At 46.5% G+C, this 142,980-nt stretch overlaps 6 protein-coding genes and 1 long non-coding RNA gene across 12 annotated transcripts; 2 read left to right on the top strand and 5 right to left on the bottom strand.

Moving 5' to 3' along the window:
• Window positions 1-6,114: 6,114 nt before the first annotated feature.
• Window positions 6,115-17,013, bottom strand: LOC116448910. The gene is made up of 6 exons (XM_032119950.1): window positions 16,905-17,013; window positions 14,371-15,978; window positions 13,421-13,427; window positions 12,971-13,121; window positions 12,117-12,212; window positions 6,115-10,631 (listed from the first exon to the last, which is right to left on the bottom strand). Exons 1-6 carry the CDS (start codon window positions 16,917-16,919, stop codon window positions 8,003-8,005), a joined length of 4,506 nt encoding a protein of 1,501 aa, XP_031975841.1. The 5' UTR covers window positions 16,920-17,013; the 3' UTR covers window positions 6,115-8,002.
• A 1,073-nt stretch (window positions 17,014-18,086) lies between these two features.
• On the bottom strand, window positions 18,087-23,143 carry LOC116448752 (leucine-rich repeat-containing protein 15-like). The gene is made up of 2 exons (XM_032119649.1): window positions 22,959-23,143; window positions 18,087-21,361 (listed from the first exon to the last, which is right to left on the bottom strand). Exons 1-2 carry the CDS (start codon window positions 22,975-22,977, stop codon window positions 19,626-19,628), a joined length of 1,755 nt encoding a protein of 584 aa, XP_031975540.1. The 5' UTR covers window positions 22,978-23,143; the 3' UTR covers window positions 18,087-19,625.
• A 7,541-nt stretch (window positions 23,144-30,684) lies between these two features.
• On the bottom strand, window positions 30,685-36,982 carry LOC116448623 (platelet glycoprotein V-like). The gene is made up of 2 exons (XM_032119284.1): window positions 34,081-36,982; window positions 30,685-33,254 (listed from the first exon to the last, which is right to left on the bottom strand). Exons 1-2 carry the CDS (start codon window positions 34,172-34,174, stop codon window positions 31,300-31,302), a joined length of 2,049 nt encoding a protein of 682 aa, XP_031975175.1. The 5' UTR covers window positions 34,175-36,982; the 3' UTR covers window positions 30,685-31,299.
• A 109-nt stretch (window positions 36,983-37,091) lies between these two features.
• Window positions 37,092-95,392, bottom strand: ATP13A3 (ATPase 13A3). Of its 6 annotated transcripts, none has more exons than XM_032119281.1 (33): window positions 95,322-95,392; window positions 74,148-74,241; window positions 72,232-72,405; window positions 71,521-71,691; window positions 71,153-71,223; window positions 67,465-67,545; window positions 66,674-66,743; window positions 65,703-65,837; window positions 64,859-64,931; window positions 63,981-64,112; window positions 62,774-62,953; window positions 59,770-59,927; window positions 58,921-59,109; window positions 57,944-58,005; window positions 57,191-57,341; window positions 56,982-57,098; window positions 55,941-55,958; window positions 55,696-55,849; window positions 55,490-55,610; window positions 54,191-54,315; window positions 53,128-53,306; window positions 52,550-52,672; window positions 52,389-52,468; window positions 51,660-51,702; window positions 51,453-51,562; window positions 50,514-50,610; window positions 49,559-49,631; window positions 48,579-48,756; window positions 47,723-47,910; window positions 47,204-47,292; window positions 46,927-47,007; window positions 43,124-43,213; window positions 37,092-41,650 (listed from the first exon to the last, which is right to left on the bottom strand). In XM_032119281.1, exons 2-33 carry the CDS (start codon window positions 74,196-74,198, stop codon window positions 41,453-41,455), a joined length of 3,762 nt encoding a protein of 1,253 aa, XP_031975172.1. In that variant the 5' UTR covers window positions 74,199-74,241; window positions 95,322-95,392; the 3' UTR covers window positions 37,092-41,452. The 6 variants fall into 6 exon arrangements, with proteins under 6 accessions (XP_031975172.1, XP_031975171.1, XP_031975170.1 ...); XM_032119280.1 differs by having other exon boundaries at window positions 95,277-95,380; XM_032119279.1 differs by lacking the exon at window positions 95,322-95,392 and adding an exon at window positions 94,037-94,093.
• Window positions 95,393-99,035: 3,643 nt separating this feature from the next.
• Window positions 99,036-102,673, top strand: LOC116449060. The gene is made up of 2 exons (XR_004242220.1): window positions 99,036-99,458; window positions 99,825-102,673. It is a non-coding gene; the product is annotated as an uncharacterized LOC116449060 (long non-coding RNA).
• Window positions 102,674-117,808: 15,135 nt separating this feature from the next.
• Window positions 117,809-130,166, bottom strand: LSG1 (large 60S subunit nuclear export GTPase 1). Its single transcript, XM_032119846.1, has 14 exons — window positions 130,045-130,166; window positions 129,853-129,970; window positions 129,455-129,575; window positions 128,794-128,880; window positions 127,838-127,924; window positions 125,673-125,733; window positions 124,800-124,976; window positions 123,303-123,722; window positions 122,898-122,999; window positions 121,936-122,079; window positions 121,519-121,642; window positions 120,825-120,904; window positions 120,022-120,195; window positions 117,809-118,730 (listed from the first exon to the last, which is right to left on the bottom strand). The coding sequence occupies exons 1-14, from the start codon at window positions 130,123-130,125 to the stop codon at window positions 118,551-118,553; spliced, it is 1,956 nt and encodes a 651-aa protein (XP_031975737.1). The 5' UTR covers window positions 130,126-130,166; the 3' UTR covers window positions 117,809-118,550.
• Window positions 130,167-138,665: 8,499 nt separating this feature from the next.
• On the top strand, window positions 138,666-140,909 carry FAM43A (family with sequence similarity 43 member A). Its single transcript, XM_032119911.1, has one exon. It carries the CDS (start codon window positions 138,920-138,922, stop codon window positions 140,006-140,008), a length of 1,089 nt encoding a protein of 362 aa, XP_031975802.1. The 5' UTR covers window positions 138,666-138,919; the 3' UTR covers window positions 140,009-140,909.
• Window positions 140,910-142,980: the final 2,071 nt, after the last annotated feature.

The following is a 142,980-nucleotide window of genomic DNA, read 5'->3' as shown; positions in this document are numbered from 1 at the left end:
CCACCCATCAGTTTTCCCGCTGTGTCCATAGCACAAGGTGGGATGCACCTGAGGACAACTGTTATGATCCCTCCACAGCAGCTCTGGCTGGGTCTGAGTCTGACTCTGCACGATTTCCAGTTGGGGACTACTCCTTAGTTCTCTTTCCCCCAGCAAAGCTTCCGGACACGGCAAAGAGAATTGCCTGTGCCTCCTCACCTGAAACCTGCCTTACCAACCACTCCCCACCAAGTGTTTTTAGCTTCAACCCCCAGTGGTTCCCCTTGCACTCTGGAGAGCCTGGGGGCTCCTTAGGCAAGGGCTCCCTTCTCCAGAGACCAACCCAGGAAGCTGCTGGTGGTGCTGTGAGGTGCTGTGTGACACAGCCAGCCGGGACACAACCATATTCTCCGTTTCTTTCTTTTTTTTTCAAACAGATTTCTGAGAAAACATCTGCTGTGCCCCAAGCCCGCACCGGATCTGAAGATCAAAATAAAGGACTTTTGTCTTTTTATTAAGCATTTTAGCAAACGTGACTATTACATTCATATTATATTTCCCTGTTTTGTACAAACATGTTTAAGTCAGCACTAAGAGGATTACGTTTATGGCACACCAATCTCTGCTCAAATGGGTTGACTAAAGAAACTCTTGTTAAACAGTATTTTCTCTAATGCCTGTTGCTTTTCTTCCTTGCTTTAGTGCTCAGACGTCTATCCAGGCTCCCTAAATCCACCCTCCCCATAAGCTTTCAGATCAAGACTCTTCCCCCCTCTGCCCCCCTCCACACTCTTTAATACAGCTGAAGATGAACATTAGTGCTTGGTTCAACTGCACTGGAAAGGGAAAGGGCAGATTCATCAAAATCTTTATACCTCCATAGAAAAATGTAGCCTTTTGCCTTTCCTCGAGTGAATGTCTTCTCTAGAGGGTATTCATTAGGAGTTTGGTCTGTTTTTGCAGACAGCTCCACAGATGTTGACATTTTTTTCTTCACTGGGTTAAGACGCCTTCTATAGGCTTTCAGTCTTCATTTGTTACTTCTTTATTATCCAAGAGGGGTTTTTCCTTTTTTTTTCCCCCTTCTTTTTTTCTTTCCTTTCTTCCCAAGGAGTTGACTCAGTTCTCTGAAGAGAGCAGTGGTAGTCAGGCTCATTATTATCTCGGGCCCTTTTTCATCGCCCCGGCAGGCCGGCCGGGGCCGCAGGGCCATTGTGGCAGACCAGCAGGTAGCTGTGGCACGGCGGGGTCAGCGCTCCGGCCGGCGCAGCGCCTTTGTGTGCCCGCCTCGTGCTGCTGGCTCCGTTTGTCCGGCGGTGGGAAAGGTCAGGAGCATGCTGCTGCTCCGTACCTGAGGTTTTGTCTCCAGCCGCTGCTGAGAACTTATGTAAATAATTCATTGGAAAGCAATCGCCGGACCCGGGGGGGGAACAGAGCGAAGGGGTGGAGATGTGATGTGCTGGCAGGGTGGTACCAGAGGTACCTGGCCCATCAAACACACTTACCAGAGTCTTGGCCAGAGCTGCTGTGTGCTCAGGAAGCCACGGGCTTGCCACGTTCCATGAGGCTTCAAATCATCACTTCTGTACACCAAGATAGCTGGTTTCCCACTACAAACTTTGCCAAGAGACCCATTTGACTTGGTGTGGAGGCTTAAAGCATGATGCAGGCAGCAACCTGCACTGAAATCCCCATCTCTGAGACCCAGTGCACCACAGTTTGCCCAGGACTCATTACCCTTGCCTGCAGACATACACCATCCAAATACTCATCTCACTGCCAGTACCTCTAGCTCAGCTCCCACAGAAAATTTACTGTGTATCTCGAGATTTTTCCACAAAAAAGATTGGCGGTACAGACATGGGGACTGGCAAAGGCATCATAATTCAAGTGGTGCTTCAGGACCTGCTGTAACAGAACCCCGAGGTAAGGACTCCAGCTAATTCACAGCAGGGCTCAGTGCCACCTCGTCAATGTGGGCCATGCATTATCTCAGGGAAAGCTAAAGCCTTCCTGCTCCTCCTGGGAGCCCTCCCAACCCATTCCCACACTGCCTGGAGTCGCCAGCCCCATGGAGAGCATGGAGCTCCCCAGCTGAGCTCCCAGCATGAGCCGGTGTTGGGGACAGGGCAGACGTGACAGGTATCTTTATCCCACCATGCAGGAGAGCTTGAACGTCCTGCTGGCAGGAATTTGTTTGCAAATTTTCCCCCATTGAAAGGAGTGAAGGGACTGATATGACTGCTTGATTATGGCAGGGGCAGGCAAGGCAGAGGGATGGGACAGCTCCTGGGGAGCCGTGCTCCCAGTCCTTAACCTCTCTTCCACAGCTGGATGATTTAGTACCTTAGTGGGGCATGTTGGCTTCAGCCATGGGGCAGGGGGTGGGCATTAAGGGTGATGTGGTCCCAATTAGCAGTCACTGTCTGACAGACACCACCTGTGGTTGGGAAGGAAGGTGCCTGGCCAGCAGGCATGGCTCCCTCCTGCCCTGGAGAGCTGCAGGACTGTACCAATGCTGGGTGCCCACACTGGGTGCCCAAGCACTCCCCAGCTGCCCTTGCCCAGCCAAAAGTGGAGCAGGAGGGGAGCAGCTCCCCCCTGCCTGCTGCGGCCCCGTGCCCAGCCTAGGACACTGAGCTTGACTGGAGTCCACATGAGAATATTGATGGGGAGGCCAAAATCCATCACATTCAGCCCCCACCAGTATGCTAAAAGCTCTTGCCATTTTCTCTTTTTATCATAGCTTTAGCAGGAGAGCTCCCATTAGCTTTACACATCAGCCCTGGGGAAAGAGTGCTGATAGATGTGTGAGATCAGGCAGGTGGATTTTCTTTTCATCATGTGCGCTGGAAAAGCCTTCCACTGCTAAAAGCAAGAGGAGACTGAGCCAGCTCTTGCAGACTGCTCATGATTCACCTGGAGGGTCATGGCTGGATTTCAGGCCCCTTGCTCTGCGCTGGTGCCTGGGTGCTGCCTGGCCCAGCAGGCAGGGCAGGATCTGGCCTAGAACAGCACTGACTAAGGAGGACTTTCCTTTCAGCTGGACCCCCCATTTTACCCTGAATGGAGACTGGTCCTCTCTCAGCACAGCATTTCACCCCAGAAAATTCCCAGCACAACCACAGGCTAAAAGCAGCTTTTCTGACAGTGGAGTGATGGCATCTCTGGCAGTGCGTGCCCTTTCTCACTCTGCTCTGTTTGTGCTGACCATTGCTCCTCCTGAATGCGCCAAACTCGGTGGTGCTCACTCTGCATCAGGGATACGAAGGAGCCCTGGGCACAGGATCCTCAGCAGCTTCTGCATGAACATTACAAGTGCTGAGGTTTATAACCCAGAAAATCTGGGCTCTGAAGGGCTCTATCCAGTGGGGTGGGAGGCGTGCCACCCTCCCAGAGCCACTTTTATGCCATTGTGCCTTTTTAGCATTGCATTAATGCAGCCAAAGAAGGGGGATTTTTAATGGTTCCAGGGGAACAAAGTGGAAACATTTGACCCAACTTCATTACAGAATCATCTGAAATGCTTGAGGAACGTTTCCCACTAATTATCATAAATAGCCGAAAAAAATCTTTCCCTCCCAAAGCAGGTTCCAGCTGCCCCTCTGTGTTTTCTCACCTCCACTTCCAATAGCCTGACCCTGCCCCTGCACAAAGGGGAGACCCCATCTCTTCTCGCCCCACACTCAGGGGCTCTAAAGAAATACAAACAGGCAGCAGATTAACAGCACTTGTTTGCACCTTAAACAAACAGGAATTTCCGCCCCTCCAGGCTCTCTCACTGCCCAAGGGAGGATGCACCAGCTTGTTTTTCTGCCCTTGCTCTCGTGCCCTGCCCAAACCCTGGAGAAAAGCCTGGACAGCCCAAGGCATGAGGCAGGCAGGATGAGAATGCCAGGGGTGTCAGCCCCTCATCTGCTTGAGCTTCGTCCCCCATGCTGTGTGTTCTCTTGCTGCCCCATCTGTCCCTGGGGCAGTCAGGCCCCTGCTGCAGTAGGGTTGTGAGATGCCAGGGGCAAAGCAGATGTAGGAATGTCCCAGTTCAGCTCTTGCCCCATGTGTGTCACAGGGTTCCTTGCAAGAGGCAGCCTGACGTGGCTGGACAGGTACTGTGAGTGGGTGTGGAGAGGGATGCTGAAGGTGAAGGATGGAGAGGGAGAGAAAAACCATCCAGAGGACACACAGAGGAGTGATGCTGGTGTTCAAAACCACCACCAGCATCGAGGGGGCACAGCAGCACACTGAGCAATGACCGCCAGCCCACAAGCCGTCTCTGCTGACTGCAATAGGGGATGGATGAGTGCTGCACATGTGCAGGGGATCAGGGGCTGATCCTAGCAGCTGCCTCCTCTGCCAGGGAGCTGCCCCAGCTTGGGTCCTCAACCTGCAGGTCCTGTGTCACCCACCCCACCTCTCCAGTGGCATTGCCAGCATCTCCCTGCTCCTACAGGACCGGGTGCCAAACCGGCCCCTTCTTGCTCTGCCCACAGCGCACAGAGCTGTCAGCTCCCAGCTCGCCATGCCTCTCAAACCACACCAGCAGCTGGTGAGACACTGCTCCCAGCACAGCTCTGCACATGTCTGGGACTGGCACACGAGGCAGGCACGCAGGGAGGAAGCTGTGGCAGCGCGGCCACGAGCTGGGACAGGTTCCCATCACAAGCCAGCAGTGAGACTTGCCCAGCAGAGGCCCAGGCTTGCTCCTTGCTTGGGTTATTGTGCAAATCCCCTCACGCAGGTGTTCATTGCCCCCCTTCCCATGAGCCACAAAAAACAGCTTTGCTTGCAAGCCCCCTTCCTGCCCGTGGGGTGCCCCAGAGACAGGAAAGGGAACTGAGGCAGGTGGCAGGGACAGGCCACCACACCCACAGCATGGGTGGCTCCCAGCAGGGCTGACAAGCAGAGGGTTACAGGTCAGTGCTGCAGCATGAGTGACAGTGCTGTGGGAACTGCTTCTCACCTGCACAGGGCAGGAAGAGAGCCAGCAGCAGCTGCAGGACTCCCAGGCCATGCTGGAGACCCCTGGTTCCAGCACCACTCAAGGACACGTGTATGGTGTCCTGTCTCTGCTTCTAACAGTTGGCCACCTGAGGCTGTGAGGACCTCAGGCAGCCACAGCAACTGGGAAGAGGTGCAGAGTGTCACAAGCAGCCTGGAGACGCCACATAGGGATGCTCAACTTTTTTTTTCCAAAGCAAGAACCAGGGGCATCCTGTTCAAGGAGCAGTAAGCAGAGGAAGACCAAAGTGAGGTGATGTCTCGTTCAGTGCATGGGCAATCCTGGGCACTCCTCACCACATGGTGCTGTGAATGCTAAAATCTTACCTGAGTTCAGAGAAACCAGAGAAATTCACAGACTAAAAACCACCAACCACTACCCAGTGCAGCAGCGTGCGGCTAAGGGATGCCTGGGCTGCCCACAGCAGAGTGGAGAGGGTATGCTGGGGACTGTGCACTCTACAGCACCTGCCCCAGCCACACACCTTCATTGCAGTGAGCTGGAGCCCTGCAGCAGTAAACACGGATCTCCCTGGTGCAGATCCCCCATGCTCTGCCCCATCTCCATGAGCTCTCCAGCTGCTCTTGCTCAGCAAGCAGGAAACCCCAGGGTGCTGCCCCACAGGCTGCTCAGGCACATCGCCCCCAGGACGATGTATCCCTCTCAGCTCCTTCCCTCCTGGTGTACGCTGGAGCCAACAGGGGCAAATGGGAACAGCTGCTAATTCCTCCCAGCCCAGCCCAGCCCAGCCGTAAACCTCCAAGGATCGGCCCTAAAGTGGTGCAGGGAGCCGACTCTTGCCTGTGAGCCAGCTGCACCAGCCTGGCCCTGGGAACACGCACGCTGTATTTTCATTGCAAATTACAAATCGATCATAGCAGGAAATTCCCGTGCTGAGAACACCCTTGGCTGTTATTATTTTACAGCACTCTGAGGCACTTAGAGGTGTTCTGGGCACTTAGAAAGACGTGGCCCTTTCAGGGTATTATGGGGCAAATTAGTTTTAAAAGCAGCTGTAGGAATGTTGGCCATTTGGCTTCCAGAGCCGGATGGGCACAGGTGGAGTCTGCGGGGCTTTGTGCTGCTTTCGGATACAGCACCGCCCTGCAAAGAGGGAACCAGCACGCTCCAGAGCGAACACCTCGCGCCTGACCCCAGCTTTATTAATAACCAGTAATTAATAGGAGAGCGGACGTGCCTTGTGTCTCTGAAGACCTTTTAAGATGTGATTATGTTGTGCTAATCTCACCCCGAAGTACTTCCCTGTTTAGACTGTGCTGGGCCATTAAATATCTGAAAAGCCAGCAGAGACCCCCCCTCATCACCTCGGGAAGTGCTTGGGGTCTGCTCCCCAGCAGCCAGGCCCCGCTTTCAAACTCTCTAAATCAAGTATTAAGCCGAGTCCATCTGGATTGCCAGAAAAAACACTCCCTCTCCCTCATCTGTATCTCATTACCTGCTGTGCCAGCCCTGGCCCCAGAGCAGCTTGCTCCATCCCGCCCAGATATGCTGCCCCACGCTCGCCTCCCATATTTCACAGCCGTCAGCAGCACTTCAAGGAGTAGCTGAAGGGCCTGTAACACTGCGCAGGTTCTTAGCAAGGATGTATATCCTGCTCCCTAATGCATAGCTGCAGGCACGCACTCTAGCACAAAGCCCCTTTCCCCCTCCCCTGCTCTTGCACCAGGCAGGGGAGCTGGGGAGCTCAAGGCTCACTGGCTAGGAGGTTTCTGAGTTGCTTTCCCACTTTTCCTTGTGAAACACGTGTCCAAACTATTGCTTTTCAGGGACTCTTTCCTTGGGAGACCTCCAAGCCAGGCAGCCCCTATGCCACATAACTGGGGAAGGCCACCCAAAAGCAGGACAAGACGGAGCAGGCGCCAGCCTGCAATGGCAAGGAGTTGAAGACAGACACCTGCGACCCTGTAGAAAATGGGATCCAATTTGGGAGCAGCTTACCTTGCACAGGGCAAAAAATCAAGACTGAACCTAGAGCAAAAAAAAGGTACCCAGAGACCCGAATCAAGGAACATCCCTTGTGTTCATCAGCTCCAATTCTCCAGGAATAAAGCTTCCCAGGGAAGGTTTCAACACTTTGTGATGGCAGAAGCTGCAGAGGAATGGCTGCCTTTGTTTAAGTTTGGCACTTCCCTGGGCTTGGCAGGAGCCCAAGACTGCAGAGGTGAAGGCTCACATCAACCCTTCCTCCCAAGCTTCCCAAGAGACCTGCAGCCAGGTCTCAGCAACAGATGAGATTTAAGAGTGGGAAGAAAAGCTTATCTATTGTCTTACAGTACCACTGTCTGCGGAGGGTCAGCCCTTGTCCTACACCAGTCCCAAATGGCCAGCACTGACTGGGGACCCCACACTCCAGCAAGCAACAGGAATCCTCAAAAGCAGGTCACGGCAATAAAAGCCCCAGGATGAAAACAGTCTTCTCACCAGCCCATCAGACATGCAGGGAGGGGGGGCTTTAATATCAGGGAGGAGGAAAGGGAGAGGGAGAGGGAAGAGGTCTGTGTATGATGGTGGTACAGACACTGACACATCCCATAACGTGGCACAGGGAAGAAGACTGGGTTCGGGGCAGGAAGCCTTGCGATATCTTTCCCCAAGGACTACAGGCACCTTCCAGGGATGGGAGGAGATTCGGGTAGCGGCTCCTGACCCTACGAGCAAAGAGCGGCCGTGTCCGCGGTGCGGCGGGGTCCCGGCCGGCGGGTGCGGGGGCTCCGGCGTTTCGGTGGCCGCGGTCAGGCGGCGGCAGCCACTGCCTGTGTCGGGATGCCATCTAGTGTCCCTTGGCAGAAGGGCCGTCAGGCAGCGAGGCTTGCAGGCTCCCAGCACCGCCAGGAGTCAGCCGGAAAGCATCCCAAAACAGCCTGAGTGCTGGGACCGCTACATTGGGATCGGCCTGGGTGCCGGGACCCCCATCCCAGGGACAGCGCACCCTGCGGCCAGCACGGCTGCAGACCCCAAAGGAGGACAACTGGCACAGCCCAGGTCATACAGGGGCAGCAAAGCTCAAGGCAGTGCCAGGGCTGGCTTGGGGGTCCCCGGAGCAGCCAGGGCCTGAAGACTCAGCAGCCTCACAGGTGGCCTGGGGTGGTGGCGGGTGTCCTGGTGAAGGAGAAGGACAACCACCCCCCCCAGCAGTGTGCAGGCTGCCTGCAGTGCCAGCGCGGCCAGCCCCAGGGCCAGGGACACCTGGCACTGCCATGGGCTGGTCCACAGGGACAAGCCCCAGCCACGATGACCGCTGGGGGCCAGGGGTGGGGAGGCTGGACAGGGGCTCGTGCAGTCTGATGGTGTGGGGACAGGAGGTGTGGGGAGCAGGACGGTGCCTGCCGGGGCAGGAGCGTGTTGGGGGGCAGTGGGGGTGGGCTGGGCACCAACTGTGGACAAGTCACACATGGTGGAATGGCCCCATTCCCTGTCTGATGCAGGAGCATGGTGCGATGGTGAATGTGAGGCCAGCGGGACTGTGCCCAGAGCAGCAGTCCTGGGGAATGGCCAGAGTGCCACGGAGGAAGCTGAGACAAGGGAGGCTACGGGTGTTCCCTGTGGGGTGGTGGCTGGCCTCTCCCTGGGCACTGAAAGAGCAGGAGGCTCTTGTCTGGTGGTGACTGCCAGTGAGCTTGCTGGCACCGGTGTGGTGGCAGAAGCTAGAGTGGGTGGCACAGGTTCTGGGTGGCTGGCCCCAGGAGACTGTAGTCTTACGATGGCTGAAGTTGAAACAGCTGGTGAGGGGGTGGTGATGGAAGCCTTAGGCATCTCAGCTGATGATGATGGTGTGGCAGTGGAGGCCTTTGGCAGCACTGGTGATGAGATGGTGATGGAGGTCTCTGGCAGCACAGCTGGTGACGAGGCGGTGATGAAGGCTTTTGGCAGCATAGTTGTTGATGGTGTGGTGATGAAGGACCTGGGCACACTGGTTGTTGATGGTGTGGTGATGGAGGCCTTTGGCAGCACAGTTGTTGATGGTGTGGTGATGGAGGTCTTGGGCTTATTGTTTGTTGATGGGCTGGTGATGAGGACCTTCTGCAGAACAGCTGGTGGTGGGGTGGTGACAAAGGCCTTAGATTGCTTGGTTGGTGACAGAGTGGTGAAGGCAGCCTCCACTGGCATGGCTGGCAACACGGCAGAGGTGACCACAGGTAAAACAGTGGTTGGCAGTGTCCTGATGGGAAAGGCTGCCAATGACAGCATGGTTGGTGCTGCTGGGGACACAGCTCCACGTGACAGCAGTGTTGACATCCTTTGTGATGGCGTGGTGTTAAACGGCAGAGTACCTGGGCAAGTCAGGTGTTCGTCCCTCAGCAATATTACTGCTTGCCCTGCCAGGTGGGGTGGGCTCTTGCAGGAGACTTGGGTGGACAATTTGACCTTCTCCCTGTTGGCCAGGATCCAGCAGTGCAGGTACCAGAGGTTGCAGTCACATCTCCATGGGTTACCACTCAGATACACTGAGCTGAGCTTCTTCAGGGGGTCTAGGAGCCCACGGGGAACACTCTCCAGCAGGTTCTTTCGAAGGTTCAGGGTTTTCAGATTTGGGAGAGAGGCAAAGACCCCTTCATCCAGAGCAGAGAGCTGATTTGTGTCCATCTGGAGATCCAAGAGCTTGCTGAGCCCAGTGAAGACTCCTCTTGGCAGGGCTGATAGCTGGTTGTGGGACAAGATGAGTTTGCCAAGGGATGTGAGGTTGACAAAGATGCCATCTGGAAGTGTGGCCAAACTGTTCCTACTCAGATCCAGCTCCCGCAAGTGTGGCATGGTGTCAAAAAGGCAGCAGGGGAGCTCCATAATATGGTTTGAACCCAGAGTCAGCAACTTCAGTTTGTTTAAACCAAAAAAGCCCTGAAGAGGGAGAACCCTGATGAGGTTGTTGTCCAAGAAGAGTTTCTCCAGGTGAGGCAGGCTCCTCAGAAGCATAGGTGGCAGTGCCCTGAGCCTGTTCCTCTGGAGGCTGAGCTCCAGCAGCTCCAGCTGACTGTCTAGCAGTCCCTCTGGGAGGTCCTGCAATTCATTCTCATACAGCCGGAGGACCTGCAGCTGGGTGAGTTTGCTAAAGGCATTCACAGGAAGAGTTGTGATCCTGTTTCTAGACAGGTCCAAAAAAGTTAGATTGACAAGAGAATCAAAAATGCCTTCTGGAAGAGAAGGGATTGCATTGATGTGCAGGGAGAGCTCTCTCAAACTTTCCAGCCCATCAAACAGGCCTTTGGGGATGGATCTGAGCTGGCTGTCTCTCAGCTCCAGCCTCTGTAAACTTGGGAGGTTTTGGAAAGTGTCCACAGACAGTTCTTCTAAAGAGGCACCAGAGATGTCCAAGTCCCTTAGCTTGTCCAAATTATCAAAGGCTCCAGGTTCAACAGTCTTGATTTTATTGCCAATAAACAAAATCTTGATCAGGTTGGGCATGTAGCTGAAGGCACCTTTCCTTATAGCAGTGATGCTGGTTTGCACAAAGATCATCTCAGAAACAAAGGGTTTTGCAATCTTTGGGATCTCTTTGACATCATTTTTTGTGCCTCTGTAGACCTCCTGGTGGTCTTTGGGCATTTCATATGGATCTTCACCCAGGATTTGATCTTGGCATTTATAGGGATTGAAGGACAGGAGGAGAAGGAAGAGGAAATGCCAGTACATCATCCTGAAAAAAAAGGTTTCAAAAACCAGTTATGAAGAACAAGAAATCTCTGTCCACAGCTCATGAACTGTGGTACCACACTGTTGTTCAGCTCTCAGGACTCTTCTATTCATGTATCATGACTCACTTCATCAGAAAAGAGAGACTGGACAAGCAAAGATACACTGCATTTACACAAGTTCACTGCTGTTGGTACCAAGGGATGGAGAGGCAAAGCAAGCCAGCTCATGGCTTGCCCTGGGAGATGCTCCAGGAGGGACAAGGGCCGGACAGCCTGTTCTCTGGCCCTCCTCACATGTTTGAACTGCAGGCTCAGTCTGCCTGGGTGAAGAAGGCAAAGTGCTGCTGCCCATTAGTGCTGCCCCAGTGGGTCCAGTTAGTCAGAAGGGCAACAGCCCATTCATGCAACAACAGAAGCAGTCAGCTCTGCACTTGCTAATGAGGGATCAGCAAGGCTCCCAGGAGCCAGCCAAGACCAGAGGACGTTGTGTCCTCAGAATTTCCACACTGTGCTGGGTAGACTTGCTATTTCATTGCTGCTTCTTTGAGTTCAGGGGGCTGATTTAAAACATGGTTTCTAAGCATCTCTTTTTCAGGGTTCTTGCTGATTGCACCGTATTTTGGCCTGGTTATACAGCTCTGTCAGACAGAAATAGTTAACCTGTGAACAGCAACCAAGCTTAAGAGCAAGGCTCATCGAAACCTTGGAATGTCCACAGATTAACTCTTTAATACCTAACATTTGGGGCTCTGATCTTGCAGGTAGGAAGTGAAGTCACTGATGCACACCTTCTAGCAGAGCCCACTACTTCCATGGAAACATTTGGAAACACTCAGCTAACACATTAACTGGGGTTTAACTGCCATGATCGTATTTCCAACTTTTGATTCACAGCCCTGGGAGCAGAGAAAAGACATATGGGTTTCTTCTTGGGTGTCCATGAAAGCTGACCATGCAAAAAAACTTATTCTGGGAGGGTAAATTTGCTATGAAAAGTTATTTTTTTTAAATGTTGAGATGTCAGCAAATACAGGAGAATAAAAGCCACTGGGTTTGAAGAAAAATGGATGGGAGGTGACATCGGTTGTGCAGGCTGCCCCCATGGCTCCCAGGGCAGAAGCCACTGCTGATCCCTGCCTCTCCTCTCCCCAGGGAGACTCAGATGGGGGAGCTGGGGCTGTGGTTGTAGAAGTGCCTGCTTCACATCTGCTGCAGGGGCAGTGCAGTGGGTGAAATGTGCAGGTGGAAACGTCTGGGTATGTGGAGATGAAAATAGACAGTTTTGAATTGCAAAGCCCTTTTAAAACCCTCACTGTGGTCCCTTGCTTGTCCCCCACTCCAGCCAGGCAGAGTCATGGAGGGATGGTCCGAGCTCATGGCACTGCATCCTCCCCTGCTCCTTGCTGCAAGGAAACAACCAACAGCCCTCCACACCACCCCTCACAGAACATTTTATAGAGCAAACAAAAGCATTTTGCATCACTTACCTGGTTGAGCACTTGCAAACAAGTTCAGCCACCGGAGCGAGCCATGCCATGCGAGGAGTGAGGACACTGGATGGGGGTCTCATCACCTGGCCAGCCCTTTATCCACGTCCCAGGCACAGGGCTTGGTTTCATGTGAGGTCAGGACACAGGCCTGTGTGGGGAGATAAGGGACGGCCAGGGAGCCAACAGAGGAGCTGTGTCCCCAGTGCAGGGGGCCACGGCAGAAACCCCTTAGAGGGGACGCAGTCACGTACTCCCCAGGCGTTATCTGCTGGCACCACTTGACTCGTAACATCCAGGGAAACCTGAAGATCTCCAGGCCAGCCTGTTTTGCAGGCAATGGTCTCTGTGGTCTCATATCTCCACCAGGGTAACTCACCAGTTTCACAAACACCACCCCCATCGACACAACAGACAGCTGTTTCGTTCCTCAGTATTTGCCTTATGCAGCTAAAAGAGCAGTTCTGAAACCATTTTTTAATGCTTATAAACAGTGAAACATCTGTGGCTGGACAGATAAGACAACACCTGGGCTCTGTGCTCAGCCCCACAGCTCCACACCTTGCTGGCCCTGGTGTTGTGTGCTGCACCCCAGCGCAAGCCAAAGACCCTCCCACGGTGACACCCAGAGCTCCTGGCTGGTGCAGGGCATCTTGTGGGATGCTCTTTTTGATGCAAAGACTTAAACTGACAGGATATCCATTGCTTCCCCATGGGTAATTGCACTGATTGCATTTAAACATCTTCTTCTGTTTTCCTGCGCCTGCAAAAGCTCAGCTTCTGCTTGCTGGGTTTCATTGCACTTTTCCTGGCAAATCTGAAAACGAACTACTGCACATTTGCAGCAGCCTTACCCCTTTCCAACATCAATGTCGGACGCACCCAGGTGCCCACTGGGTACTCCCCCGGCTCTGCCGGGCCCGTGGAGCTCTGTCCCGACGGCCACGAGATGGTGCCGCAACACCGCCACACCAACACGCACGGACACGGACAGACACATGGACGCTCACAGACACGCACGGACACGGACAGACACAGGGACACTCACAGACACACGTGGGCACGGACAGACACACACGGACACGGACAGACACAGGGACACTCACAGACACACATGGACACAGACACAGGGACACTCACAGACATGCATGGACAGACACAGGGACACTCACAGACACGCATGGACATGGACAGACACACACGGACCGGCACACACTGACACACAGGGACACAGGGACACGGACAGGCACACACGGACACGGACAGACACACGTGTGCTCTTACACCCCTGGGTGTGCACCCACGCTTGCCCTGCCAGGGGAGCACACGCCTTACCTGTCACCCCCTGGGTGGGCAGCGCTGCCAGGACTTTGTGCCTCACCTCCACAGGTCACAGAATCAGAATCCCAGGAGGGGTGAGGTCGGAAGGGACCAGTGGAAGTCATCTAGTCCAACCTCCCCACTGAAGTAGGGTTCTCTGGGTACCCAGGCTCTGTACAGATGGCTTTTGAGTATATTTAGAGAAGGAGACTCTACAACCTCGCTGGCCAACCTGTTCCACTCACCCTCACAGGAAAATTCTTCCTCTTGTTTATGTGAAACTTCCCACATTCCATTTTCAGGCTGCAGGGCTGCAGACTAAGCCCTGACAGGGTAGGGGGGCCCTGCCGGTGCACACCTGGGCTGGAGCTCACCCTGCAGCCAGGCAGCTCATGCCCCTTGCTGGGCAATCAGCAGCACTCACCCACACCTCCCCTGGACAACACAAACCTGTGTCCTGGGGGTTTTGCCAGGCTGCAGCTGGGCCTCTCTTCCCTCTGCAGTGCCAAGGGACGGTGGCTGCAGCAGGCAGACATGAGCACACCATGACCATGCCAGAGTGGCACCTACTCACCACCAGGCACTCGCACCTATGCCACACTATGCAGAGCCCCTGACAAGATCCCAGTGTACCACATCGACCTTCACTGCCTCTCCCAGACACACAGACAGTGGTGGAGGAACAGAACGAGTCCTCTCTCTGCCATGGGAACTGGTAGCACAGAAGTCATAGATACATTTTAATTATATTTGAAATACACAGGAAATACATAGCTGAGAGGATAAATACCAGCAGGCCAGCTGTTGTGGAGAGCTCGGTGACAGCTGGTGACCATGGCAGCGGTAGCAGAGCGAGATGGAGAGCCGTTTGTTTCCCAGGCTGGTTCAGAGGTCGCCAGTGCAGAAGCAAACGCCTGCCCAAGCTCTAGGGCACTGCGGGGAGACCTGGGGACGTGGCCTCGTTGCCGCTCTGTGCTGTGACAAGGACACTGACTTGCAGCGTGCCACAGCGGGAGCGCAGCACCCAGGCACCCTGGTACGCTGGCGCCAAGCCCTGCTCCTGAGGGAGGCGAAGGCTGAGCTGCTGGCAGGCTGTGGCATTGCAGGCCATGCTTACAGTGCCCTCGGGGTTGGTGTAGGTGCACTGCCCCGGGGCGTCTCTGTCCCAGCCTTCCTCTGGTGGGACACCGTGTGCTCCTGGGCACTCCAGCTGCCTGCGGGGGACCTCCAGCAGGGACTGGCCCTGGAAAGCAGCTGGACTGGTGCAGAAGGCTTGGCCATGGATGAGGGGCTCAGCAAAGCTCTGGAGCCAGCGGAGGAGGTAGGAGAGGTGGCAGTCACAGACCCAGGGGTTGTCAGACAGCTCCACACGCACCAGTTCATTGTTGGCATCGAAGAGCCCCGGGGGCAGGCGGGCCAGGCGGTTGTGGTCCAGCACCAGGGCGGTGAGGAGGGGCAGCTCAGCCAGCAGCCCCGCTGGCAGGCTGGAGAGGTGGTTGTGGCTTAGCCGTAGCTCTATCAGCCGTGCCAGCCCCTGGAACACCCCAGTGGGCAGGTGATCAATGGCGTTGTGTGAGAGTGCCAGTGTTTCCAGCACTGACAGGTTAGCAAAGAGCTCCTGGGGCACTGTCTCCAGCCGGTTGAGAGCCAGTGAGAGGTGGAGGAGGACAGGGGTGCCAGTGAAGAGGGTGGCAGGCAGGGTGGCCAGGTGGTTGCCCTCCAGGCTGAGGACAGTGAGGTTGAGGAGACCTGCGAAGATGTCAGGGGCCAGGCTGCCCAGGGTGTTGTGCTGCAGCTGTAGCCGCCGCAGCCCCCCTAGCCCAGCGAAGATGCCGGCTGGCAGCTCCTTCAGCTGGTTGCCATCCAGGTGGAGCTCAGTCAGCTGGCCAAGGGTCCTGAAAGCACCAGGAGGTAACCGTGCCAGCAAATTGTCACTGAGCTTGAGGACACGAAGGGCAACAAGTGGGGCCAGCAGCCCATCCGGCAGCTCAGCCAGGGCATTCTGTGAGAGGTCCAGGGCCTGCAGCTGCCGGAGCGGGCGGAAGATGCCTGGGGGCAGTGCCTCGATCCTGTTCCCCGACAAGCGCAGGTCCTGCAGGTGGCATGAGGCGGTGAAGAGCCCCGGCTGCAGAGTGCGGATGGCGTTGGCACTGAGGGAGAGCTTGCTGAGGCTGGTCAATCCTGCCAGCGCCCCAAGGCTGACGGCTGGCAAGGGGTTGCCTGACACCTCCAGCTCAGTGAGGCTGGGCAGCCCCTGAAAGGCACCAGCCTCCAGCTCTTGGATGTTGTTGTTGATGAAGACCAGCTTGGTGAGGGTGGTGCTGGAGCCCAAAGCCCTGCTGTGGATGCTGCTTAGGGCTGTCTCCACGAAGAAGAGCTGGGTGGCACTTCCCGGCAGGCCCTCCGGGATCTCCTGCATCCTTTCGTTTGAGCAGAAGACTTTGGAGGTGTCATAGCACTGGCAGGTAGGGGGGCAGGATGGGGGCAGCCCCCCCACCAGCAGGGACCCCAGCCCCAGCAGCATGTAGATCACCAGCCTGCACTGGAGAAGGAACCAAGCCTCACCCTATGCCCTGACACAGCAGAAATCTGCACCCACAGGCGGGCACTGCTGGGGAAAGGGCTTCTGCAGCCAGAAATACAGCAGGATCAACCTCTGGGACACCACCAGCACAGGCTGCTGCCCTGGCCATGTGGCATCCCTCCAGCCCCAGCTGCCAGCACCTCCCCAGCACTCCCCTTGCAGGAATGGGGAGCACTTCCCTCCCAGATGTCGCCCCAGGGTTTTTACTCTGTACCCCACCCCACCCTATGAAAACCAGAGTGGTGCCACCCTCACCAAAGGTGGCGAGCAGCCACATCCTGCAGAGCAGCAGCTGAGGTGGGACCTGTGTTGGGTCCGTGGAAGTCTTGGGGGGAATCTGTACCCTTGTCAGACGTCTCCACAGGCACAAAGCCAGGCTCTGGGGCAGGAGAATATGTGAAACACAGGGCTGTGCTGCACACACTGGGTAAGGGGCACAACCCTGCAGGGCAGCTCTGAGCTCAGTGGCAATAGGAGTGGGCTCCACCACTTGTATTTCTAATTGCCTGTCAGGTGCTTCTTTTTCCACAAGCAATCAGAGCAGCATTAAACCTGCTGGAGGGATATTCAGCCTGACCAAACACCTATTCCCAGCCCACAGAGGTACTTTTTGAGGCAGTGGCCTCCAGACCTCTGCCAGTCCCTCCCTAGCTGGGATACATGCCGGTGCTGCCTTGTGATGGGGGATATTGCCCGCCCCACAGCAATGCCCACCTGCAGACACCCTGTGTCAGTGGAGCTCTCCTGGACTTACACCAGCACTTGAGAGCAGCACTGGGCTTGGCATTTCCTTTCCTCTATCCCACTTGTGTTCACCAGAGCTGACAGTGGCTCCCATCCATCCCAGGCCCCCAAACTACCCGAGCAGTGTGGGGACCACTTACCAAGTGTGACATCATGGGGACGGTCGCCGAACCTGCAGCAGACTTGCAGGGATGCTGCTTGCTGGGACAGTGTTTTCTGGGGCGGATGGGAAGCCAGCCGAAGCCAGGGACAAGCTGTTCCTGCTGGGGCGGAGCTGCCCCTCACTGCTTATCGGCAACAACAACCCGTGTCCTTGGAGCACTTTGAAAAATAACCCGGCCCCAGGAGGACTAGAGGTGAGGCCAGAGGCAGCCGCCTGTGAGCATCCTGGCAAGGAAGTGGGGTCCTGGCCCCGGACATCCACTGGTGCAGGGATGGTAGCAGGGTGCTGCTGTCACGGGTGGCTCCAGTCCCACACCAAGGTCAGCATGCTTGCTTCCAGAAGCCCCCTAAGAGAGCCCCAGGTCTTTATTAAATCTCACTGGGAAATAGTGCTCAAAATATCTCTGCCATGAGAGAAGAGACCAGGTGCAGCTTAGCAAGGCAGATGAAGGTTGAACTTGATGTTAGAGGTGTTTTCCAACCTTATGATTCTATGGGGAGGGGACTACTGTGGGACCATCATGGTGGTCACCAGGGCTTTTACATCCCAGCCAGCAGTGGGATGGTGAGGATGACTCATGGATCAGCTGAACTCCCGAGGAGTTTCAACCTGCCTGGAGGAGCAGCACACACTGTCATAAGAGCTGCATTGCAAGGGCCTGCGTTGAAACAAGCTGGGCTGGCAGCAGCTATGGAGGCACCCCCAGGGGCAGGAGGAGGGATACTTTACTGCACTCAGTCAGCCTCATGGAGCAGATGGTGACACATGGAAAAACTCAGCTGACACAATCCAGTGGCAGCCAGCTCTGAAGGGAGCCAAGCAAGTTCCCTACCACCCCAGCAGGAGACTGTGCAGGAGGCAGTCAGTGTCTCCATCGAGAAGCTCGCTGAGGTCTCAGCTCATTCTCCAAAAGCCCACCCACTGCTGTTGTATGGCTTAGCCCTCCTTGGTCCATCATCCCAGGCTGGAGTCCAGGGACCAGCAAGGGCTCTGCAAAGACAGCCCACTAACCCTCTCCCAGCCTCACCAACCCTGAGTCAACAGGCTTTTCCTCAACATGGTAAAAATCTCTGAGGAGTGGAAATCAAGTGCAGCCCCTGTCCCTACTGGGCCATTCCCTGCTGCACACCAGGAAGGAGTGAAAAACAGCTCTTGGCACTTGGAGTGGACAATGGCACTTTAATGGGAAGGTCACACATCAGCACCCAACAGCCCCGAGACACGGTCCTGTGTCTTCTGTTATCATGCAGGCCTCAGCCCAGAGGAGTGACCCATCATGTGCACCAGCATAGAGCTGCTTGTGCCAGCACTGGCTACTGAGGTGCTGTGAGCAGCCAGCACTGCAGGGTGGACACCAAACATGCACCTTGTCCCACAGCAGCAGTCCTCAGGCCGCCTGGTGCCACCACGCCACACATGGGGATGAGCTGAATCCCCCCATGGCCGTGCTACAGCTGGAGAAGGCAGCTGGATATAGGTGCTGAGGGGGGATGGCGTGGCACCCATTTGCAAACTGCAGAGCAGCCAGCACTTGCTGACCCCCCACTCTGTGCTGCCAGCATCCACCTGCCCAAGGGCTGCCACCAGGCAGGGGCACTGGGCACACACAGGAGGGCACTCAAGGGAGTACGAAGAGGATGAAAAAGCTTTGCCAAGCAGAGCAGGACCAGGTTGCTCACTAGCTGGCGGAGGGTATTAAGGAAATGGGAACCAGGGAAGGGGAGGAGTAGAAGCAGCCCCAACATGCTCCAGCAGCCCAGGGGCACAAGCACAGGAGCTTCTCCCAGCCCCTGCAGACACTGCACACCCATTGTCCCACTCCTCTAACTACCCTCGCAGTGGGGCCAGTGCAAGCCCCTGGCACCCTGTGGGGTTGAGGCAGGGCGCTGCAGGCAGGGGCACGGCCACAGCACGGTCAGCACCAGCATGCAGTGAGGGCTGGGGGGCTGCTCCTGCCCGTCCCCGATGCCAGCACCCTGTCCCGTGGCTCTCCTGGCTGCAGGTGCACGAGGGGAGCAGGCAGATGCTGGGACCAGGGGACGGTGCTGGCTGTGCTCTGGCCTGCCCTGCCTGCAGGCAGGGAGGGCAGCTGGGACGCAGCTGAGACACTCAGGGTGTGCCAGCCTGGGCAGCAACCCAGCCCGGCGGGGAGCCCTGCCCAGGCACCCGTGAGTGACGGAGCAGCACGACGACATGCAGCTCTCCTGGGGCCAAGGTGCTCGCTCGGCTCCCGGCCCAGCATGATGGCTTGCACTGCCTGCCCAGGCAGGGGCAAGGGGGGAGGCATCGCGGGGGCAGAAGGTGGGGAAGAGGCAGGCAGCACGAGGGCAGCAGCACTGCAGGGAATGATGCAAGGTGAAGGATGGGGAAGTCCTGTTATTTGGGGTAAGCACCATCGTGGCCAGGCTGTGGCTCCTGGCTCTGCATCCCACAGCTTAGCTGCTGGACCCGGGCAGAGAATGAGCACAGAGGCTGCACTGGAGGCAGTAAAGGCTGGGGATAGTGGGCAGCCATGGGAGGTCACTCGGTGGGGAGGCCCTGCTGCAGACCAGGGGCAGAGCAAAGCAGAGCAGGACAGGGGTACACGCAGCACACACGGTGATGTTGTCCCATCCCAGTCAGCAAGGGCAGCTGATGCAGAGCCACTGTCATGTCCTTGACCCCACAAGCACCTCTGCTCTCAGGGTCTGCCAGACACTCAGGCTTCATTCGGAGCCTTCATCCTCATGAGCACAACGTGGCTCTTCTTCCTACAGCCGTAGACCACCAGTGCCACCAGAGCTGCCAGCAGGGCCACGCACACCAGCACAACGACTGCTATCACCACCCCACTCTGCAGGCGTGTCAGCCCCCACTGCCCCCTCTCTTCCTCCTCCTTCTTCTCCTCCTCCTCCTCCTGTGGGGAGGCTGGCAGCCCCATGGGGGGCTCCATCGAGGCATCCTCTGGGGATGCTGCCTCGGAGGTGTGAGCAGGGAGCAGGGTGCTGGGATAGGGAGCAGCAGTGGGGGGCTGGGTGTCGATGAACTGGTCCCGTGGCAGCCCGGCAATGGGGATGCCCTGCAGGGCAGGAGGCTGGGCACACAGCGGGGGTATCTCACCCACCTTGTGAGGGTTCTCCTCCAGCCAGCCCTGCAAGGGCAGGATGCCCTTGTCACAGCGCCAGGAGTTGTTGTGCAGCCTCACCTCTCGCAGGGCAGTCAGCGGGGAGAAGATGCCGCCAGGCAGGTACTCCAGGGCATTGGAGTGCAGCTGCATGTGCCGCAGCCCAGGGGTGGCCCCGAAGAGGCCCCGTGGCAGCGCCTGCAGCTGGTTATGGTGCAGAGAGATGTTCTGCAGCTTGGGCAGCCCCTCCAGTGCCCGGGCATCCAGGCGGCGCAGGGCATTGGAGTGCAGCGACAGCTCCAGCAGCTCCCCCAAGCCCTGGAAAGCCCCTGGTGCCACCAACCGCAGACGGTTCTTGCTGAGAACCAGGAGCTGCAGCTGGGTGAGGTTGCTGAAGACGGCAGTGGGGAGGGTGGAAAGCTCATTCTCGTAGAGCCAGAGCTCCTGCAGGTTGGGCATGGGCCCAAAGGCACTGGGAGAGATGTCCTGCAGGCGGTTGACGTGCAGGGTGATCTTGGCAAGGGCGTGCAGGGGCAAGAAGACGCCGCTCGGCAGAGTAGTGAGGAGGTTGTTGGACAGGTAGAGCTTCTGCAGATTGGTGTTGTGTACAAAGAGCTCTGGGGACAGTGTCTCCAGCTGGTTCTGGTGCAGCCCCAGCTCCTGCAGCTCTGGCAGCCCATCAAAGGTGCCCACCGGGATGTGCCGGAGCCGGTTCTCGTAGAGCCGCAGCACCTGCAGCCGCGCCAGCCGCTCGAAGGCCCGGGGCGGCAGGCGGTCGATGTTGTTCCTGGCCAGGTTGAGCTTGGTGAGGCTGGTCAGCTGGTCAAACACCCCCTCCTGCAGCTCCTTCAGGTTGTTCCCGTGCAGCTGCAGCTCCTTGAGGTTGCTCAGATGGGCAAAGTGGGAAGGCTCGACCTGGAGGATCTGGTTGCTGGAGAGGAGCAGAGACTCCAGCTTGTCCAGAGGCTCAAAGACCTGCACAGGAAGCTCCTGCAGCTTGTTGCTGGCCAGGCTGAGGTAGCGTAGGTCGGGCAGGTTCTGGAAGGCCCTGGGGCTGATGCGCGACAGGGCGTTCTTCTCAACGCGCAGCCCAATCAGCAGGGAGGCGTTGCCGAAGGCGGCGTCGCCCAGCTCGGCGATTCGCGTGTTGATGATCTGCAGGGTCATGGCATTGGCAGGGATGGGGCTGGGGACCGTGGTGATGTCAGCACCAAAGCACTCCACCTGGGCGCTACGGACACACTGGCACTGCTCTGGGCACTGGCTACTGGCCAGCTGGATGCCCACTAGCAGCAGCAGCCACCGCTGCCAGCCTCCCTGCTCCATTGGACCTGCAGAAAAAACAAAGGAGAGGGGTTCAACCCCTGAGATTTCCCAGCTGCCAGGGCCACTGCCAGGGATGGATGCTGCTTTTCCTCTGGAAAAAGCCGCTGAGGCTGTGGCCATCCTGCTCCCAGCACGGCAACGAGGCAGAGGAGGACATGCGAGGAAGGCTGGGGGCAGGCAAGGCTTGGCACAGCCCAGGCAGGAGCTCAGAGCAAGACAGAGCTGGGGACCATGGTGCCTGGCTGCCATACCACAGCTATTAGTGGCATCCCTGGCGTCCCAGCTCTCTTGGCTCCTCTGGCAGCCGGGAGTGTGGTTTCCTGTTTTACAGAGTGTGGCGAGCTGCTACCAGCAGCACTGGCCTCCTGGCACCACCAAAGAGCCAAGACCTTTACCAGAGCTGGCTTGTGGCACCCACAGCGGGTCCCAGCATTGCCCCAGCACCCCAAGCACCCTCCTAACTCTGAGCTCCTGTTGCAAAGTCAAGAGCAGTGCCTGGGGATGCTTTAGCTCCAGTGCTGCAGGAGCCTGGGTCAACAGGACCCTTGCCAGCTCCCAGCAAAGGCTGGGTACTGGGTGGCCCTGTGTTCCTCCCATCCCCAGCAGGAGGTCTCAGCCTGGCCTATTTTTGCCATCAGTGTCTGATGTGGGCACGTGTACACAGGCTGGTGCCAGGGCTGGTGCCCAGGGAAGGGAGGGCCTTACAGCACAGTTCTCCATTACCCCACAAGCACAGATACCGTGGACACCCTCTCCTCCCTCCTCTGGCCTGGGAGCTTACTCCCTCCCTAGATTAAAGCAGCAGCCTTGTGCCAAGCGGGCATGGAGCAGCCCCCCTTAACAGCTTCATGTGGCACAAGGGTGGGAGAAAACCTGCAACTCCTTCTGCTCTGAGCACAGCTCAGCCAGACAGGCGAGTCAGGCAGCAGAGGAGTGTGGCCACAGTGCCTCAGCTGGCACCCAGGGTGTTGGGGCACAGCCCCTGCCCTCCTCCCCGCCCTCCCCCCAGGGAACCCTCTTGCTCTCAGACAGGGAGGGAGGAGTCCTCCACAAGCCAGCATGGTTTATGTTTCCCATATGGAAACAATCTGCATCCAAGAACAGCTTTGTTTATAGCAAGACATTTATAAACTTCCCCAAAAGCTTGGCACATCAAAAGCCCTGCTCATGTCACTCCCTGCTAAGGCAGCACTGAGAGCACCCACACTAGAGCAACCTTCAGGAAAGGCAGCTGGAAACAATTGATCTCTCTTTTTCTTCTAGGGACAAGAAACTTACAGACCAAGAGGCTGAACATTCTCTACTGCTCAGCCCCTCAGCATCCCACTGCTCCTAACACTGGACCCCAAAATGTTCCTGTGCCCCACTTAATTTTCTCTATTGATCATTGTCTGGGATACATTGCCTATGTAACTCTTTCAGCTCCCACAGCATCCAAGTGGTCTCACTTTTTCAGAGAGCCCTTGCAAGATAAACATCTCCATCAAATAAAAAAATGCTGAACATGCAGATCCCACCACTCCACCACCAACCCTCGGGGCTGCCCTGGGAGTCCCCGGGATCCATATCCACTCACAGGGGCAGTAGGAGAAGGAGACTTACCCGAGTGTCCTGCAGTCATGAGCGCCGAGTGAGCACAGCCCCGTGCTGGCAAGAGAGCAGAGTGTGGTTCTTTCTTCCCCTCCCAGTATATAACCCGTCCAAATCAATGAATCAGCACAGGGGCAGTGGCGGGGTTAGGGAAAGCGCTGAAGCAGAGCTGCTTCCAACTCCTATTTCCTCAGCAAAGCAAGCATCTCAAGGATGGAGTTTTGGGTTTCCCCCTCCTGAACCCCAGTGCTCTTGTAAGAAGACAAGCAGAGGGTCCCTGTGAACATGCTGCTCATGTCAGCCAGTGCCCAGGCAGCAGCTTGGCCCTGGGAGCTCCCCTGGTCCCCAGTGGTACACAGCCAGGTGCCCTGACCCATGGGGGCAGACAAGGCAAAGCCAGAGCCCTGGGCACAACCCTGTCCTTCCCTGGCACGAGTTCGCACCAGGGCTGTTCCACGGCACTTCCTTGGCACAGGCACAGCTCTTGTGTCCCTGTCTATGGCTCCTGTAAGTATTAGGACTTCTGGCTGTGCCCCAGCCCAGGGCCACCAGAGCAGGCAGACCCCTGGTGCGCTGACCCTGCCCGGATCACACCTCTCATTCCCCCCAAAGCCACAGATGCCAACGGGCCACAAACCCACTAGCAGCCACTGTGGGCTTTGTCCTTTGGGCACCACAACCACCGCTGCCAGGAAGAGGGTACCACGCCAGGGTCAGCAGTTGCGTGAGTGCCAGCCACAGGCCAGGCTGCTTCAGAGAGCCCTCAGTAAGCCAGAGCATTGCCCATGAGCCATGAGGATCACCTGGGTGCTGAGGAACCCCCATTGCAGGCATCCCTGCAACCCCAGAGCAGCACAATGGCTGTCTCCCAGTGGGTGCCACTGCTCTGCCCCCTCAGCACTCCTGACACACAGGTGATGGAGCCTGGTACCCAGGGGTGTTTGGAAAGCACCATCGACTTGTTCAGGGGCACCTGCTGCCATTCCTCCCCTGCTCCTTCCAGCCCACATCGGTACATTGGGGTGTCCTTGGGTCCCATCACCCAGCCCAGGTCTTCCCAGCTCATCCACCTCCTCAGGGCAGTCCCAGTCCAGCAGCAACCGGGAACAGATATTCGGGAGGAAGCAGCTACGGACAGTCAGCGTGTGTGGCCCCTTTGGGCTTCCTGGAGAGCCACTGCAGTTGCCTGCTAAGCACAGAGCAGCTGGAACTTCCCTGAAGGCATCTAATCCTGTCTCAGCCCACCCATGTTTCCGCTGGTTGCAGCAACCTCTGCTCATGTTCCGGATGGTACTGATGAGCTGCTCAGGATGGGAACAGCGTGGGGCTGCTCCTGGAAAAGGGAGAGGAAACGTGTCATGCTGTGAGAGGTGGGAGCGTGCAGGGCAGTGGAAGGGACAGCTACCTTGTTCAGAGAGGGGGCCAGACTAGAATAAACTGCAGGGATGGAGAGCAGAGTTCCCAGACAGTCTCAAAGGAAGGAGACAGGGATCGTGGGAACATGGTAGGGAGTGGGACCTCAGCTGGAGGCCACGGCCACCACTGTGTGAGATTGCATGGGAGGCTCATCTGCCATAGGACATGCTGGATGGCCACGGACCCCTCTCTGGCTGGAGAGTGAGTGCAGAGGCTGAAACTACCCCTGGCCGTGCTTCCTGCCTGCTCTGGGGCAACACCCAGGCATTTGGGCACAGAGAATGGGCATTTTGAAAACACCACTCACCAACTGCTCTAGTTCACACTCTATTGACACAGCAGTTCCCCAGAACCATTCTTCCCAAAACAATCTTCCCACTTCTGTGACAGCAGTGCAGCTGGAGGTCAGGCACTGGGCTTGGGAGCTGCGTGCTCCCTGCAGCCCTGGGACAAGAGCAGGGCTCTCACAGCCTCATCACCGGCTCTGTCTGCCCACTGCCAGTGCTGCTGGGCTCCTGCCCGCTCTGACTCACCCAGAAGCTCACAGCTTTTCAGCGAGGCAACACAGAAACTAAACCTCAGCACTTCCGATAAACCACTGCCCCAAGCCCAGTTCGTCAGAGGAATGTCAGACTCGCCTCTTTCCAAGCAGTGCTGCCCCAGGGCAGACAGGGAGGCAGTGGTGGGTACCTCAAACACCCTGCCCCAAGAGGGGCGGTCATCAGATTATGGCCCCTACCACAATGCAAAGTTTCAGAGCAGTAGAGGTAACAGTCCTAACAAAAACCCACCTGCCTCTACCCAGGCCTCAGGAAACTGGCTTTGTCTCCTGGCCCGAAAAGATTATTATTTTCAAGACATCGCTAAAAATAAAGAAGGGCTGGGTAACAAATGGCACAAGCCTGTGCACCATTTCTGCAGCCACTCCCGGAGGTGAGCGCATGGGAGCTCGCCCCAGGCTACTTACAAGGGAGAGAAACACAGTGCAAGAGCTTGGGACAGCAGCACGTATACACCCCGCACATCTGGAGGGGAGAGGCAGCTCCTGAGACAGCAAACGGATGTGATTGAGGGTGATAAGCATTTTGCAGGGAGAGGCTGCTCTGCAGAGCCAGGAGCTCACACGGTGCTGGATGGAGTGGGCTGGGTCTCATGCTGCAGGAAAGCCCCAGGTTCAGCATTGCTTGGTGGACCTTTCCCACCTCCGGCTGTACCAGCCAGAGGCTGAAGCCCCCCTGACCAAGCCCTGGATGGTGTGGAACCACTGTTGTACCCCTGCACCTTCAAGGAGACGATGGAGCCCCAGAACAGCAGCATCACTTATTGATGGAGATGTCTGCCTTGCTACAGGACAGCAGGGCAGTCCCGTGTCTGTCTGTCCCTTCTGGCATACCTCCAGCACATCCCCACGGCCAGGGTGGTGGATGCAGCAAAGCTGAGTGGCTCTGAATCACCGAGAGACTCGAGACTGCTTGGAAAAATTCATGTAATCGCTAAAATTAGCAGCTTGTGGGCTTGGCTGGGAGAGCACATTGTTCATCTGCCAAGCAGCTGAGTATGCTCACCCACGCCATGCAGACTCAGCTCCCCCCTTAGCCCCTGCTCCCTGCACACCTCCAGCTCCTGCCTGAATTGGCACCCTGGGCAGGATGGGACCTCCCCATGGCCTGCTGCTCCCTGCAGTGCGGTGCTGGGATGCCCCCAGTTACTTTGCACTGCTGCAAAGTGCCCACCCTGCTATGAGAAACCCCCCCAGTGCTCACAGAGACCAGCTGGTCCCAGGCATCAGGCCAAACACCTCCAAAGCAGAGAAGGAGGGTGGAGGGCTGGGCTAGGGGCCACAGAGGGGGTCCTCCCCATCTTCCAGCACAGGGGGACACCTCTGGGCCTGAGCCCTGCAGCAGGACCCACAGACTCAAGCCACGGCTGAGGGGTGAAGGAAGGGGCATTAGTCACTCAGGGACTGGTGCTGGGGCCACCTCCACCCTTAGAGAAGCACCAGCAGCCCCTGCCTCACCACGGGCCCACCCTAACACTTTGCGGAACCCAAATGAGAGAGCTCATCCATAGGGCCAGTGATCCAGCCACAGGGACATTTTCCTGTGGAAAATGCAGGGCCAGGGCTGCCTCACTGCTCATGGCTAGATGATGCCATCATCTGCCCCAAGGGATGGGGACATGTCCTGCCTTCCCTGGGAAAGTGCTTATGCAAAGTGGGAACTTTGGGAGGGAGCAGCAGCAGCTTTGGTCCATCGAGGACGGTCAGCAGGGAAGGCCATCAGGCTAACCTCCATCCAAACACCAGCACCAGGCCCACCACAACCCTCCTGGAGCTCAAGGAAAATGGCATTTAGGATCTCGGGCTCCAGTGGGGCTCACCCCAGCAGCAGAACAGCCTCCAGGCTCGGCCCTGGCCCGAGCGATAGCAGCAGCACGCAGGGCTTGGCCCAGGCTCAGGGCAGCGCTAGGCTGGAAGGAATGTGGGGCCCACAGCCAAGTCCGCCTGCTGAGATAATCCGAAGCGGAAAGAGCTTGTCCTGTGTGTGCTGTGAAAGGGGGGAAGGACCAGCTGGGGCGGGAGGCGATGGCATGGGGCTCACACACTGTGAGGTATTTCCTGGATCAGCTTCATCTCTGTAAAGCTACCTCTGGCACCGTGAAGTGCCCCAAGCACCTCTTCCCAACACACAAAGGGGGAAGTGGCCTCATTTCTTCCCAGGAGAAGCCAGCAGAGGAGTGAACAGCAGGCTGCAGAGCTACTGCCAGCCATTGCTGGCTCTCTGCCCTGCGCTTTTTCCATCCAGAGAGACACAAAGGCACAGCTGGAAGTCTGGCATGCCAGTCCTACAGCAGCAGCAATGGCACAGGGGCTGAGCCCAGTAGTGGATGGCTCTGGGTGCTGCTGGAACAGAAGCCCCCACCCTGTAGTGAAGTAGGACTCACCCCCCTTGGCCCAAGTAAGAGACATGAACACCCACAAGGGAGTGTAAACCCAGAATTTGGCTACAAAAATGGAGGCATTACACCTCCCTAGTTTGCCGCTCCCTAGCAGGGACAAAGCAGGAGCTTCAGGCCTTCCCCTCACTGTGAGCCTGTAAAGAAGCCTTGGCCAGCGGGTATGTGCCTTTGGCTGCGTCTCCTCCCAGCTCTTCTGTCATCCCTAGGAAATGCTCTGATATCAGGGCTGCCAGATCAGCAGCCCCAGGCAAGCAGTACTGGTTGGAGGCCTGGAGGAGACACAGCCAATGCTCCTAACGTCAGGCAGAGGCTCCCAGAGCTCCTGCCTCGCAGCCAGCAGCTGCATGCACTCCTGAACCACGGAGCACTGCTCGGGCCTTCTCCAAGCACATCCACCATCGCTCGACTTCTCTTTGCCATCAGGAGAGGGAAGATCCAAGGTGCAGGCTCTGATCGTGCTGCTGTGTGCTGGAGGACTGAACTGCATTTCACAGGCAGCAGCCTGAGCTCACTGCCCTCTACAAGCAGTGACCAGGGCGGGCCCTCCAGCAGTTCCTGGTCCCACAGGGCAGAGGTGGTGGGATGGCAAGGACCAGGACAGCAGGGACACAAGGAAGGGATGTGTGTGCTGGTGACTCGGAAGTGCTTGCTGCAGCGGTTGTGAAATGGGCAGAGCTGCCAGTGTTTATGGCAGCAGTGCATTCATTCCCTCACCACCCTGTGCTTTGGGGACTCTCTGGATTCAAATCCCGATGAGCAAAGGAGAATGGCATTTGTAGTGACATCAAGGTGGAAACACAATGAATACTCCCATGGCTTGGCACAGGGTAGGTCAGAGCTCCCACTGCTCCAGGATTTCCTTAACAGAGAGAACAGGAGCAACTGCTACAGCAACAAGCATTGGAAAGGACTTCAGCGAGCTATGGCTGGGCTGGCACAGCTGGCCTAGTGGTGATGTACCCAAGCACTCCCAGCTAGGATGCAGTCCCGGAAGCAGGTCCTGGACTTGGAGGTCTGGATAACATGCAGGGCTGTTAACCATGACTCTGCACCCCAATCAGGTGCCAAGAGAGCAGAACCAACCCCTTCAGCCACTGTGTGCAGACGTGCTTTGCATTCACCCCTTCCCCAGTATCCAGGACCCGCTGGACCAGGAATTAAGTACCTCCAGTTTCTTCCAGGCCACTGTATCTTCAGCCCAGCCTGGTGACAATGGCTGAGCAGTAGATGATGCAAGCGTGGGCTGCAGGGACTGAGAAAATCCTTGCACACAAGAGAACAGTGATTTGAGGCAGCAGCGAGGCAGAGCTGCCCAGAGAGGGTCTGGGGACCAGCCTGCTGCCTTCCTGCTGGCCACAGCTGCATCATGCTGCATCAAGACTATCCCTTCTCCAGGAAAAACAGAAATGGGGTATAAATAAGGATATCCTTGGATTTCTCAGGCCATGGAGTTTTTCAGGAAGGGCTGAGCTCTGTTGGGCAAGAAGCAATGAATCAGAGGCAGCTCCAAACAGTACACCTCAGAGGAAGAGTTAGTAAACCATCCCAGGCACTCATTGCTCCAGCCTTTTGTTGTCTGATGACTTCACTTCCCCCGTCTGGCTCAAGTGTGGGGAAAGCCCGATGACAGCATGTGAAGAGGAATCATCCTGGGAAGAGGAATCATCCTCGTCTTAGCACTTGACTGTACACAGCTCTGTGCCAGAGCCCCCACGTGCCAGAGCTGGAGCTCAGCGACTGCACTGGAAGCCAAGGAGCAGCATGGGGGCTCAGCTGGCTCCACTGCAGGGCTGGGGCAGCCAGAGCAGGGTTCAGAAAGGCAGCAGCTGGTGCTGCCCCCAGGTTGGACATCAAGGTGCCGTACCCATGCCATGAGCAAACAGGTGCTTTTCCTTAGAAACCACACACTGTGCATCCAAGTGCCCAGAGCACACTTCCTTCACTGAGGGGAAGGATCACCAGCACAGTTTGTAGAACCATTTCCTCACTAGTCCTGATTATACTGATCTGCCTGCTGAGAGCAGATGCCTGCGTGGCACCGTGTGACAGCGGCTGCAGCTGGCACAGCACAAAGTGGTCATTACAGCTGTCCAACCAAGAACCTAAATTTGTAACAAATGTCTCTTCTTAAACACTACATGCAGCCACCCAGAACCACCACCGAGAAAGCTCCCTGTTGGTTTTGTGCTTCTCTCAAATATATTGCAATAAATATTCTGGAGCATCTGTTTATGAATTCAGTCACAGATTGCTTCGCACCACTTGCAGCGCCTCGCATTTCTGCTTCTTTAGAGATGGCTCTAACTCCCATTTAGCCAGGTTTGCTAAATTTTGTTAAACCTCACCAGCAAGACAATGATCATTTAACACTACAGAAGCACATAACTTTCTTTTCACAGTCTGGAAGAGGATTTAGGCCCCACAGTAGAGCACCCTGGAACAAAGCAGTCACAATTTATTCTCAATGCCTAGAGTAACACACAGCAGGGAACCAACCATAAACCTGAAGGAAATGCAAGCTTTCTGCACCTCAAGTCTGTCATGTGTGTTTAAAGGACATCCAGGAAAATCCCTAATAGTTAGAAAGTCACTAAGGTTACAAAATGACTCCTGGAGTAGAGGCTCTCGGGCCCAAGGAGCCAAGGAACCACACCCAGAGGTTTTAAAGCATGTCAGAGCCTTTAAGAGCAAATGAAGTCCTATAATGTAGATAAAAGCTGATAGTTAAATCCAGGAGCTATTAAAGCACAGGCAGTCTGACAGCTACCAGTCTACTTATGAACTAAAATATCCATACAATTCAAAATATTAATATAATGTCAGCATAAAGACCAAAACCCACACTATTGCCTTGTAGTTGCCTTTGCACATCAACACTTGAAAGGGCTGGAAGTCAGGAATAGCTCTATGTAATAAGGTAAAAAACAGTGAGACTGAAAATGCGACTGAACACTCCAAGCTGATGGAGTTGTGTATGTTCCCCAGCCAACTTCAAAATGGAGGTGACACTTTGTGACCCTCAGTTGAGGCACTCCCTGCCCCTCGGCTGCATGCTGCCGTTTTGCTAGCCAAGCCCAGGAGAGACCATTCCTTTCTCTCCCAGCTCAGTCAAGACCAGCTCTCAAACCAATTCACCCTTGTGGAGCCCTGGGCCTCCACCTGGTACTGTGGTTTCAAGATTCCCTGCATCATGCAACCAGGAACACCTTATTTATTCAGACCACTGGCCAAAGCTTAAGGATCAAACTGTTTACTTAAAATTCAGAGTTGTAGTAACTTTACAAAGTTTCCAGAAAACCTCCAAGCAACCAATAAAATACATGAAGGTTATACTTCCTAGCTCAGCATCTTCCTCTGCTGTTAGCTTTAACTGGTACCCCTTCCTCACGCCACATCCTGGAAAGGGGCTGGGGACAGAAAGCAAAAGTTAAGACACTTGCACCACACCATTCTGCCCACATCTCCATTGTTTAAAGGTCCTTCCAAGCATCTCCTCCCAAAAATACCATTTGTTTTCTCAGCAAGGAGACAAAACATTGCCGGCAGTATAGGGCATAATAGTATTGGAGTACTTTGGGCAATCTCTAAAGCACAGTTGAAGCCATGTTCCTATGTGAGAGTATCTACATTGATGGCTGCATCTGAGCAGTGAACACTCAGCAGGCAGCAGCCTCTGGCAGGGACAGGGCTGCCCTTCAAAGCAGGAAACACACAGTGCACGTGTAGAGGTGACCACAGATACTTTCATTCGCCCTCTGGGTTCGTGCACCAAGAGCTGTAGCAACTCACAGTGATTACAGCCACTCTTGGCAAATGCTGCGAGGTGCATAAAACTCATTTCCATTATGTTGTAAAGACAAGGTCTTTATGGTCTTTGCTATGAAGATTTGTAATCCAGATCTGAATCGAGTATTAGCTGCTGAAATGTTCAAAAAGCATCCAAAGCAACACTTCTAGTTCTTTTTTGGGCTAGATTTCTCTATCTTCTTAATATTCTTATCAGAACTACAGGCTGAGCAGGAATATTTCTAGAGTGCAAGAGTTGCCTGGTTTTACCCATCACATACAGACTGAGCACAATGACTACAGTCTGGAGTGTTAAAATCAAACTGTGAAGGCACAAGAATATCTGGCAATAAGTCACTCTGGTATTAAAATAGGGTTGAGCACTGCTGCGGGCTGGAAACTCATCCCACCTGACAAGAGTAGTTAAATCTGTCCCTCTGACACTGTTGGTTCGTGCTATGATGCTAGGAGAAGTTTGGACTGGAACATCTGAGAAATGTAACCCAGGTTGTCCAACATCTTCAACAGGGGAGGAGGTAAAACCTGGAGCTGCAGGAGGAACCGATGTGGGTATGCTGATGACTTCTGTGTCGGATACTACTGTTACAGCAGTCTGCCGAGATGATGTGAAGTGCTCTGTCACAGGAGATGTCAAAGTCTGGGAATATGTTGAGCTGAATGTCTGATATGTCATGGCTGTGGTTGGCAGGCACTCTGGGTCATCGATGCTTAGAGACACAAGAGAAATATTCTGCAGTGCCATTGGGCTGTGGCACATTAGAGACAGCACATTTCTAACTATTGTCGTGCTCTTTTGGAGCCATTCTCGGAAGCCAAGAATTTGGCAATCGCATTTCCAAGGGTTGTCATCAAGGACAACTTCTTCCAGCTCAGGTAAAGCAGTAAAGAAGTCTGCAGGAAGAGACTGCAGGTTAGTACTATTCAGGTACACTTTCTGGAGGTGCTTGAGATTATGAAAGAGGTTTCTAGGAAGAACCCCAAGTCTTGTATCAAAGAGGGAAATGTTCTGCAGTTTCTGAAGGCTCAGAAAGATTCCCTCTGGCAAACTGGAAATATTACTTGTATGGAGAGAAAGGCCCCGCAGTTCATTCAGGCCACTGAACACATTCCTAGGAAGAACCGTAAGCTCTGGGTTAAAACTCAGCACAAGAAGCTCTAAGCTTGTCAAGTTACTGAACACAAAATCTGGTATTGTTGAGAGCTTTGTGTGATACAGCCATAGGCTACTAAGATGCCTCATTTCTCCAAACAATACCTCTGGAAGAGACTTCAGTGGGTTCCTGTACAAGGTCAGTTTAGACAGGCCATGCAAGTGCAAAAAAAGCCCAGAAGGCAAAACCTGAAGCCTGTTTCTGGAGAGTGTCAGGGTTCTCAGTTTACGAAGACAATGAAATGCATCAGGGGCAATGGAATGGATGTTATTGGAATGCAGGAAAAGCTCCTGCAGCTCCTTCAGGCTATCAAACATACCAGACTCTATTGAAGACAGCCTGTTAATATACAACATCAACCTCTCAAGCCTGGCTAATGCACTAAATATATTTCTAGGTAGTGCTGCTAAGTAATTTCTTGACAAGTTCAGTACTCTGAGTTTGGCGAGTTTCTTCATCACGCCACTGGGAAGTGCTGTTAGTTGGTTTTTGTTCAAGTAAAGCTCCTGCAAACTAGCCAGTTTGTCAAACAGATTTTCCTTGATCGATTTCAACCTGTTACTTTCAATGATCAGTTGCTGAAGCTGCACCATGTCATCAAATGCTTCTGGGGGAAGTTCAACCAGCTTATTATCCAGCAGTTTGAGGACTTTTAGCCTTCCCAAGCCTTTAAAAGCCATTGGTGAAACCAGAGCGATGTTGTTTGAAGACAGGATGAGATGCTGCAGTTCCACCATCCTAGCAAAAACATCCTGCAAGTATGATATATTAGCGTTTGTTATGTGAATTTCTGTCATGTTGCAAGGCAGATTTAACAACTCCAGGTCTTTTATGTGGGGGCCAGAGCAATGAATTGCATTTTTTGAAGAGCAGTCGCACTTCTCAGGACAAACAGATGCATCCAACTGGAAGAAAAGCTTGATCATCACTGACAAACGAAACACCAACATCCTTGTTGAAGTGCCAGAAACATTAGCTGTTACAAGAGATAAGAGAATCAGGATTTGATCATAGGTAACTTAGCAGCTCACAAAGATGTGTGATTATATCATAAAACCTGCAAATGTGTGCAAAATTGCCCTTGCCTTGAAAGCAAACTTCAAAATCTCTTTTATTGTTGACTGCCAATATTTCTAAAGAGCTCAGCTTACACTGAGAAGTACAGATAAATTTACTTTTGTAAATCAAGTATTTCGTGTTTGTATTTGTACTAGTTAACTATAATAAAAGTATACAAAAATCATGATGAAACAAGTAGTCAAAAGACATGTATTTATTTGAACAGAAAAGCATTACAGAAGGGTTTGGGTTGGAAGGGACCTTAAGGATCATCTATTTCCAACTGACAGGGACATCATCCACTAGACAAGATTTAGTATATTATACTAAATTACATGCCAAAAATATTTTCAAAAATTATCAAAAGGTCCTGCACTCACAGTGTTTTTCCATTGTACGTTATCTGAGGTTTAAAAATAAAGTTTAGCCTGCAAAAATAGACAATGGAGGTAAAAAGGTTGTCCTGTACTTTAAGTGGTGAAAAGCAAAACAGCACTGTCCAGTTAAATCATGCCTCAGCATTTTCAAGTGATGGCTTCTTGGAACATCCCAGGAACACACAAGAAGGAACAGGCTATTTTTGACACAGCCTGAAATAACACAGAAGACCCCATGTGGCACAGGACAGTAGTGAGCCTCTGATAACCAACAAGTCTCATTTCAACAGCTTAACACAATACTGTGCTATCAGCAGTGGCATTAAAAGTACAGTGAAATGAGAGGAAAGAAGTGCACAGAATTACCTGGGAAGTTGTAGCAATAAAGATACATCTGCATGAAACACACCACAAAGCTGGAAAGTTGCATACATTTCGAAAGAAACAGGAAAGCAATCATTGTAGGTATAAATGGTAATATTTAAAAGAGAAAATCAAACAGAAACCCATAGTCTAGAAATACTTTCTCGATGAAATCAACAAGTCTAAGTGTATCAGAAACCTGGAGGCCAAGGACCTGGCTGAGCAGCAGAATAAGCAGCAGCTGGACAGCTGGAATAGCTACACAACTTCCACAGACATAACTGGAATAGCTGACACCATCAGTCTTCTGCACCAGGAACATGGAGGGAGAGGAAGGCTCCATCCCCACCTACCCTTTTTCAGGGGCAAGGATGAAGCTCTCCCATACCAACCCCACAGACAGACATGGGTGCAACCCCCATCACTTAAAGAGAAGTCAGGAGGGATAGCAGAGCTTCTCATGAACCTGAACTGCTGACAAGAAGACACCACAATTGACCCAAAACTGCTGTATGTTCAAACCAGCTACTGCATTAAAATAATAATAAAAAAGGCAAAAGTGAGTGCTTTAAAAAATATCAAAAATTTTATTTAGGTTCAGAGTACTGAAGTCTGGTAAAATCTCCATCTCTCCCTCGGCAAGGGAAGGACATGGCATTTAGTGCTATCAATGACCAGCAACACAGTGCCACAAAGCAACATCTCAGTGGGCTTTCCACAACTCACTGAATGACATATGCATCGCCAAAAAACAGCATGAGGTATCACTCTTCCAAAGGTCTTTTACATGTCAAACAAGAACCTTTCAGAGAACCTCACCCACCTAGTAATCCTCCCCACCCCTAAACTCTCTCTCATAAGCCAGTGATGCTTTTACCTCCACAAATTTCTAGCTCACCCTGTCCCTGATCCTACCTATCCCGATGAGCAGTCCTCCATCCAGAAACACATTTAAGAAATTTCTGTTTCAAGCCCTGACTGGCATCTCAACCTGCACCAGATTACCTCAAGACCACAGCAGAACTACAGGATTCAGTGAGACAAGAGAAGTAACGATCTAGAGAACCAAATGGGGGAAAAAACCCCAATTTATTATGCTAGAAACAGCAAAAGCAGGTCCCTTGGAAGGTATGACTACAGGCCAGTCTGTAAAATCAGAAACACACTAACACTAGTTTGTAGGTTAGTGATGTCTGTTTTCCTGGTCTTATAGCAAAAGATAAGAGAGTATACAAGAAGACAAGGTTAGATGCTCAGAAGTGCTAGAAAGCACTAGTTTTGACAAACAAGCAACAAAATGGTAGAAATTCTTTGCAAGATATGAAGGCTACAAGTGCTGGCACAAGAACTGGATAAGCTTACAGGTCTCAAACATCTAGAGCTGCTAACAGCATTTTTTGAAGAAATATTTAAAGATTTTAACAGTACAGAATACAGCAATACTCACAATAAAGATTGTAATTATATATTGTCATGCATTAAAATTTTCTTGAATGCTCACGTGAGACACCTGGCATTCCAGAAAAGGCACCAGTCTGTCTGGTCATTTACCATGGTCTGGTCTACAGCCCCTTTCCCTTTCAGCCACCCCTTAATATTTCTCAACTACAAAAGGATGCCAGAAGCAACGCATTAATACTGTTACTATATTAAAAGTCACAAATCAGTTTTGAACTTAGTTTTATAGAACACTGAGTACATGTACTGCTTACAGTGGTGCTTACCTCTTTTACTGTCTTGCAAGTTCCTAAACTCATACAAGCATGAAAAAGGAATTTTGAGCTGTACCTTAGAAACTTATCTGCTTTTTAAAGGAACTTACTAGGAGCAGAGCAGGCAATCAGGCTTCACCATGACACTGCACTTTAAATGGGAAGTAAAACAGCAAAACGCATCCTCTAGATAACACTTTCACCCGTTTTTCCCCAGTTGCTGAGACAGGCCAAAGGCCAAACAATATTTTAAGCTTCAGAGCAGATTTTTGCCTACAATTGTGCAAGCAACCAACTCCCACAGGTTGTATGTAACTCCAAAAGCACAGCTTGAAGCAGCTTGAAGCTGCTCACATAACAGGAGAAAGTTTTAAGTCACACACAGAAGCACAAAACCCATTTGTAGCTTCTTTGGCAGTGATATTGGAGTACGTGCTTCAGCCAACCTGAAGCAAATCTGGGTGAAGTCAGAAATCCACATTTCAATGTGAGATGTGATCAGAAATTTCAAATTTGTTAATATAGTTCCACCAGTCTGCTACATAGGTTTTGAAGGAGTGGACACCTCCACTCTAAACAACCAAGTGCTTGTACCTTCACAAGCTGCTATGACTTCTACTTTCTTGCAGAATTGAAGTCAAAGCAATTTCAGTAGGGAATGAAGGGGATTTTTATTTAGTGCTTTGGCTAAGCATTCCAAGGTTGACACATTTAGTTTCTGTTTCTCCTCAAAGTCTTCTGGACTGGCAGGCCAACAAAACCTAAAACCTGTAAGATTCTGAAAGAGAAAAGCTAAGTTTTTAAAACAGAAGCTGAAATTGAAAGATTAAGTTCTTGTTATTAAGTAAAAAGATACTTTAAGTATCTTGTCTTCAAGTTTAAAATAATGTGCTCTGCCAATGACTGTTTTGATGGAAGGTGAGCCACAGGATGGAAAAGATGTCTTCATTTCCACGTGATTTTTCTGAAGATGACTGTGATAATGGTGACAGCTCAGATCATGCCTCCCACATGCCCAAACAGAAGGAACATCTGAATAACTGAAGGCAGAAACAAGCTGCTGTCACATGTACAAGGTCTGGCTATAGCATGGCTCCCAAAAGCCACCAGGTAAAGCTGCAGTCAGTGTGATTCCCCTGCAGAACACCAGCACAGCATCCACCCCCCTTCTCCACCCCCATCTGCAAAACATATCCATGCCATCAGAGGGAGTAAGTCTGTGTTCTTCAACAAACTTTGGATCTAATTCTATAAAGAATATTTAAAAACAATTTCATGAAACTAATGAGAAGAGTTAAAATATCCGTTCATTTTAATTTTATTTTCAAAGAGCTTCAGTCACAAAAATGATTTACAAGTCTATTTACAATTCTATTGTACAGTTATTTATGTATGCCTCTTGACAACAGGGTACCATTCTAGAGCAGCAATACATATTTTAAATACAAAGATGTAGTATCATTTCAGATTTAAAAATAAAAGGAAGCTGAGCTTCTAGAGAGCGCTGTAATGATGAACATTTTAATCTGTTAGGCTTGAGGAATTAATGACAAACTAAGTAGTTTCTGGTTCACATAATTATTAAACAAGCTGCAGTTTGTTGAAAATAGTTTTAAAAACCTGAAGCTTTACTGTATATAAAATCAACATATTCAAGACTCTAAAAATTGTCAAAAACCCACAGCTTTCCCTTAGACATACAAAACCCTAAGTTTACAATTCAGAATTTCACGGGAGAAATCCTACAGGACTTGAGCTCTCTCATTTTGTGATGACCAACATAAGCATTAAAAATTTGCAGCATAAAAAGGACTCCACATCTGCTTAGTATTATACTGCATACACATATACAGTACAGGATTATTTACCCAATTTGGGATGACTGTTCAGCACAACCTTCATGAAGAAAGGAAAAATAAATAGAATTAAAAATCCAACAACTTTTTTAAAAGTGCAACAGTAATAGTTTCCACTTTAAAGTTAAGATGAATATGGACAGTTCTGTGGGTTTTTTTAGCTGCTTCTATTCAAGCATTATTTGCAGCATTTTCTTTTTACAGTAGATTTAGCTCTATAGTACATGAAACTAGAGTTACTGCTAATTGAATCTGAAGGGAAAGGGAAAAAAACTTTAAAAACAACCCTGAGGGATATACAATTTCATGATCTTGTAATTTATTTCTAAAAAGTAATATTTATTATTTAGCAATTGCTTTTCTGGATAGACCAGTCCTTTAAGTATGTGCATAAATAATATTTAAAAATCAGTAATATGTACAAATCCTAATACATCAAAATAAAATACGTACAGATTAAAGTCTGCATACACAAATAATTTAATAATAAATCAAACTCCTCAACATAAGGCCAAAATATACAGCAGGAAGAAAATGTCTACCCAGTATCTAGTGGAGCTCACTAACTTGGTCTGTTCATCTGAATCTAGATTTCCAAGACGAACTCTAAAAGAGATTTTTTTCACTACGAAATGAATTTTACCTTACTTCAAAACAGAAACTGAATACACTAGTGCAGAACTAGTTTGCTGCATTTCTGAAAACCAGAAAAACTAAACTGCTCAAAATGAGAAAAATTATAGGTGGTCAAATTCAGCTCTTGGGCAGGAAGGCATAAATCCCAGTAATTGCAGAAAATGCAAAAGCTGATTTTGTGGCTGAACTTGCAACAACAAGACGGATTCTCAGAAAAGCTGATTTATTATTCTTGACTAAGCGTCAGAGCTCAAGCACGCAACCTCAGGAACATTTACCAACCCTGAACGCAGACCTGGAGGAAACAAGCTCCCATTTGCAAAACATTCAAGTTTACTGTGCTCATGAGCCATCAGTCACTCGGTTAAGTGGAGACACTTGGCAATTTCTGTTTTAGTAAGAGTTCCCTAAAATGTTCTCCAAAGACAAGCCCACTTTAATAAGCTGTTTCCTCCTCGCTTTCTAGGTAAGTCTAATAAACTAGAATAAGACTGAAAAACTAGCTTCAGAAACCAAACAAGCCGAGAGAAGTTATCAGGGAAATTATTAAGCAAAAGCATTTAAAAGGGGAAGACAAGTATTTTCTTTCAGTTCTCATGGAACAGCAAATCTAAAATGGTCAGTGAAATGGAAAGCAGAAGCTTATGCGTTTAAGGATAAGTCACAGCTCCCAGGTCCAAGATGCATAGCTTCACAACATTTTTCAACTAAAGTATTATTTTTGTTTAGATTTGAATACTACTTACGCAGCTAAGAATTATTCTTCATCAGTTATTCCATGCTACAAAGGTTTTGTAAAATCAACATCGGCAGAAATTAGCCAACTGACTCAGGTTCATGACTAATTAATATATCCAAGTCCACAGTTGCAGACCCCTTAAAAGCTACCAATGTTGTTCAATGTTTATGACCGTACAAAGCCAGGATAATAAGAACATTGCTCTGTTGAATGAATGCTAAGAAAACCACTTCCCCCTTTCCCCCTGCTCCACTCCTCAAAAACAAACAACAACAACAACAACAGAAATCAGGAAAAGAGTTGACAGCTGGACTGGAAGATAGTATACCATATGCATACTATTTAGGAGGAGCAATAACTTCAACAACCAAGTTCTAGGAAAAGGTCTTCCAAACCATTTAGCACCACTTTTAAATTCCCTGTTGGCACAGTATATTCAACACTGCAGAAACCACAACATGATTGACATTAACATGGTTAATGGTTGGACTTCATGATCTTAAAGGTCTTTTCCAACCTTAATGATTCTATGAGCAGCAGGGCACTGTCCATACTGCCTTACAGAACAGCACAAGGGAATAAGGCTTGATCTGAAAAGTTCTGCTTATTAAAACAAGGCTGGAATGGAATTGTCTCCACAGGAATTTAAAAGAACAAAACAAAACAAGACAACTCAGGAAAAAAAAAAAAAAAGAAAAAAAGGAAACAAAAAACCCCCATTAACATCAAAACCTCAAATTCCATCATCAGAATATACACACTTCAAAACAATCCCAGCCAGCCATTGAGTTTGGGGCCCTCATTCCACAACTACTCTAAAGGACCCGACTTCCTTCTCTAAAGGTTCTCTATCAAATCATGACTTCTTCAGACCCCAGATCCTCTCCCAAAGCTTGGAGGTGTCTGGACCAGTCATTTGCCTCTGGTCAAAACCAGACTGATCAAGACTTAATATTTATAATCTTCCCAAAGACACAAAAGAACACTTTTCCAAACATTTACAAAGTTGACAATGGTTTGGAGATCAGTAATTTGTGGGTTAAAAAAACCCAAAAAACCAAAACAACAAAAAAGTTTTAAGCCTTGCAAGTCAAAGCATTGTCTGCCTCTACTTCTTTGCAGACCTATTTTTCTAGTGGTCTTGTGTTCTGATACTGCCTCATGGCAAAATGATATATGGCTACCCCTAATGCTTAAGCAGCATTAGTGGTGATACAAGCTTTTATTTTTTCTATTTTTCTTTTTTTTTTTTTTTTTTTTAATAAATAAAATCTGCATAAGCCTTACAGTTCTGCAGCAAGACAGACTTTAGCTCAATTTTCTCTTAATTTTGTTTCATACAGCTACATGTAGCACTTAAGACTGGCAGACTCTTTGAAATGCCCATGTCCTTAACGTGCACAAATCCCAAGCGTGGGCATGTGACAATAGACCTCCCTCCCACTCCCGTATCACTTGCAGCAGTAACTCTGGTCTTACCACTTCAAGGTATATAGGAAAATTATCTTTAGATTTACAAATAAAACATGGTCCACAAAGGGATAATCCAACCCTTCTGCTGGAAAAAGCAAGGTCTATGGAGAAATGCATAGCTAAATGTAATAAAACATGACATAGAAGAAAGTGTTTAGATTCTCCATCCTTCTTTCTCCAAAAACTTTAGAGTGTAGCCAAATGGCTCCTCCTCTGGAGGCCACCTAAGCCCTTCCTTGTGGTTAGCTAGAAAAGAAGTCAAGAACCCACATGAAAGCAATGTGCTTATTTCTTAAGGACAGAGCATATTGCTTCTACAGCATTCCCAATTCCTGCTGTGGCAGACTAAACAACTGAAATTAGAACCCAAACATTACACCTGGAAACACTCCTTACTAATAGAGACAAACTTAGAGGTACACACACACACAAACTTTAGAACCGTTTGAAGACACAAAACTTTTCATCAGTCATATAAAAACCAACCAACCAAACAAAATAACCCCAACCAACCAAAAAAAACCACAAAAAACCCCAAAACCATGACAAGGCTATTATGCACCTCTAGTACAGCCATGAAACCATTACATCATAAGGTTTACATGAACACGTGCCCAGATAAGCAGGTTAGAACAACTATTAAGATACTCCAGGCAAATAATGTGAACCTGTTTTAACTGCCCTGCAGTTTAAACCTTCAAATGCATCTCATTTAGGAACAATGAAATCTGAAAGAAGGTGGAAGGAAACACAATCATTTTTGTTCTGCCTAAGGTGACCTACATTTTTAAAATGTATAGCCATAAGACACCTGGCTCTGAATTTTGTATTCAGAGAGACGAAACAGTTGGAAATATCTGCATTAGAATTTGACATTTAGCACACTGCAGTTTCAAATAAAGCCTTAAAATTACATTCTTCTGAATACTACTGAAGATACATGCCACCAAGATCCACTGCTACGTTACAGTGATGATTTGATATGAACCATTTTCTTGGGATGGTACTTTTGCTTCTGTTGTTGTCCTGGGTTTTGGTGGCCATTCTGGATCAACCAGCAGTTCCTGAGCTAGGTGCATATACTTGGCTTTTGGTGTCTTCTCTCTACAACCAAATAGGGAAGAAAGGAAAGAGACTCCACAGCGGTCCCCAGCCTCCTGCAGAAGTGAACAGATTTGAAAATTGGATTACCGTAAGAAGAAAATAATGTCAGTAACAATACAGTAAATCACTAGAAGAAAAACTATTATTTCAGTCTTTGATTTACTGTTTCATTACCACATTGGATTGGACCTGTAGTAGAGAAACTCTTCTGCTGTGTCATCTCTTCTATACTATTGTAGCAATGACATCCAAAAAACATTAAGAAAAAGCAAGTGTTCAATATTATCATAACATCTAAGACCATCAACAGTTTTTATGCATATTTTATAATCATTTCAATAATCACAGATAGAACAGGCAACATTAAATGATTTTACTACTGGAGAATAAAATCCTGGTCTAGAAAAAGCAAATTCCCCAAATCTCAAAACACTTCTTAAGCCATGAATTGTTAAACTGAAGGCAGCCAGTCAGACAAAAGTAGCAAAATTTAATTTGCTGATACTGTGAAATCTAAATAGTGCAGGTATTAATAGCTACTTAAAAATACACAAGTTATTGAACTTAAGTCTTCGTTCCTATGTTTCCTCTCCCAGTCTAATGCATGTAATTTAATTAGCTGGGGAGGAGAAACACTACTCCTCATTCTCGAGACTGAATCCCTATAATGTCTCAGAGAACACCTATAGTCTGCAGGGCTGACATCTTAATGGTAATATATTCTGTAGTTTTCATCATGCTCTAAATTTCAATTGGTGAACTGAACCAAATGTGAGCCTTGAGAACAATTTCCATTCTTCAGTGAACACAAAACAATTTGTTCTACGACAGCCTCAAAATGACGTTAAATCTGAAGTGAATACATTTAATAAAATTTAGTGCTGAGAAATAAACCATTGTAATTCTAGCAAGCACAAATGTACGATCACCCAAAAGTAATAAGCCAACAGGCTTAAAGCTAGTTTTTATGGGATTCACAGAGATTTCCTTCATGTATTAACAGCAGAGGGGCAGACCAGGCCAAAATTCATGGTCACCTGAAAAATCTTTCAGTGTCCTAAACCATCTGAAGCAGTAATAGTGTGTTTTTGTTTGCCATCTTGTTTTGTTTCATTTGTACATGCTAAAAATTACTGCTCTCAGACAATGACCTAAAACTCTAAACTAAATTAATTTAATTTAATTGCTTCTAAGCAGATCAAGATGTTCCCAGTCCTAACATGCTAACTTGTGACACCACAAATAAAATTTGCTAAAGTGGAAACTAAAGATAAAGTGAGAAAAGTCTTAAAGCAATACTCCAGGTTTGTGTCACAGTTCTTGCACACACACTAAACTCCGTAAGTGTCAATAAGGAAAAGAATATAAACCCAAAATCCTTTCCTTTCAATATTTTAGTTACAGAAATCTAATTTAAGCAGACTTAAGCTAAAGATAAGGCAACAGACACTTATAGATAATTAAGAGACAAAACTAAATGAATCCACATGCACTCAAATGATGACAGCAAAATACTCGTCTCCAACCTGAGGCGGCTGGGGTATGGTGAGGCGAGATTCTCCTTGTTTGTCTCGATTGAACACAACCTTCCAAAGGATCATATCAAGGAGGACATTCTGTGAGACATTACAGTGAGCGGGAAGAGTTAAAGAAACTAATGATCATTTGTTGTTAGTGTGCACATTACAAATAAAACCTGAAATAGTGCTTTAGGCATAACTAATTCAGTGGCAAGCAAAACTGAGTTTACGCTGCTTGCTGGTACTTTTGTGATAAACATTTTCATTCGTAAGTGCTCACACAAAATTTAAGAATATGAACGTGTACTTCAAATCAACAGCAAACTAAAACTGCATCCACTGATATGGGTAAAAATCATAAAGACACATTCTTAACGTGTTTCAATACTCTAAAAACCTGTGAAGCACCACATGAAGATACAAGTGCTTAGAGCAGTTTCCCCATAAACCATCTTTAACATTACAATGTATTTAATTTTGGAGCTATGCTTTGTTCACAGTCTGTTTTAAACCAGTGACATTCTCAGAAAAGCAGCAGTGGGGTAGCAAAGCTGAGCCACCAGCACGAATGAAGGAATTTGGTAGGCATAGTTCCAGGTTTTTAAAAGAGGGCAGAACTTGAATAGTATGTTGAGCACATCTGGTTATCCTCATACAGCTGCACAGGCGGACTCAAGAGCTTTGAGCAAATCTGACAACACAGGTGTGAACCTGTACCTTCCATGGCCTCAAGCCTACAACTCTGATCCTTGGACAGATTCCACTTCTAACATCTGACTAACCTCTGCCATTGAAAATGGGGAGCTGATTAGTCAGACTTTTGTAACAGATTTTTATAATGCTTATGATTTTGTAATATGCCAGAATTTGATAGTGCTTTTATAAAGCACTGGCCAACAAATCTTCAGCTTGTTAGATGTTCATTTTTGAAGCCGGTCTGGTTTAAGCATGTCTACACCAGGCATCAGGGGTAAGGAGGAACAGCTGCTAGGATCTGCCTTTGTTGTGCAGTATTTTCTAGCATCTGGTAGAAAGAATCTGCATGCTTTGTGAATCTAGTCTGGCACCCACACAGAAAGAGCAAAAGCATTTCAGAGCATTTCAGACAACATGTTTGGGACAACCACAGTCAGAAACTATTCCTGTTGTAGAAGCAATGACAAAACTACGTATGACCATAGCGTGACACAAAAGTGTCATACTGGCAGGTGTGACTAAAGATCCAATTCCTCATGTATCTCAAAATTATGAGACTTAAAGAGGCAATTCCTGAGGGATAGCTCTCAGCAGAACAAACTCTAGGTGAAATAGAGTACCTTGTTAAAAGATGGAAGGAGCTGCCACCAGCAGCCTCTCCCAGATTCTCAGAATGTGACGTGTGCACCAAGTCTGTAGTGAAAAGTGTAGGAAGCAGAAAATCCAGCCAGGCACACAAGGAGAGAAAAACAATGAGATACTGGAAGTGAAGGAAAGAAATAGCCTGGGATTTTCACACAACACACCGGACCCAAGGAGTTGGCATCACATGGCAAAGCTTTAGGGAGTATGGAGTAACACTGCTGGAATTGGACAAATGCAGTTCAAGAGTTGGGCTGAAGTTATGGAAGGTGTATTGTAAAACAAGGTTTGGGGTTTGAGGATCACTAAACAACAGTCCTGCTGGGACCCTGCTGTACAGTAGAACAACTCATCTGCTGTAACAAAGCATTCACCTTACACTTACAAAGTGGAAGAAACTTGGTTTAAGACAAAGCACAACAGCCCAAACAATTAGGACCAAGAACTAGGTACTTCTATTTTATTACTAAAGTACAGGCAACAAGATAAATAGGGAAGTCTGTTTAAAAGAAATGTGCCAAATCACCCCTGCAGTTTTGGTAATGAAAGTTAAATGACTGAAGTGTAAAAAGATGCTAACTCAAACCTGCATAGGAAAAAGAGTGGGGTGAGGTTTGAAATACTGGGTGAAAGAAAACAGTCTCCGGGTAATTATATTGCTTAGGTGATGCTTAGTGGAAATTCACAAGTTTTCAGGCTGATGTGACGACCAGCAAGGCCCACAAGTGGAACTTTATGAACACGTATTTAAACCAGAGGAGAACCATTTGTCCTCAAGAGTGACATGCTGAAACATGGATTGGCACACTGTACAGACTTTCTACTGGAGCCCTTACACATCCAGAACAGAAAGAACACCAGATTCTATAAAAGTTGCAAGATCATCTGCACAACGAAGAAATTTTTCAGCAGATGGTAAGCTTATTTCTCTCAGTAATGTTTATCACTGGACTGAAAATTGAAGTTGCACAGGAAAAAGTATTTCTGTCTAGGAGGTTTGTTTTAAATTTATCAGAAGACAAAGAAAGCCATGATTCTGAAGCTTCAGAATAACTATTTTGTTTCAGTGGTAAAGACAGCAATATACATAAAATTTGACTTTTCATAAATAAAAGGAAGCAAAAAAACCCCACTATTAAGTATTCACTAATACAAAAAAATGAAAGAATTCAAGGGCATAAAGGAAAAACATCACAAGAAGGGTTAGAGTGCATACAGGATAATGTAAGAAAGGCACAGGAGCTTTAATAGTGGATAAACTTGTTAACAACAAGACAGAGGCCAAGAAAATTAGTATCTACTGCCATGTTTTGGAAAAGACACGTTGTCGTCTGTCATGTGAAAACACTGAAAAACATGTTCCAATAGGCAGCAACATAAGAACACATTTTGCAAATTCTATTTGGAACAACATTTTAAACACAAAGCCTTGATAATTTTGATTCAAGCATCTGAAAAAAACCTTTGAGTTAATTTTTACTGGGTCACAAATAAAAGGGAAAAACATGTTAATTGGACAGAATATTAATGCTGTAGTACTCTTTGAAGGCCAAAATTATATGATACAAGCAAATATTATGCTGGTTACATTGACAGCAATCCCTCACATTTTAATGGAAATACTGATTAGAAGCTGTAGAAAATGTTACACAGTAAAAACAGATAATTGTAGTGTGCAAGCACTACATAATGTTGGAAGGCTTTTTCATCTTGTAGGAACGAAATGTGACTCATGACTGCAACCAAAACCCAAATATATTCAGGTTGGAAATGCCACCTCAGTTAACAGGGAGAAGAACTAACCACAGGAATAAAAACTGACTGTGAATCCAGACTTCTTCGGGAAGATTTATCTGTCAAACTTTGATTCTTGGAAACAAAACAAGGCACTCGGATGAAAGGTAGGGCATGTTTCTGCACACATTAACTCTGGAATTACAGCAGAAGAGGTCAACATCCAGAGTGACTGACTTTGGACAAGCTCAGTGATGGAAAAAGCAGATTTGCATGAACATCTCTACTTCTGAACTTTGATCATATCAGACAACTGAGTTACACAGACCTACATTATTCTGAACAATAAGCTATATGTACAATCCAAATGGAGTACAGGGGGCTCCCCTAGGGATTTTATATAGTTCTCTAGTACATTGTTATTCTGAAGTAACACAGAAAATAAAAATGGAGTATTTTAATATGAAATAGTTGAATTAGTAAGTCTTTCAGCTCCCTCCCTGCTCCCATTTTTTAATAAAAAAAGATTTTAAAATTACACTTTTAACACAGAAAATCTTGACACCTTAAATCCAGCCAACAAGGACATTTGCATGTCCTTAAGAAATACACACTTAACAAGAAAACAGCAGCCACTCAGAGTGGCATGCTGTGAAGAGAGACCTTCTAAATAAAAGATGAACACGCACCCTAAAAAAGAAACACTTAGAAGCATTTTTTCCATTTGGATTTCTTACCTCCGTCAGCACAGATACAACAGCATTTAGAATAACGATGATGACAATTCTTAGGCGCCACTCAGGTGGCACACACACAAGCTGTGGAAACAAGTTGCCAGAGGTTAGAAACACACATGTGAAATAAACACACATCCAAAACAGACTCAGCATTATAAATTCTCCCTCCCCACCCAGTGACATGATGCTAAAGTTCTGCAGGGGTCACACCTGCCCCAAAGGCAACCCATCAGCTCCCCCAGGAAGCTGACACACCCACAGATCTGCTGGCTCTCACCTCAAGAAATCCGTCAATAGGTTCAACAGGATGCAACATGATGAAAAATATGAAGACATAAAGAACTATAACAGATAAAACAAACAGAACTGTAAAAGAAGAAAAAAATATTTTAATTGGACCATCTCACAATCAAGAGTTTTAGACAGTTTTAACAAGTATCATGAGTTCATCACTCCCTGGACACAACCTCTCTTCACCCTCTAAACCCCTTCCAGGAAAATTTTGGCAATACTACTTGTGCTGATAGCCATAAAGAGACAGAAGGCCTGAGTTTTTCTCACTGGCTCACTTTGAAATGTATATACACATATACTTCTACAAACAAAGCAACTATTAACACAAATTCCTCCATACAGTTTAGTATTTCATTATTTCTAGCTGTGATGATCAGAGGATAATTGCACTATGATCTCCTAGCAACACTACTGCTGCTGAATTGGCATAACAGAATTGTCAACAAATGCACAGTCACTTGGGAGTTTTATTTGGAACTCTATATACCAAGAAAGGACTTACAATTTTTGTAGCATGGTTGTCTAAAGGGCTTTCCTTTAGAAAATACAATTGCCACTATGAGGTACTGAAAGCTGGATATAAAAAACAAAGTTGTGTTTTCATAATTTTTAATGTAATGTTCATCATGAATAGTCTCATTCCCGTGGTGTGCAGAGCTGGTGTTCTTGGTGTCCAACACATTACATGCACTACAACATAAAAGCATTGAACACTGAGCTATGGAGAAGAGGCAAATAAGGTCCACTTATTTACAAAAGTAATGACAGAACAAATTGCTACAGTAGCAAAAAAGCTTAAACTTGAGAACATATTACAGGTACTAAGAAATAACTCAAAACTGTGGCAAGGAGGTAGCAATTTTTTTGAATTCAGAGCTTCGAGTTCTGTTATGCTTCCAGTTTGTAAATTTTCCACGTGAACCGTTTAAAAACTGTCATTGTAGACAAACTTCAGAAACAAGCAAGAAAATATTGCAATCTAAAAAAAAAATTAAAACACGTCTTCATTTTCAAAAAAATGAATTTGATTTACTGTAACTAACAGTAAAACAAAGCTTTATAATATGAAAGAGATAAAATAGATCTGAACCATTAATTTCAAACTTCTACCTCATCTGTCCTAAAGTTGAAGAGTCATTAGACCAAGCCATCTGACTCTGACCCAATTTTGCTTTTCAGCCACTGGGTAGCTCCCATATATTAGTATGCTTTTCAGAAGAAATCGGCAGAGTAAAAAGCTGCCATACAGAAGCTTTATTTTCAAAGTCCCCAAAGGGGGGCAAGAAAGAAGAGAGCAATTATTGCCTATAGCTTTCCAATTACTACTGTACCCTGCACAGAGCCACTGAAACACTTACTCAGAGTCTGCTGTCCAAGGCTCATACCAGGACTGCTGTTTGACCCAAAAGAACCCAAAGGTTTGGAAAGCAAGGCAGATGATGATCTGAGACAACACGGAACACAGAAGTGGACCTGAGATAAGACCTGATGGAGGCCTTTGTGCAACAAGCTCTGTCCAAGCAGGGTTCAGACTCACTGCAAAGAGAACAAAAAACAAATGACACATTACATCATTATGGTTTTCAAGAGTTATCCTGTTCACATTCTGTGGAATCAGAATGTCTTGCTCATGACATCACTTTAATATTTAGTCCAGAACTGCAAATGTGAAACTACCTTGAAAAGATCGTAAAGCCCTAGAACAATGCCACAGTGCCGTCTACAGGCTGCTTCCCCAGCAGCACAGCATAGCAGGGGACAGTAGCACCATGAGACTTAAGGAATTAGTAGTGTCTGGCCAAATTCCCTTTGTCTGGCACAAGGACTTACAGCTTGCCTCCTTGGTTTTGGACTGCCATTGCTTCAATGAAGAGGTTTTTATTAAAACTTGAAAATAGAATTCTACTGCTAGCCAGTGAATTGAAGGCTAGGCTCATATGTGGAATCAAATGTTTCAATAGGCAATACTTTGAATGTAACATTTTGTGGACAGAAGTTCAAAGTAAGAATGAAAGGAATCAAAACATTTGAGCAAGATATTGCAATAACTCCTGGTTTGATTCCAAAACCAGCTTCCTGTACTGTGAAGACTTAGTTGCCCAAGATCGTGCCCATGTCCTGCTTCTTGTATGAGGACACTTCACAAATTCCATATGAGTTTAATTCAATACACGGTGGTGGTTTGGGTTTCTTAATGCACAGATGTAATAGTCATAACATCTTCACTGTATGTCACAGTGTTTTCTCAAAACCACATGTAATTAGGTATTGAAGAAAATCTGACCAAGCAAAAAGTGGTTCACAGAAGCCAGCAATAGTAATTCAGTACAATACTTACTAGTGAAGACAACCACCAAAATGATTGCCAAATCAATGAAGAGAAACTGGAAATCTCCCAAATTGCTCAGGATCTAGAGAGAAATCACAACTGAAACATTGGTAATTTCTTCACACCCCAAAAAATTTACAGTGATACTCTTACGGCATTAATTCTTTGAATTTCACTCTATAAACAAGACAGTGTCCTGTCAAACTGGCTTCCTTTACCTGCAGAAACCCTCAATACTCTACAATTCACAGAACAATTCCTGAAGTATCACGGTATGAAACAATTTCAAGATGGATAAGCTATTTGCAATTGAAATTTGTTTGTAATCAAAATTACATTATTGAATCTTATACACCAATGCAATAGCATCTGAGGCCCACAGTTCTTTAAACACCATAGCCTCACTAGGTACTCATACAGCTGTCAAAATTTCCACCTCAAAGGTCCTTTAATACTCTGCAGCTTTAACTGACTCAGAATGCAAACTAAAATACAAGATTTCTACCACATGCCATTATTATGAATCCAATCATATTAACAGGAAATACTCCACTTTGCTTTACCCGCTGCCCCTCCCAAAATCAGTACTTCCAACTTCTTTCAATTCTAACATAAAAGGAATGCATTGCCCTTTAGAAAATGTTAGGCTATTTCAAACTGCTGAAAGTTTTTACATAATTGAAATTTGTATTTTTGCTTTGTTTATATGCTTATCTGGACTTCCCACTGTAGAGACTTTCTTTTCACAGCCATTGGTTATTGTCTTTTCTAAATAGATACTACCATGTATTTTGTACAGTTAATATAAAAAAACCCAAAATACTAACAATACTTTTAGTCTAAATGTATTTTTGAATGCATGTGTTGTACTCAAAGGGACTTGCAACAATTTGCATTAAATATCTATCAACTTTCAAATTTCTGAATTGTGCTGACACTGCATAAGTATTTAGAGAATACTTACAGAATACAGCAAAGTAACAGTGATGTACTGGATGATGCTGTATAATGCCATGAATTTAAACACACAGAAGGAAGTTATTAAAGCAGCACGGCCTTCCCTGTCAAAATAGATGCAATCATGTAACTACAAAGCCTTCTCTGCAAGCAGTTCAGTTCTGCCTACCAAAACGTTAGCTGCAATTAAACACACCAGAAAACCCTTTGAGGGACATTAGGCTGCAGACAGAGAGAGAAACAGGAGTCAGAATGACACACTTCCACCAACATCAAAATTGTGGGCATGCCTTCTGAACTCAGCCACCACCTAACTTCAGTCCTCTTTGGACTTCGTGTGGCTTTCTAACAGAGGTTTTAAAATGAAGGTTTTTCTACAAAAACATCTATGAAGCATTAGTTTACTGCATGATTGAATGAACACAGAGTCAGCCACAGAGCTGCTGACTTCAGAAATGTTTCTGATAATGCATTACTTCATTAGTACCCCACAGATCCCCAGATTCTTCTTTGGCTGACCTTTATCCAAAAATCATTACCTAACTTCCAATTCAAGAGTAAAAAATTGGTCAAAACCTGTTTAGAAATTGTCTTCTACTTTGTATGGTGCTGAGCAATCACCTGAAGATTTTTACTGCTTGCAATTATAACAGCCTTTATGGAAACTAGCAAAGTCACTATGACAAAATTAAAGACTAATGTGTAGAAGTTTGGTCATGCTTTGAAAAATTAACTTTACATGGACAAAGGATTTTATAACAAAATAGTAAATCATGCTATGGCAGGGTTATGCTCAGAGTACCTTCAGTACAGAAACAGAACCACTATAAATGTATGGATTGTTCTGTAATTCACACTGGTTTCTTACAACATCAAATATATACTAAAATAGAGCATGCAAAATGAGTTACACAGACACACTGAAGTTCACGGTCAGTGGCATTACCTGATCAGCTTTGGCACACAGGAAATACTGGGTGTCCTGGAAGTGAATGGTGATGCCACAGAAGCCTCAAGTTCAGACAGAGATATACCACCATGTGCCCTCTTTAGTGCCTGCCAGGTAACATTGAAATAGAGACCATTTTAGGACTTGCTTTCAGCTGTACAATTTAACTGAACAGTTCTGTATGGAAAATAAAAATATACTTACCCCACAGTCATTTGCTCCATCTCCACACATGCCCACATAGTAACTATAAAAACCAAACAGACATCAGCATTCTGGACCATTCTCCAACCACAGGCCATTTAGCTTATTTCATTAATTACTTCTATATTGCTTTGAGTTATTCAGGGTTTGCATAACATTATGTGTGATCATTAATGCTGAACTCAATTACTGTTGCTGTTACACATATAAGGAAGTAGACAGAAAAGTAACACGACTGACATGTCAATCAAAGCAATAATGGTGAATTAGCTCTCTATCAGACAAGGTGGTCTAAAGAACAGAACCTTTGCTCTAGGCAATGACACTTCTGTAGTATCTTGTAGAGCTGCAAGGCCTGACACCAACAGTCACATATTGATCAATGTGAACAGAAATCATCCTGATAATACTTCTGGTAATACACAGAAGATATTTGATGAGTTTGTTTCATAAACCAAGCAACTGCATTAAAAAAATATGTTAGTCACTTTATGCACATACTCCTCATTTAAAACTTCATGAAAAGTCTGCAACTTTCACAACTAGCCAGCAGATGGTACTACTCTCATTCTGTTGGATCAGCTAATAGGCTGATCTACCAACACAAGAAGTTCCATCAGCCCAACCTTTTTCTTCAGGCACAAAAGCTAGCAGCATGCATAATTTTTGTCTCCTATCACACCAAACACAGTCAACCCTCTCGCTTTCTATGCTTAAGCAAATACTTACTCTACATTTTGTAAAGCTTCCACCAACTGCGTTTTCTGATCAGGCGCCATGCGAGCAAACACGGTGCCGTGCAGCACGAGCTGGAAGAGAGAAGAGTTCTTAATGCTCACAGGGCAGTCTGTTCACCATTGAAAGTACCCATACTCAAGTAAAATGCTCACCTTGGGTACCAGGTCCTGAAAATGCTCCAAAATCACCGCGAATGACTTCCCATTCATTGCAAAATGGTATTTTGTCATCTGGAGATCCTCAAGGCTTTCATGGACCAATTTAACTGGAATATCCTATCAAAAGTAGTTTAATACTCCAGCTGTAATGCATTACACAGATACCTTGCCATTTCAAGCTAATACTCAGAGGGGTATTCCTACAGATCCCACACAAGCGAAGGTTTGTAAGAATGTCACTTGAAAAATCCTCATATAATGAAAACACTTACTTATTAGTAAGAAAATGTGGTTTAATGTTTCAACTACAAGCAGCTAGAGCAGTCTTAACAGATTGAAATGTTGGGAAAAAGCCCTGTCTCCTGCACAAGTGAAATGTCAAATGTCATATCACAGTTGAAAAACTACCTCCCTCAGCTGCTTTACTAGTCTTTGGTATTTGAAGATCTGAAAGTTAACTAGTATATCAATTCTGAATTGACACTTAACAGAAGATTTATTTAATGGAATAACATAAGAAGAACAGTAAAACTAACTGCTTACACTCTAAGGGCATAATATAGTCATGTTACCTCTGAGTTTATGGCTGGTGATGAACTAGTGCATTTTGCGAGGGTATCTGCATAATGCCAGTTGATCCTGGCAGCCTGCCCATCCTTTGGAGGTAGTGCTTCAGCAATAATGACCTTATCCTGAGGTAGAATCATTCCACAGTCTCTGGCCACAGAGATAGCAGTTAACATGTTATCCCCTGTTAAATAATTGCATTTAAAAGGGCTTCAGTCAGAAAAGAATCAATCATACACTGATATTCCCCATAAGAGAAAAGCTAACAAAGCCAGTTTAGAACTAGAAGGAAGACTGCCCCACGTACCAGTGACAACCTCAGAGCAAACCAAGCCTACAGACAACAATCAAAGCCTACCAGGTAAACCCCCTACCCTAGAAATTTTGTGTGCTACTTGGAGTCATAAAGATCTCTTATTGACCAAATCTTAGTGTATATGGAAAATCAGGCAGAAAACATGCAGCCATTTAAAATACTGCTTTTTACACAGTCACAGAACATGCAAACAGAGAGTGTATTGCTAGCCTAGCAAAACACTCCAAAATCACACCACCTGTGATTTAAAAAGCCAACACATATTGTATGGAAAACACTGAGCACAGACACCTAGCACACTTACAAGGACCTAAGTCATTCTCCCCAAAAAAATCCAATGCAAAGTGACTTTTCATAGTATAAATCAAAATGGTAGGGACCCTCAGGACATCCAGTCCAACCTCCTGCTCAAAGCAAGTTCAGTCATAAAATTAGACCAGGACTTTCACTTAGCCTAATTTGGAAGACTTCTAAGGGTTTTCATCCTCCAATTCAGTATCAAGTAGCTTGTACACAGAGCTAGGGAGCAGAAACTATGAAGTGGAATTAGAACCTCTTCTGCTTTCTCTGACTTACCAAGCAACTTGCACCCAAAAAGAAATAAATTAGTGTCTGTATACTTTCGTAAGTTTCTAAACTTCCCTGTTGCTATAAACACAGTGTAAGCCTACTGACCCTAAAATTTGACTTCATACACCATACCAGAACAAGACCAAGAAGAGATTGACCTTTGAGTATGTTTACATGCTAACCTGTAACCATGACAGTGCGAATGTTGGCTTTATGCAAATCTTCAAGTACAGCAGGGGTTTCTTGCTTTAACTTGTTTTGCATTATAATTAACCCCATAAAATCCATGTTGCTTTCAATAGCATCTCTGATGAAAAAGAGACAAGGAAGAGATTATAAGATTTACAATTATTAGATGAAGCCTTAAAAGCCTGATTTTCTGCTTATTAAAGAAGAATGTGTGGCTTTTTAACCATGAAGTAATTTGCTTTATAAAAAGTGATGTGAGAGATACCATCACAATAATTTACACTTATTTCCCTTGTTTTAATTGAAAACCAGTGTGAGAAAATGTTGTTTCCTCTCAAGCACAATTTTCAGTTTCTTCCATGAGAATGCTTTCTAAAGGAAATTACAGTCTCAAAAAGGTTATAGCTAGAAAACATGCTCTGAAACTAACTGCATTCACAGGCCAAATATTAAGATATGTTTAGAGTGCACATCTTTGTTTTCCAAATTAGCTGAACCTTAACATAAAAGCCACCACATTATGTTACAAAGGCATGCAAGATTAACAGGCACTACCTAATTAAACAGAGAAACTAATTAACTTTGGTTTACATAAAAACATCAGCATATTTACAGGTCTTGGCTACTGCTACTGTAAATTTTCACACCTGAAACTGGAAAACTCATTTCTCTGCTTTGCCAAATGTTCACCTTGTACACAGGGCTGATACAAAAGAACACAGTTAAAGCTGGCATTTTCATAGCTATGCTACACATTCAAACACTGTGGGAAAGACTACATTATTCACAAAACTAGGCTCAGCTGAAAAATAACTAACAGGAGGTTAGTTGAAGGAAGAAACCTTTCTACCTCCCAAACCTCTGACAAGCTCTGCAATGTGAAAATGGACATGCTGCCTTTAGAAGACAAAGAAACTGCATCAAACATGCACAGGAGGATTTCACCTACTTGCTATTATCCTTAATAAACAGAGATGACATAAGTATGTGCAAGTAAATAAATCAGATGAGGTTTACTGCCACAATAGTGTAAATTGGACACCATGAAAATAATATTCCAGTTCATTTCCAGCTTAAAGCTCATCCTCTGAATTCACTTCATTGCAGAAAAAACTTCCTTATCTTAAATGTCCAGGCCACAACTAAAGGATGCACAGAACTATGTATGTCAGGACAGAAGAAAGCTAAACAAGAGTAGTAATTGATTTAAACAAAAATACACATTACATATTAATTCAAAGCATGCAGCTTTTAAAGCCTGTTACTTATTAAAAAAGTGAAGTCACTCTTACCTGCTAATAGTCTGGACTTTGTGCCACGTAAGCTTAGACTCCAGTTTTCTGTGAGCAAGAGCAATAACTCGGAAGCCCTGCTTAGTATATTCTTCCAGGACATGCTCGAAGTCAACAGGAACTTTAGAAAGATCAAGTTTAGAGTTATTAAAATATTCATCTTTCAGCTGAGCTATAGAAGAAATAAAAATAGTTTGCCCCTTTACCTGTTTCCTGCTTACACAAGCTGGCAATCACTTCTGGGGCACCTTTCATGTAAGCATCCATTCTCTTTTCCCCTAGAACCCTGGCTATTACACACATGCGCTGCAACACCGAGGAAAACGGAAACTGGCGCACAATTCCAATTTCATACCCAGTCTGTGTCACACAGGAAGGAAGGAAGAAAAGGGTTACATCCACATACATCTTAAGAAAAATAGGTATGTTCCTAATGGAAAAGTGTACTTACCGACAGCTCAAACAATTCCTGAAAAAAAAAAAAAAATACAGTCACCCTAAATATCAATTTTAAGTATTTCTTCAGCTACAAATTATTTCAACATAAATCAGTAAATGAACCTGCACAGCATTCTTGGTATCAAGTCATATTGTATTTTCAATGGATTTCATAAAAGCTAAATATAAATATACTGCATCTGTTTAATATCCTTTACTTTAAGTGAGACACAGTAGAACTGCAGAGCTTGATTTCTTTATTAGAATTTGCAAGACCCTTCATAGTCCAAACCATTTGTTTAGCCTTTGTAAAAGACTGAAGTACAATGATGTTTCAGAATGAGGCCACGATTATTAAGTATATCCCCCAAAAAATCATGTAGTAAGTTTCAAGAATGTTCAGATGTCAACTGCTGCAAAGTAATTGCTGCTGTGCACGTGACACTGAGCTCTGAACAAAAGAAAGACACTTTTATGTACTACAAAATATGACTCATACAGATGAACTGACCTGTTATACTCTCCCACTACCCTGTGATAATCTGGATATACATTCACATGCTTAAAATTTCCCTTCGTGAAATATTTAAAAATACTTCAAAATACAGCTAGAACGAACTTTTAAATCTGCTAAGTACATTTTGTTTTTTTACTCAGCACTTAATATATCTCTAAGGTACAACAGTGGCAGAATTCCACACCACACAGTGACGTTAACAAATGATTGTTGTAACTGAAACTGCAAGGTGAGCACACCTAAGCACCTCATTAACACAGTAGGAATTTGGTAACAACACCAATATTAAAAGGTGTAAGCTCAAAAAGCGTTTCTGTACTTTATAACCAGTCTGTAAAGGTAATAATGCTGACACTGTTTGCTCACCTTGAAAGTGGCATATACTGAACCACTACCTTCAACAACGGTTTAAACATGCTTGTTGTGTCTTTGCCATCAAAACCCTCACAGTTCTGATCATGTTTCAGTTTTATCAGCCAGAACCACAGCATACAGTAAAATGTGTTTCTTTAAATCAATTGTTTTGAGTTTTTATACCATTTCTTGATCTGTTGCTTGCTTGGATTCTGGGGAAAGTTGTTTTGAAGGTCGAACCACTGTCGGCATGATTTGATTATGAAGGGCTGTTTCCTCTTCAGTTGCTTCTTCTAAAATCTGTATTTAAAAAGAAAAAATCAACTAATTTATACATTCATTAACTTTGACTTGTTCATAATGCAATTTTCAGGAAAAAAACCAGCACTTACCCATCCTATTGCTTCAAACATCTTCAAATCAAGCGGATCCCCAGAAAGTACCCCTTCAATTTTTGTAAGGGAATGACAAGTTGCCATGCAAGCAACAAACTCTGACTTCAGCAAGCTCTCACTGCAAGCCCTCTCTTCCGGCAAAAGGAAACTGAAACAATGAAGTAATAACATACTTAGGGCTGTAATTATTTATTATGAGCCATTTCAAAAGGTTTGTTTAGATTAACAGAAGAAAATTGACTGCACAAGTCCCTTCACTTGTATTTTCACACATCACAGAAAACAAATTAGGACTCTGGGCTGGAATCTTCAGAAACCATGACAACTTCTTCCTCCTTCAAACACTGAGTGTTCATTCCCTGTCTAGGTTGATGTCTCATACAAAGCCCTCTTATCACTTTGTACTTAACTTAATTAGCTAATTCAGCTAATAAGATAATTCATTTTAGCAGCCTGAAAAGTCATCGCTTAGGAGGACAGGATTAAAGAAACATGCAACAGTATCTGCAACAGTTTTGCAGTATGACCCTAATGAGGTCTCAGACTCTAACAAATAAAATTCTACCTCAGCTTTGCTGGGGAGTTGTAACTTGCACTACACCTAAACCACAGTTTAAGTGGCACTCCTACAGCTCATTACAGAAATGTAAACATATATGAGCTCACACTGAATTTTCTATTCTATTCTGCTGAAGCTGTTACACTACAACTGAGGATCATATTTACTATCAGCTCTGAGCTCATCCTTACCGAGCATTTTCCACCCGCTGAATTCCCCAAAGATCCAAGCCATCCTCAGTAAGTGTGCCAGTCTGCAAAAGAGACCAAGGGGCATGGCATGAAGAAAAAGCCTTCAGAAATAAATTATCTTCAGGCAAAGCAAAAATTAGCAGCTATTTAAGCTAATTGCACTTGAACAATATATTTTCTTTCATTTTCACATACAAATCAAGACTACGGGACAGAAAATACAGTGTAATACTTGCTTTTTGCTAGTAACTAAGTTCCAAGCCTGTTAAATAACTTTAAAAAACATTCAAAGCAGTCATGCCCCTCACTAGAGACAGGACAAATTAAAATCCAAAGATTTTAAGGGTCTGTTTAATCATCAGTATACATCATCTCAATATCCAGGGACTGGGGACAATGGAAAACAGGGACTAAACCATTAGTACTATCTTACATAGTTAGAACAGTAACTGAAATGTATTTACAAATGAAATAATACATTTAGTATCAGATTTTATCTCAATAAGTATAAGGAGGAGAATGGATTTTATCTAGGAAGCAGCCAACAGCAAAGAATTCTGTCTAGCAGCATTACTCTTTCACTCATGTTTCGTTGAGGAATCTTAACAAAATATGCTCACTCAGCTTTTCATTGAAATGAGTAAAAATGAGAAAAAGTCTGACTCCACACTGAGTTCTTCAGAAGCTTGTGTTCTAAACAAACCTGTTAATAAGCCTCTACTCTCACATTTCTGATGTGCCAGTAGTTAAGATGGGACTTGGAAGTCTTAAGGTAAGAAAGCAGCTCTATTACAACATTTTAGAGAAGATTAAATTAAGAGACTTAACAGATGGTAAACACTGAATATCTGGAAGCTAACAGATCACAAATGTTCTAACTTATATGAAAAGTAATGCGTTTTCCTTTTTTGCCTACACAAACTCCCTTTTCTAAGACAATGCCCCTCCAGGTGGCAAGTTTTCAAAATTCACCTAACCTTATCAAAACACACAAGGTTCAGCTGGCCACAAATATTTATCCTTTGTGGGCTGATGCAGAAGATGCCAATTTTTTTCAACCTTCTTTGTGCATAAACAATGCCAGCAGTCATAGCAGCAGGGAGTGCTGGAGGCACCGTGATAGTGATAATGTCAAGAGACTCGATGATGATGGTATGAGCTGGAACCTGCAACAGAGGTCAGAGTTAATGAACAAGAACTCACTGCTTACAGATTCACTATCCCACTGAAGTGCTACCAAGAGTAAAACCCACACATTGTTTTCCCCAGTACAGCGTGTTCTGGATTGCCCAGAAATTTAGCACAATCTTCACCCATATTCAGCAACCATAATAATCCAGTCCTAAATTATCCACAATGCGTAACTTCAAATTTGCACTTTATCCCCTGGAAATATATTACTTTAAAACATTAGCTGAATAATGCAGAATTTTTTGAGAGGAAAAAAAAACAAACCAAAAAAGTTAACAGTTATCAGGTTATTTTTTGATAAGGATTTTTTTTCCTGCAGCATGTTTTAGATGTGCTGTATCCTATTTTTTCCAACTGTATACAAGTCAGATAGTAATCTTACATATAACAAAGATAAAAATCTAGTAATTGGATCAAGAGAAATCAAGGTAAACTCAAATTTCTCTGTAAGATATTCAAATTCTGCTTCTGTGCTGAATTTTATTCTCAGTAACCTTGTCTCATTTCATTGATATAAAACAGAGCAAAAAAAAATCACTTTAAATCAAATTGCTTCTCATCATCTTAAGTGTGATGGAAGTCATGATCACTCTTTTCTAAAATATGGCAATTCTGGACCAGAAATGAAAACATACCTCATTTAAGATGCTATTGACAATTGTGTAAAGAAACCCAATGCCTGCCACCACCACCAGAGACAGGAGAAACAAATAGGCATCTCTGTAGAGCTTAAAATCAGTTGGCTTTGGATACAGTATGGAACGAACAAGCTGTCCTTTAGCAGTACTAAAGCCTAGAAATAAAAAAGGAGTTAAGTTATTAAAAGTATAAACAAAAGCAAAGCTATTCAAATATATTAAAAACCTCAATAAAACCCTCAAGCTACTAATTTCATTACAACTGTGTCTCAATATGCATAGTAGATGTTTTGCAATACTGTAATTAAGGTGCTTTAAAAATGTACATGCACATCCTACTAAGAGCTTCTCTCCTATGGCAAGGATATGCAGCTGATGCAAACAAACCCCTCCTCAGCAGCAGCAGCAAATCCTCACATGGTTTGGCCTGGCAGAGTTTGTTGTAGTGCATTTTGTCCCTCACAGTGCAGAGCTAGTGGGTATATTTATTATCTAATTAAGCCAGTCCTTGCAAAAAAGAAAATTAAGATATTCAGAATCCAACATTACATGCTTAAATGGCAAGTCTCCATAAGGTCCCTTGACAGCCAGAATGAAAGATTCAAAAAATCTGCAATGCAGGGAGTCATCTTCTGGAGAAATCTACCTCTTGATGGCATTTTGACAACTAAACTCGGAGACTACCCTTCTAAAGGGCTTACAGTTGAACAACCAACAGATATCCCAACGTCCTCCTTGAACCTTTGCCTCAATGGCTAAAAGAGGCCAACATTAATGCCCAATTTTGTGTGCTCAAAACATTTTCCATCTGCTTAGACTTCGAAGTCTATTACTACAACCTAACATCAATGCCAGGTCTTCTGGCATTAGTAACAGCTCCCTGACAGCTTCTCAGTCTGCAAGCCACCACTGCAAAGGCTGAGTCCTCCACTCTGACATTTGGCATACAGGATTTTACCAAAACAGAGCAACTATGGCATCACTCTTAAAGTGGATGAGCTCATCACAAGAGGAAAATGCATGAAGCGTCCAGGCTTTGAATCTGCTACTGTAGAATACAAGCCATGGGCCTGTTCAGAGAAGTTCACCGTGTCTGTATGTACTTGAGAATTTAGCAATGAGTGTTTTGTAATTCAACATAGTGGTCAACAAAAAATCAGAACTATTTCTACTTTTTTTCACATGGTTTTGCAGAAGGTTCTGCAGCTACACAGGATAGAGCAAAACAATAAATGCAAACCTCATGGGATGTCTTTGGAACACACTGGATGTACAGATAACTTTAGTGGACAATTCTGTTCTCTAAAGCAAAATAACCAGTTTTGAATTCTTTTCAATTACAAACAGGAGCTACAATGACATCCATCAACTGAGTTTTAGGAGGAAAGAAATGAATACATTTTATGTGTATTTCAGCTGTAACATCAAACATGTCAAGTTAAAGGCTTAACTTGAAGAGTACTATGAGTATAGTCCCAGCAGCTCAATCTTATATCCTGGTTTATAAACAGATTAGGACTACATGCCTCTGCACACAACCATATAGAGTTCTGTTCTCCTAGATCTTTTAAGGACTAAATTTTAAAGTACCTTCAATTTTGTGGCATTTCCCTCCCTCATACAAAAGGATTTTTTCTGGTCTCAGTGTGAGAGAATGACTTTAGTTCTTACTATCAGACATCTTAGGAGCAAGAAGCTACAAGTGCTGTGACATCTATCCAGTTCTGTGGAGAGGGAAATTCCCTACTTGCCTAAAAACTGTTCCTGTAAACGAGACAGGAGAACAGAGGATTTTTTATCACTTTGCTCCTCTCTCTATACATAGCCACAGCAGGAAAAGCACGTTTGTGCATACATAAAACCTGAATAAAGCCCGTAGAGCGGAATTCATCCTGTTTACAACAGGAGCTAACTCGGACCTGCCATGGGCAAAGAACATTTTACCAACTTCCAACGTCAGGGCAGTAAGACTCAGTGTGCTGGGAGCAATTGCAATGCTCCTTGTAAGAGTTACAGACCACGGTATCAGACTTTAAAAAAAAAGGTACTATCCTTCCTGCAGAGCAGAAGTAACAGGCCTTCAGCAGCTCATTTCTGTTGCTGTTTGGGCTCACTTTGTTGTACATGCACACCAGGCTGGGCACAGGAAATTTATTTAAGAAACAAAACAAGTTGAGATGGATATTATTAAAAGGCAGATGTGTTCAAGGGAAGGAAAATATCTCTTTGAAAGATAAGACTAATAAAAGCCTCAAGAAAGAGAATAAAACAAAAAATCATAACTTTTACTTCTAAAGCAGACTAACTGAAGGTGAAAAGAATACACCAGAGTTAGGAAGCAGCTAATTAGGATGAAGTTATTTGTTGGAAAATTTGCTTTAAGTAGGAGTCTAATCAATGCAGTCCAATTTCTTCTATCTAATTCTATTGTACCTAGATTATAGCTTGCATTCATTTATTTTGTGGTAATTTTCTTAAGATGATCTTTGTAAAGCAGAATCCTACAATTGTACTGGCCTGTACAATTGGTTTTCATAGAATATCTGTATTAATTAACCCCAAATCTCTAACATATGAATTAGCATTTCTGTAGACAGATCAAATTCATTTTTTAAGCAAATGTTATGTACTTTGAAATAAGTATGGCAAAGATAAACATTTGGCATGAATGTCTGTTAAAATAGCTGTTCCCCACTACCCACCCAATCTGATGGTATTTTCCAAGAGGCACATGCAGTTCAACTAATGCACTATAAAACAATATCAAAAGGACATGAAAACCTATTCAAATAAGTTTTAAATTGATGCTGAAGACTGATTCACTTTCTTGCTTACCAACTGTTAATCTTCAGACCATCATCTGGTTTTATTATGGTTTTAAGACTTTTATCAAACTATTTGGGGTATATTCCTTTACCCAAGCTTAGCAGTATCAGCCAGTTGACACACACCAACAAACGGGAGTAGTACATTAACAAGGGATAAACCCAACAATCAATACCTGTTCTCACTACCAGAGCTTTGACCAACTCTCCAGTGTAGAACCGGGTCTGAATGACATTGGTTCCACAGAACAGCGTGTGCCGCTTGTGCACTTCGGGACTGTAGATCTCATCTCCCACTGCTTTTGGATATTCCGAAGGATTTGGCAGATTAATCTTTGTGACAGGAACACTTTCACCTTAAAGGAAAGAAAGTCTCTAAGCAAGATCAAAGAACAGACATTTTTTCATTCACAACTGTGAGTAGAATAATATAATCTCACTCCACCAGCATGCAGGTAGAATTACGGAAGTAATCTTCCTTTCAGCATATTATTAGGTAGTCCCTCACCTATTAGCCTCAGCTCAGCAGAGTCCTTACCCAAATGCTATTTAACTCTATTCCTTAGTCACCAATACAGCTTTTATGCCCCTTACTTCAAATCACACAGATGTAAAACAGAGTTCATTAAACAAAACCAAGACAAGCTTCCTTCTCTTGCTGAAAAGCATCACCCCATCTTTACTCAGAAAAACTAGAAGCTGAAGAAAATTATTCTCACCTCCTTTGGTGACCAAGTGCACTCAAGCTAGGGCTGCAATCAGTTTTTATCAGTTGCTAGCAGCAGCAAGAGGATCAAGTATATTCAAAAAAACTGAATATGACAGAACACAATCTCTGAACTACAATCTTCTAAAGGCTGTCAATTTGGACAGATTATCCTAAGAGTAACAAGAAGTCCATTCTAGTCACTGAAGCTGTCCTTTAAATACATCAGATCCCTGATTTCAGAGTATGCAGGCACAACTTGAGATAATAATTTGTGGTTTTAAATACAGTAGAACATTCTACTCACTACCTTCATTTTTGGAAGAAGCTAAAAAGTTTGGGCAAAAATTTTCTGAAGAAGCAGGCTTCAGAACTCCGTCTGCACTGAGAACACCAAGTCAAGAGGCAGGAAGACAAACTATCAAGGAGAAATCTTTTTAACAAGAAACCATCATTCATTTTTGAAGTTTCCAAGCAGTATCAGGGTAGCTGTTGCAGATAAGCAGGACACAAGTATATAAGTTCTTAGGAACATGTCTAATTGTAAGAACATACACATTTCAAACAAAATAAACATATCCACTTCTGCTAAAACATACTTCAAGTAAGAAGCCACACTTATTTTGTATAAACTAATACATTTAGCCATGCAGCACTGTGTATCAAGTTTATTTTACCTGTTAGCATACTTTCATTTACAATGCAAGTCCCACTGAGCAGTACTGCATCACAGGGCATAATTGTCCCATTGGATGGAATCAACATGGTATCTCCAGGCACGAGGTCGGTGGAAAGGATTTCTTCTATTTCTGAATATTAAAACACAAACAAGTTTACTTGAAAACAGCCACCATCTACAACACCTGATAAAGATCCTCACATCCAAGATCCAGGTGGTGACAAATAAGACTATACTTCATTTCATTAATGGCATGAAGTGATTTTAAAAATATACAGAAAAAGCCATTGATTTGCTCCAATTCCACCACAGATTAAACTAAACTCCAGAGCACACGGATAGAGTTCATCAGGACAAATGAAAGGAATCAAGCTTATACAAAAGGTATTAACAATTAGCTACAGTGTAACTTCAGTATAAAGACATAAGTCCAACAGAAATGTATGTCTTAAAAAACAATACCATGCATCACAACCTTTTGGATACCACACCTTTAACTGCTGTGGTATCCAAATCAGCAGAAGTTCAGAAATCATCTTGCAGTCTTTGTTGGCTAATAAATTGTAATGGAGACCCAACACATGCACATCTTTAAGTCAAGAAAAAAACTAGAATGACAATTACATAAGTGGAATGGTAGAGAATGAGAAACAGCAAAAGGACAAGCACCTAATCTAGAACAAACCTGACACTCACTGAAAATACCATCTAGAAGACTAACCCCGAAAACATTACACTAAATCCCACTTTGAACTCCTTTTCCCATGCAATTTTGCTAAGGAATGCAAGCATTTCAAGAACAGATGCAGAACCACTTTACACTCACATTTCACGAACAATTTAAATTCAACCTTCCAAGCCACCAGTAAAATTTACCTTGGTTTCCTCTGCAGACAGAGACCCTTACAATGCTGTGAGCTGCTACCATGTCATGTAACATAACATATTGCTGCAAAGGGGAGAAAAGTTCATCATTCAAAAGCACAGCTTATCTTCTTCTAAATGCACATTCTAGCTCCACAGTTAAAAGTGATGAGATTCTCTACTAATGTTCTTTAACAACAAAATGCTACTCAAAACATTCACTTGAACACAGTTTAGAAAACTTATGGGCAAATAAAGTTTGAGTGCATCAACCTGTACAGGCTCCTATTTTTAACAGCATTCTGGAAGCAAATATGCACTGTCATGCAAAATCTTATAAAATCATTTGGTCATTAACATAAAAAAGTAAAAGCTGCAGTGATTGTATGAACTTGAATTAAGGTAAAAGTTGTTTGGGTTTTTTTGGCTCTCGTCTGAATTCAGAGATTGCAATTTAAGGATAATTACTACTTCGATTTCCATCAGCTAAGTCTACAGAGAAAATCGAATCACCAATTTAACAATCCACACATTTCACTGGTGCTCAATTCTGTAGGGCCTTTTCAAACAAGGAAACAATGCAAGATGGAATCACTACTGTCAATAAAACTTGGTTCATAAACTTGTGTCCGGGTTTTATTTAAGCAAGGTAGTGTTTCTGTTATCTGAGGCCAACCTATTGTCTGCAAAGGTCTCAAAGAAAACTATAAATCTTTCAGCTCCAAGAGGCAAAATGCATAACAATATTCTACCTGTATAGCTCTGGAAAATTCTTAAAGATTTGTAGGCAATTTCACAACAAAATAAGGCAATCAGTAAGAAACCAAAAAGATGCCTCTATTTTCTTTGAGCTTACCTTTCTAATGGTGTAGAGTGAGCTAACAATGGATATTACAGACATAATCACAATTGCTAATGCATAGTAGTGATACTCATCAGTGATCCACAGTATCACACTGAACAACTGGAAAATGTAAAAAGGGTTCAGAACCTAGAAGAGTGACAGAACATTCAAGTTAAACCAAAAGGTCACATGCGTTCTCCATCAGAACAAAGCTGAAATTACCCTCCTCCAGGGAGGAGACAGTTTTAGTTCCTTATACCTAATTTTTGTTTGGTTTGCCAAAATGATCCTTTTTTTCACTACTTCCTCAGCCCCTCAAAAGCACAGTTCTCACTAAAATAATACACAAATACAGACTTTGAAGACTGCATGCATTTTCCCCTACACCTCAAAACAAGGAAATGGGAATATCGCATGCACCTTAAGTGACAATTCTTAAACCAACTGGGATGTTATTTTCTATTTCTTCTTAATAAATGCCCTGCCACCTTCAGTTCTTACTCCGCTTGATCAGATTAGAGAGTTTCTTTGTCCAAAAGTTCTACTGTGCATTATTATAACAAACCAGGTATTGAAATCCACCTAATACAAGGAAAATGGAACAAATCCAACAGAAGTATATACAACACCACATTTGATTTGCTGCGTATGTTGTAATATACAATCCCTGAGCTCCTCATGGAGAACACAGTAATTTCATGTTTTAAATTAACTACAAAAAATAAATAAGATGTTGAGCCTTTCAAAGAATTCTGACATGTTTTCTAATGTCCTTACTAAGGCACCAGGCGGTGAACTCTGGAGAGCTTGTAGCTGGGGCTTCTTTGATCCTTAGCTCTAAGGAGAGCTGGACAGCTCAAAAAAATTGTCCATATGATTTTGTCTTACAATGCTGGGCTCTAGGGGAAGGTTTCCAATTGCACTTGAAGCAACTTTCAATGATATACCTTTTGTCTTTAATTTTGTTAAGGAAAAGATTTTACCTCCTTAACGAGAAGCTTAAAAATGGAAGGCACTTTCACAGCAATTTCATTTACTCCATAGAATGCTTTCCTGCATTAAAAAAGAAAAATACCAAAAAAAAGTTAAGATTTTTATTAGGAGTCTTACTGATGTCAAAGTAATTCCACTAATATGATAAAGTATAACATGTCCTTAAATCTGTGACTCCCTTCTTATTTATCATAGTTTCAAAAAGTGCTTTTCAGAAAACATTTACCTAGTGAGATGTTCCAATACAAAGATAATCATTTTATACTTCAATTTAAACTGTACCTTATTTTCAGGTTCTTTCATAACAAGATTTCCCTGTAAACTCTGTATGGGTCCAATGTTATTAAATATGTCATTCTGAAAGCCAGTATGTAATTCTCATTAACTTAAGCCTAAACAAGTGTTAACTCTTACCCTGCAGTAAGACGCTGTTTTCAAGGTCCTGTATCTTAGTTTTATTCTTACAATGAAAAAAGGCAAATCCTGAAAGGGGGAGCAAGAAACCAAGCTCTGATGGGATCTGAGCTGATTAAATGACAGTGACATGAAAAAGCCCTTAAAATTATCTGAGGGGAAGGTTTTTATCGTAGAAAAACACACAAATTGCCAGAAGATGAATTGATGAGCAAGCAGATGCTTCCACATTTGAACCTGTATGAAGGTCTTATTTTCAAAAAAATCAGACACTGATCACTCCGTTGTCTTCTGGGCTTTTTAACACTCTGAGCACAGGTAATGAAACATAAACAATTCTTCCCTTTAAATACTACTGCAGTATTACCTGTAATCATGCATTCCCTTTGTCAGTCCTGTGCTGTGTTCGTTATGAATTGCAGAGCAGAAGGTAGATTCATCTAGACCTCTAAGTAAAGGAAAAATCAGTAAGTTATTTAAGAAACCTGATATTTAAAATTAAGTTTTCAGTGACTCAAAAGAGCTAGGTCTTTGTGAAGAGGTATACACTGTTTTACACAACAACTGCACATACCAGTGAGACATTAAAAGCAGTCTTCTTGTTGATATATCTTACTCTGTAGGATAGTCATACCAATTTCATATAAAATGGAGACACTTAAAAAATTAACTAGAATACTAGCATAACCAGTATTCAAAGGTCTCTAAAAAGTGAGCAAGTTTTATAAAACATTATACGAAATCAATAGGGATTCACATTTCTTCAAATTATCTTTATCTGACTCTAAGTAGCAATGGAAGTATTTTAGAAATAATTATTAATCAATTTATTAAATAAATCTATACCACAGCTATTTTGCAGCATCTTACTATCACAGTGTTATTCATGACTAGGAAAAATACATTCTGTATTTTCAGTTCTTTCTTATCACCAGAAGACTGATTTTCACAGGACTTCTCCACATGCTGTGAAAGCCAATGCTGTGCTTCAGGAAATCTGCAGACATGCAGAAGCACCTGAAACATCATTATGTTTACAGCTATGGGATTGTGTTAACTACGAAACTCTGTAAATCAGATGTATGCTGCCCAATATCCAGGCATTTTCTTATGGACATACTCTGGAAGCACAGGAAAATATCATCACCTTCCAAAAGGCTTTCACAGATGCCCTGACAAAACCAGCACTATTCCACACAAATCTTTTTTATATTGGATATCTATTAAGTTATCTATCAAAAATGATTCAGAGTCGTCCCAGTAGAAAGAAAAAAACCACCCAACTCTTTACTGTGCATATTTAGTAACAATTACTTCCATTCTCTGTAACACAAGGAAAGCTTTAAATATCCTCACTACTGCAAAGCCAAGGATCACATTTCCACCAACTGCATGTACAAGAACAGAAGACAAAAATTATGTGCCAACCTGGCCCTAGGTTTACAAAGTTTCCCTAAAACTTTTTAGGTTCAAGGATTGTAAAAATACTATCTTAGATTTAAAAATACACAAAACTCTGTTAATAGCTGTGTCTTTCCTCCCACTATCACAAAAAAAAATCTTTCTTTTCCTGCAGGAAAAGAAATGTAACTGGATTTAAGGAGGGTCCCTAAATTTAAGTGCTTTATACACAAATATGCATACCTATGTGTGCAATGTCTATGTAAAGACAGAGCTTCTAGCAGGACGTTCTCTGCTTTTTTTTTTTAATTCAGTCTGCTACAGACTGAATTCCCAGGGCATTAATAATAATAATAAAAAAAATCCCTGTGTGCAGCATTCAGTATATAAAGCACTCATCAACCCACTCAGAAATTCAGTTGACAGTAGCTAAAGCAAAACAGACATCCAAGGTCAGAGTTGCATCCTCTTTGGCTATGTGACCAAGTCTGACTTAGTCCAAGAACAATTACACGTGCATTTCCTGTGTTTAAAACAGTGATCTTAATATTATGGTAATATAAAAAGAACAATGATATGAAACTCAAGCTCTCATAACTGAATTAGTTGCCCAAGAAATCTTAATTTGCCTCCCTTCTGTGTCATGCTAAGCCTTTCATTATGTGATCAAACTGTTCTGTCTCTGGGTACTTGCGTAACCAGCTGCCCAAAGTGAATGTTCCTCATGCTGCAGTGTTGTGCTTAGACCACAACTACAGGCGTGCTGCCTGCCTTAAGGGTTTTACTATAAAGCCTTCTGTCTCACAGACTCTCTCTTTACAAGTATTAACTTGATTCTCCACCATGTTATTAGGTGATATCAATTTTTGGTTTATATATACAAACTGAAGAGCAGAATAAGAAAACATATCTTGGAAAAGGACAAATTTTTTAAGACTCCAGAGCATTTATCATTCACAAGCTCAGATACTACTTTGCACATGGTATCTAGTACTTCACTACACAACCACTCCTTTAGAGAAGTTGTAACAAACTGGCATTTTTATCTGACCTTGTGGAAAAGTGACTTAGTGCTCTAACAGTATCCAGTATGTCTCGGATCCAGTTCTTTCTCCTCTTTATTATTCAATAGCTAAATAATCATGTCCAGCTCAGCTACTGTACCTGACTAAACAAGTGGCCAGGCTCAGTCATGGCTAATACACCAAACAAATGAAAGTTTGGCTTATCAGCAAGAATGTGATTGAATAAATGCTCACATAACTTCACAGGCATATCTGAGATTTTTCCAGGGCTTACAAATTGGCTGAGTTATCAGAAGAACATCAAAAGGCACAGTCAAACAGCCACAAATGCCAAGTTTCAAGTCACTGCTTTAATGCTGAGGAACAACACTTTCTTCTAAACACATGGAGTAGTATGATTTTTTCCCAATACCTGTTCTTAACATACAGTTTCTTAATCTCAGCTGTGGGAACTATTCCCTTTGAACAGTTTAAACTAGGAGCACTATAGGCATGAAAACAGGAGCCCGCAATGCAAAATGACAAGTGTCGCTACCCACACAACTGTATTTCATGGGAAGCTTAGCAAAAAAAATGCATACAAAGCTTTTAATGATTTACTCAAGAACTGAGACATTTCCACCCTCCCAGATGAAGACTGTTCAGTTTTGTAATTGCTTGTGTTATAATAATTTCTTAAAATTGTTTTCATTGCTGATAACTTTCCATATTATTTGCACACACTTTTTTTGGAAAAAACAACATTGGCAAAGTATGTTTCTTCTAAGAGAAATTTTGGCTGTTTTGCTTTCCTTCAGCCACAGTCATGAATTTTTTCTATATGTAATGCTTGAACTTCTCCACATGATGGTTCAATGCAGTGAACACTGATTTAAGTTTAAAAGAGGTTATATTTCTGATCTGAATTTATCATTTTAATGTGCAGTTGCCAAAAGTGGACAAGCCTGTGCTCATTTAACTTGTGGCACTATGAGAAGGCCTTATCACAGAAAGAAAAACTTTCTTCTTCAACACTAACATCATGCAACAGTGCTGCTGGATAAGAGAAAATACAGTGCATCACAAGCTAGTACTGCCCACTAAAAGACCTTTTTTATCAGCGCAATAGACCTGGTTTTGTTACTAAAGAGTAACAAAAGATGGATCAGATCCAGCTCAACTGCACTAAAATATAGCAGCAGACCCGCACAAAGATGAGCAAAAACGGTATTTGCTGAATTCCCCTTCTTCCTAGATACTCCTTACGGGTCTAGCTCAGCAACACAAAAAACATAAGTTATTCCATCATAAGCAAAGTTTTTGAGTGTTTATAGAAGCAGTACTACTGTCTATGAACGGGTGCTCTGATTCTCAAATAACACTCCAAGAAAAGGCAAAAAGCCTGCAGAGGCATGCAGCCTGTCGCCCTACACAACTCACGCTTGATAAAGGCAGATTAAACAAACACCTTCTTTCCAAATTCACACCGAGTTAAAATCACCCTGCACTCACTGTGGTTCAAAGACTCAAAGAGCTAAAATAGCTGGTCAGGAAATAACACCAATTTTCAGCATATTTTTAGGCATGCTATTGTATTTTTTTTTTAAATGCAGTTTGAAGCACAACGTATAGGAAAAAAGGATTTCTTACCGTACAACATCAAAACTTTGAACTGAATCATTCCAAAAGTACTTCACACTGTGATGTGTGAAGTAACGAATCTGTAAGGGCAACAAAACATAGATGTTAAACTGGTATCACTTAACACCTCTCTTCTGACTTTATTCTCAGAGGTGACAGAAAGTGAATTTAGAAAAGCTTCACTGAAAAATGAATACTTTTCTTTCAACATAATCTTTCAAGCTTTCCACAATTTCCAGAAACAGGTTATTGAGGAGATTTCTGTTCCATGAGTTAGCCTTTCAAACAAAAGTAGCAGCTCACATGTACTGCACTGTGTGTATTTATTCTCAATAGTACTTGAGAATTAGCCAGCATAGTATTGCAGGTTTACTTACAGGCAAATATTTTTTCGAATCGTTTTTATTCTCTTCTGCAGCAGATTCAGAGAAATGAACAGCATGGCCATTTGAAACCTTGTGCACTAGAGGGTTAGGATTCCGTAAAGGATTGGCTCCCAAAGAAGGCATAACACGAACCTTTGCACAAAACCATATCTTGAATTCATCCTTAAAAAGAGGGGGGGAAAATGATCTAGTCAAAAGAGCATTTAAACAGCATTTTACTACACCAGCTGTAGCAAAATCACAGATAATAGATTAGCAGAGCCCATACAGAACTACAGAACATTATCTCCAAGTTAATATCAGCTACCTTAAGAATAACTTACTTTCTACAATTCTAAAAGCGTATTTTTTGCACTTGGGTCAGCAGTTACACCTTACTTCAACAAATGTATCTTTGCTGAACAAGGGAGGGGAAACCATGTTTCAGCTTATATGAACAAGGTATTTGTTCTGTAACTTTTCATGACAACAGCATTCAAGTATTTAATTCTTAAAACTGCACGATAAACTATTTGCTATGCCCACTGCAAACAGCTGTCAGTCTTCCCACAGAAGCAGCAAAGCTACGCACAAGTCCCAGGGAGCAGAGTTCTGCAGTACTGTAAAACACAGTCATGTCTACACTGCAAGGCAAGGACTGGAGTAATCTAGCAAGCAGAAGGACCTGCAAACAGGGAGAAGCACATCCCTCTGCACACTTACAGTTGTTCTCAGCAGAACCACCTCACAGTCTTTAAGCGCGCTCCTTTTGCACGTTGCTTTCACGCGCCACTGGGGCATCCAGTAGAGGAGGAGGAGGAGAAAGCCACCAGAACAGATCACTCCTACAGTAACTAGCACCAACTTCCAGCGACACAGATCATAGCCATAGATCTCCTGCATGGAAGTAGAAACAAGTAATGATGACTCTCTTTAATTATTCTGGCTCAGGATGCCAACATTAGTTTTTCATAATGTGCAGTATTTAAAGCAAATCAAATTTCAAAACCATTTCCTCTTTTTTCTTTTCTGGGGGAAGGAAAGATTTGAAACACTTAATACACGATGGAGTGGAAGCAAAAAGGAACAGTTTTGCTTAGTCAGAAATATAAACATCAATAAAAGCCTGACAGAGGCAGATCATCCATACGGTGTAAAACATTTCATGGCAGGACCTGTCTCCTCTCTGCACTGCTCCCTAAGGACTGACGTTGCTACACAACCTGCTCTACCTCCCAGAGAACATTTCTGACCATGACACAGCACAAGTTAGCTGAACGTTTAAGAGCAAAAGCATGTGGTTTTGCCAAATGCTAATTTTATGACATAGCATTTCATCAGCTAGCATTCACAGTGAATTATTACTGCAGGCTGAATTTTATACATTCTAAAAAAAACCATAAATACATCAAACACCACTTTTTAGTAGAGAATCTTGCTTATATTGCCTGCCATTTAACAAGAAATGCTACTTTACAAACTCCAAGCCACACTCAAAGGTTCTGTAACTTGCACCAGTTAGAAAAATCCTTCTCCCATTAAAAAAACCCCAAGTATTCAGCGTGCAAGCACCAACTTAACTTGATGACAACCAGGAACAGAAAATAATTTAGTGATTTACTGGATACTGTGTTACATTCCTGAGTTTCACATTACATCATCAGATTATATTTCCTGCTGTAAAAGGGCGATGAAGTTTCCCATTGAGTCCCACCCATTGTTCATATTGACATTAACTTCTCGGATTTTTTCACTTTTCATTAAACAGTGCTGGAAATTGTTTAAACTCCTTTCCTAAGAAAAGGCTTTTCAAAAGTTTGTTTAGCCACCTTCTCAGATGACAAAAAGCAGAGATAAAGTCCATTCTCTCTTGCCCCCAAAACATTCCTAAGCAATAAAAATAGGAGAGTGAAAGATGGTGAGAGAAGTTAATACTTCTTTTTAGGACAAAATAATTTTATTTCCTCAAAAAAATATTTATTTTAGTGATCAGGCCATAAGCATCTCCTGTTCTAAGATGCATTTGCTTACTCTCTGTATTAGAGCTGTCTAATGAAGAACTGCTTTTCCTAGCAGTGTGCACAAGGACAGAACAAGGACTTCAATTCACAGAAACCTACCATTTTAAAAACAAAAATCCCTACATATACCAAATGGGCTAGAAAAATCCCTATGAACCCCAAGCGGGCTAGAAATCAAAATATTAGCTGCTAGTACTTCCCTGTCAAAGCTCACTGCTTTGAGTCACATTATGAAGCATTAACCTGTTTTAACATTCAACAAAAAATCTCCAGGATTTGGAAGGAAGAATCCCCAATTTACCAAACAACAACAAAATAATAGTAATAATAAAAAAACCAAAACACAACCCGTTTTGTTTCCACTTTCATGTTTAAAAAAAGAAATGTTAAGCATCAAAATGTGTTATCTATTGGACTACTGACCTCAACAGAAACCTTTCCTATCCCATGACTAATTTCCTAATACCAAAAAATATTGCCAAGGATAACCTTATAAAATTGCTAAATTGATTTAAACTGAGACAATCCACTTCCTGATGTAATATGCCCCCTTTAAACAGAAAACCCTGAAAATGTGTTTCTTTCATTGTATAAAAACAGATTACCAGAATTCATTACCATCTCATCTTCCTCTGCTTTATTGACATATTTCTTTTCTTCTTTCTCCATGTTTAGTATGATATGGAACTTCTCAACTTGAGATATGGAAGACCTTCAACAACAAAAGAATTAAAAATTGAAGCAACAGTACTGATTTTATACCTAAGTTTTAGGTTGTTTCAAGTTACTTTTGGTAAGTGCATCTACATAAAACACAACACTGACTCGGTATCAATATTTATCTTCAATTTGCACTGTTACTAGTTTCTAGAAGTAACTATCCAAGGAGTTCTATAAAGCTTTATGATTGAACATCAGATGAATACAAGTGAAATACTGCATAAACAGCAGGCTTTAAAAGAGGGGGCAGAAGCTTGTACTAATTTAACTTGGCTACATTCTACATGCAGCAAGCAGTTTTTGGTACATGCTACAAGCTTCATGATGGAAATGTAAATTAATCCTGTAAAACAAAAGCTTAAAAGTAGGTATCACTCTATATGTAATAGCTCCAATCAGATGCTTTCAGAAGTCAGGCTATCCTTCAAGAGGAAAGGCACAGTACCCCTGAGATCTACACTTCTCATCTGAGCAGAAGAATAAATACATGCTTGAAAAAGTTTAGTCCCCAGTTTATTTCTAAATCAAGAAATGCTTTTTGTTCAGTCTTTTCCCTTCTTTCCAATTCCTCTACTATTCAATTTGCATCAAAATCTCTCAGAGTTGCTAATCTTGAGAAGTGCTTTGAGGACAGATTATGATCACAATTTTCATGAATAAGGAAAGGAATGGAAAAAATATGGCACTGTCTACGAGATGAATGTAGTGCACACAGACACTTATTCCAAAAGGGGAGAACTACGAACAAAGGCTACAACATACTATGAGGCTTATCAGAATTTTCCTCATCACATAAGCAAGTAAAATCAAAAGTACCATGTCAAAAAGCCAAATTTTTGAAATTAAAACTGCATCTAACCTTCATTTGGGCACCCCTGTACCTGTTAATTGTATACAATTCATAATTAATGCACAGGAACAAACAACTACCACAGTTAAAATCACTAAATAGCCAGTGCTCACCTGCCAAGACATGGATTAACTACAATTCTCTGCACTGACATGGTACAGTCTTCAATTTTATTTACTACACATACATAGATCTCTTGGAAGACAGCACTTACTACCACAGCTTATAACCAGTCCTCAAGTATTAAGTCACAGCACAAGCAGCTACTCTGATTGTCATTTTTCAGGCTGCTATTAGTATTAAGTCGACAGTAAGTACAATCACTACCAACTTCTCTGTCATTAACTCCCCAACATTTTCACAAACCAAATCACTGGACTCCAAGTCAGATCCTCTCAAAGTCAGCCCCCGGATCCATGCACTTACAATCACCAGCAATGCCAGCTTCAAAGGGTCCCTCCTCCCAACTCCTGCAGCTTATCAACAGCATCACATCCGCACGTGTCTTCTGCAATCTACCATCTCCTTTCCAGTTAACCCAATAAATGAAGCAGGAACCCAACAGGAAAGGTTTATTTTGCTACCCAGATCTGGATCTCCTCAGAAATCTATTCCCACTGCTGAAAAAGGTCCTAGTAGAAGAAACACACACTCGGAGAGAACTGCATCACAGCACAGAACTGAGTCTCAGGTGAGAAGAAGCTCAGTACTTCATAAATTAAGTGCTTGATACAGTTTGCATTTTGTTCTGAATGGAAAGAAGCTAACGTGGCAACAACTGCCTCCTTTGATTGGAGCACCAGGTCACACTTCCCTTCCCTTGTTAAGCTGAAAATTTTCTATTGCTGTACTATAATTTTACTGCAGATTTATTTGGAAATTAAGCCACACAAATCATTGAAGTTCTAAACCACACTTTTGTTTAAATTGCCACTTTTCTTAACTGAGCAGCTTTCTATTCTGGGAAAGATAGAGATAATATATAAAACCAGTTAAAATCTGTCCTAAATCTACACAGGATTGCTAAGAAAGCTCCTGAGGACAATCTTTCAATTAATCACATCAAACAACTTTATATACACCATACAGATCACATTTTCAATCAAGAAGCCATGCAGCCAGACAAAGTTCTGTGTATTTACAGAATTATACTTCTAATAGAGTTCACAGCTCCAGGAAAGAATTATTAGCTTAATCATACTTGAACTAGTCTGCGCTTAAACAAACACACACTTCCCCACTGTAACGTACAGTAACATCAAAAAGGGTGCCTGCAGGCAACTCTCCAACCTTGATGGACATATCAAGCAGGAACTTGATACAGGAAAGCACCAGGCAGAAAAATAAATGCAAATAGCTTCCAGATCAATGGATCTCAACTGAGATTTCAATATGGCCAATACGTCAGCACAGGGACCTTATGGAACATCATGACAGTATGAGAGAGAAGTGCAATTGCCTTCATTTAGGGTTGTTCCACTGCCAGGAAGGAACATCAAGTTGTGGGTCTGAAGATGTACGAAAGGAAATCTCAGCACTAGCAATAATGCCTGTGATTCAGTAAGCTCTTTGAACAGCTGGGTAGAATCAGACAGGGAATACATGAGGAGAGTTAGGAGGCTATTTCTGACTCACATCATTAGCTCCATCTGCATTATTTCATACAGACTCATTTACTGAACAACCTTCAACTAACGCACATTCTCAACATGGCACATACTGCTGGTAATTTTCCATATTAAACTCAAATTCAAATCTCTAAACTTAAAAAGCATTATAAAGATAGTTTCTTTGTTGATGGGTCACGAAAATTATTCTTATTCCACAGCAAAGAACTGCACTCTTTTGCCAGTCTTATCCCTTCTGGCACACCATCAGCCCAAGCTTATCATCAAAAGCTCAAATGCTTAACTGCTTTGGGTTTGTCTCCCATTGCCCTGCTGAAAGTTGGGGTTGAACACCACCACATGAACTCCCCAGGGCTGCCTCCTTGAGTGACTTCAGGCTGCTGGGTCAGACTGAAAAAACCTTACCAATACAGAAGAGACTTTAACAATCTGCATTTGAGTTTTACTTCCTTCCTTCTATAATATGATGGGGAATTAAACATTTATCTACTTTAACTTTTTAATTAAAGATTTAAATATAAACCTTGGACTTTTCAGACTATGAGAGAGTATGACATTTTACTAGTACTCAAATTGAAGTGAGGTTGAAATCCACTTGCAATAAGCAATATGAACATGGGAATATCCAAATATAATGTGCCTCTGATGCACATTACAAACCGCCACTCAGCCTCTCCCCAGGCCAAGTTCCCTGGAGTGAATAGCTAGAGAAATCCTCTCCCCCTTTAACAAACTGAGAATAGGAACCTTTTAAGGAAAGAACTTTTAACCAATGGAAGTGGTGAAAGTTACTATCATTACACTCATAATTTTTACTTACTGAGTTGCTATTGTATAGCTAAGCATATTCTAAAGTCAGAGAAGTCAGAAATACCAAAAGGTCTGTAAAAGAAAATGCTGTTTGCCACTGAGATTAACAGAATGAAATCACTTGCAACATTTTATAACAATGTAGGTATAAATTTAACAAATGGTCTAGAGATCAGCTGAACAGTGTCTGAACTGTAAGTACTTCTAAGAGCATACATTTGAGTCACAAGCTTAAACAGTAAATCTGCAACTTTGCAAAATACAGTATATCAAAATAAAATAGCATTTGAACAGCATTTCCAATTTGTTACTGTCCTGAAGAGTATGCAGCTGTGAGCAGGACAGCACCTGCAGCTTCAGACTTAAGTTGATACTATTTTGGAGCTAAAATAAATCACAAATGGGATCACTGAAGAAATTACAGCAGAGTACAGAGCTTAAAACTATATGCATCCCTCACAGTGAAGACAATGCTGTACCTTTTCTCAATTACTGCACCACTCTGCAATTGTTCATCTATCCTGACTAAACAACCAGGATACCAAGCAACTGTACCAAAATATTTGTAAGTAACAAACATTTGTATCAACAGCATAAAAGGTGCAAGTGAACTCATGGCATGTTCATTAAGGAAATTGTTCTCAAAGCACCAGAGCAAGTCTCCATCAGTACACCTGAAGAGTTCTGCAAGCCACACTTTCGAAGGACTACTTACTGACTTACCTCAAGTCAGTTTTCAAACAGCTGACATCATCAGCAAACTATTTCAGTGCACATTTTACCCTTAGAGTTTGATTTGGGGGGTGGGAAGCAAAGACAATCTTCCCTCGTTGTCCTCAACATTTGTCCCAATTCCACAATCCTTAAAAACTGATTCATACACACATTGTTGCCCTCTATTTATTCTTCCAGCTTTTCAACATAAGTGGAAGTTTCATAGCTTCAAGAGAAAATCTTTAAAGTATGGACAAATTACAACTACAAAAGAAGAAACTTTTGATATCTCCTGCAATCACTGGATAATTTAAACCCCAGATGTCTCAAATTAAAATGTAATTTTTAAAGATCAAGTCTTTAATAAAATCCATGTATGGATACACATAAAAATTATCTATTACTTTTTCTTATGCTCTTGTCATCTGTCTGCTTAAAATGCATGAGTAAACTTACACATTTGTATCTTAAACACTCCCTATTTTCTTCTTTTCAGATATTTGTAAAAAGTCCTGTGATAACTAATAGTTTCTCTTACCAACAAGCAGTCCAGCAGCTGTCCTCTGCACTTGCTTTTGTTACCATGAGTTAGCGAGGCAGTTCTTAATAACAGAGACCCTATCTACAAGGGAAGTCCTGACAAATGAACTATTTTGTCTAAAATCTAAAAAAAGTCTCCAAGGGCTTTTCAAACTGTTATCAAAAGATTAACATATCAAAGAAAATTTGGCACTGCTTGGAATGTTGCTTTTTTTTTCCCTCTTCCCTCCAGTGTGGCTAAACAATTGCAGGACTGTGGCCGGGCTGGCGCGGAGGCTGCGCTTCCAGGCATCAGCCGCCCGGTCCAGCTCCTTCTATTCAAACGACAAATGCCTCCCCAGGAGCCTGCAGACACTTGCAGGGCTATGCACAAGCCCTGATACTATCTGCTCAGCTAAAAGCATCTATGCTTCTGACCAAACCCTTCCTTGTATTTACAGCGGTTGCGAGAGAAGACAACAACATCCATGCTGAGGAGCTCCAGGCAGCAGGTCAGAAACGCGCACATTTCTCACTCAGCATTTTGCAGTTTATCGCAGTACATAATGAAGCGACCACACACACCAAATCAGACGACCTTTACAGACTGAGTGCTACAAAGCTAAAAGTGAACTTTGTCACTACCTGAACATCACAGAAACAAGGTACTTTTCTGTACAAGACAAGCCTCAACCAGCTCTGCTTTGACAAGAACACTAAAGGCAAATGAAGAGATGTAACAAGGCAGACAGAAAAAGCAAGAGACACACGAGAGAGGCCAAACTTCAAATTCACCTCTGTGCAAAGAGTCAATCTTCCTCAGCACCCTATGCAATCACTCTCAATAAATAAATCAAAGTAAACTAATACAGAAAGAAAATGAAGAAAAAAAAAACCTGATTGACCTGTCTAGAAAACAATCAAACACGATTCCTATTCCTTACATCTGAGATATTGTCCTAGCAAGTGACTCTCCTGGGTCCAAACAGGCTACTAAAGCACTAAAACTCCTCTTCCAGAACTTATTTACAACAACTGCATCCTCCAATAAGAGACATCTTACACCTCTGTGGTTAAAAATTAAGTTTCTAAATAGTTCAATGTCATTAAAAGCTTTTCAAATTTCTGAATAAAAAACACCTTGAAAGTCATCATCTTCAACTGTATCCCAACTAGTTGCCAAAACACAGGAAAAAAAGGGGGTTTTCTTCCAACTGGGAAGCCAAACATTATTTAGGTCACTCAGAAATTCAAAATTTCTGCACTTTAGAGCTATACTTTCAACAATTTACCCCAAGAAGAAATCAACCCTACAAGGGAAAAGACCTTACAAAGGCAATGTTTACCACTAGGGTAAACCACTAGGATAACCACTTATTCTTGTTATAGTACCATGAGATTCCCACACACTGAGATCAGTTACCAAACAGTCCATTTTTTCCAAACATTATAGTAATAAAGTTTTCTTTGATTCATGCAATGGGCATAAAATGGAGGTAAAAGAATTGCTTCACATACACAAAACACCAGCTAATGCTCAATCTCTGCCATACTGGCAGTAATGAAATTAAAACTGAAGAAATACTCAAACTGGAAGAGCCATAACAGGCCAGGAAGAGGAATGAATGTATCTTCTAAGAAAATATTCCATCTGAAATACATCCGAATTCTTAGGAAAGATGAAAACTCAGCCTGGGTGATAGCTGACCATTAGCAGAAGAGGATGGCAGTTCATTTTCCTAAGTGACTGACAGAATGATCAAAAGTGTATTCTTTTGCCCTGCCACAGAAGCCGCCTTTCTACATCACCTTACAAGGGCTGTGCATCAGGTGTTGCACAAGACCATTTGGCACATCCAAGGAGACAGTTCTGCACTCATACATACCTCAGGCCAAATGCCAAGATGCTCTGGATATTAAATGTATTTCGAAATTCAAATGCTATAATATGCCTATCTGCATAAAAAACAAAGTACCTCTTACCTAAATACCAGCAGTAAAAAACAATGAAAATGCTTCTTCAAAATTATTCCAGAAGATTTAGAACTTCTTTTCCATGGGCCATGAAAACATTTCTAGGCACACTGAAAAAACCTGTTCTTGACCCAAGACCTCCTCTGCCATTGTGCTAAAGAGACCTCTTGGTCTGTACAACATTTGGCAGCACTGACCATGCAAAGTTGCATTCGATACATCTGCTTTCAATGCATCTGCAGTATTTATCCTCATGTCAGAACTGCCAGCAGGCAAGGAAAGAAGTTCTAGGTATAGCTTAGGAGACCATGATTCAGAAAAAGCACACTTTTAAATGGAGCTATAAAAATAGAAGGAAAAGTCTTATCAGCTATTACTACTTGAGTCTGCAGCTCCTGCCCATGCCAACTGCCAATGAGTTCCACATACAATACCTGAAAAGCTGAACCTAAAACACAAATTTCAATTAAAACATGCTGTAAAAATAAATAAATGGACAAGGACACAAGGTTAAGGAAATGTAAGGATCAGAAAAAAAATATTTACAAGCACATTCTTCTCAAAATGTATTTCATAACATTGCACACGCTAAAAATCAATCACCAAAAAAGCAAATTTGAACACAACATTGCAAGGGATGGAACCAAAATTTCTGCCCACAGTGTCTTGGACATAAGTCCTATATTTACGTTCCAGTCCTTCTCCTTTACTTTTTTTAGCATCTATAAAAATAATGTATTATTTCCTAAAATTTCTCCACTGGCAGCTTTTGAAACAGACGGGCAGAATTTGCAGCCACTCAGAATGAAAAAAGGACCATTTAATACACTTGCAATTAAAAATCTTGAAATCTATTTAAACAGCTATAATAAAGTCCTGCTAAAATGCACCTTATGACATCTTGTCACCAAACAGTCTGTAATCAGGATTCATCATTAGTCTCTCTACCTCCTCAAAGGAAAGAGTTTCCACGTTGTTCTTTTTGGTTTCTCAGTCTCCTAGGAGATTCTGTATACAAGTATGCCTCCACTCCACATTTTTTGCTTCTCTGGGATGTACCACTGTTGCAGGTACCCAGGACACCATGGTGTGTGCCAGGTGGATTTTGCTACTTGGAAGGATCCATATGTCTGAGCTGCAGCACAACGCTAGAGATGTCTCACACCACCAGGCAAACCTGATACCACATGTGAGAGCCTCTTTGCCTGTCCCCAAAACATAAAACCCATGTCAAAGACCGCCCTGAAACTCAAACAGATCCCTTTACAGGTGATACACCACTTAGTCAAAGGCCTGGGGCTATCACACTTTTGTGACCATAAAGGTTATGACTTTTACTTCAACATGCACTACCGTGAGCTTACATACGTAGTTTAAATGCACCTGTAAAGCTTTCAGTATTATTAGAACATATCTGTATTTTTATAAGCATGTGGTTTACAAACACAAGAAATACTGTACTTGAGAGGCACCCTCATCCTGAGAAATGCACCTTACAAATATGGGAACTGATGCAGTTTATGGCTCTCCAGTAACTTGCAGCTGAACCCTTAAATACAAAGTTATCCACATAATGTGCAACAGATGCTTGGGTAAGACATACAAACTAAAATAACTATGGAAGATCAAAAATCCTTCAACTATATTTTGAAAGGAGTTAAGGTTATAATTTGTACTACAAACAAAGCTTAACACTTCAGTCAACTAACCAAGCTCTAACAATAAGAATGACATAATAGTTTAATGAATACATGGAAATTTTACAAGTACACGAGCTAAATTTTAACAAAGCCCTCCACTCAATACCTGTTTTATCACTTCCCATCTTAGGCTTTCTGTTATAATACAAGCTTTTGTTTCTGTGTTTAGGCTTAAGGAAGACCATTGTATCCAACAATCACCAAACCAAAATTGTATTTACATTTGTAGAGTGTATTCTTTGTAAAGTATACTTTTTGCAGGCTGTAACAGCAATTGCAATGTTTACAGTAGAGTACAGGCTACATTAAGGAAAGATAATTCTACATCTAACAATAAACTCAGTATGTCAATTCATCATGATAACAAAGTACTATAGCCAATACTACACTCAAAACTTACTTTCTAACTGGTCTTCAGATCATTATTTTCAGACCACTTAGAAATTTGTTATCAATGTAGCAGCAATGCAGAGGTTGAAGATAGGTTGGAAGAGAATTTAGGAAAGCTGTTGGTCATCTCAAGGACATTTAGTTAACCATTTTACCACCTAACCTCAGCATCTCATTTATCTTACTTCAAGCAGCAGCTATTCACATTAATGAAAATTTTAAACTGAAAAACCAAGCACCAAAAATCACAATCAACCAAAGCTTGTTCTTACTCTCAGGTTCACAGAAGCAGTCTTTACCTGTTTCCTTTCAGATCTGGATCTCTTACCTAGCTGCCACGAGGGAAAGAAGACACGTCCCACAGTCAGGGAATCCAACAAAGCATACATTTATTTTGGACGCTTGTTCGCTCTTTTCTCTCTTGGAAGAGTATACCAGACATTTGGGTTAGAATTCACAGACTGTGTTTTGTTTGTTCTTGGAAGAGAAAGTTAAACTGTTCCAAATACCTTGGGTAAGGCATGGCGCCATTACACCCAGCGTGAGTTCTCAATAGCTGAGCACTGAAGCTGTTTCCAAAGAAACGTTCCTTTCTCACACGAGGCGTGAACTTTACTCAGCCCTTCTATGTGATTAAATAACCAAGACTATTATGGTCAGATAATGGGGATGGCAAAGATGCCCCATCCCAGCACCAAGAGACCCGCAGCCATTCTAGAGGAGAATTGGGAGTCTGAAGACCTGGACCCAGCAACAATGGGTCCTTTCAAGGAAGCATTTCCCCTTAGGGGCCGTGCCAAGAGCCCAACCTTTCCTGTGTGGCTGCTGCCTTATTGTGCGATGTAGAGTATCTGTTTCCTGGGATATATTTGCTTTTGTAGTATGGATGCTCAATAAAAGGAGGCAATGACTTTTTTTCCTCTTCCTCTTATATTCTTGGAAAATACTTTTAAGGTTAACATAAGAACATTTGAATTAAATTTCTCTTCATCTGCAAGGAGATCATCAAGCACAACCAGACTAATCACAAGAGATGAACTTTCCTCTAAAGTTTAGACATTTAACTTTTGTTTCCTCAGAAGCACATATAGTGGCATACAGCTATGACTACAGCAGTCATACTCATTGTAAGCAAGCAACTGGCTTTCACGTCTTCCTTTCCCAGCCTAATTATGACTTAGTACCTTTCACTGCTTTCAGCCAAGCATGCTCAGACAAAGCAGCAGTATTTCTTCAGTTTCCTGAAGTCAAAATGTAAAACTAAGGGAGTCTTAAGTTCAACTATATAACTACTAAACGTACACAACACAAGAGTATATTCCAGAATAATAGAAATAGCATCAAATTGTACTCATTTCTAAAAATGTATTCTGTAAGAGAATCTATATATTAAACCTGGGGTTTCTAATGCTTACTGAAAGTACAATTTTTTGAAGTAGTCAATAAATTGACAAAGTCTGAAGTATGTGGCACACTCACTTTACTTAGACCAGAAACACTTCAAGGAAAGAGCTCTTGTGTGCAAACAACTCGTCAATCAATAGAAATACTGTGCAAGACAGGAATCGCTAAAACTCTAATATCTAAATATCATATAACAACACTAAATATTCAAGTTAAAAGACTCTGTGAAAGACTTAAATTCAATTTAAGATGGCACATATGACAATTTATTTGTCTTGATCTCAAAGTAACTGAAGTAATTCCCAGAAAAATCTGCAAAGAAGTTCCATTCCGAGACTGGACTGCTGTAGAGGACAATTTTCTTATGCACAGGAATTTATGGGACCTCACGGCTTAGCTCCTGAAGATGATTAATTTACTCTCAGAACTACCATATGAGGCAAGATGAGAAAACCAAGGGGGAAAACTTGCGCTCCCTGTTTCCAGGAAAAGAAGTTTGACAAAGTCAAGAACAGAACAGACATACAGGACTGTAACATTTAACTCTATGCTTCCATGCCTGTAATGTAAACATTGTCCCACATCCATCTAGCTACTACGTCCCAGTCATTCAGACCAGTCCTACAAATCCAGAAGAGCTTTAGCGATTTAGTAAACAGTTATATTTCAGAGAAGGACTTCTACAATCCATGAAATTCAAATAACTCCCCGCATTCTACTACATTTCATCACTACCTTAAATAGCTCAATTTAAATGACACTGTGCAGTGCTTCTGTGCCCCTCGGGAATGACTTCTACAGCATCAGCAGTGGGAGACATCTCCTGTATAATGGAAACAGACTGCAGAAATCTGACAAGGAATATCCCTTCAACTGCTGCAATGTTCTCAGTCCTAATGACCATCAGTAAAGGTCTTGAGACTTGCTTCTCCCATAAGTAATAGCTTTTGCTTATCAGTCCATTTATAGTTAACTTTCATCCTGCACGCTTACCTTAAAGGAAAAATTCTGCCTTAACATATCTTGTCTAGAGCAACATTTTTATCTGTTTGAAATACCTTTTTCAGAACTTTTCTCTCTCTCCTAGCCTATAAAATTTTTTATAACAGTACTAAGAGGTGTAACTGTATCCATCTTCTCTTTGTGGAGGAGGAAAGTTAGTTTCCTTAAAAGCAAGACTGAAATGTTTCAGGTACATGAAGTGTATCAAGGAGTGCTTTTTCCTCAAGCATTGACCTCACTAACTGAAATATCATCACTGTCTAGCCAAATATTCTGAAGTAGCCTCTTCCCAGATAGCTCTAATCCAGATGCTCGACTCAGCTTTCCCCCTTCAGCCTTGCTTTTTCATAAATGTTAGGTGAAAACAGAGGTCAGCTTCCTAAAGCACCACTGAGGACTTGCCACTTACGTTAAATGCCCAAGTAGCTTTAACTCCATACCCTTTGTATCAAAGCCACAGAAGAACAGAAAGCTGGGCTGAAGGCTAAGAGAGCAACAAAACAATAGGCCAGAAAGGTCAGATAAAACGTGCATTTCCCCTGCCATCAAGGAGACAGCACAGAGAGGGTCACGTAATGATGCTCCCCAGTGCACAATCTCCAGTCCCAGGGACTTTTAGTTCAAGAGCTTCATGAGCCAAATACCCTACCAACTTATTTAGTACTAACTGGACTTTTCCTGGGGTTTTTTAAATTATTTTGTGACACATTTTAAGCCTGCCAACATTATACACAGAACTCCTGAGTTCATAGAGAAGGATTCATTTTTCCCTTATTTTGACCCTCAATCTATTAACTTTATGAGCGTGCACTTCGGTTTCTCCTTGGCTACAGCATTCGGAAAAGGAAACTGCCAAACAACTACTTAATCTGAATATAAGCAAAATAATAAAAAATGCTTTGAAAAAGACTGAAGCTCTGAACATTACCTTACTTCTATGGGAAATTAAGAAAAGAATCAAGCACAAGTCACTGTATTTTTACTATCTTTCAGGTTGATATTATAGGTACCAAGCCCTTTTTCATAGCTGTATATACTCCCACACTTTCAAAATTAAAAAACACTAACTCAGCTAAAATCAAAATTAGTATCCAAAGATCCAGGCTGTTCACTGATAGAGGGATGCAGAGATATAAAACACACTCTTCAGGAAACTAACACGGGTAAGATGGGAGGATAGAGCAAAACACCATGCAGATGATTCACCACAAAATACTGCCTCACAAGCTTAGCAAACTCAAGTGCCTGGGTATAGCTCAATGTCTGCACTACCAAAAATTACAAGTCTCCAAGAACAGTGAGCTTTACAAAAGGTGAACTACTTCCATTAAGCTAGGCCAACAAAAAGTTATTTTCTTAGGGTGCACACTAAAATATTCTCAACCCAATGCATTCTTCTTTTGCCAGTACCTCATCAACCAGCACTACTGTTTGACTATAGGCTGTGTGAGTTCTTCCACCACACCCATCCGTGTTACATACAAGTGTTATCACGCTTCAGCTACAACAGACAATTATGGCATTTAAGATACTGTTTCTTCACAGACATTATGCCAGCAGAGGATGACAGCAAGCAGGAAACTGAGAATATACATTTGTTTTAAATGCAAGGTGCAGACTACACTAATTCAAAACACCTTGCACTGAAACCAGAGCCAGACTCCCATGACCTGTTCCAGAAATGGACTTATGTGGAACAGCATCTCCAGCAAAGAGACAGCTGCTAGTTAACACAGCAGATAGTCACTACTGAAATGAGCACGGGCTAAGAACTGGGATTACAAATGCTAGCAGCATACCAGTACCATCTTAAGGCATAAAAATCCTCCACAATATACATGCTCAGAATGCAATTATGCCAACAGTCTTCCTACTGAAAAAACCTGTCTCTCTCTGGGGAAGGGATTTTGCTGGATAATGGAAAGGGTGGCAGAAGGAAGAGTTCTATAAGGACACCTCCATCTGCACACTACTGAGTAAGGACTCTGTCAGGCTGACAAGACTGTAAGCTATTTTTCATTGTGCTCTTGCCCTACAAAAGGCATGCAACTTGCATGGTGAAATTTGTGTGTTCCTACATTTTTGCCTGTTCATTACTAAAGTTATTTCTGCTGGAGAAGACAAAGTTATAAAAAACCGCAACCTATACTGCTAACAAAAATTAAAATTTGCAGATGAACTAAGGAAAATTAAGAAGTTAGGAGCACAAGCAGACTTTCAACCAACATTGAAACGCAACAACAGTTTTCCAAGTGCTTCAGTTCACTCAGACACATTACATGTGCCTCTGCTCCAGACACATGTCCTTCACCACAGGTTGATCTCACCCAAGCAGTAGAAAGCCATCACAGCAGTACAACCGTAACGAACAGGCAGAAGCTGTGTTTCATCCATACACTGTTGGCATTTAGAGTCTGGCTGTCCGAACTGGACTCAACACCATTACTCCTTACCACAACACACATCTTCTATACTCCCAGTATTACAGCCCAGTAGGCTGCCTCTAGCAATAAAGCATGGCTATGACGCAGGGAAGTAATGTCGAGACCCTCTCTCAAAGCACTACTTAAGGTTTTGAGGTCCTCACCAAATGGACCAACTGAAGATAGGGTCAATCTAAAGAATGCACTCTGCAAGACTGCACATTTGACAGCCCTTTTATGTTTCCATTTGAATTACCAGTTGGTCTGAAAAGGACTTTCTGCTGGCTTGTCAGCAGATCAGGAGTACTGCTCTAGTGACAGAAGCACCGCTTTCAGACAGCAGCACCCTCAGCCAAAGACCACTCAAGCCAGTGGAACAACCCTTTGAATTCACTGGGCTTTGGATCAAGCCTTCACAACTTAGTGACAACTGCAGATATGTTAAGAAACCTCCATGCCTCTAAGATAGAAATAGTTCCCCTGATTGAGAAACAGACGTAAGAAAAATTATCCCTCTGCTCAGAGAAAAAAAAATTTCTAGCAAACAGTAATAGGACTTTTCAGGAAATGAACCTGTACACAAAAGTTCTACAGATCAATAAATATTATTATGGGGTAAAGGTAAGGTCAAGCAGGTAGTGTAACTTAACTGTACAGTCTCCCTATTGGAGGCCAACCAGTACCCCTGTCATTGTCCTTTCAGCTCCTGCTATCTACTGCTGCATTAAATGTAGCCAGCAGAAAATAAACTCTTGCTATTGCTGATGTGAAACACCATGGCAGATCTTAAGGGCAGAGTTCATAAGGGTAACTGTACTTTTCTTCAATGATTTGGAGACGTGCGTGGTATGACAGCGAAATGCACAGGATTAATTGAAGTGTTTTCACACATTCCAGTTATGTTACAAATCAATTGCTGAAATAGAAGGAATAGCTGGATCCTTTGTTTTGTCATGCAGTCTACTGCAGACAATCAAAAGCAATTATAACAGTGCATAAAAATAATTATATATAAAATAGCATGGCTATACTTGCAGTTGGACTTTCCAGTTTGCAATGGGTCCATCCTCACTTAGGCTCCCTGTAGTGGTGAATATACCACGGTAGGGGAACTGCAAAGAGATCTTCAAAGCCAAAGGCAGATCTTTGTAACTATGGATGAGAAATATTACAAGATTATCACCTGAGTCTAAAGCAGTAATCTGAAAGCTACTAAGACTACTAAAATGAATGGAAACTCATCAGTGCTCTGCTAGGCTTAACTCGCACAGACATTGCAACCATGTAGTACCTTCACCATGGAGGTTTAGAACATCCTGACAGCACAAGAAAACTTGCTCCATTTGCAGGAGGCAGCATCCAAGAGAAGGAAGTAACATCCAGTACATCATATGTTTCCAAACCAATACAAGCACCACAGTTCTAACCATTTGAATCTGTACAAGATCTTCTAAACACACATGATACTACCAAGAGATTGACAAAAAGAATCCTGTGTGTTTCTCCCTCATTGGCTCAAACTTGACATCAACTAAAACTAGAATCCTATAAAATGAGATTAAAGGGACATTAATAGTGAGTTTGTCTATTCTCCAACCTAAACCATATACCAGTCCTTCTAAACACACAAACTTGTTATTCATGGCCACAAGTAAAGACATCTTAAAGTACTATTTCTACTGTGAGAAATGTTAAAAGTATAATTGGTGTTTTCCATGATGAAACTTAATCCCATTTCAACCTGTCCATCATGGTCACTGAAAATAGCATTTCCTTCTTACAAATCTTTTAAATACTTGAAATCTCTTACATTCCCCCTAAACTCCTCATCTCTTGCCAAAATAACTTGGATTTTTTCCACATTTATGAAGTTGTTTCCTCGAACTCTGATCACTCACTTTCTCTACTCTGAACTCCTTCCAAGTGGTCCAAATTCTTCTTGAATCTTGGCACCCAAAACAGATGCTGTCTGCACAGACTGTACATCAACAGCAAATAAAGCCAACGGATTTAAACTTTACATCTCTCAGACAATACTCCTGTTTAAACTTTCCAGTAAGATATTTGTCTTCTCTGCAAACAGCATGACACTGACTCATGTTCAACTTGTGATCCAGTACACCCCCAGGTCCTTTTTCTAGTAGCTAACCAGTTATTCCTCACCCTGCATCTCCACAGCTGGTAATTTCTGCCTAAGTGCAGTACTCTGTATTTGCCCCTATTGAATGTCACACTATGTTTCAGGTTATTTTGAACTCTCATCACGTCCTCCAACACACAGTCCCTGAGAATTTAGTAAGCACATTTAATCAGCCAGTTGACTAATGTTTTCATTAAAGGCAACCATACCCAGGACAGAATCCTTCAAGATAACCTCTCACTTTAACACTGGATTGTTAATTACAGTTCTCCAGATAGGATCATCTACCCCCAGATCATGCCTTCATTTACTTATGAGGCCATTAAAATGAGGAAAACTTTATTAAATCAATCAATTAATTCAGGAGGCAAAACCTCCACTGCCTCTGCTACAGCCACAGAGCCTTCTGCTCTGCAGTAAAAAGGTATTAAGACTTCAGACACAATTACTTTTCCCACAAATCAGTTCATGCTGCTGTATCTTCCAAGCACTTGAAAACAGAATGTTTGCTTATTAATCTCAACTGATAGAAAAAACTGAGACAAACTGAACTGTCAGACTGCAACTCATCTTCCTCAGCTCTTTTCCCTTGTAACTGTCTGAAGACTCATCCTTTCCCAGTCTTCTAGTACTTCTGCACAGTTCTAGATAATATTTTTGAGCTGTTTTGAGAATTGTACAGTGAAACTTATCAGGGCTAGTAGACACAAACATCTAGTGGAAGTACGCTGCAGTGCAAAATACTACCTTGTCACAAATATTCATAAGATTAAGCACCTGCATGACACTGTGAAAGAAGACAAGCAAAATAGGCCCTAAGCATTTCAGATGTCCTGCACCTTCTGTAGATACATGTGCTCCCCATGAATCAAGTGAGACACTTCCCAGTCTTACTACTACTACTAACATGCTTTTACAGGTAGCTGGCTTTTATGTCTCTTGCTACTTGCCATTTCATTTGCACTTCAGCCTTTGTGATATCTGCCTCTACCACTCTTTTACACATGTTCTTCACAATGTGACTCACTTTCACACTATACATGTATTTTCTTCTTGCATCCCAAGTCAGTAAAAGCTTGCAATATAAGCTGCTCTTACTACTCTCTCTCTCAAAAGCCTTCCCATTACACTGTTCTGTCGCCTATCCTTTAAAAGAATCAGCTCTGATTTCACAGCCATTGCCATTTATCACCTTCCATTTTGACATCTTCTAGCTAGAATAAAATCTAAAGGAGCTGCCATTTTTGTTGCTGCATGTACCCTCTAAACTGAAAATATCACTGCCATATAACTTGGCTAAAGGTCAAAAAAGAAAGAGTTGGGTATTTTGATTTTGAAGGATGACCTTTTAATCTTAAATACCACATAAAAAAAATCTCAATCCAACTAAAAAGTAATGAACTTGCTACCAGTTCTACTACCACATCCTCTTCCAAAGAGCTGCTTTAAGATGAACCATGCAATGTCACAATTCTAATAAAGCAGAATCACACCAAAAAAAGGGCTAAATTCTTTCAAATTAAAAACACACAATGAAAAAATGAAAATACAGAATGAACGCAAATGCAGCTAATTCTGGTAAGTTTGACAGGATTACAAATGTGATTGATACTGCACCACTTCAGAGCAAGCAGCAAGATTCCATGGCCAGGGAGAATCCTTCCCAACCCCAATCCATGCCACAGCGCTCCATGAAGATGGTGCTGAAATGATACATTTTAGAAAAGGAGCAGCAAGACACAGCACTTCAGCTTTTTGTGCAGATCACATCCATAACTCCTGAACAGAGACTGTGAATCACTCATCCTTTTGTATTTAAGCCTGCTTTTCAGCCACCAGAAATTAAAGTTTACAGTCTTATTTCAATCAGGAATAAAGGTGTCAGACTTGGAGCTATAATACAACTACAGTTTACTACAAAATGAACTTTTGTTCTCTCCTATGCAGATTATTTAACAAAGGAAGCAGCTTTTTTATGAATGAAAACTATTTTTAGCTCATTGTGTAACAGTGAAAGGGAAACATTTTAGCATTACAGTTATTTAAAACATTTTTTTCCAAGTTTTATTGTGAAATTAGGATTTTTGAGCTAGGATTTGTCTTGTATGAACCCTCTCATGCTAAACATAACCAGATCCAAGCACTAGTCAAAATGTTGTGGTTTTTTTCACCACTGAAAGTCCACAAAACCTACTCATCTGTACAACAGCATGACTCCAGACCCAAAGCAGGTTTGTCCATAGTAGATGCCATGCTGTGGAGACCAGTAATCCCTGCCCAAAAAACATGCACTTAAATACAAGATCTGTTCTCCAAGGCAATTCTTGAAGACATTCAAAAGATGAGCCTGAACACACATGGCAGAACCACGTATTTTCATGTTATGTTAATAAAGCTTGGGCACTGAATAAATCTAAGGAAACCTTGTATTTCTAATTTCCAGAACTCAAGAGTTTTAGAAGATTTAACTAAAGGACTTTGTTTCACAAGGCAATAAAGGAATGAAACATCTCTCAATGCTAGCTACCATCAGGTTCATACCACACAGACACTAAATAAGAAAAGTGTTACAACCATGCTCCCTGGTCTGCAGTTAAAGATGCCTGAGCACAACACTCAACAGAGACATTTATCACAACAGAAGTAATAATTTCTACAACAGACCTTGGACAAGCTAAGTTAAAGTAATCCCCTGTTGCAGATTTCTGTTGTGTACAGAAATAAAGCAAACGCTATCTGAAGGTTTCCAGAAAAAGGAACAAGGGTGCAATGGTCAAAATGCTTAATGAAAACCTGACCTTTCCATGCCAGTTCCCAGTTCTAGTGCAGATTTCCTCTACAACCTGGACAATCCACTTGGATCTGGCTTTAACAATAAAAAGTTATTTTACTTTCACAGAATAAAAGGAATTTGTCTTCCTCCCACAGAAAATTAATGTCTTGTTGGCTGTTTTATACTCCACACAGAAAACAGTAGGATACTACCTCCTCAAGGCAAATGAGAAGAAATAATCTGAGGGTTCCATGTCAATACAGAATTTTTTTTAATTTCCTTTTCCAGAATAATTTATTAGGAACCCAGCAAAATAGCTTGTCTGACGACCCATGCCTGTCACATGGCACAGGAGCAGAACAGGCCTGAATCATGAAGTTTCTCAATCACTCAGACATCATGATGCAACTTCCCTTCCTGCTAGGCAGCCCCCCACGCTCCATTGCAGACACTGCAAGCTTCCTGACCAGGCAGCTGGGACCTTTCACCCCTCTCTCTCCAGGTTATGGATGAATCAGTGCCTAACAATGCCATGAGGTCCTCCCCAGACTAGAAAGAAATGAAAAAGAAATACAGGAACAGACGCATGTTCTAGAAGACAACTAACAAAAAAATGTAAGGGGGGAGAGCAAAACGAGCTCAAAGTCTAGAGAGCACTACTGGAAGACACCAAACAGAGCTTGGAACAGCACCACTGCTCTTGGGAGGTATTTGGGAAGGCAGCAGCTGCTGTCCAGCAGCTCTGCTGGAGTCTGCAGAACTGCTCAGACCCTTTCACTGCTTATACCTCCTTGTGTCATGAACAGTCAGCCTTGGTCAAAACCAAAGTTAACAAGAAGATCTCCCTTACTCATTTTCTGAAGCACTTTAAAAACTGATAACCTTGCAGCACATCACTTTTTCATAGCTGACCTAGGTGCTCACACTAGAACACTCCATGTAGCCAAAAGCCAGTGTTCTTTCCCACAGGTGAGTACACCAACAATAGATGACATTTTTGTTTCACTAAGTCATGTTAATGATATGCTTCTTAGAAGTCAGGAGAGTTAGATCAGTACCAATAGATTTCCAAGTCAATTGTACAGTTCCAAGTTGGCAGAGCATATTTTCTTTAAAATTTGTGGAACTGTAATTAACCAACAAGAAAAAGCAGCTAACAAAAGCAGTAGTACACAGCCATCAGTGTCATGCCAAATACCAAGACAAACATTTCCTCAGTATATGTGTAATAAAGATGCACTGCTTCACCCATGACACTGATACAGGGACATTAAGTTTATGAGGACCACACTTATACCACAGAGTAAATTTAAATAATGCCAAAAAAAGCCGTTTCTCCACAACATCAAGAAAATCAATATTCTACAGGATGTAACGGTATTGTATATAATTTTAAAAAAAGGTAAAAGTGGCAATTCTTTCAAACATGATGGAACTGAGGGCTGAAAAATATTGCTAACCTGTCTGAAGAGCCAGTGTGGGGACAAATCTCGTACATACAACAGCCGAGTCACCTACTACAACAAAAAAAAAAAACGACAAAAAAAACAGAGTAATGAATAGGCTAAATGGAACATAATCTTGATTGCCCTTGCTAAGAAAACACCATACAATTCCAGTGACTGCATACAGCAAAGAAAACACACTAATGAATTCTAAAGCTGGTGCAAAACTCAGCAACCTCAGAAGAGAAAGCTGTCAGACAGCGTGGCCAGACAACTACCATCACTCATGTTAGAACAGTTTAGAGTTAACCATCTCCCACTGCTGGAGGCAATGCTGTCTCAGCTTCTTGAAGGGCTCCAAAAGTATCTTCCAACTACAGCACCTGCAGGGATACACTGATCCCAGCAAGCAAGCCAGAGCACTGATGGTAGTAGCAAGCTTTCAGAGCCAATACTGTAGATACTCAAGTTTTTCTTCACCTTAAGTATCAATTCTGTTTAAATTCTCAATGTTTAATTCACCTAGTAGCTGTTTATCCCTGAACAAGCATAAACAGGCCTCCTCTTAGGGATGACGCAGTGGTTGTCAGAGGTGCTCACATTGTGAGATCCCCATCTCCGTAGCTCAGCTGATAGAAGATGCTCTATAACCTTCGTCAGCATCAGGAAAACGCACTGACTCATGTGCTGAATAAAGGATGAGACGCATTGAGTCCTCGTCTTGGGATTCGAAAGTTTCTCTTTGGTACACGATCACCAGCATTCCCCACCGACCCCGCCACTGCAGAACACGCTGACGTGTGCCCAGGCACCGGAACGCGCGGTGTTCGGCAGCCGGGACCGCCGGCAGAGCTGGGGGCTGGGCTGAGAGGACAGAGGAAGCGGCACGGGAGAGCTGCCCGAGCTGCCGAGGGTGCCCCGACAGCCCGCGGCGGCCCCTGGGCAGCGCGGGGGGGCGGCCGAGCCGCTGGGCCAGCGCCGCACGTGTCCGGGCACCGGCGGCAGGGACACGGCGCCGGCCCGCGCCCCCGGCCACGCGCGCCCCTTCCCCGGACGGCGGCGCTGCCCCGGCCGCGGGACCCGCTCCACGGCACCGGCCCCGCCACGACCCCCGCGCCCGCGCCGGGCCGCCCCGCGGGGGCTGTCGCGGGTGGAGAAGCGGCCGGCGCGGCCGAAGGGCGCTGCGGGCGGCCGCGCCGCGCCCAGGGCGGCGGAGACTGCGAGCGCCGCTGGAGGCCCGCGGACCCTCCCTCACCTGCCGGGCCGGACCGTGCCGTGCAGTGCCCGCGGCCCCACTCACCGGCGGCCTCAGCGCAGCCCCATCGCCGGCGGGGCGGGCGCGGGACCGGCGCGGGACCGGCGCTCCCCCCCCACCCCGCCCGCCGCGCGCGCGGCTGCGGCTGCGGCTGCCTCGCGAGGCGCGAGCGGATCCGCCGCCAACCGGCTGCACGCGCCGGCCGCGCTGGGCGGGGCGGGCGCGGAAGTGACGGCGGCGCGGCACGCGCCAGCCCCGCCCCACGCCGGAAGCGCGGGGTGTCGCGCGGGGCCGGGGGGCGGGGCCAGCTGGGGCGGGGCTTCGGCGGGGGCGGGGCTCTGGCGGGGGCGGGGCGGGGAGCACGTGAGGACACGGCTGTGGGGACATGGATGTGGAGACATGGATGTGCGGACATGGATATGTGGGGACATGGATATGGGGGACATGGATGTGGGGGACATGGATGTGGGGACATGGATATGTGGGGACATGGATGTGGGGGACATGGATATGGGGACATGGATGTGGGGGACATGGATGTGGGGACATGGATGTGGGGACATGGATGTGGGGACACGGATATGGGGACACGGATATGGGGGACATGGATGTGGGGGACATGGATGTGGGGACATGGATATGGGGGACATGGATGTGGGGACACGGCTGTGAGGACATGGATATGGGGACATGGATGTGGGGACATGGATATGGGGGACATGGATGTGGGGACATGGATGTGGGGACATGGATATGGGGGACATGGATGTGGGGACACGGCTGTGGGGACACGGCTGTGGGGACATGGATGTGGGGACATGGATGTGGGGACATGGATGTGGGGGACATGGATGTGGGGGACATGGATGTGGGGACATGGATATGGGGGACATGGATGTGGGGACACGGCTGTGGGGACATGGATATGGGGACATGGATGTGGGGACATGGATGTGGGGGACATGGATATGGGGACATGGATGTGGGGGACATGGATGTGGGGACACGGCTGTGGGGACATGGATGTGGGGACATGGATGTGGGGACATGGATGTGGGGGACATGGATGTGGGGGACATGGATGTGGGGACATGGATGTGGGGGACATGGATATGGGGACATGGATATGGGGGACATGGATGTGGGGGACATGGATGTGGGGACATGGATGTGGGGGACATGGATATGGGGACATGGATGTGGGGGACATGGATGTGGGGACACGGCTGTGGGGACATGGATGTGGGGACATGGATGTGGGGACATGGATGTGGGGACATGGATGTGGGGGACATGGATGTGGGGGACATGGATGTGGGGACATGGATGTGGGGGACATGGATATGGGGACATGGATATGGGGACATGGATGTGGGGACATGGATATGGGGGACATGGATGTGGGGGACAGGGATGTGGGGACATGGATATGGGGGACATGGATGTGGGGACACGGCTGTGGGGACATGGATGTGGGGACATGGATGTGGGGGACATGGATGTGGGGGACATGGATGTGGGGACACGGATATGGGGACATGGATATGGGGGACATGGATGTGGGGGACATGGATGTGGGGGACATGGATGTGGGGACATGGATATGGGGGACATGGATGTGAGGGACATGGATGTGGGGACATGGATATGGGGGACATGGATGTGGGGACACGGCTGTGGGGACACGGATATGGGGGACATGGATGTGGGGACATGGATATGGGGGACATGGATGTGGGGACACGGCTGTGGGGACACGGCTGTGGGGACATGGATGTGGGGACATGGATGTGGGGACATGGATATGGGGGACATGGATGTGGGGACACGGCTGTGGGGACATGGATATGGGGACATGGATGTGGGGGACATGGATGTGGGGGACATGGATGTGGGGACATGGATATGGGGACATGGATGTGGGGGACATGGATGTGGGGGACATGGATGTGGGGACATGGATGTGGGGGACATGGATGTGGGGGACATGGATGTGGGGACATGGATATGTGGGGACATGGATGTGGGGGACATGGATATGGGGACATGGATATGTGGGGACATGGATGTGGGGGACATGGATATGGGGACATGGATATGGGGACATGGATGTGGGGGACATGGATGTGGGGGACATGGATGTGGGGACATGGATGTGGGGGACATGGATGTGGGGGACACGGATGTGGGGGACCTGGATGTGGGGGACATGGATGTGGGGACACGGCTGTGGGGACATGGATATGGGGACATGGATGTGGGGGACATGGATGTGGGGACATGGATAGGGGGACATGGATGTGGGGGACATGGATGTGGGGACATGGATGTGGGGACATGGATGTGGGGGACATGGATATGGGGACATGGATGTGGGGGACATGGATGTGGGGACACGGCTGTGGGGACATGGATAGGGGGACATGGATATGGGGACATGGATGTGGGGGACATGGATGTGGGGGACATGGATGTGGGGACATGGATGTGGGGGACATGGATATGGGGACATGGATGTGGGGGACATGGATGTGGGGACACGGCTGTGGGGACATGGATGTGGGGACATGGATGTGGGGAAATGGATATGGGGGACATGGATGTGGGGGACATGGATGTGGGGGACACGGATGTGGGGACACGGATGTGGGGACATGGATGTGGGGGACATGGATGTGGGGGACATGGATGTGGGGGACATGGATGTGGGGATATGGGTGTGGGGGACATGGATATGGGGGACATGGATGTGGGGACATGGATGTGGGGACATGGATATGGGGGACATGGATGTGGGGACATGGATGTGGGGACATGGATGTGGGGGACATGGATGTGGGGACATGGATGTGGGGGACATGGATATGGGGGACATGGATGTGGGGATATGGGTGTGGGGGACATGGATGTGGGGACATGGATGTGGGGACATGGATGTGGGGACATGGATATGGGGGACATGGATGTGGGGACATGGATGTGGGGACAGGGATGTGGGGGACATGGATAGGGGGACATGGATGTGGGGACATGGATGTGGAGGACACGGATATGGGGGACATGGATGTGGGGACATGGATGTGGGGGACATGGATGTGGGGACATGGATATGGGGGACATGGATGTGGGGACATGGATGTGGGGGACATGGATGTGGGGACATGGATATGGGGGACATGGATGTGGGGACATGGATGTGGGGACACGGCTGTGGGGACATGGATGTGGGGGACATGGATGTGGGGGACATGGATGTGGGGGACATGGATATGGGGACATGGATGTGGGGACATGGATGTGGGGACATGGATGTGGGGGACATGGATAGGGGGACATGGATGTGGGGACATGGATGTGGGGGACATGGATATGGGGGACATGGATGTGGGGACATGGATGTGGGGGACATGGATATGGGGGACATGGATGTGGGGGACATGGATGTGGGGACACGGCTGTGGGGACATGGATGTGGGGACAGGGATGTGGGGGACATGGATGTGGGGGACATGGATGTGGGGACCTGGATGTGGGGGACATGGATATGGGGACATGGATGTGGGGGACACGGCTGTGGGGACATGGATGTGGGGACATGGATGTGGGGACATGGATATGGGGGACATGGATGTGGGGGACATGGATAGGGGGACATGGATGTGGGGGACATGGATGTGGGGACATGGATATGGGGGACATGGATGTGGGGACATGGATGTGGGGACATGGATGTGGGGGACATGGATATGGGGACATGGATATGGGGGACACGGCTGTGCGGGGCTCTGCAGGGCAGGACTAGGGGTCCCCTTGGGATGGAGATGGCAGTGGGTGTTGAGCTGCAGGACCCCACCTCAGGGTGGGAGTGGGGGTTCCCGGGGGTCCTCCAGGCCATGTGTGCTGCCCATGGGCTGTCCTGCAGGCACTGAGGGCCAGGCATTGCCCCTAAAAGCTGCAGGACAGACATCTCCGTGGAGTCAGGTCCAGCTCTTCCAGTTACCTTCCAGCGGTGCCTCCGCTCCTCCATCGCCATGGGATGGGGAGCAACACCAGGCCAAGACCTTTACAGCTGCTGTTGGAGGCTTTGGCTCCATCCAGCACGAGTGAACACCATGGCAGGACTGACAAGCAGCAGAGGCGCCAGACGAGCAGCTCTGCACATCTACTCAATGTGACCACTAGGTATGTTATGTAGTGGTGAGAGAGGGTGGGGATCACCCTGTAAGGCATGAATGCCCTGGGGCACCGCCACAGAGGCAGCACCGACTGAGGGGCTCCATCGCAGACCCCAGCTCAGGTGTTGGACACCACCCCATCCCCGCAGTGGGTCACTCAGCTCCTCTTCCCCTCAGCCTCACAGAAGTGCCAAGGGGTCTTTCCTATTGTCCTATCTACACCTGCTTTTAATAACCCATCCCTGCTTCTGTCAACTGTCTGCTCAATTTTGAAGAGCACTGCAAATCGTTTAGGGGATTTTTAAGCTACAGTAGGATCTATATTTATTTTCACACAGTACTATTTTTTTCCAGTAGTTCTTCTCGATTGCAGATGAATGTTACATCTCATTGCGTGCAACCCCAGCAGTGACTGAACGGGGGTTACATCCATCTGGCAGAACATCACATCACCCCAGCAGCTCTCTGGGCTTCCTCAGACAGCTCCAGTGACCCCACAGCTCTGGGGTGAGTCAGCCCAGCACAGGAATCCAGCTGGAAATTCTGACAGTAATGGAAAGAAAAGACATAGTTTTCTGTTGGTCCGGTGAGTTGAGCTCATTCACTCATGTGACCACTGTTTAAGGGAATGAGAGGGAAAAAAAAAGAGAAACAAAACTACCCCTTTTGGCAGCCACCCACACATCAGGCATAATACTGAGCTGCTCTGACTCAAATCAGATGGATGCCTTCCTCTACTCAAAAAAAACCCTAGAAACACCTATTTTCTGTTAATGTAATAACTCCAGTACTGTCACAGTTCGATTCTCTGTTGACTGCACACTTCATTGACCACCTCCCCACTCTTGCCAAAAGCTGGTGTCAGCCTGGCCAAGCTTCTGTCCCTGCTTACCTGAGACACACCAGTTACTAGGTTTTATGTAATGACTCAACAGTTACTTCCCCTAATTCTCTGGAAATCCAGTGATACAGTAATTACTGAGAAATCAGTCCTAAGGGTTTGGTGATCTTCTCAGGCAATTCTTAAAATACTTTTGCATGAAAGTTTTAAAGATGGGTATTAACCAGTGGTTTTCATTCACTCTGGTTACATGTGAAAGACAAACATACCTCCAATTAAATATGGTGACACCATTCTGTCCATTTTCCAAACAAAGAACAGAAAAAAATACTGAATAATTTCAGGGTTTTTTTTTTTCATTGAATTGCAATTGTTGTCCAACATCCAGCCTAAATCACTGCTAGGATTTTCTCTGTGCCTCAAGGAAATGCCACTGGATGGTGATCAATGGTACTGGCCAATATATTTTCATTGGATTTCCCTAGCTAGTTACCCATTTTGCAAACTGCTAAACTACCCATCACTATCAGCTTGCCAAATTCCCATCTATATATGTCTTTATTGTTGCCTATTTTTCCCTTTTGACCAAAATGTTTTGTTTTAAAACCAGAACAGCCTCCTTTTTATGCCACTGAAATTGTGAGCATTTGAGTCACCTAACAACACAATGATGAAGGACTCCCCCAGTTTCCATTTGGATCACACTGAAGTATTTCCTCAGGCTCACTTTTGCTCATAACTCCTCTTAGCCTTGCAAACTGCTAGCAGTGTCCCCAGTAGTGTCGTAGGAATGCGGGGAGATTGAAATGGGTACCCTTCTGCCTGGGTGTTGGAAAACAAGAGGTAAAACACATTAGTAGAAATAGCTTTCTAGGTCATACAGACCTAGAAATTACTATGATGAGGAGAAGCCAAGGAGATTTCTTTTTGGATCAAGCATTGACTGGTAAAAAGAGCCTACCATATGACTCAGAGGTAAAATATTATGAAGTTATTAGTGCTATTAAAACAGAAGCTCTTATTCTGTCATTCCCTGTTAGTAAAATGAGGTAAAAGGTTTGCTTTGATACATACATTTCTATGTTCTTCCACAAAATTCCTTTAGTAATTTTCAATTAAAGATTAATTTCTCATCACATTTTTTAACCCATTGCATATTCTAATGTATTATCTTTATCCCCATTAGAAGGTTTCCCATAACACCTAATTGCTTTTCTTTTTCAGTCGCTGGCAAATTTGAACTCGTTTATTGCTTCACAAACCTCAAACCATGCAGGCTTTTATTAACTCAGAGATTAATTTTGTGGTTGGCACACTCCCTGCTTTCCAGCTCTCTTGGCATCACTCTGGTTTGTACTGCTGGAAGTGCCTGGCAACCTCAGCTCTCCTGCAGCATTCCTGGCTGCAACTTCCCTAGGGAAGGGATGGATCACAGGGCATCATGAGTTATTTCTAGGTATACACCTAGAAATCACAGCTTCAGTGCTTTTAAAACATCAGGTGTTTAACCTGGTAGAAAAAAACCAAAAGAAAATAAATTACAAGAGAAACTACAAGAAAAACAACAATTTTTCTCTGGTCAATTCACCTTAGAGAGATTGGTTAGCAGGAGGAAATGAGCCAGAGAACACAATTCAGCATTGTCAGCGCTTCTGGAAATGTTACGGCCGTTCACAGCCTGTGTAATTCCTCCAGACTTTGCTCAGTGGGAGGAGGTAAGCAGCTTGGGGCTTGAGGACAGACAGAATGGTAAGTCCTGCAGCCTTTCTTAACGGGCTTCCCATGACTATGTTGATTGCATAGTTATGTATGTTCCACCTGAACCTGAACTGGGTACAAGTCCCACAAGAAAACTTACAAGTCCTTTACAACTTTCTGTGACCAGAGCATATCTTACACATGACATTTCTCAATTGCTCCCTCCAACAACCTTTTCCCCAGTGTCAAGGGCATTTGCTGTTTTCCAGCTTTGCCCCACCAAACCCTATTCTGTCTCCCAGGTGAGGCACAAATGATCTGAACAATGCTCATTAAGTGAGTCTCAGACTGACTAATCACATTTTATGTGCTTTCCCAGTCTGACTGTACCCACTGTTATCTCTCATCTATAACTGTAAATCCTTCAGGGCAGCGACCAGCATTGTTACTTGATGTATATTACCTAGCTGAAGGAGGCCAAGGATTTTATATGCTTTGGCAATAAACAGCATAAATATCATTATGCTTTAAGAACAGTTGTGAAGTATTTCTCCTTTGTGCATGGTTTCTAAATCAGCCAGGACATGAACCTATCTGGAGACCACATTTGTGTATGAAATCTATCTTGTGCCAAAACTAAGATATCCAAGTAGCAGAGAAAATAAATCAAAACTTACTGTTTATTTATTCAGTCTCTTTAATGTGTACATATTAGCGTGTTCCACCCTGCCTTTTCTGGTAGGGCTGTATAAATATGTGCCTTAGCTCAGAGGAGGTTATGGGACCCACCTCCACAGTGTACCAGCAGCCAGCTGGCCACATGTGGTCCCAGATGCTGCAAGCACACCTCTGCTAGCCCTGTACCAACAAGTCCTCCCTGAGGACAGCTGTAGGACCTCCTGTGGGACACCTCTGGCCCTGTTTGTTTGACTTTCCTGGCAAGGGTTTTATATAGGGGGTTAAATCCCCATAGCCCAATCTCTCTAATCCCCATACATCCTTAGGCAAACAAAAAGAGCCTCATAAGAAAAGGGGCTGAGAGAGGACAAGGCTCCATGCCTTGGCTGTGTGTGTGGACATGACATTCCTCCTCCTACCTTTATGTGTTTTCCCTGACCTCAGTTGCCTGCAGGCTCTGCCAGCTTTGATTTTCAAGTTCAGTAGGTTGGCAACAGCAGTGGTATCACTCTGGGCTCTCGGACACAGCCATGGGATCTGCATGGCAACATCTGACTCTAGTTCTAGAGTGCCAGAGCTCATGAAAGCATAGACAGGTATATGGTAACCCATTAAACGGTGGTTAGCAATTACAGTTTCACTCTTCAAGATGATTCACATGCAGTTGAAAGCCGCAAGTCTTTAAAAGTTTCCTTTGAAAGCTCGTTAAACTACTTCGGCAAGCCTGAGTTGTTGAACAATTTATCACTTCTGTGCCAGATGAGCTTGTGAAACTGCTTTAAGAGGAAATTGTATAAAGTGCCCAAGATTGTCACAGATTAAGTTTCTTTTCTCTTGTGCCACTCAATCCTTTTTCCCCCATTTCCCAGACATCCAGTTCTTCTTGGTTTAAAATAGGCTGGCTAGTTATTTCCATTACAACAGCAGCATATCCAATAAGTCGCATGTCTTCAGCAGCAGTCAGAGCAAAGGAGAATTCATTGCTCCATTTACTTGAACAAGATCTTAAAAAGTCACTTTTTATAGTAGATGAAATAAATAATACTGTGCTTTCCTATTCCTCTTGCTAGCCCCACAACTGCCATGGGAACCAGTAAAGGAGGTCACACCTGTCTCCACATTACTTCTCGGGTCCTTTGAAGACTACTCCCTCCACAGAAGTTACCTTCCAAGCTCCTCTCCTAGCTCCCTGCTGCCACAAAGCTGTAATGGAATCACTGTAGAGCTACTTGGCACATCCTTTTTGTTGGTACTTGTCCTTTCCCTCTCCCTTCTTTTTTTAAAGTAAGGCAGAAGTGTTTCAGTCAGTAGGACTGCCAGCCTTCGCCTAGCTCATGTCATACCTAAGGAGAAGTGGGATCTGAGTGCCTTTATCTGTTTTCGCACCTCCACTATATCATTTCTTAAAGCTGCCATGCAGCACACACACAAAAGCTCACAGAGGGATTGTGTCCACCGAGGACACCAGCTTCCTGATGGCTTGCACAGGGTTTGTCACATCCAGCCTACAGACTGGGCTGAAATCCCCGGGTACCACATCACCACTGGTGATGGTAACAGCAGAGCAAAAGCTGCCACACTATGACAGAGGGTTAAGTGTGGTAGCAGTTGTCCCAGCCACAGGGAGAAGTTGCCAAGGGAACTCAGTAGGTACCTGCAAAGCTGCTGACTCCACTGTGTTCCAGTTAACAGCAGGAGTTTCACCCTCACCAATGGACAGCATAAACCCCATACTACGTAACCTATTTACAGCTAAACTTCCCCAGGACTGCTAAGAAAAATAAAGCAGCTATCTAAACAAAGCTAAAAACTCCCCACATACAAACCTTGAATAAGAGACTCTTGAGAAACCATCACTTCTACCCAGAAGAATACAACAGGCAAAGGGCAAGTGTCTGTGCTTTTTATTATTTAGCTCCAAGTATTTTACTGTGAAATTAATCTGCTGCTCACTGCCCACCCAGCACAGAGGACAGATTCAAGCTCTCTGGCAACTTTCCTAGCTGAAGAAGGTGATATCCTCTCCAGCTGAAGAATGCACGCACACCACTAATGGATCTCGCCATCTAGCAGCTTGATGTTTTGATTTCATATTAGAATTACTTGAAACTAGGACCTTTAATATGTCTATTGTTGTACATTTCTCTCTCAAAGTACATTTAAAGGACTTAATCAGACTCATTTCCTTAATTTCAAGCATATCTCTGAAACTTATTATCTCAGGCTGATGGCATCAAAGAGTGAATTAGGAATAAAGCCAAGTGAATAAAAACAAAGATATTTCCTTTCAGTTACTGTGCAGCCTTCACAGGCTGCAGAGCATTAGAGCTGCTGAAATACCACTGTCACATTCTTCAAGTCTGTGAATTAGTGCCTTGCTCTTATACCCTTGGCAGGAAGCGAGGACACAATCCCTGTTACACTTTGCCTAACAAAGCTGTGCTGTGATGAGCAGCTTTAGATGTGTGGCACTGGAAAAATGTCTTTGAACTATTGCTGTTTGGGTTCCCAGTTTCTGAGGCATATTTATCACAGCAAAGTTACCTACTAAACAAAAGAAACCCCCAAACCGTGGACTTGATTTCTATAGCACATGAAACCCTTGATTTCACCTTCTGTCCTTCAACATCATTAGCAGAGAAGCAGCAGGTCTTGCAGCTGTTCTGGGCCAGGCTGGAGGTCCACACAGGGCACTGTCCTGGCCATCTCTGATGGCACTAAGGAGCTCTGAAGTGCTGAAGTGCTCTGAAATCCAGGATGAGGAGATACCTTGCACACCCTCCCACCAGGTAGCCAAACAGAAATCTCTCTATTACAGCCAAGCCACTGGGAACTGCAACATGGGCAGGAACAGGGGCATTTGGCATCCACAGCTTCTCCAGGACTTCATCACAGATCCCATATCAAGATGCCCCTGTCCTGCCAGGTTAAGGAACAACTCATAACCCCTGCTGTACCTGGAAACTGGACACAATATTAGCATGGTCCAGCGCAGATCAAGCAGTTATTGCTGAAGTGATTTCTGCAACCTTGTTGTCACAGCACCTCCTGGGAAAGCACTCAGCAGACTGGCAGTCAGTGCTGTTATAACAAAGCAGAGGGGCTGGGAAGCCTTTCTTCTGCTTTGTGCTCTCCAAAGGCTCTGCTTTCAGAGAGGACAGGAACCAAAGCCTGTGTACAGCTCTTCTCCCTGGCATGGCGCCTCAGAGAATGAGGCGGGTTATGCTGTCTGGTCATTTGACCCACCATCAATCATCCTCAGTAACTTTTTCATCTCTGTTATTTCAACTAAATGGGCAAAGTCCATGAGTTTATTATGATCTGAGACACTGCTTCTGCAATGCCCTCTGATGTCCTGGTGGCTCCCCATCCGCCCTGCAGACTGGCGGCATTGCTGCCATCAGGACTGGTGTTCCCTGCCCACATGGCCCGGCACCAGCTGGAACAGGGCAGGAGCTTAATGTGCTGATGGACAAAGAACATCTTGTGCAAGGGCTAGAGAAGATCGGCTCACCTTCAAGACACTGAAAAGCAAAGCAGGGGACATTCACAGTGTGGTGGCCCAGTACCCCCGCATTGGGGACACTGGGTTTGCTGGTTGGCAGCAGCACCCCACAGTGCCAGGCAGGGTGGGCAGCAGGGAGAGCTGCACAGCCCAGGAGCCCCAGGCTACGGCCAGCCCCGTGCACAAACCAGCTTTACAAAGCGCAAAGTGAGACCACGTCAGACTCATTTTGCTTTTCTGAAACTACCGACTTTAGAAGTTACCTGTGTTTCCTTTGCCCTCTGCTTTCCAAGCCATACTGCTCAGGCTCCCTCCATCTCTCCAGGCTTTCCTCGGCAAGAGCCAGGCCTGGAGCAGTGCTGTGAAGAAGCCAGGAAGGATAGTTACTTGCTGACAGGAGCCAGGGTTTGCGTGCTCAGCCGTGGCAGTACCCTGACAGACCTCGCAATGCTGCTGCCTGACAGTAATGGGCAGTTCCGTGCTTTTTCCTTTCCCAGCTCTCGCCAGAAGATGTTTTCCCCATGCTCTCTCTTCGACTCTGCAGTGTGGCAGCTCCAAAGCCACGACTTGGAAGTAGCAGCTAATGCTGAAAGAGAAGCCGCTGGATCCTTTCCACCATTCCTTGCCCTCTGGGGTCCTTTCTTCTCTATCCGTGAGGTTTTAGAATAAGAAAGGGCTAATTACTTTTGCAGCTTGTCATTACTTTTGCAGCTCCACCCTAACTGATGCCTTTTCCTGGTCTTAAAATCAAGAGGCATACACGGTTAGAAGGGGAAAAGGGATTTTACCTTGGTATTTATTCTTAAGGATCCTTAGGTGTACACGTCCAGGTCATATGCATCAAGATGTACCCCACCGAGTCTTTCCCTGTGTCTCTGTGTCTCTCTCCTCCCGTGTGTTTCCGTGTCCCCCCAACATTGGGTATAACATTATAGGCTTTTCTAATTAGCATATCTATCAAAGATTCCCCAATGAGAGGTTCAAGTGAGCCCCCCCTCCCCAAGGAACCTTCCCCTGGATGGTTCTATCTTGGTTTACAGAATATGTTCTGGAGAGGACCTTGGGGTCCTCTGGGGCACACTGATCCCTAGCTACGAAGCCTCTAAAATGTTTAGTCTCTTAGCTTAACAAACAAGTCTAAGAATGTAGGCAAAAAGCACTAGGAATACAGAAGCTGTAAAAAGGTATAACAGGGGTATAAAAGAAAAGGCAAAAATCTTCATGGCATCATAACAAGCCAGTGCGTCTGCCTCCCCAGGACAGATCATGCCCTGACAAACACCTGGCTGCTTGATTGCTCCCCACAGCTCTTGGGGTTCTGCCGACACCCCGGGCTGAGTGTGCGGCAGGGTGCTCTTGGTGGCTGGGGAACCCAAAGGGAGGACGGTGCAAGGAAGAGGAGTGCTTGTGTGACAGCACGTCTCCCTCGCACACGCAGCCGTGCAAAGAAACTCACTCCTGTGCACTGCACTGGGGCTTCTCAGATCCTTCCCTAGAGGCAGCACAGCACAGAACGTGCTGATGGAGACCTCCCAGTGCACCGTGTCCGCGGAAACGGTTCTTGGGGCCCTTGATGGCTTCATCCAAGACTGCCTGACTGCCAGGAATCTGGCTGGATCCTCCTGCCCTACTCTCCACAGCTACAAAACTGGCAGAGATGATCAACAACAGGGGTGTTTCCTCACATCGCAAAGCAGGTGAGCTCCAGTCACCCCACAGAGCAGAGGATACCCAGCAAACACGAAAACCACAAGGTCTGCCCAAACCTGACCTGGTGCCACCCCTGTCCCTGGCCAGGCTGGTGACCTTGGCTGAGCACATCACCCCCCACACACCTCTCAGGGAGGGGGAGTTGAACAGGCAGATGCATCTGCAGCCCCTCAGGAAAAGCCTCCTCTAAAGCTGCACCCGCTCAGAGCATTCCCACCCTGGCCATTGTTTTGGGAATGACTGGAAAATGTCAGCAGGGCACTGGGTGCGGGTGGGGGGTCAGGAAAAAGGAAAAAGAGATGATTAGATTTTTTTTTAAGTCAGCCAATAAATTATATTAACTTTTCCATTGACCTTTTCTGGGGTCACATTATCAGACTAGTGAATGTGGTTCACGAAGATAGGATTATGCTCAGATTTCAAACTGTGCAGAAAGTGCATCCCAAGCAACATGCCAAAATGGAAATGTCAGCTCTGCCAGATGGGTGTGCTTCTCATTATCCTCCCAAGGAAAGCCAGACCCAGCACCTACAAATATTGTATATGTTATTTAAAGGGTCTGGCTCCCAGGGAGGCTGGGAATTGTGTACAGTCTGCCTTTGTCAATAGTGCCGTTTACTCCTTTCCCCTTGAGACTGTGGTGGCACTGGAGCTGCCTGTGGAAGGACTGGCTTGCTGCAGGCATCCAAGAACACTTTCCTGCCCATGCTCAGCCAGCTTGCCATAGAGCAGACAGCTGGGAATGGGCAGCTTTCCTTGGCCAGGGTGTGAACACTGGCCTGGTGTCCTGCTGCTGCCTTTAGGATGGGATAATGTTCAAAGCATGGGGCGGGGCGGGGGAAAGAGTGTGAGGGTGCAGCTACATGTGCTGGGTGCCTGCAAGGGAAGCACTGCTGCCCATGGCTGCCCCCAGTGTCAGACAAGGCTTACCAGGTGTTGGCAGGGCTGCAGCACTGAGCCACATCATACCAGCTCCCTATCATGGAGCCAGCAGCAACAGCTCCTTCTGTAGCATCTTCCAGGAGCGCCCCAGAGAGGAGGAAGTGTGCCAGCCCACAGGGGCAGTGACCCTGTTGTCCGCAGGCTGTCCTGGTCCTCGGGGCTTAGAGAGTTGCCCTGTCCCTGTGGCCCCGGCACAGACAGAAGCCTCCTCTCACCCCCTGCCAGCCCGGCATGACCAAAATTAGCTTCCCCTTCGTGTGTGCTGGGTAGAAGAGCCACGATTGTATCTCGGAAAAGCATTATTGTATTCCTCAAGCCCTATCTTATCAGGGAAAGGAAAATGGGACTTTGACAAATTGCCTCTGCAGCAGCCGGGGTAAGCACATGATTTTCGGTAATCACCTGCCCTGTGGTCGCCAGTGGCCACTATTGTTCCCAGCCCCGGCTGTGCCCTGCGGAGTCTGGGCAGCCATGACCCTCCCGAAGGCAAGAGAACACACAAGCCCCAGCCACCCTCACCTCAGGTGCACCCAGTACATTGTGTTTGCAGGTGGGGATGCAGCTAAAGTCAGATTGATCCCTTTATCAGGAGCCTTCAAGTGCTGATAAGGTGACATCACCTGCATGGAGCAGGGACTTGAACTCTCTTGCAAGGGGAGATGGTTATCAGCAATCTCTGGCAGGGCTGTGCTGGCTCTGCAGCCTCACAGCTGGAAGCAGAACTGCGCTCTGAGCCTGGGACAGATAGGAAGGGTTTGTTTTGCTTTGCACAATGGCTGCTCAGATCCTGTCCAACAGCGGAGCAGAGAGCACAGCAGGGCATTTCAAAGGCACTTGGCCTAGTGCTGTCACCACGCGGGGAATCCAGCATGGCCAGTGGCCGTCCTGCCCCTGGGACAACGCTCAGCCTGACCCCAGGGATGGCTTGGTCCCTGAAATACCTGTTACAACAGGAGACATTGTTCCCAGTCCCAGGACAAAGAGGATCATCACCTGAAGATCTGATGTCATCTCACCAGGAAATCTAAGAGCCACCCATGAACCCATCTCTGCCTGCAAAGTGTCCATGCAGGGAGGAGAGCAAGGCACTCCTGTGATGTCTCCACTCCTTGCTGCTGCAAGGCCACCTGGAGACCGTCCCCAGCAGGGTTATGAGGACCAAAAACCTCTTCAATGGGTCCACAAACTACGTTCCCTGGCAGAGCAGGGAGCAGCAGGTGCTTGGCTCACATCTGCTGTGAGCTACAGGGCAGAAGACCCAAGGGCGACAGTGATGGCCAGTGGGACAGCCAGCATGATCCTGCAATGGTGTCCCACGGAGGACCCCTGCCTAGCCTGCTCAGTTCAGCTGCCTGGGAGGGTGAGAACAGCACTGAGGCCATGATGGATGCCTGCAGCCAAGCTCACTGCTTGTGCAATGCATTGGGAAGTGCTTCATCCCCCTAAGCACAGCTGTGGTTGCTGGTGGGGTGATCTCCATCAGAGGTGCTGATGCCAGTGGCAGCTCCCTGAATTCCCCAGTAGCAGCAGCCAGTGAGGGCTACTGGGAGTAGGCAGAAGTTACAGCAAACTCTGTACAACACCTGCCTGGTATTTTAGTGCTTTGTGCCCTTTTTTGCTCTGCTGCTGGCTCCTGCTTCCAAGGGCTGGATGAAGGGAGAGATTGACAGGTGCTGCAAGTGTCACAGCCATCCCAGCAAGGCTGCTGCTGATTCCTGCATGTCTCCCTATACCTACAACTCAGCCCTCTGCTTTCAAGAGCTGGGTTGTCAGAGTGAAACCAAATGGGAAAACCCCAGGTGGACTCAATACAACATCTGAAAGGGCTGATGCCACTAATCTCCCCTTGCTGCACCTCAGGGCAGAGGGCAAGCGCAGCTGCTGGAAAGTTGCAAACCACAGGAGTGTGTGGTGTGCCCCAGCCTCTCCTGCACAGCTCCTCCCTTTGCCAGATCCCTGAAATGTCCCTTCCCACCAGTGTGCCCCTTCGTGGCTCCCACCCTGGGACGAGAAGGGACCAGGCACTGCTTGCCGAGCACAGCACCCATCCCATTGCTTTCTGAAGCACAGCTGTAATGATGGAACACCAAGGCAGCCCTTGGGACATTCCTCCAGGGCCAGAGCAGAGCAGGTCAGCACAGGGTGACCTCCTGCAGCCCACCCTGCCGCTCCCAGTGCCACAGCCTGGAGGCTTCCTGAGCCAAAGAGCCAGCCCTGGCCTGCCTCCCTGATCTCCTCTCATCATTCATCCCAGTCTTGCTGCCCAAAATAGCCTACAATGATTTCCGCAGTTAATCTGGGCCTGCTCTGACCCTGCAGGCTGTAATCTGAATTCAGCTCTAGCCAGGTTCATTTCAGGCCTCCCTGTCCCCTTACTCTGAGACACAGCAAATGCACTCATCCTTTCCTTTGCTGTCCCAATAGTACCCACCCCATCACATCCCCTCTTTGGGAGGACACTGCTGCAGAGGCTCACCTCTATCCTTACCGAGAGGCCATCCACCTGTGCCCCTTGCACCTCTTCTCATGGCCCGTTTAGCTCTGGGCACTGGGGGGTGCCCAGTGCTGTACACACATCAGATTCTCTTCCAGCACTTTCCCAACCAGCTCCCACACAGCACTGCTCCCATGACCAGCCTCCTCTTTGGCAGCACCTAATCCTGCTCCCAGCCCTGACCACATGGACACCACTCTGTCCCTGTCTCCCCTACTCTGAAACATAACATGTAACACATATAACATGTCACTCTGTCCCTCAGCCACTCAGCAATGCTTTCAACACCTGCCGCCAGCTTTGGGATGTTCATACACCCAATAGAAATGTATCACTAGCAAATATTGTGGCCTCATTTTCCTCAGCTCTTCCAAAGTGTTTAAAGTAAGATTTAAAGCGAGACACCAAGCTCTGAGATGCAACTGACAGCCTCGAAGGATGGGATATCATCCACAGGGACCTGTACAAGCCCGAGAGGTGGGTCCATGGGAACTTTCTGAAGTTGAACAAAGGCAAATGCAAGGTCCTGCACCTGGGTTGAGGCAACCCCTGATAGCAGTACAAAACAGATTGAGAACAGCTCTGCCAAGGACTTGGGGGTGCTGGTGGATGGGAGGCTGGATACAAGCCAGCAATGTGCACTGGCAGCTCAGAAAGCCAAACATGTTCTGGGCTACATCCAAAGCAGAGTGGACAGCAGGTGAGAGAGGGGATTCTGCCCCTCTGCGCTGCTCTGGTGAGACCCCACCTCCAGTACTGTGCCCAGCTATGGGGTCCCCAACATAAGAAGGACATGGACCAGTGGGAGCAGGTCCAGAGGAGGCCATAAAGATGCTCAGAGGACTGGAGCACCTCTCCTATGAGGAAAGGCTGAGAAAGTTGTGGCTGTTCAACCTGGAGAGGAGACAGCTTGGGGCAGACCTTAGACTTGCCTTTCAGTACTTGAAAGGGATCTACCAGAAAGATGAGGACAAATGTTTTAGCAAGGCCTGTTGTGATATGACATGGGGTGATGGATTAATTTAGATTAGGTATAAGGCAGAAATTCTTTACAATGAGGGGAAACACTGGAACAGGTTGCCCAGAAAGGTGGTAATTGCCTCATCCCAAGAAACATTCAAGGTGGGGTTAGATGGAGCTCTGAACAACCTGATCTAGTTGAAGATGTCTCTGCGCAATGCAGAGGTGTTGGACTAGATGGTCATTGAAGGTCCCCACCAACCCAAACTATTCTATGATTTCTCTTGCAAGTGTATAAATGAAGGACGCAGATGGTCCCATGGGATGGAGCAGGAGCAGGCCAGGCTACCTGTTGCTCCAAGGCTTGTTGTGAAGCACCGAGAACACCGTGCCCGCTGCACACCCACCCCTGTGACAGCCAGCCCTGCCAGCTCAGGGGATCCCGGCTCACACGGACATCCTCCTGCGCTTTAGAAAGCAGCCGAGGTGCCCACCCCAGCGTCTGCAGCAGAGACTTTTGTTTCACTTGAGGTTATCTTATCGCCATAGGAAAGGCAATACAGCAGAAGAATTTCCTTTCCTTTATGTTTCCAGCCTTTCCATTGTCTGGCGTCTGGATTTCTGAGCCTTGCCACTCACCAATGTGCTCAGGCCTTTGGAAATATGAATGCAGGCCCTTCTTATCAGCAGGAGCTCTGCAAAGGTTCCTTTTGCTGCTGCAGGCAAACCAGGCAGGGTCTGGTGGCCCCAGGCCCCATCCTCACCCCATTCATGAGCTGTGCATTTTCCACTGCCCAAGGCAGGTGCCAGCTCAGCAGTTCATTCAGAGGGATGGCAGTGCCAGGCAGAAGAGCTTGATGAGAATTGACCAAGGCATTTAAACACCACGGTCTTCCATTTCTTTCTTCCTTACATGGCAGACCATGAGGGATGGGTCAGACCCCTACATAGAGCACTAACGACATCTCAACCTGCCGGATGGGTTTCCATCTCACTGGTCCATGGCTTGTGGTGCTAAAGTTAGCAGCCAGGGATGACCAGGAAGCATGGTGGCCACCAGTAGCGACCCACAGTGGGGACCGTCCCTTTCTCCTGCCTTGCTGGGTGGATCAGCTGGCTTCAATTTCACTGGGCATGCTTGTAAGTCCAAGTGCAGAGGGAAACAGCAGCACAATCACAAGAGGAGACTGATGGATTTGAATCCAGCTGTGAGGCTGCACCTCTCCCAAAGCCCCAATTCCAGGGAAGGAAGCCATCAGTGGTGAGAAAGGGGGACCCCCATACCACATTGCAGCAGGACAAGGGTGAAAGATGCTGGAAGCTGTCCCTGTTCCACCAGGCAGTGCTTCAGGCGCAGCATGGCATAGCAGCCTGTGGTAGCAACCCAGAGCTTCTCACCTGCCCCTAGAGAGCCCTAAAGAAGTACCTTCTGCTGCTTATTGTTTGGCTGAGGTGCTTGAATATCCTGGAGGGACTGCAGCTCGTCTGGGCACAGCACAGAGCAAGGCTAAGCAGCAGGGCTCGGCTGGCTCCACTGCACCATGACATCCTCGAAGTCCCACTGTGAAGAGAAAGGAGCAGGCAGTGCCCCCCGAGGGTGCCAGGAAGCTCCAGGCAGCTCCCTGAGCAGCACAGGACCTGCACCACCTCCTTCCAAAAAGGCAAACTGGCTGCATTTGAAACTAGAAAGTATTTGGTTCTCTCTTTCCTCATGGCAAAGCAAGCAAAGCGCAAAGCAGAATAGTGCTGGTTTCCATTTTTCTCACACACTTCCCTCCCTGCCCAGGCAATGTGAGGAGAGGGCTCAGGAGCACACAGGGGGTGGCCAAGCAAGATGTGGAGTGTGTAAAGGGTGGGAGAATCCCTTTTCCCTGGGACCCACACAGCAGTGGTTCCTGAGCATCCCCCTGCACTGCCCTGAGCACAGCCAGTTCTGGGAAGTTCCAAGCAGAGACAACTCTTGCTGAAAACCCTGTGAAATCCCAGATGAGCTCTCACTGGTCTACCAATGCTGGCCAACACAAAGGGGCTCTGCAGAGGCTTCCAGCTTCCCTTTGCTCTGGGCAGGCACCAAAAGCCTGGCTGCACTGCAGGACCTTCCCTCATGGACGATGTTTCTGCTTCTTTGCCTCAACTGCTGTAACTCCCAAGTGACAAAGGGCTGGTGATATTTCCAGAAGGGCAAACCCAAGTCTGCTCCACCCAGCACACACAGTCCTCCTGCCCTGACACCACCCATGGGACAGACCCTTTTCCCACAGCCACAGCAAGAAAGAACACTGGGCCAGAGTTCCTCTGACTCAGTAGCAGTTTCTTTTCCTCTTGTCCTCACCATGACCTCTCTCCATGTCCCAAGATGTCTTGGGCACCTCAGGCATTTAGTTCGGAGAGATTATTTTCTGAGGTGTACTGGAGACCTCTTCCCTGCCTTTCTCCTTTTTCCCCAGTATTTTTTTTTCCTTTTGCAGCAAAGAAAGAAAAAACTCAGTAAAAAAAGCTGGACTAGAGCCACCACACAGGGAAGGTGAACAGCACAATACAGCTCCTCACAGACATGGGGTAAAGGATCCTGTTGGGGCCAGGCAATGGCATGAAGCTCCTCACAGGTGGGAAAGAGCTGTGACCAAAGAGGGAAAAAAAAAAAAAAGGTTGCTTCTTACTTTAAAGCAACAGTGTCTCAGGACAATCAGGAAAGAGTTGCTTAACTTTTGTAGAAACAGTTTGGAAGGCCCTGGACTCAGCTGCTGCCTTGCCATGGCCAGAGCCACGCTCCCCACTGTGGTCCTGTGGGGGTCGTGGTCCTTGCCAGGGTGGATGGGAAGAGCAGCCCGTGAGCCACTCTGCAGGGGTGTGGTGGGGTGGGGAGTCCCCGGGTACCCACGCCTCTGCTGGGATCCTGAACTGGAGCAGGACCCAACACTGCTCCTGGGGGTGACAGGGCTGCTCCTCTGCCTGGGAAAGGCCGGCCCCTAACGGCAGGACAAGGGGAGTTCAGCCTCCTCCAGAGACAACGGAGTGGTTTTGGTCCGGGCGGTGAGTGCGGAAAACCAGCAAGATCCCACATGGCAGTCCCTTGCTGCAGAGTCCCTGGTGCAAAAGCCATCATCCCTTTGATCCTTGACCTGAGATGCTGGGAAAAGATCAGACACCTGACGCTGACAGCCCCACAGTCTGCAGTGGGGTGATGGGCAGAGGACTTGTTTGTGTAGTGCTGACTCTGCCAAGCTGAGGGGAGCGAGGCTCCTACATCACCTGCCTCCAACTGCAGTCAGAAGAGCCACAGCACACACAACAGAGTGGCTTAGGGATTTGCATCCTGGCATCCCCCTCCCCTCAACTGCTCACCAATGATGTTTCAGGAACAGAGTAAAAAATACTGCTCTTCCTCAATACAAGACTGCAAAACACATTTTTGCAGTAGATAACCTAGATGGCAGCTCAGATGTGCAATGCTAAGTCCTGTGTGTGAAGCAGAGCTCCAGCTTTCTGGACCTCCAGGGCCGAGCTGGTGATTCCACCACAGGCTGCCACTGCTGCCCCACAGGTGTGGCAGCCAGTGCCACGCACAGCACAGACCCACCCGTGTGTCTCCTGGGACACCATACGCTGTGGGAGAGACTGCAGGCTGGTGTGAGGCTCCCTGAACTGGGCACAAGAGACCTGCAGGGAGAACTGCAGTTCACAATGCAAGATACCATAGAAGGCCAGTTCAGCTCCAAACTATATTCTGTTTTTGCTGCACGTATCAGTGCAGGAGGTAACAACATCAGCCTGGAAAACAAGCTCCTTGTATTATAAAGCAAAGCTGCCTAAAAGGGGAGGCAGAGCACTAGGGTGCTGGAAGCGATGTGGATCCCAAAGAAGAGACTGGAGCCAGTTGCAGCCTGCACACTCCCTCTACACACACCAGACATTTGAAGAAAACAGCACTCCCAAATGGAAACTAGCCTTCTCCAGAAAGCAGTGGAGCAGAAGCTCATTCACAGGTGGCCAGGGTAGAGCACAGTGTCTCCTTTGTGCTGGCTCTGACAAGTGAGCAGTGCCCACATAGCCTCACGCCTGCCAGCTGCTGCCATGTGCTGTACTGAGCTGTCAGCAAGGCCCAGCTGGCATTGCCCAAGGAGGGATGCAGTTCAGCAACAGACCAAACCACCACAGGAAAGCATCAATTTGCCTCTTACCTATTTTGCCCACTGCTCAGTAGCAGCATGAAATATTAACAGGTCTTCACGTCCTTCTTCTGTTGAGGCAAGAGTCCTTTAGCACAGCAAGGAGCAGCTTGCATTTAACACCTGAGCACACAGTAATTGCTTGGTCATATTTACATTATCCTCCATTCACTCATGCAAACACTGCAAGTTGCTTGGCAGGTCTCAGGGCCAAAGGTTTCTGCAAGCAACAAGCAGTTGTCCCAGATCTCAGGCCCTGGGGACTTCTGTCACTCACTGGATTTGGAAGGGTCCACATCAGGACACAGCCTGTCCAGCAAGGAGGCTGATGGAGACCCAGCTAACAGGAAAGGCCAGACAGTGCAAAAGAAGAGAACTTGGGTGCATGCAACATGGGCTAAGAATTCAAAATGCTTTGAAAGGAGAAAAACAGAACACAAAAAAATGTTTTACATCTTCAATAAAAGATACTCCAACTTCAGTTTGACAGGTAATCTGACAGGTAATAGCTTCACAGAAGACAAAAACAAAGGAGTGTTTCTGAGCAGTCAAGTCCCTAAAGGGACAAAAGCAGACACCTTTCCTGCAAGGAGGGTAGAAAAGTCAGCTCAGAATGATTTGGCTAAGGCACAACCTCACAACCTTTTCAGGAAACAAAGGCAGAGATCACCTTCTCCAGGAGAACTAAATTAAATAGTCTCTCCTGACAATCTACTTTCTGCTACGGTACACTGATTTAAAGTATCATTGACCATATTAATTCAGTGTAATTATAATTTAACTTTACAGATGGCAGGGAACTATCTTCCCTCCAGTGATGTAATTAGGAACTCGAGAGCAGGGACTGCAGGGGAAGCAGGAGCTGAGGTGAGAGCTCTGCTGTCAGGGGACCCTCTGCACCCACAGTGCAAACTGGCTGTACAAGACACACACAAAGGGTCACAAAACCAAAACCAGCTTGGTTGCACACCCCGCATCTGCTGTGGCTTTGCTGAGCAGCTGCTTTCATCTCTCCATCCACATTTAAGGCCTGGAAAGTACAAAATTACAAGACAGCAATCCCTTTTTTAGTATCAAAGAGGCCAGCATCCTGTGTTACTCCACCACCTAAAAACAAAGCATGACTCGTCTTTGTGAGCTTTTCAGTCCTATCATTACTCTCTGTGCTGATCTAGGAATGAAGAGCACTGACCAAGTGCACAAACATTTTCACAGTAGGGCAGCTGAGAAGTAAATTTCACTTTAATCTGACCCCAAGTAAGTAAAGTCTTTTTAACATCAAATACTCAGCTACTCAATTAAAATCTGCTAACAGACAGTTCTCTGACTTAGAGCAATGAGAAAGAACATGACAGACACATAGGAAGTAAAATCTCAAATATATTTAAGGACAAATTAGCACCAGATTTTTATCCAGTCACATGGAGCCAATGTTTTAAAATACCAGTGGGAAGTCACACAGAAAAACAACTGATACCAGCTCAGTGTAAAGGATATAAAAGCAACATTTTCCTTGCATGGTGTGCTGTGCTGTGCTCAAGCTGGGAAACAGGGAGTGGCTACAGATTCTACAGAGTAGGGCTGGTATAGCAGAGAAGGAAGAGGGCAGTAAAGATCATTTTACCTCATTTATCAACACTCTAAAGCATTCTGTCAAATCAACAGACAAGCCTTAAAGACCAAAAAAAAAAAGCACAATAGTGTCTCAAAATGTAACAAATATCACTCATTGAAATTCAACTGTTTCAAGATTTTAGTCAGTTTTACAAGGCTTGCTTTGATTGCAACAGCTATAAAATACATCCTTTATGGAAGGAAAAACATTCCTGCACAGCTCCATCTGCTCCCATTGAAAGGATGTTTCAGCAGCAGTCAAATGTCTGGGCTGGTTTCCAGATAACAAGAACAGCCAGGTCTCTTTTGTTCTCAGAAGGGATGAACTCCAACCACCAGAGCCCACTCTCATCCCCTGCCAGGCCAATCCACCGCAGAGAGCTCCCAGGTGAGCTAGTCATGCCCGCTTATCTGCTCTTTCCCCCTCAATTAAGGCCTGTGGGACAGTGCAGTCCCTGCCCTGAAAAGGCAAGATACTGGTGCCACAGCTAAGCCTCCAGGTGCTTAGTGATCCTGCGGATTTTCTCCTTCTTGTTCCGGTTTCCGTGTTTTTTCCAGGGCTTTCCTACCACATTGCCAGGATTGGATGCAGTCACAGGCACGAGGCCGCTCCCAGGCCGGTACCCCATGACAGCCCGGACCCCTTTCATCAGGGCACGGACGTTCTCCTGGAAAAGGAGACACAATCAGCAGTGACTGAGGAGAAGATACTCAGCCACTGCAGTTTGTCAGTAAAACCAGACACAGGCAAGCTCAAACCCAGCAGGGCCTGCTCAGCCCCTGCTCCAGAGCTGCAGGAAGGTCACAGCAGGCAGCCAGAGCCTGCCAGCAGCTCCAGGTCTGCCGAGCTGTGCCGGCTCCCCAGCGTCCACCACTGACACGACACCGCGCCCTGGCCGGCATCAGCTCCAGCACCAGGATGGATCCTCACAGCCTCTGCTCTGCACACAACAGATTGTCTTCCCAAATAAATCTGGCACCCGGGAAAGCCACAGACCAAAATTGGTTGCTCAAATCTGGAGCGTGGGCAGCACTGACGGGGCTCGCAGCTCGTGCCAGCGCTTTGGGCAGACAGAGCAACAGTCTGGTAATCCCAAAAATTCTTTTCAGGTCACAGTTTTCTGAAATAGCTCACTTTTTTTTTTTTTTTTTTGAAAAGAGCCTGAGTGCTTGTTTTCAAAATGCATTATCTTTAGCTATGCTAAACAAATGGTGTTCACATCCAGCTAACCAAACAGAATGGAACATGCTATCTATGACCCATCCTCTTCATGGCTAAAAACATGTTCTAATTCCTGTCAGGTATGCAGATCTAGTCAGTTATGGATGTCATTAGTACACTTTTTCAGTAGTGTAGGGGCAAAACACATCCCTGTGGGATCTAACAAGAATCATAAGTTAAGAAAAATTCCCATTTTCCACTTAATTTTGGGATTTCTTGACTGGATTTTAAATCAGTTTGTATTCTACTCATCTGATTTCAGGTTCTGAGTCAAAACTCCCAGGTAGTACTAAATCAATTGTCTTAAAAAAGCTTATCACATCCTCTAAATATGTCAGCTCAGGAAAGGAATGTTATTTTCAAGGACCTGTTAGTTCAAAACCATGTTCTGTGTCAGTTGCCGTGTCATTCCTCCTTGTCTTTCTTCCCAGTCACCCTCCTGTTTGCTCAAGATTGACGTTCGATCCATAATGACAAGGGTCACCCTGCTGACCTCTAAAAAATCAGCTATGCACATCTCATTAGCAATCTTTCAGTCACCTAGGACATTCCCAGTGATTTAGGAGATAATGAAAAGAACAGAGAGCTCTTGGGTAGAAATTATGTGCAGATCCCACTGCATCAAACACCATTAACTCAACCTAGCACACCTCCATCCTCAAAGGTGGTTTTCCCCCAGTAACTACAGATGAGTGCTGCAGCAAAAACTCCTAGAACAAATCTCTTCCAGAATTTACCTGATGGAAAAATGTTTTGTCCACCACATTTTCAATTTGTTTTGCTTTGGTATTTTTCTCAGGCTTCACCCGTCCAGTGGCCTGCACAGTTCTACTTTCAGGGCATCTTTGATGCTGGTGCTGAAAATCATTTGGGTCAATACCAGGAGGTGGGTGGCAGTATAACAGCTTCCCCTGTGAAAACAGTGGGACAGAGCTATTACAAAAGAAACTTGGAGAGGAAAGAAAACAACTCCAAAGAAGGGCCTGAAGTTTAGGGGCTCACAATGGCAGACGACCAGTACACTTTATTTCTTCTCCCAGGCAACAACTGGCTTGACTTCTAAGTTAAAGTACTGTTCTACCTCTACATCAAAGAGCCATTTGCAGCTGCAGTGTCCAGCTGCAAACACCACAATGCAAAACTCCCAGGAGCACTGGGGGATCCTATTAAGAAATTATCAACAATAAATTGCTGAGAAGTGCTGCAGAAGCATGCAGTATTACAACACTCAGAGCAACAGTCCTTAGTGCCAAATATTGGTCCAGCTATACATTATGGGTTCATTTCCTGAATATCTGCTAGCTATTTTAGAGATATGATTATTTATTTAGCTGGCACCATATTTTTAAGCAAACACATTTCTAAATTAGCTTAAGAAATTCAATTTATTCTTTTAAAACATAAAAGCAGCCAAATTTAAAGAGTCTTTTGATACCTGGTGATTTTATCCAGAGAAATATAATTTACTTTATTGTGCTCCAGTACAACCTTTAATTCACCTCTGAGAAGGGAAGAAAACCCAGATGTAGGATGCACTTACACTGACATAATCTTTTAACACATATCGAGCTGATCGCGGCTGGTCTGGCTGTCCATGAGCTGTCATAAAGCCTCTCATATCTGGAAGAGAAATCCAGAGTATATTCTGTGTAAGTACAAGAGAATGTTAGTATGTTCTTCTCTGCTTCCTAACTGCACATTTGTATCCTTTCTCAAAAAACAGTCCCTTAGAAAGAGGCTTCTGTTGGGGAAAGCAGGAAAAAAAAAAAAGGGAAGAACTTTGGTGACTGTAAAGGTACTGCAGAAACATCCTGACCTGAAAGGAATTATAAGAGCTGACATCTCCCTACCAGCAGAAAACTGCTGGGGTTTTATTTTTGTTTTAAAGGCAGAGAATGAGAATTCACTGCATTCTTCAAAGTCTAATTCAGACACAGATGGTGGGAGATATCTGACAGGGTAAGAGAACCACATTACAGACTGGCAGGGCATTTCACCAATATCCTCCACACCATCACTGCATCTGTCAGATGAGACTGGCAAAGCACCACTGCAACATACACAGGAGATGAGCCATTACCAAAGGCCATTCCTGAGAGGAGGGCAAGTCCTATCGAAGAGATCCAATTCACAACAAACCCAAGATGGGCCTAACTTTACAACATTCCCCTAAGGCCACGTTCAGGACCATGCACACAGTGGACGTGATAGGTTTTAAAAGGATCATCACTCACATCCATATGCTGTTAGCAGCTCTTCAGCTGTAGGCTTTCTGTCTGGGTCCTCATCTTCCCTTGGCCTTATGATATTTATTCCATAGGTTGCTTCCAAAATGTTCCGTGGGATATGCTGGCAAACGTAAGCTAGTGAAGGAAACCACCTGGTGATTTACAGCTACACAAGTAATCTTGCCCTTGTCACTCCAAGAGCACACACAACGATTTTGGATTTTGTTGCAAACCAGAAAAATAACATGAGTTTGACAACAAGACAAAGTTGAAATGAGATAGGAGAAGACCAACACAGCAGGATTGTTTTATCCAGTATGTCCCACCTCCCTCAAAGCATGAGCACATGTACTGCTAGCAGGGCTGGAACATGCTACTTGGCATACTCCAAATACACTCTCACAAACCCCATGCAAAGGATATTAGAGAAATAGGTGGAACATGGTCCCTCATCTGATCTATAGGCAGAATTCCAGAACAAATCATTTCTGCCTTGGTAGAGACGAAAGATGGCATCACCAGACCAGGGCAATCACAAAGGCACAGGCCAGGCTCCACATACAGGGTCTACGTGACAAATAACCCATTAGTTCACTATGGCAAGTCAGTGTCCATGGAGGAAAAAGGAACAAAAAAATAAAAATTCAAATGCATAGATGAAACATGGATGCAAATGACAATAAGCAGAAATTCTCCTAACATAGACACCTGCCCTGCTGGCCCCAGCCAACGAATTAAGAAGATCAGATGTGGAAGACAGCAGCACTTTCAAGTTCCTAAATATGGTGTCCAGATGGGGGCAGCAAGATCTTCAGCTCTCCAGTCTAATGGGAGAGAAGAAAGCACTCCACAAAACTCTGTTGGACCTTCTGAAACAGCTAGGAGATTAAAAAGTACAAATCCCACAGTGATCCCACACTATAGCATTGGAGTTGGCTACCTCAAAATCAAAGCTTGATCAATATGAAAACAGCAGCAAAACTACATTTATTCACAGCAATGATGTGGACAAGAAGAGTGGTTTGAAACCTTGACCTTAAGCTATTCAGATGAACACTCACTTTAAAAAGTTTCTCTCCTCATGACTGGTGTTGGAAAAAGAAGGCACAAGGTAAGTAAATAAAATCGGGAGATGGAAAACATCTCCCATTGCACAGCAGCTCTTCTGAGTGACTCAAAATGGAGCACGAGTTTAGAAGCAAGAATTAAAGTTCCAAAATTACACACATCAAGACCACCCCTCTCCAACCTACTCTGCTGGCCAGAGAGTTCAGGCTGGCATAGTTCTCAACGAGTGCAGGTGGTTGCAACTAGGTCATAAGGAAGCCCTCTTCCACCAGGGAAAAAGAAATGATAAAAAGATTGATGTTATTTGTTAGCAATACCTGGAAGTGTTTTGTACGGCCTGGCGTAGCAGACACTGACACCTTCTTATTTCCAAGGATTGTGTTGATGGTTGAACTTTTGCCAACATTAGGGTAACCCACCTAGATGACAAAGAAGTGGAGTATTAACAGTAGTATCAGGCAGGGTACTGCCAAAAGACTGACAGAGCTCTGACACACAAGTTCTTTAATAAAATGTACTAAAAAAACAGGGCAAACAGTGGGGCACACTGAGCTCCAGGAACTTCAGTATTAATCTTTGCACAAAACCCACAGTGGCCTGTGCTTCTAGTTTTTATACCCTTATAGGAAACCAGGCTACAAGATGGAATTTTTCCCACGGGGGGCACATGGAATTAAAATTTAGATTAAGTAAGTTCCATTTAAGCACAAAATCCAACTCACCAGCCCAACATTTACTTCCCCATCCTTCACCCTCAGTCCATCATGCATAGTTTTGAATATCTCCAGAAGCTCATTTCTCTGTACCAGGTGGCTGAAGTTCCTGACATTCCTGTTCTTCTCCTGCACTCCATGCTGCACTGCAGCACCATCAGTCCTGCTTTCCATCCTCTCTGGAGCAAAAGCATTTATGTTGTCACCAGCTTCATCTTCAGAACAGGTTTGCCAGTCCTCCTCTTCATCTTCCTCACAGTCTTCATATTCATCACTGCTGTTATCATCACTCACCAGAACCTGGTTTATACTTTTGCTGCCTGTGGATGCTCTTTCTGTGCTACCTTGTGCTGTGTTGTCATCATCTTGACTGGAGCCTTCATCCTCAGAACCACTCGGGTGCTCCGCTCCCCCTTCAGCACCCAGTTCCTGTGGGGACAGCAGTCCAGAGGTGAAATGCAAAGACAACACCAAGCCTTGCTGCTGGCTGCAGCTGCTGCAGTGCAGACAACTGTATTTTCATCAGCCAGATCCCAAGAGTTGACAACTCAGTGTTTACATCACACAGGGGTTTTCTAGAGATCTTAAGTAGGATGTAGAACAACTAGCCCATTTCAGGAGAATGACAAAAGTATTCCAAGAGGGACAGTTCACAGCTTCTCTGTGAAGTCATTACGAAGTTCGTTTCCAGAATGAATGTGTGCACACCCATGCTAGTTTTTTTTATTTATTAAGTGTTCCTAGTAAAAGGAATGAATGTTACTCTTTCAAAATGTTCAGAACACAAACCCATTTTGTTTCATGTCTAAATATTTCATTAAAATAATTTTAAGCTGTTTTATTTTCAGTCAACTCTACATTTCTTCCCTGCAAAGAGTTTACATTCAAAAAGGAAGATCTTTTCACAACAGTATTTTGACCTTTATTCCCAAAAAAGAGAACAGAACTAAAGTGAGACCTTCAGTCTCACTTTTAAATCAGCCTGTAAAAACATTTTATACAAGGACTGCAAACCAGCTGGACAGAGTAGGTATTTTTGGAAGGAGATAGGGGATATCCCACAGCTGAATGGTCGTAACAGAAGAAAGTGGCACCTATTGATAACATGTAATTTGGGGTAGCAGCTCATTTTGTTCCACTGGCTAAAAATGACTTTCAGATACTTTAGGTTCTCCAAGAAACACCTTCCCTCTCTGGGAAAGAAAAAAAATCTCTGTACAGATAACCTCATCCCTCACAGTATCCCCCTTGGGAAGGTTTCCAATTCTTTCAATGAGTTAAGAGTTTGCAAGCAGGTCTACAAGGGCTGTTTCTGTGTTTTGCACTTTGTTCACCATTTTACTCCCCTCACTTTTGTCTCTGAATTGATCATTCAAATGCTGTTTTATAGCTGCACAGGTCTTTAAAATAATCCTTTTGTGCTCAGGTATATCACAAGAATAGCTGCAAAGCAAGTTACCAGCTGCAGCCAGCACAGATCTAGTTTGAACTGGTCACCTACAGTACCTTTGATTCTCCACACAGCCGTTCACACTCTGCCAGAGCTGACCAGAACACCACCTTGACACCCTCTTTCTCAAAGAACTGTGCCCAAGCAGCACGTTGCTCCTCAGTCAGCAAATCTGCTTTGTTGATCAGGATCATGTTCTCCTTGTCATTACTGACCTCCTTAACGTAACTTTCCTAAAGAAAACAAGAGAAGGATCAGTTTGTACTCTGGTTTTGACTCCTCTTCCCCCCAAGATAATGCAAGAGCAGCAAGACAAGTTACTCCATCCTGCTGCACACGAGCGTAGCCAAGCTTACAATCCCTGGGTTGGTGGAAATGCTGTTCAGCAGACAGCTACAAGAACAAACTGGAGCATGCAACTACCACAATACAGCTTGCTGCTGGCCACACATGCAAACACCTTGTCTGCTTAGAGCTGTGACAAGATATTAATCAGCACCCTGCAGCAGGAGCTCCTAAGACAACTATTTGAGCAATTCCACATCTCACTGATGCAGGGTTCTATAGTCTATCATTACAAACGTGTCACTTCTATAATTCTTGATCGTTTGTAATCCTTACTCACTTTCATTCCACTACACTTTTACATAAAACAGTTCCTTTAAGTGAGGACACTTCTAGTGGGTAATGAGGAATAATATAATATCTGCAATGTAACATCTGCAGAAATGCCTCTAAATCCTGTGTGATATACCAAAAGACAAAGAAAAATAATTTCATGCCAGAATACTTGCATAAATTAATAAGATAGCCACTTAGGCACAACAGCAAAACAGCTTCAAGGTGGCTGAATGCATTAAACAAAAAATGTATCATGTAAACATTAAGAAATAAAATGAAGACAACATTCAAGAAAGTGGTTTACTTACCAGATCTTGACATCTAAACAGAAGGGGGTTTCTGGCATCTACTATCTGGACTACAATGTCACTGCAAAGTAAAGGAAAGCCCCATAAAGTATTCCTTCTTACCTGGCCTCAAAGGAAGCAATAAGGCACAGCAATTATTCACTTCGAGATTTTGCTTGGAATTTTAGTAGCTTTAACTGTATTATCCTACTAAAACCTTTACTGAACATCAGAGCATCTCAGCAGCCCACCTGCCCAACAGAGCCGTGCTTGTGCTACAAGCCAGTACTGCAGTACAGTGTTTACTCCTCCCTTGGCTCATTCTCCTGTACAACTGTACAGCCACCAAGGGGGAAGAAAACACGCCAGTTTTGACAACCCATCTACCCTTCAGAAATGCTCAGCAGGCAAGAACCACAGTAGTGGTACTCCATTTTTTAGAATGGTACTGAAAGCTGTGATAATGCAACTTTATTTCTATCTATTCTCATCCTCAGCTGTGGCAGGGTGTTTACAGAGAGAAAGAAGAGGTGGTTTTCCTACACAGCAAGATTTTTGCATGGAACAAGATGTACAAAGTCTCTCACAAATTACCTGCAGATTTTAAGCATTTGATATTGGGCATTTTCAAAATTTTCTCAGTGCTCTCTTTTTTCACAAAAAGCACAAAACAATGAAAAAATAGCCTTAGATTTCAGGAAAACATATTGCTCCCCCATGCAAGCAAGGCATTGAGACATGCTTTTAGGAAATACCTTCCAAACCCAGACACCAAATTGCCACCACATACATGAGCAGGGCTCATTAGTTCTACACAGTAATTAAATGCAATGGCTTCAGGTCCCAAAGGCATCCATGCTTCTTTTGTCAAAAGGATGGGGAAAATTTAACTACAGCCTCTTCCACTAGAACTTCTCCAGGCAGGTAATTTAAAATACTGCCACATGTTACCACATGCTGATTCTATTTGTTTGACAGGGATTTCTGTTAAGTCAGGACAGCTTCAGAACACTACGGGTTGAATGGAAGAATTTCAAGCCTCACTAGGCAGTCTGTTAAGTATTAAAAACAAATAAAAATCAATAATCCCCCCAAGGGAATAATTCAATAAGCCACATGGGTACAAAGAAGGACTGCACAGTTACAGACATTCAAAGATCAATACAAGAGAAAGCTGACACCATGGTACTGGGATGGGATACAGAGAAGTTACTGAATCCCACTGCTGGGAACTAGTTTGAAGCAAACACATGGAAAAGGCTGATAACAGATCAAATTATCTGAGAAGGTTAAAGGACTGAGTGACTTTTCCATTCACTTCTGAGACAGCATCCTCACTCTATATGAAATAAAAAAACTTCAACAGGAGCAGAAAGGCATTAATAACACATTCTAGTCACCTCAAAACACCTAGTACAGTCACACTGCACATTATGATACCCTACAATGGATGCTCCTGACCAGCACTCTCCCAGCCAAAGGCCCAGCAGCCCTCAGTACAAAGCCCCTTCTATGAAAGGACCAGCTCACCATGACCTCACTGGTGAAGTATTTTTCAATTTTAGGAAAGTGAGATGAGATGATCTCAAACTTAATTACTAGTGAAATTAAATGCCTCAGTTAGATTAACATAGCTGATAGCACTCTTATTGTATTACAGCTCAGCAGAGCAAACAAAGCTATTCCTGTGATATGACAGCCTGTTGTCTTCTGTGCACTGCTGCAACTTCTCTATGTGGCAAAGGCCCAAGGAGCCTTTCCTTCTTCCCCAGCATTATTTAGTCCTTGCCTCCTGCCCATGAACATCAGCTGCAGCTGTGTGGTTGGGAAAGAGGGAAAGGGGTTAACCTTGGCAAGAGACCTCAAAGACACTTCTCAAAGGAGGCCTCCCACACAGAGTTACTAGAGGAGGCCAAGAGCAGTAGCCTCTGAAGAATCTTCAGAGACTCACAGTGAACCACCTGCAGATCACAGTGCTGAGAGCTAGCAGGCACCACTAAGCAGCTGCCTTTCTTCACATCACATTTTGATCACTTCCAAACAAAATCACTGCAGTACTGATAATAAAATATTACTAACTTAATTATTTTTCCTGTGCTCAGACACTTGAAACTTGTCCCAAAGCTACAATTCATGAAAATACATTCAACATCACTTTTTAAAAAGTGGATAGCAAAAGACTTTACCTTCTTTCAATGACTCTCCAAAGCTGACGCCAAAATTCCAAGTTTCTTTCAAATGGGGTTAGAATTAACTTTTTCTCTTCCTCAAGACTAAGGCAAAACAGAAAAAAAAAAGTCACATTTAGTCCATGGCAGGCTGCAAGCTCACCACCAGCTCTTCCCTAGATCCAGAAGGCTTTAGTTTCACAGAGAGCAATCAGACCAAACTCATATATAGGTACTATTACTGATGTTTTTTCAAACAGATCAAGCACCCAGGTAAACTGGTATCAGTGGCACTGTTTTAGTGCTGACAAAATGGCTCCTGAGCTTGCCAATGGAGAAGTGGTAAAAGATGGAAAGAACAAGAATTCATCAAGAGTCTGCTTGTGAAATCTGAGAGCCACAATAACAAATGAGAAAAGTTATCCCAGTTGGCAGCAGTTGTTTCTTAATTGAGAACCACTTGGAAAAATTAATGAAATTTGGGGATGGTACCTGGAATACCTCTATACGGCCTTGAACTTGGTGTTATCACCACCTTGAACAACTTTACTCAGGGCAAGCATGGGTTTGCAGGGTGTGAGCAGATACCACTCAACTCTCCAAGCCAGTGGATGCAGCACAAGACCAGCACAAGCTGCCATATGCAGGCTGGCAGCACTGCCTTCTATTCAGAGCAGCACTGTTGCTCTTAAAAGACACATCCAGTAACCCTTTACTTCACAGGCAAATGGAGAACATCACATGCCATCCTAAAGTATTTTAAAAAAACATGCACACACAAGACAGCTTTGCAGAGCTGACCACAAAGTGACACATCTGGACTGTGGCTGGGATGTCCAACCTCCCAGGACAAGTACAGGCAGCTACTGAATAGATGTTAGTTTTATTGGTCCAACAAGGATAAGTACAACCCACTGTTTCCTGTGTCACTAAATGCCACCAGCTACTTACCCAGCCACAAGCAGCATACTCACTGGGCAAGCTGTCGCCTCCACTCGAGAAAGCTCTCTCTCTCTGCTTGCTTCAAGTCCTCTGCACTGGTTGTCCTATCCCAGTGTGGCCTGTAACAAGCATATTTTCAAGTGAGTGGTCAGAAATAGCTGTCAGTCCAGCTACATTACTTCAGTAAACATAAAGAACATAAACACCACACTTTCAGCTATGCTGAGGTAATGGGTCAGATGTGCATGCACCTGTTTTCAGCAACTTTAAGTACACCTTCTTATCCTTTCAAATTCCACTAGCTGAGAGCATGTAAATCAAATACCCCAAAGCTGTTTTCTTGAGCTAAGGTTTGTAGGGTCCCTAAGATGGGGGATTAATCTCTCTGTTCGCCATGCACAGAGCTTTGGAAAGCCTTACCAAGCAGCCTGGATGCACCTGTTCCAGCAGTGCTAAGCTTTGGGCAGGAAAACCACACCATCACGCCAGAGAAGCTGGCACTGGCAGGACTCACATGGCAGGCAGGCACCTGTGCTGCGGGTTACAGCCGGCTCACGCAGGCTAGTTAGAGGCTTCTCCAAAAGCAGGGTATTGCCAGCCTGAGGGCTGTCCTCAGGCTTGCAGCCACGGAGGGATCAGCCACGGAGCCCCACCCAGCCAAGGGGCATCCAGGTCCAGCCCTACAGAACTCACCTCCGTGGGATGCGCAGGAATTGCTGATTCTCCTGGTGCAGCTGCCGAACGCGCTGGGCCTCCTGGGCTGTGAGCAGCCCCGTGCAGCTCTGGGCAGACACGATCTGGGCATTCAGACGCTCTGCCGGAAGGGAGAGACAGTCATCCAAGGCCACCTGTCACCAGCCCTGCTACCCCTGCCACCGCATCCTGTCTCTGCTGACCCCCAGCCCTGGCTCAGGGCCTCACCACCTGCCCCCAGTTCCCGCCCGGCCACACCCACTGCCAGCCCCCGCTCCCACACACTCATCCCAGAACCGGTGTCGGCCCGACCCGGGTCCCCAGCCCCGAGATCCCTCCCCAGTCCCCGGATCTGCCCCCGGCCCAGCCGCACCCCCGGGCCCATCCCAGCCCCTCACCGGCCACGAAGCGGGTGCCGGCCAGCTCGGCCGTGGCCAGGAACTCCTCCAGCGGGCTCTGCTCGGGCGCCGACCGCAGCTCCGGGCCGCGCTCGGCGACCACCTCGCTGACGTGAAGCTGCCGGCACAAAACACCACCGTCAGTCCGGGCCGCCCCGGCCTCCCTCCCGCCTCCCTGGGCCCCCGGCTTACCCATGAGGAGGCGCCGCGGCGCTCCAGCCCGCGCTGCCGCTGCAGGGAGCGCCCGAGCCCATCGCTCCGCTTCTTGCCCATGTGCCGCCGTCGCCGCACCGCCGACGGAAGGGGCGGGCCGATCCGCACCTTCTACCGCCCGCTTCCACCGCCCCTTCCGCCGCCCGGCCCCTTCCGCCGCGCCCGCCCCGCCGCGCCCAGGCCCCGCCACCAGGCGGTGCCACCGCGCCGGCACCGGTCTGAAGCTGCACCACGGGAGGTTTAGGTTGGACATAAGAATTTCTTCACAAAAAGGGTGATTAGACGTTGGAGTGGACTGCCCAGGGAGGTGGTGGAGTCACCGTCTCTGGAGGTGTTTAACGATATGGTACTTAGTGCCATGGTCTAGTGATGTGGTTTCGGACTCGATATCAGAGGTCTTTTCCAACGCAGTTGGTTCTGTGTGATCATCCATCCATCCATCCATCTATCCATCTATCCATCTATCCATCTTTCCATCCCTCCCACCCTGTGGTGGTCAGCATGGACACACATCTCTTTGGCACTCTCCTCCTCAGGCCCGGGTCCAACCCCCTCCCTCTCACAGCCCCACCACTAATGAGCCCGGGGACACAGCTCACTCCCCCCCGAAGGTCGCTGCTGCAGCGGGAGGCCCTGGCAGTGGGGTGACACGCAGGGCTGCCAGCCCCAGCCCAGCCCGTGGCAGTGCTGGCGGCAGCGGGGCCGGTTCCACTCGCTGGTTCGGCCTGGTGCAGATGCTATCAAACCACACCATGTGAAACCCTGCCCGGCAGCCAGCCATGGAGGCAGGGGTTTGTGTGTCCCTCTGCAGAAAGCCACCAGCTCCTGTGGCTGAGGTTGGCCCTGTGCCCTGTAACACACCCAGCCTATTGCAGGTTCCCCTTCCCCAGTGTCCATCATCCCAGTATAGCAAACAGTGCATGCGAGGAATGATAGTGGCAAAGTGGGATCCTGGACGCAGCAGTGGGAGGTATGCTATGAAGTTGCTGACAAAATCTAGCCAGAGTCTGGGCTTCTTTGCCAGACAGAGGACATTGCATGCCCAGCCAGGGAACTACTGAATGGATTTCGGCAGCAGCCATTGTGGCTGATCCGGGTCAAGATGGGAGAGAAGGTTAAATTAATAAACAACTTGACCTGTACTTGCTCACTGAACTGATTTATGAAGCATTTCTCCTTTATGGGTGTTGGGTTAAGGCCAGTCAGTTTTCACTATGACTCTGTAATGTGTATCAGTTGTAATCAGAGAATAACCTGTCTAATCCCTGGAAAAAAGAGGCAGGCAAAGCTTAACTTCAGGAGCTGGCTACCAACAGCATCGCAGCATGCACAACTGCCTGGGCAGGAGTGCTCTCTTCTCTCTTCTCTCTTCTCTCTTCTCTCTTCTCTCTTCTCTCTTCTCTCTTTTCTCTCTTCTTTCTTTTTTCTTTTCTCTTGCTCTGTGATGCCTCCCCCTGATAAACACCCATTAGGAAGACACAGTTTTTCTTTTCTTCTTCTTTTCAAAGCTAGCAACTGTATGGCATAAATTTCCCAAGTACGTCTGAACCTCTGCCATGCTCATCCCAGGCTCTGCCACCACCACCAGCCTGGTCTGGCCCCTCCTTTGCTTCCTAAAGGCAAATAAGAGAGATGAAAGGGGACTCAGCAGTCAGCTTTTCATTTAGGTGAGGTGCTTCAATGGAAGGCTGGTGGGCTGCAGACAGCAGGCAGAGATTTAGTAAAATCATTTCTAATCAAGTCATCTTTAATAAAACCATCTCGAGTCTTTATGTGGGCACTGAAGCAGTAATGTAAGTGCTCATTATTGTCTTTCTTTTGTACTTCAGTTAAAAGTTACCTTCCCTTTACAATGCATGATCACCAGCCAGATCAGCCAGCCAGCCTGGCCGATCCCCACACCTCAGGTCTGGCAGCACTTCTAACCCTGCAGCTGAGGCACGTGCAGTGCCATTCCCAGGCTGCCTGACCACAGGCAGAATGCTCAATAATCCCATTGGCACAGCCCTGGCAGCACAGTCTCGGCACCACTGGGGTCTTTGGCTGAGGACTCTGCCAGTACAGAGTGCAAAGCTCGATGGACCTCCATGGGGACACTTGCAGCTGCGTCCAGTGGCATGAACTGGAAACAGACACTCAGGGACAGGCAGAAGTGCTGGTGCAGTGGGAAAAGGAGGCTTGCTCTGCCACCTGCAACCCATCCTGGGGCAGGGAAGTTTGAGGAAAACATGAACAATAAAGATCTCTGAATTTAGATTGGGATGTTTTTCCCACATGTTGCCCTTTTCCCCCCCACCTTTCCCCATTTCCAGACTGAAGTGCTTCAGGGACCAGTTAACTGCAGGTATTTTCTACCACCTCTGTGCGACCTACTTAAGCGATGCCCAAATTGCCCTCATTCTTGCAACAGATACATTTCTGAGCACTTCATAAACACCAAGGAATTGTTCCTGTCTGATGGTGCTAGCAGCACTGCAAGGATCGCTTTGAGCAGAGCAGTGCTGAAGGAGATACAGACTGCATCATCCAAGTGACAAAAACATCAGAGCTAGAGTAGCAATTGCATATTTCTAATTGCCATGTTTCTCATCCCTCTCCCATTGCTATGCTGTGCCTACCTGAGCAAGACAGGCTGCTACTGGTCTTACCTGACTGTGACAGCCTGCTGCTCCTAGAAGATGTTTATGCATGGATTAGTCACACACAGTGGAAAGGGACACTGAGGTACAGATGCTGTCCCAAGAGCTGCACAGAGGCAGCTTGGCACCGGAGTGTGCATGCCAAGAGCGCAGCCAGGCAAGGAAAGCTTGGAGGAGAGGGGCATGCTGCTGTGAAGTGGGATAAACCTGTTGATTTGCAGCCCATTCCCATATGATGCAGCAGCTACCACAGCATGCAAAATGAACACAATTTTTGCTGCTGGGCTTTGTTTGTACAACTCAGCTCTTTGAGAGGGGTACTCGGGCTGGACTGAGGTGTTCTCCCGGGAGAGAAAGCATCCCTGTGCATCACCAAATCTCTCACCACTCCTTTGAAATCCACTGAGTGCCCAGCACTGCTGGCTCTTTGGAAGGTGGACACAGTTTTGGGAATTCTCACAAAACCATTGCATAGACAAAGTAAAATCTGCTGTCCTTCCAGCACACTGTAATCATTGACTTGGGCTTCTCTCCCAACTTCTTCTGCCTTGGAGCCAAACCACTGCTCCAGTTTTTGATGCAAATCCTGAGAATTATTTAGCAGCAGCAGCTCTTTTTCAAAAGCCAATGATAACAGTGTGTTTTTGCCTAGAGGAAACATCATTCTTTCTGGACAACTTTTCCTCCATTTTCCTTTAAGGCAGCACTGGGAAATCTCAGGACTGTGTCTCTAAAATATTCATGTGATGGCTATTCATTATTCATGTAGGTTCACAATGCTCAATTCAGCGGTACTGCCAGCCTCAGCCTGACAAGCAGACCCATTAAGAAACCCTCCCCACAGCAGCCCTGCAAGAACACCAAGACAATTTTGCTCTGTGCACAACTGCAGCTGCTTGCACCCCCTTCTTTCCAGCTGTACTCAGAAGCAGAGTGGCACTGCAGGAAAAGCGGGAGCTTGTTCTGCAAGCTTCCCCATCTTTTGGTGAAGGTCTTGCTCCTCTTTAGAAAGAGCAGCATGCTGGGGAAACTCAGAAGCAGGGCTGCCTGGCCAAGGCTGAGCCCTGAGAAGGCACCAACCCCGCTGAGGCCCTCGGGCAAGTTTTTTAGACTCTGCTTCTTCCACCAGCCCTATGAAGATAACATTGCCTCCTTGCCTGGCAGGGTGGGGGCAACTTAATTAGAGAGAGCTGCCTGCCTCTTTGAAGGCACAAAGCACGGGATGGGAAACCGATGGGATTTCTCCAGCTCCGTTGTGCCAGCTCTGCCTGGGAAGACTCACCCGCGCTGCCCACTGCTGCCCCTCCACACGGCCCTATGGTGGCAGCCCCCAGAATGGAGCGTTGAGCAGAGGATGCTGCCCCAACACCACTCTGTGCCCCTTGACTGGCAGCATGGTGCGAGGACGGGTGCCCCGCACCAGCTCACCCAGCAAACCCCCGCCGAGAGTGCCGTGACACCCAAGGGAGGGCTCTGCTCCATGGGACACTGCCTGCCCTTCTAATTACAGCAGCGGGTGCAGGAAGCGCCGGGGCCGCCTGTGCAGGAAGCGGGGTGTGCCGCTCTCGGTGGCTGAAAAACAACCGCGGCAGAGGTGTGCCGATACCACCACGGCCTCGCCGAGCAGCAGAGCCCCGGCCCCAGGGGTGCTCCCGGTCTTGGGCACCCTGAGCAGCACTGGCATCATCCTTGGTGCCCGCAGGGGATCCAGGACTGCCAATGCATGCACCTCCCACAGTCTTCACATGGCCCCAGCATCACCTGTGCTCCCAGCCCCGAGCCCCCGAGCCCTGCCAGGGCACACCCGCTGCAGGATGGGGTGCTGCTCCCCTTCAGAGAGACAGGAGGCAGCAGGGGTGGCATGCGGCTTCCATGAAAGGCTGTTAAGGACCCTTCTCCCTGAGCAGCTCATGCTGTCCCCTGCCCTGCCAACTCGTCTCAGGCTGTCCCCGCTCCTGGTGACAGGCAGCCATCCGCACTTGCTGCTGCCCAGACCTGGATCACGGCTGGCGTGGCTGGGGGCCATGGCACCCTGCCTTGCACCACTGATGGCCTGTGAGGCCCAGGAGCCGCTCAGTCTTTCCGCTTCATGGAAAAACTTGACAGTTCGGCATTTCCTTTGTCCCGGTTTGGAACAAAGAGTCAAAACTATGACATGTTGCATAGTTATAGAGACTCTGAAATACTTTGTTTTGGAACATATTGAAATGCCGCTTGCAGTGTTTCACTTTGACTGTGTCACTTCAGCTGCTGCAACACAAGAAGTTCTATTGCTACCTGGGAGGAGGAAGCCTGACATGTTTTCATACAGTGACAAAATCAGTACATTCCCATGAATTATTTTGGTCTTGTCATATCAACTTTCCCCAGCACCTTTTCCCACCACTCTTCCCAACCAGAGATCCAATTCCAGCTGCTGGCTACAAAAGCCATCCCTGAAGTGGGGCTGCTCCCTGCAGGGTTTCACCCTCTGCCATCAGACAGACCCTGGCATCTCCCCACACTCCACAGAGCGGCCAGCATGGGCAGCCTGGCAGTTCCCTCCAACAGAGGTGTTGGGCAGCCACTGCCTGTCTGTGCCCCAGAGACACCGTGCACTCCAGAACCTATGGGCTCGTGGTGGGGTGTGACCATGGGCTGCAGTGCAGACTGGAGTGGCCAGGGCAGGAGAGGGATGGAGTGGGGCAGGGAGTGGGGTCTGCCGAGGGCCAAGTGCAGCACTCACCGTGCTGCCGGCTCTGGGCCGCAGGGCAGAGATGGTATCTTACAGATTTTCCCACGCCTCACTCAGGATTTCCATGCGTGCACGCAGGCAGGTGATGCTCAGTAGCTGCTGGGATATTGCATAAATAGAGAACAGGCTGCTGCACTCCCTCCAGGCTACAGCACTGTGCAGATAAGCCCCCAGCATGCAAGTCCTACACATCACGGGTGCTGCCGGCCTTGCAGGCCAGGAGGGAGCCTCGTGCTCACTGGGAACCAGGCAGCATGCACTGGCCCCACAGGGCAGGCTCCCCTCACTGTGCCTCAGCTTCTCCTCTCGGCAATGAAATACAGACATCCAACACCACAGGAACAGCCTCAAGCATGGAGCAGGTGCCCCAAACTTTACTGGGCTGCTCCCTTCTGCCAGACTTCACCCAAAGGCTGTGGCACAGCTCCTCAGCCCAGCACAGGACTCAGAGCATTTTGTGCGGGAATTGCCATCACAGACCACCATGATTTGCAATGTGCTCTTCAGCTGCTGAGGCATGTGGCATAGAATTCAAGCAGTTGCCACACAGCAGGGAAGACATGGTCCTGAACTAACCAGGCCCATTAATGAAGCAAAGAAAGCTACAATGGGCTGGCACACCGACTGGCGAGCAAGCATGGCGAGGAACTGAACCAAGACAGATTCCATTCTCAAGCAGGGATGTGACCACAAGACACCTTCCCTGCTGCTGCACTTCCAAGTGGTATGGAGGCAGGTGTTCTGGGGTGCTGCTGCTCCCTAGATACCATCTGGATCCCCCAGCGGGTCTCTGAGATGCTGATAAGGAAACCTCTACCCTGAGAATGCAATCCAGAAATGGCAGTGCTTCTGCCTTGGGACTGGGGAGGCCATGAGGAGGACAAAGGGGTCAGATCTCCTCCTCACATTACACACCACTGGAGTTTGCAGACAAATATGCCCAAGGGCTGTTGGAGAGCCATGGGGCTCAGCAGCCTGCATGAGCCATGCTGTGAAAACTTGAAGTCTACATTCCTTATCACAGATCACTTCAATCGGGATGGCAGAGCCCAGCTTGACTCTGAAAACACCTCTGTGGGCATCGTTATCAGAAGCGTCTGTGTACCAGCACCAGCCCCCTGCTCTAACGTCCCTCCAGAGGCAGCACTGCAGGAAGGTGTGTGGGCCTCCTTGCTTGCTCCATCCCACCCAGAGCAAACACCTGCCTGCCGAGCCGCCAGCCCAAGGCCCAGAACAGGCTCCTCTGCCCACAGCTGGAGGCAGGCAGGGTTTTGGCAAAGCAACTCCCTCATATGGAGAGACTGCTGTGCCCACGCGTCTCAAAGGAGCAGACAGGGTTGCTCTCGGCCTTGCAGCTCACAGGCACTGCTCAGGCAGGTGGCAGCCACTGAGCACGGGGCAGGCGTGGATCTGAGGAGCTGTGGTTCAGCAGGACACCTTGAGGGAGAGGAGGCAGATCTTCAGGACTGCAGGAGTGCCACACCATGTGTGGGTGTCAGATGTCACCTCAAGCCATTGGATTTGTTTTATTTAAGCAGCGTCTTCTGTTTTCACCTTCCAAGACAAAAGAAGACAAAAGAAGAGCACATTGAATGCTACTTGGAGATAAATCAGCTGTACAAACCAAAGTCCTTCTCCCTGCCATGCAGTGGGATGGCAGGAGCTGTCTGCCACAGGCTGCAGCATAGCACATAGTCCCTCCTGCCCCCCACACCAACAGCAGCATGGGGGCTCCCAGTGGGTGCCCAGCACCCAGTCTGCATCACCTCAGCCCCTCACCTGCCCTCCTGTGAGGTCTCAGTGGGGTTTTCCCAAAGAGACAGAGGGCTTGGTTCAGCATGGTGCCGAGCCCAAATGTGCATCCCAGTGGGTGTTGGGCTTCACACAGAGGGGCCTGGCTGGTTTGTCCCAGCCCTGGCCGTGCCACAGGTTGTGTGCACTGACTGGTGTGCACCCAGCCTATGCAGCTCTCCAACTGAAGTTTTCTCATTGGAAAATGGGAGCATTAACACATTCACTTCTCAGGGCAAGCAACAGCCTTCCTAACACTGTCAAAGTGCTGTGTTAGAGCTGCTGAAGACAGGAAATGCAGCATGTTACTGACCCACACCTACCACTGGCCTCTGGAAACCATGGCTGCATCCAGGCGTCCCCTGGTACCAACTGTGGCGGAGCAGTCTCAAGGGATGGTGCTGACCACGCTGCCCTCCAGTGGGGGGGATTTTGGAAATACAAACAAGTGGGCAAGTGCTTTTTAATAGTTTGATGATGATCACTGTGGTTACTTGCAATTCCCAAGCAATCTGCTAGATGGCATGATGTAATAATAGTAATAATAGTAACAACAACAACAACGATAATTATCTACTGGTTTAATTGATCCAAATTCTAGAAATGATTTGTCAAATAATTCAGGCAGGTGTTCACATATGTTACTGCACGAGTACGTACTGTCCCACTTTTGTCGAACATTTATCCAAACCCCGATGAAGTGCCATTATCTGCAGCACTGGAATTTCTGTTCTTTCTGGCAATGATATGATACATGACACAAGAAGCTATAGTAACTAACAACACAGAGACCAACTTTCTCATTATGTCTGTGAGTGTACTCAGCAACAAGAAATTACAAGACAACTTCTTGTTCTTCGGCTGCTGCATATAAATATGGAGCAAAGGATTACTCATACATAATAACTAGTATTTGCTGCAGGCCCTTCATCTCTCAGGGCCGGACTAACCAAACCAAAGGAAAGATCATGTTGCAAGAGCGGGACTTGTCCATGGCACACCCTGGCCGGGCAGGCAGCTGAGGCTGGGGCTCTCCCGGCCGTGGGATCTCCCAGAGCATATGGTCCCGCAGTGGCCTTGGGATTTTTATCGGTTTAAGGGGGTTTTGGGCAGACGGATCCCGGGCGGTGCCCTCTCCATTCTCCCCGCCGGTGCTGACGAAAGCTGCAGGAAAGCGCTATGGCCCCCACCCTCCGAATGTGGCCGTGGGGAGCGCCGTGGGGCGCACGGGGGTCCCCGCGCTTCCGCGCCAGCGCCGGCACCGGCGGGTGTGCCCCGCTGGGGGCCGCGCTCCGCTGCGAACGGGGAGGGGACAGTGGCTGCCCGGCCGGGCTGGCACCGCCCCGTGCCCGCCCCGTGCCCGCCCCACGGCGCGGCGGGGCCGGGGCCGGGGCCGGGGCCGGGGCGCCGCGGCGGGCGGCGCAGAGCGGCGGCGGCGGGCGGGCGGCGAGCGGCGAGCAGCGAGCCGCCGGCTCGGCGGGCCCGGGCAGCGGGCGCTCCGCCCTCGGTGCGCGGGGCCTCCCCTCTCCGCGCCCGCGGAGCGCGGCGCCCGCCTATATCTACGGCCGCGGCGGCCCGGCGCCCGCAAGGATGTGAGGCGGGCGGGCAGCCCAGCCGCCGCCGCCGCCGTGGCATGCCCCCCCGCGCCCGGAGCCGTCGGCGCGGCGCCTAGCCGCGGCTCCGCGGGGCCATGCTGCCCTGGAAGCGGAGCAAGGTGGAGCTGGCGGCGGGCGAGGCGCGGCGGCAGAGCAAGCCCAAGGGGTACGCGGTGAGCGTGCACTACTCGGCGCTCACCTCGCTGGCCCGCGCCTGCCCCGAGAGCGCCCTGCACCGCGTGGGCAGCATGTTCCGCTCCAAGCGGCGGAAATTCCGCGTCACCAGCGAAGACCCCACGTACACTGTGCTCTACCTGGGCAACGCCACCACCATCCAGTCCAAAGGTGAGGGCTGCACCGACCTGGCCGTCTGCAAGATTTGGAGCAAGAGCGAGGCGGGCCGGCAGGGCACCAAGATGAAGCTGACCATCAGCGCACAGGGCATCCGCATGGCCCACGCCGAGGACAAGGGGCTGCGCCGGCCCGGTCACCTCTACTTGCTGCACCGGGTAACCTACTGCGTGGCCGACCCGCGCCTGCCCCGTGTCTTCGCCTGGATCTACCGCCACGAGCTGAAGCACAAGGCGGTGATGCTGCGCTGCCACGCCGTGCTGGTCTCCAAGCCTGAGAAGGCGAAGGCCATGGCCCTGCTGCTCTACCAGACTTCGGCCACGGCACTGGCGGAGTTCCGCCGGCTGAAGAAGCGGGACGACGCGCGGCACCAGCAGCAGCAGCTGGTGGGCGAGCAGAGCATCCCGCTGGTGCCGCTGCGCAAGCTGCTCAACGGGCAGTGCTGCTACAAGCCGCCGGTGGAGCGGAGCCGCAGCGCGCCCAAGCTGGGCTCCATCACGGAGGACCTACTGGGCGAGGAGCAGGAAGAGCGGGCCATGCACTGCGACTGCGAAGACATCCTGGAAGCGCTGGGCGAGCCCGAGGGAGAGCTGCTGCGCCCCGGCAGCGGCCGCGGCGAGAGCCCAGAGCTGGGCCAGCTCCTCCGCGACCTGGGCGAGCTCAGCCTGGGCAACGACCTGCGCTCGCTGCGCGCCGACCTGCGCGTCCGCCGCCTGCTTTCCGGGGAGAGCACGGGCAGCGAGTCCTCCCTGGAGAGCGGCGGCACGGACGGGGCCGCCCCGCCCGGTAGCGACGCCGAGCAGCCGCCCCCCGGAGACCCCGAGACCGGCTGAGCACTCGAGCCCTTTCGGGCGTGCGGGGTGCCGCCGAGGCGCACCGGGTGCCCTCCGGGAATGCACGGCCCTGCCGGGGCATACCGATTCCTTCTGACCCCTCCGGGAGTTCTCGGTCCCTGCCGGGCGTGCACGGCCCCAGCGGGGCGTACCGGGTACCCTCCGGGAATGCACGGTCCCTTCCGGGCGTGAGCGGCGCCGCAGGGGCGCACCGGGTTCCCTCCGGGAATGCGCGGCCCCGCCGGGTCGCACCGGGTTCCTTCCGGCCTCTCCTGGAATGCACGGTTCCTTCCGGGCGTGCACGGCCCCACTGGGGCGCACCGGACCCTCCGGCCCCGCCGGTTCCCCGCGGTGCCCTCGCGTCCCGCAGCATCCCGGGGAGCGGCCGCCACTCCCGTGCCGGTGCCGGTGGCTGCCGGAGCCGGGCTCCAACTCGCCGTGGCCCGAGGAGGGGAGGCGGCCGCGGGCTGTTTACCTCCGGCTCAGCCCTTGAAGATCTGCCAAATTCCTGGAATAGCTTTCCCCGGGGAGGGCGGCGGGAGGGAGGTGTTGCGCCTTGTTTACAGTCAGAAATCTCACATCCGAGAGGGCCCCCCGCTGTTTTCTCCATTAAAGTCACTCCATCGTGCTGTCGTGTCCGAGAGGTTTGCACTGTTGTGAAGTTGGGGTTTTATTTTTATTATTATTTTAAAGTTAGACCTTTTTTTTGGGCCTCGGTCCTGTCCCCGGTCTCAATGCTCTAGATCTTTTGCTGTGCAAAAGAAGACTACTTGTGGCTGTTCACCTGTACATAGGGAAATGTATGCAAATACATTTTGTTATTTTTAAGAACACCACCATTGCGATCTCCTCTGTTTGCACATATGTGAAGAAAATAAAGATAATGGTAACTTAAAAGAAACTGGGGTCACTGTGGCAATTTGGCCTCTGTGTGTGGATTCCTGTAAGGAGTTGGGGGGGAGAGATCCCTTGGGATGTGTTGCAGGTGCAGGAGAGCACTGCACAAAAAGGTGGTTTCACGCATCAAGCGCGATTCCCAAGCTGGCTGGGAATGTTACATTACGGGGAAACACACTGGGCGCTTAAGGACTCTTACAAGACACAGGGATGAGGTTTTCTCTCTGCAGCCTCTAACCATGGGCAGGAAAGTGCGAGAAACCTCGTCAGGGTACTCTGGCTGGGTCCTAGTCTGAGGAAACCAAACTGTGGGGCCCTGAGGCTTCCCTGGGGTGATCTGTCCCTCGCCTGGGCACTGGGGATACCGCACAGCTCTCATGTCGTCTGCATCCAGGTGCTGCAGCTGGTCCCTCGCTACTCACAGTGCCAGCCTGAGACAATTTCATAACCTCACCCAGGGTAAGCAGCGAAGTTGATTAGCCACGGGACTGCCGCGGTATTTTTAGCTGTAAATCTGTTTGTAAGTGGCAGGCTCCCAGGGCAGGAGAGATGTTCCGGTTTCATTTGTCCCCAAGTGGAGGTATCAATTAAGAGATAATTAATCTGGCATTTCTGATGTCTAAATGTTTTCCACTGTGCCTGTGCTGCAATCGGTGAAGTCGCAGGAATGTCAATGAAGAGCCTAACCAGCTGCCAGGGCCAGGCCACACTCCTTGTGCAAGGAGCCCGCCTCGGAACTTGTAAATACCTCATTAAAACCCATTGCAAAATCTGCCACCCCGCCAGCGAGACTATTGTCTCAGTATGAGTCAGTCAGAGGAGGGAGGTACAGTGGTGTGGCTTTCATGGGAAGGGGTAATCGGGAGAGGGAGGAATCCCCTCAGAATGGGCACCATCGTGCTCAGGTGACAGTCTGCCTGTGACGGGCAGCGAGATGCAGCAGGTGATGGTGGCCACTGCTGGATTTGAGCGCGCTCAGGCTGGCACTGCTGAGACACACCTTGCTAAAGAAATAGTGTCTTGCTGCTTTTTCTCAGGCAAAGCTCCCTTTGCCTTTCCCGGGGAGGGAAGGGTCGTGAAGGGGAAATGAAACACCAGGGAGAGCTAATCCCAAAGTGCTTTCCCCAAGATGGGGCTTGCCAGACTGCCTGGCTGGCAGCAGGGAACGTTCAGTGCCCTGGGCTGAGGTGAATGCCCCAGGTCTATGCCCAGCTCTCTCCCGGGGCAGAGGGAACAGGCAGTGCTTGGAGCAGGGAGCAATACAGCACCTGGAGAGCAGAGCCGGCACGCCAGGGGAGTCACGGGGGGGGTTAGTTAACAACCCCGCTTGTTGAATGACCTGGTGGTGTTTGCTTTACATCCTCCGTGTGTGCTTAAAAGTGGTTAATGGCCTTAGCTTAGTCAATGCCTTTCCTCTCTCCAGAAGAGCCATCATGTCTGCAACAGTGAGAAAAGGTTTTTATCACACGCCAGAGCTTAAAAGCACAATTCCCTGAACAGCAGCAGCAGCAGCAGCAGCAGCTAGGGCCTGAAGTATTTCCCCTTGAAGCCATTAGCAGGGCTACTGTGCAGTTTCCTTAGAGGCCTGTATAGATCATTAGCTGTAGTCCAAATCCCTTTGTGCCTGGGATATTTTGGTACTAGAACTGTAGAAAAAAATGTGATATGTATGTCTGCAGTGCTGGTGTGAGGTTATTCATGTGTGCTTAGCTGCCCTGCCCTCCCCATAGCAGCATGCCTGGGTCTGCAAATGAGAACAAGTGCATGTGAGGAGAAAAAAGTAATTTTATTTTCCACACGGCAAGTTTGAAGTACCATCTTCCTAGAAAAAGGAGAGGAGGAGAGAGCGAGAACTTCTCTCCAACAGATTTGAGTAAAAGGCTGAGCTGCTGCTGTTTTTTCCTTTTAAACAAGTAGCTGCTTGCTAAGCTGAAAAGCCTGCTGCCGGCTGATGGGCTTGTGTGGGGAGGTGCAGCAGGGCTTTGGGAAAGGCCTGCCCCCATGCCTAGAGGACAAACTGCTCTATGGTCTCTGCTCAGTGACAGGGCTGCTGCCAGCCCCTGTGCCAGGGCTGC

The sequence above is a fragment of the Corvus moneduloides genome, chromosome 10 (genome assembly GCF_009650955.1).
Source record: "Corvus moneduloides isolate bCorMon1 chromosome 10, bCorMon1.pri, whole genome shotgun sequence".
Classification (NCBI taxonomy): Eukaryota; Metazoa; Chordata; class Aves; order Passeriformes; family Corvidae; genus Corvus; species Corvus moneduloides.
Note: the sequence above shows the minus strand (reverse complement) of the source record. Positions and strands in the feature narration are given on the sequence as shown.

Bases quoted from the DNA above. Each gene is read 5' to 3' on its own strand.
- LOC116448910 (XM_032119950.1), bottom strand. The intron at 12,213-12,970 runs GTAAGGCTGCTG...ACGTGGATAAAG, and splicing joins GACATTGATGTTGGAAAGGG to GGCTGGCCAGGTGATGAGAC. The intron at 10,632-12,116 runs GTAAGTGATGCA...CTTTTTTTTCAG, and splicing joins GTTTGCAAGTGCTCAACCAG to GATGATGTACTGGCATTTCC.
- LOC116448623 (XM_032119284.1), bottom strand. From the start codon at position 34,174: ATGATTGCTTTCCTGTTTCTTTCGAAATGTATGCAACTTTCCAGCTTT. The intron at 33,255-34,080 runs GTAATTCTGTGC...CTCTTGTAACAG, and splicing joins TTATTGCTACAACTTCCCAG to CTAATGTTTCTGGCACTTCA.
- ATP13A3 (XM_032119279.1), bottom strand. From the start codon at position 94,074: ATGTACGAGATTTGTCCCCACACTGGCTCTTCAGACAG. The intron at 55,611-55,695 runs GTAAAGGGGCAA...ATCTTTCTAAAG, and splicing joins CTTGTGTAAGCAGGAAACAG to TTCCTGTTGACTTCGAGCAT. The intron at 52,469-52,549 runs GTGAGCATTTTA...TCTCTCTTCCAG, and splicing joins TTCAGGACCTGGTACCCAAG to CTCGTGCTGCACGGCACCGT.
- LSG1 (XM_032119846.1), bottom strand. From the start codon at position 130,125: ATGGGCAAGAAGCGGAGCGATGGGCTCGGGCGCTCCCTGCAGCGGCAG. The intron at 129,576-129,852 runs GTGAGGGGCTGG...CCCTTCCGGCAG, and splicing joins CGGCACCCGCTTCGTGGCCG to AGCGTCTGAATGCCCAGATC. The intron at 121,643-121,935 runs ATATCCTTTGCA...TCACTAGCTTAC, and splicing joins ATGTTCCACCTATTTCTCTA to GTTTGCCAGCATATCCCACG.
- FAM43A (XM_032119911.1), top strand. From the start codon at position 138,920: ATGCTGCCCTGGAAGCGGAGCAAGGTGGAGCTGGCGGCGGGCGAGGCG.